General features: G+C 38.2%; 1 protein-coding gene and 1 pseudogene across 2 annotated transcripts; both read left to right on the top strand.

The window, feature by feature from the left end:
• The first annotated feature begins 8086 nt into the window (after positions 1 to 8086).
• LOC105464319 (cysteinyl leukotriene receptor 1) lies at positions 8087 to 94916 on the top strand. Of its 2 annotated transcripts, XM_011712106.3 has the most exons (3): positions 8088 to 8527; positions 82053 to 82139; positions 90288 to 94915. In XM_011712106.3, exon 3 carries the CDS (start codon positions 90315 to 90317, stop codon positions 91326 to 91328), a length of 1014 nt encoding a protein of 337 aa, XP_011710408.2. In that variant the 5' UTR covers positions 8088 to 8527; positions 82053 to 82139; positions 90288 to 90314; the 3' UTR covers positions 91329 to 94915. The 2 variants fall into 2 exon arrangements, with proteins under 2 accessions (XP_011710415.2, XP_011710408.2); XM_011712113.3 differs by lacking the exon at positions 82053 to 82139 and having other exon boundaries at positions 8087 to 8527; positions 90288 to 94916.
• On the top strand, positions 32487 to 34235 carry LOC105464313 (E3 ubiquitin-protein ligase XIAP pseudogene; annotated as a pseudogene).
• Positions 94917 to 144179: the final 49263 nt, after the last annotated feature.

A 144179-nucleotide genomic window follows, 5' to 3' on the forward strand; every position in this document is an offset into this window, starting at 1 on the left:
ACTGACAGTTATAAACCCAAAATGAGTAAAATGAGGCCTTTTAATCTCAGGAACAAAAAGACAGACTCTTACAGCTACCATTTTGACTACTCATGACTGCAGCTTGTTTGTTAGTTTGTTTAACTTATATTGGACTCAAGACATCCTGGAGATTGAATAATTGTCGGATTCCAGAACGTGCTTCATTTAGAAATCAATGTTAGAACCATTTCAGAGGAGAAAAGATGCCAATAATATCTTGCTGCAAAAAAAAAAAGTTCAATGTTATCTAACAAGAGCATTCCATAACTGACACTAAGCTGATAAATAATAATCTTAGAATTTTATACTGCATTCCCATTTTCAAAGTGCTTTCACAGACCTCATTTCATCAATAGTGAGAAACATAAAAGCAATAGTTGAGGTTCTATGTTAAGAGATGTGACAAAAGTTATCAGTTTGAGTGCCTGAACACCATAATCCTTCACTCCTCATCCTGTTAAGTGTGTTTTCCTATTCTCCTGGTTCTATTATTTCTGTAAAGGAAAATGTTCAACCAACCAGTAACCACATATTTGCCCCCCGAGCAGTACACAACACACAACTTGGCCCACGGTTTTTCTGTATGGGTGAGAAATAAATTGTTAGGCACAACTTCACGGAACAAAAGGCAATTTATAAACTGACAAAATGAATTTGAGGCTGATTCACAGATGCATGACCCAAATCAGAAATGATGAAACTAAACAAGCCGAGCCCTTGTTCCATAACCATAGCTATTATACTTCTAGGGATTCAGCTCAGCCCTATGAGACACATATTTTTGTGTGTTCTCTGAAGTCCAGGAAAAAATATCTTCATTTTTGTTTGTTTTAGTCAAGGTCAAAGCCTTGATCAGGCAATACAGGCTCCAACTGGCCAGTTGTGAGGAGCTCCTGAACAGAACAGGGATGCACATATTTATTAGGAAATAATCAACATCAGGAAAAGCACTTCTGATCATCTGTAAGCAAAACCAAAAGAAAAATCACCAAAAAAGTATAAAGCGAAAGGCCTGTGGAAATATTATCCCCCCCAAAACATCAAGATTATATTTTGTATTCAAATTTGTAACCAATGTTCCCTGAAGACTCACCTGTACAAACTACCAAGTCAGCAGAGTTAAGATGTAGGAAAGTTCTTAATGCTACAAACTGGAAATCATTCTTTCAGACAGTGTCTAATTCCAGTCTGGCAACTTTAAAATATAAATAACTCTGAGAGAGCAAAACCATAGTGTAAATAAAAATAAAGCTACATTTACTGGAAACATAATTTGTGCCAGGCACTGCTACATTTAAGGCTTTTAACCACCCCATAAGGTAGTCAAATTATTGGCCCCATTTTACAGACAAGGAATCTGGGGAATCAAGGGCTGAAAGTTGCATAACTTGTCCAAAATCACAACCAGTAAATGGTGAAACAAAGATTCAGCCCAAATCTATTTACCTCCCAAGCATAAGCTATTAACAACTAGGACATACAACCTCTCAGAATACTGTTTCTTCTGCAGCACTCTACTTCCTCTAGGAGAGGGGATGCTGAAATGAAAAAACAAAAAGAGGGAGTAGGTGAAAATTGATTTGATTTGCTTCAAAAATTTTGCCCCAAGCTAGTACTGTTGGTATTTTTTGAAAACCAGGATGTTTCAGCAAGAGAGGTGAAGCTAGGTTAAGGGCTGGGCCCTAAAATCAAATATTTAAATCAGTTTCCCTTGGCTGGAGGGTTAGCTGGTCCCTGCTGAAGTAAAGGAAATATGCCAAAGACAACTTCAGAGCATGTCTCTGGGGAATTTCCCGTTACAAGGAAACAACCGAGAGGTTGTTTTTACAGCTATTTACAGTTCATAAGCACTTTCATGTGCATTAGCTCACTGTTCCCAGTGCAGTACAGGGTGGAGAGCATTATCCCTTTAGTCTTATTAATTACAAATGAGAAAACTGAGACTCACAAGGTTTAAGTGACTTGCTCTGCCCCAGGTCATACTAAAAGTGATGGAGCCAAAATAAACCTAGGTCTTGGGATTCCAATTTCAAGCCAAATGAATGTTTTCCATTTACCTTCAGAGAACTCCAATAGCTAAGGCAGTTTTACAAATAGTACTTCAGTTATCCCTAAGCCTTGTTCTTACACCACTCCCTAACACACAAAAACAAGCAGGAAATACATACAAATAACACCTGGCAGATGCTGCCATTGTGGTAAACATGGTTCCATATGTTAAAGTGGTCCTTTGCAACTAGATACTCAATGGCAATAATTCCCTGCCCTGGTAGTATAACACCCTCCAAGACCCCAAGTTATCTCAAAGTTACCCAAATATGTCTCTCCAAGAAAATATTTATAAGAAGGCATGCAGTATTTTGGGTGAGAGAAGGCATTGGGTAGGAGAGGAGGATGAACACATAGGCAATAAAATAATTTTATCTGAATAATACCTTATAGTTTATAAAGCCCTTTCATGTCTTTCATATTATTTGATTTTTAAATTCTGTGAAATAAACAGAGCTGAGATTATTGTGATCATTTTTTCTAATAAGAACACTAAGACTCAGAATGATGGAATAATCTATCCAAGGATGGAAAAAAAATCATCTTGAGATAGCCTTAAGGCTTTTGAGGGATCCTCTCTGGATTCAGTTTCCTCATCTATAATATGAAAGGGTGGGACTAGATTTATTTATTCAACAAATCAAACAAAGCAACACTACAACTAATTTGCATCATGTTTCCTCATGTGTAGAATAAGAGGAAGACATGGATGCTCTCCCTGGTTCTCTTCAGCTCTAACATTCTATGGAAATAGAATCTGCAGGACTCTAGAACTCACCCAGATTTGCAGGGCAAGCTGAAATTTGGCCCAGGCTCTCTGTCTCCCAAGCCTGCCTTGTGAGTAAGAGTTGGGGGTTGACTCTATAATCTAAACATCTTCTCTGTATCCTTCCCATGCCCACCAACCCAGGGCGTTAAAGTCACCATTACCTCCATCTTCTCATTGTATAATCCATGGTATGTTTTTCACATCCAATTCTCCCATCGATAGTGGATGACCTCTCCTATGACAGTCAGTCTTTGGGCCACTTCTCTTTAATGAATCTGAATTTTTTCAGAATTTTTTTTTTTACTTTTATATTTAGGTTCAGGGGTACATGTACAAGTTTGTTACATGGGTAAATCATGTGTTGCTGAGGCTTGGTGTACAAATGATTTTGTCACCCGGGTAGTAAGCATAGCACCTGGTAAGTAGTTTTTTGACCCTTGTCCCCTCCCAAACTCCCCGCTCAAGTAGTATCCAGTGTCTATTGTTCCTATCTTTATGTCCATGTGTATTCAATGTTTAGCTCCCACTTATAAGTGAGAACATGCATTATTTCTAAACTTGACACATTTCTAAGTCATTGTAGACAGTCTCCCTAATTAAGGAAAGGCCTAGCTCTCACTGAAGGTCTTTGCCTACTTCCTCCATTACTCGTCCTCTCTTGTAGCAAAAGATGAGGTAAGAGCAACTGGCTCCAGTCTAACTGGCTCCAATTCCTAGGCTTGGAGACCGTGAAGCAGGTTTCCTGACCACACACACCCAGAAGACTCTCTGTCACCTCATCTGCCAAAATTTCCTCCAACCCAGCCCACCTCCCCATCCATAGCCATCTCCAGCTGAACTCAGGGGCAAACACTAAGCAGCAGGAAGTAAAGCTGGAGCTCATCATAATCATGACACCTCTCATTTGTATAACTTTTTTGTTTTTTGTTTTTTTCATTGAACCTTTATGTATATTTTCTCTTTTGGTCCTGTCAGGAAAGAAAGGCAAGAACTGCAAAAATTTATGTAAAGGAGCTCCCTCATCCATGCTAACCAGGTCCGACCCCCCCCCAAAAAAAAACACTTTAAAGCCCACAAATAGTCACACACACTCAATGTGCTTGAACCATGCTCAGAGATCCACACTGAATATAAATAAATATATAGAGGTAGAAATAAATCTGCTTCCTCTTCATTAGACACCAAAAAACCTGGGTTCTTCTCCCGACTTTGACACTTAGTTATATGAACTTGTACTGATATTCTTTACCCCAAGCTAGGTATTAATTTTAACATCTGTCCTAACTTTGTGCTGTTCAATGCAGAGCCACATTCACATGTGGCTCTACTACTGAGTGTCTGAAATGTGGCTAGTGTAATTAAAATACAGAATTATTTATTGTATTAATTTACATTTAAATCTAAATAACCGGGTGTGGCTAGTGGTTACCACATGGCTAGTGGTGACAGCACAGAATAATGTACGGGGTAATGTAACATTACTTAGATGATCTGTACCATCTCTCCTAGGTAGTCTATGCTATTTTGTTCACAGGGTTCATTCAACCTCATCCAGCACTCTCAGTTAGAGGGCCCTTGCCTCACTAAAAATGACAATCCAGGGTTGTTTTATACCCATGGAATAGGCCCTGGGGCAGGAAAAAGGAAAGTTGTAATAGCCATATTTCCACAGCCAGCCTGATTTTTTTTTTTCATTGTCTCCATGTTTCTATAAGCTGGAACTGAAAGGTGAATCATGGCTATCCTAGTCTCTGTGAATGAGTGTGATAAAAGAAAAGCCTTAGACAAATTAAAGTTAACAGAGTTTAATTGAGCAAAGAACAATTTGTGAATCAGGCCATCTCCGAACCAGAAAAGGTTCAGAGAGGCTCCAGCGCTGAGGTATGGTTGAACATCTATAGATAGGAAAAGGAAAGTGACGTACAGCAAGTCAAAGTGAAATACACAAACAGTTGGATTGGTTACAACTTGACGTTTTCCTTATTTGAACATGGTTGGAACAGTTGATTACCTTTGTTTGGTCAACCTTAATGATTGACACAAGAGTAGGTTACAGTCTGTTTATACTTCAAGTTAGGTTGTAGTTCACTATGTACGGAGAAACCTTTAGGCTGAACTTAAAGTATTTCCAGAAGACACCTTTAGACTAAAATTAATTTAACAAGCATATATGTCTGTATAGAGCTGGGCTTTGAGTATAGTCATGCTCTTTACCCTTCCAAAGTGCAATTAGTATTGGCTGTGAAAAAATTTCAATCCTGGAGAAAGAAAAATTACTCTTTTTGATTTTGTGGTAAAATAATGGCATCTTGAGAGAGCCTCTTTCTAGCCTGTTTTTTCATCTATAATATGAAAGAGTTGGACTAGATTTATTTACTCAACAAACCAAACAAGGCAATGAGCTAACGGCTGAGGACACGATGATGAATCAGACATGTCATACCCTCAGGAATTCAATTTAATATAAAGTCTTAACCAGATGATGATTTTTCATTACCTCTTTCAGCTCTGACTCCACATAAGCTATGGATCCTGTCACTTATGTGTGAATACTGTTGCGACTGAAAATTATTTATCCTTCTACCCAAGTCTTAGTTCATTGAGACAGATTTCCCATCCAACTACGTGTTATCCCCACTCTCCCTCACCACTCCCTATTTGGTCTTCCCTATCTCAATAAGAAAGTAAGAACTGAAGGAGTCTGGGAAAATGAGCAAGAGTAGAGAGACAGCAGCAGATAGGTATCGTTCTGGGCACTTCAACCTTTCCTAAAGTGAAAGAGAATGTGAGAGTAGATATGTAATGAAGATGGATGGATGGGAAGAGAAAAGATAAAGAGATGAAGAAAGGATACAAGGAGTCTGATGTCATTTATAGCAAATGTGGTGTAAATTGATCCAGCTGTACAAGGCAAAGACCCATTTGGGAATGGGTGCATCACTGCATTTCCCATTGCTCAGGAACACAGAATTAGCTAATGAAAGAAACAAGTAGGGGAGCACAAAGAAGAACCACAAGAAACACCCTCTCTGCCACAGCTATTTTGGTGCCAACTTGAAGCTCAAGGATTGAAGGGGGCCTGCCCCTCCACACCTGTGGGTATTTCTCGTCAGGTGGGATGAGAGACTGAGAAAAGAAATAAGACACAGAGAAAAAGTATAGAGAAAGAACAGTGGGCCCAGGGGACAGGCACACTCAGCATGCGAGGACCTGCACCGGCGCTGGTCTCTGAGTTCCCTCAGTATTTATTGATCATTATTTTTACTATCTTGGTGAGGGGAGTGTAGCAGGGCAACAGGTGGGGAGAAGGTCAGCAGGAAAACATGTGAGCAAAGGAATCTGTATCATGAATAAGTTTAAGGAAAGGTACTGTGCCTGGATGTGCACGTAGGCCAGATTTATGTTGCACTTTACACAAACACCTCAGTGTAGCAAAGAGTAACCGAGTAGTACTGCTGCCAGCATATCTCGCCTCCAGCCACAGGGCGGTTTTCTCCTATCTCAGAATAGAACCAATGGGAATGGTTGACTTTACACCGAGACATTCCATTCCCAGGGAGGAGCAGGAGACAGAAGCCTTCCTCTTATCTCAACTGCAAACAGGCCTCCTTCTTTCACTACTACTCTTCAGCAGAGACCCTTTATGGGTCGGGCTGGGGGATGGTAAAGTCTTTCCTTTCTCACGAGGCCATAACTCAGGCTGCCTCAGTGGGGGAAAATCTTGGACAATACTCAGGCTTCCTTGGGCAGAGGTCCCTGCGGCTTTCTGCAATGTATTGTGTCCCTGGTTAATCGAGAATGGAGAATGGTGATGACTTTTACCAAGCATACTGCCTGCAAACATATTGTTAACAAGGCACATCCTGCACAGCCCTAAATCCATTAAACTTTGATTCAATACAGCACATGTTTCTGTGAACACAGGGTTGGAGCTAAAATTACAGGTTAACAGCATCTCAAAGCAGAAACAATTTTTCTTGGTACAGATCAAAATGGAATTTCTTATGTCTTCTTTTTTGACATAGACACAGTAGCAATCTGATCTCTCTTTCTTATCCCCACAAAGGATCTAGTCCCTTTCTCTTTTCTTCATTTCTTAAGTATGAATTGCCCTTCCACTGTAGCTCAAAATGGCTATAACATTTCAGACTGGAGGAAAAGTGATAATTCACTCTTTGTCTCACTTATAAACTTTCCTATAGATCTTTGGGGATCCAAACTCAGTTGAAGAAATACTAGTTTGAATGTCAGTTTAGTTACTAAAACTCCCTAGGAGAGGATTAGAAAGTCTAGTCTTGAATCCAAATGTTATCATCCCTTCTAATGTGGTTGGATAGCCTTTTCCTCCAACTATCACCATCACCACCACAATCCAGAACTCTGTGAAAAGAGATAAAGATTCAAGGGGCCTTAGAGCGATTGCCCCAGGTTGGTTGTGAGGTAATTCTTGTACCTAAAGATACAAAGTTTGGGTAAATGACTTTGTCCCTACGGCAGGTAGCAAGCCAGAAGGCTACTGCTGGGCTCATATTTTACAAGTACATAAAACTAATTGTTAGTTATGGGGCATGTTTACAAAGTGTTAAAATCAACATATTTATGCCCATCTCCATATAGAATCTTCTTAATATAACTCAAGATAATTGATGTAACAAATTCACATCAGGGTCTTCTCAATTTGGTTTTTAACAATGAAGTGCTTACCCAGGCTTCAATCAGCACATACCAGACTGCTATGTCCCTATTCTCCAGAAGCCATACTGAGCACCCCAGAGCTCTAACACCTCAGAGCCTAGCCAAAGACCAAGAACACTTGCCTGATCCCCCAAATTTCCAACACAGGACCACTGACAGCAAGCCCAGTCATTCCAGATCATCTTCAGTGGGACAAAAAAAGAAAAAAAAAACAGTTTTAATCCAATGGAGGCAATTTATTGTTATGAAGACTTCAGGAAACAAAGCTCAAAAAGTAACCAGAAAGGAAAAGGCGTTTTAGAATGTGGATAGAGCCACATGTGTCATTAAGGAAAGAGAGTGAGAAACAGAGAGATGAAATTTACGTTGCTTAAGATCAAGTTTCATATAATGCCAGTTATATTAGCATATACTGGCATGATTATCTTTCCCCACTTGCAAATAGTCTAATGACTCACAGTCATAGAAATCAGAGAGAACTAAGCTGAAGAGAGAACACTCCCCTCTGCTTCCCATCTTAAAGCAGCAGAATAATTTCCTGAGAATTCTATTCCTGAAGCTAGGAAGAAAAGCTTATTTATACATACACGCAACCTGCAAGCCTCCAGTTTCTATTCTTCCTTCCTCTCTGACCCTTCCCCTCCCCCACTTTGCACCAGAGAAGTCAGACTCCGGGAGTGCTTTAACAGTTTGAAGGCTAATCTGAAAGAGGAAGAAGAATCTGTATATCTGTATATATTGGCTAGCAAATGTGCCCTGCCCTCTCTCCTCTGAAAAATAGCAGCAACCCATCTTTGCAAAGAAACTTGCCTATAGAGCAGGCACTCTGTGAATGGACTGTGCTTTTATGACCCTACAGGGTATCCAGATACTGTGCAGCTCACCAACAAGGATTAGTTGCAAGGACTGGTAGATCAAATTTACTGAAGACTTGGAGCTTGCTTCCGAGAAAAAACGCAAAGGACAGTAAACTGTGGACCTTGAAGTTAGCAGGTAAGGAAACTCAGTATTCAGTACTGAGACCAGAACAGTATGTAGTAAAACGTTACTGATGGTAAATTTTAGCAAATTCCCAGGAGTTTGGGGATAAGTTATCTGCCTTGCTTGCTTTAAGTTTGGGTGCTAGTATGAATTCTTTCTGCTTTATTTCTTAGCCAGAGATCTGATTATATGATCAGTCTGTCAACAAATATTGCTCAGTGCTTCTTCTAGGGCTCAATGTGGCAATATACAGAGGAGACACACTCTGCAAGCCTCTAGCACCTTTGCAATTAAGCCAGAAATGTGAGATATGTTTTCAAATCCCATTTTGAGCGTTCAGTGGAGTTCTCTAATGTAGTGATATTTTCCTTCAATATGGAAAATAAATATGTAGTGATTACTGCAGGTAAACCAGTGGAGAGTAAAATTTTCATAAGGTAGTTTCACATTTATTATCCCACCCGAACCTTTCAACACCCTATAATTTAGACAAGGTAGGTGTTACTGTCCGTGTTTATGAAAGAGAAAATAGACTGAGAGAGGCTAAAAAAAATTCTTGAAACACACCGTACAACTAGAAAGTAGCCAGTTCTGGCCAGAGACTGTAAAAATAAAGCTCTCTCAACTATAACTGAATAGAAGAAAATTGCATGATCTATTTAGCAACTTAGACTCATCTGGCGTAGACTAAGTTTACACAGAGCCAAAAATTCATACATTTTAATAAAATCTTTAGCCAGTAACATTTTTCTACTTAGCGGCAAAAAAGCTGTTTTCAAGAGGAAACAAATGGGTTGGTGAGCTCCACCTACTGAATTCAGTGGTTCTGCTTTCCAGTATTCTGATTATTTTGAAACCTAGAGAGAAGCTATGATACCATACGTCTAACAAATGATTATTTTAAAAGAAACTGTAACTAAATCTGAACTAGACTGTACACTATTTTAAATACAAAAAAATGTATTTTTACAACGCATTACAAAATACAAAGGACTGCATTACATTTGAAATACATTAGGAAAATTTGTTCCTAGACAATTTTAACTTTATTGCAAGAAGTCTTAATCATTCAAAAATGGTTTCTGTTGTTGTTTTACTATTAATGGCTTAATTAGAACTAAAAGCTATCTGTTTTTACATCATAAACAACCTCAAGTGCTATATTTACATTCATCCATAAATAAATAAAAATTATTTATTTTTAATAAAAAATTGTTCCCCTGTTCCCCTAAGTATTGACTACACCAGCCAATCAGGGTTCCTCCTAATGAAATAAGTCAGTTTGGGAGTCAGTAAGCACACAGATAATGGTAGGTTAAGAAAAGTTTGCAATTTGCTTTTAGACTTAATCTAGCATGTTAGTGTATTCCTAACCCAGAATCATCAATTCTCATTTTCCACTACCTTCCCTTAATGAAATTTTGATGCATTTAGAAACTATTTATCTGTCATAAAAGCAAGATTCTTCCACAGTATAGAAAATTATAAGTTTGTATTTTCAGTATAATTGGCCGATAATAAAGGGAAGGTGCTGATTCTTAAGGTACATACCCAACCTTGTGAATTCGATACTGTGAATGGTAACTATCATAATCTCCCAAATAACATTGCCCAGTATGGACCTCTACTTTGGTCCATTTTGTTGTTCTCATGTTCTTAACACCTAACAGTGGCTGCTCTAAACTATCTTGCTGCGTGGATTTCAATGGGAGATAAACTGGGTAACTAGGATCACTGGGAGTTCACCCTAGCTTTGACATGTAAACAGCTGGGTGTTCTCTGGCAAGTTAATGGCCATTAGTATTTCTTGGTTCTTTTGTGTATCTAATGCAGTAATGAGCTAATAGGAATATTTTCTAAATCTCTTAAAATGATAAATATAAAATCTGAAAGCAATTTGAAAACACAAACCACCATCAGAAGGATTTTGTTTAAATTCCATTCATTCCAGTAGGATAAAACACATAACAAAACTGATTGCATGGGGAGAGAGTAGAGCTAGATACTTTCTACTCCCTAGACTGTATTTCTAGGTCAGGGACATCACTCTAAGTCTCAGCAACTTCATCCTACTCTTAGGACCTGTCAGTAGCATCAAACACTCTGGATTATAGTTGTCACTAGCCCTACAATACTTATGCACACCCTCAATGTGAACTCTAAAAGGAGTAAAACTATTTAAGAGTAGTATTTAAGAAGTATTTCTGTGAAAGCACTATCCACTTTTTATTGTTACTACTTTAACCAAGCCCATTGATTCTTAGGATTATATGCTAAGGATTAAAATAGTTTTTTGCACCAAGTTTTGAATGCAACACAATATCCCACTACTCTTTCATAAAACCACTAGTTCAATCACAGATTTGGTTATAATACAAATCATGTTTTTAAAATATGTATGTGTAGTTGTGTGTGTGTGTGTGTGTGTGTGTCTAAAATAAAAAGACCTGAAGTCACTTTTATCTCTCACTCCAGTGTTATTTGCATTTCAGGCCACATGAACACCTATGTGGTATGATTTAAGGGTCAGTGAGAAAAGTTTTCCCAGTTCAATCAGATATAAACAAACTGTTGAAAGATATATTTATATCAGTCAACCCTACAAAAGATAGATTAGTCAGTATGTCAATTTGTTGCTTTGCAGTGCAGAAATAAAACTGTTGACTGGGTGTGGTGGCTCACGCCTGTAATACCAGCACTTTGGGAGGCTGAGGTGGGTGGATCACAAAGCTAAGAGATTGAGACCATCCTGGCCAATATGGTGAAACCCCATCTCTACTAAAAATACAAAAATTACCTGGGCGTGGTGGTACCTGCCTGTAGTACCAGCTACTTAGGAGGCTGAGGCAGGAGAATCGCCTGAACCCGGGTGGCAGAGGTTGCAGTGAGCCGAGATAGAGCCACTGTACTGGAGCCTAGCGACACAGTGAGACTCTGTCTTAAAAAAAAAAAAAAAAAACCTGCAAGGAAGCCTGATAGACTCATAGCAAGAAGTACATATCCCCATCCTTACAGAAAAGGCAATAAAGTCATTCCTTTTACCTAATTTGATTAGATAAATCCAGACATCTTAGGTCCATTAATTCATGTTACAATCAAGGTGCTAAAACACCATCAGATGACAATTACTTCTGCCTTTAATTAAGAATTCTTTATGGATTAGTAGAAAAGGCCACTGTATAAATTCTTCTATACTGCTGCTTCATTCTGTCTCATCCCACTCCATCTCATCATGACATGACCTCTCCTTTCTTTGTGCCCCACAATCCTTCTTCTAGACTAGGGGTGGGGGGTACATAGGGAAGAAAAGAGAAAGAAAAATATTTTAAATTTGGGGGATAAGTTAGGAAGAGGTCCTTATAGAAATAGAGGAAAAGAGACAGAAGAGTAAACATAAGCCCTTGGACATTTAACACATAGTTGATTTTCCTTTTGATGAATAAAATGTCATTATCTTGTTTAGAGTGCTTTCAGAATCAATATAACCCAGACATTTGAGCTCCTACTTAAATGTAACTGATAGAAAAGAAACAGGAGTTCAGATCTAGACTTAGGGTCCTTGAGCTAAAGAAAAAATAGGAGATATTTGGACATTGTTTTATTTTTCATCAATCCCTTTTCCCTAAAAGGGAAAGAAAAATCCAATTTTGAATAGCATTTCAAGATGTCTAAAGTATAAGACTTGTTAAGATTTCTCATAAATTTCACATTAACAGTGTTTGTTTCTAGAAATGGTTGTCTTTGTGTTGTCATGGATTCAACAAGCTCAATGGAATTGAGCTAATACTAACAACACTCAAACATCTCAGATGTGTCTTACATACTTATTCCAAAGTTCCTAGAAAATGTTCAGGCCTCAGAAGGTAATAAAGCTTCTTTTCATTCCAAATTGGTTACCATTTGTGGTTGATCTGAATTTGAATTCTTACTTAAGACAAAGGGCCTTAAATAAAAAGCAATCTCACAGAGAACAATTATTTGGCAAGAACCAGACATCTAAATGCCAAGATGATAGAAGCAGGCCTCAGGGTTAGCTGAGAGCAATGACCTCAGAACATCAGAGGATTCCAAGCTGCTAGGAATTAGGTAGAGAGTTATAGAGGTATTCCTGGGAAAAGGCCCTCTAGTTAGTGCTTTACAAGAAGTTCAAAAGTATGTATGTAAGTTGCAACACATTTCTATCATCCAAACTAGGGGTGAAAGTATCCTGCACTATACACTGTCACACGCACTCATGCACTCCTCAAGATCTCTATTGCCTTTTGGTAACTTTCATTTCCCTTAAGGTCTGGTCTTATGCATCCTTTTAATCTGGTTACACAGGATAAAGCATTTTTGGCACAGTACAATGGAAGGAGACACACTGTCACTAGTTCTGAATGCCACAGTCCAAGGTCCTTTTTGGTTTGACAGTGTCATATAAAGTTTAGATTCCAACCGTCTGACAACAGAATGGCCTGAATTGATGGGTTTGACGTTCTCCTCTTAAGGAGAATAAGAGACTACAGAAGAAACACCTGAGAACTGTCAGCAACGAAGTATCAGTCCCCCCATAGTTTTAAATACCAATGAGAATACATATCCTTGGAAATGTATTCCCAAAAAGCATATCCCTGTGAGCAACACATCCCTGGAAATATAAAGTAAGAAAGCTACTTATTGTAATGATAGGGCTAAAGTGATCACAGACAGAAGGGTCATTCTGCCCTCTTCCCCCAAATCCTTCACTACGATGGAAGAAAGTCACTGGGATTATTAGTATAGCCTGATGGCTATAGATTTGTAGATTAAGTCTCCATAGAGAATGAGTAGCTTTACTCTAGTCAATCAATAAACAATCACTCGATAAACATCAATTCCACATTTTCCTATGTGCAAAGAGAGATATGACTGTGGGGTGGTGTGGTCAAAGTAGGTGAGCCTTATATGAATAAGAAAGAGAGTAATAAAAATTTAAATTTTAAAGAGCTTTGTAATTTACAAAACACTCATATTTGTTGACTCTCCTATTCATTCAGATATTGATTCAACAAACATTAATGAGTGCCTACTGTATCAAAAGATTAATACAGCATTGTCCCTAACCTCCCTGAGCTCAGACTTACAGGATGGCACAACCAACTTTTTTTCATTTGACAGTAATAGGCTACATGGAGAGGAGGAAAGAGGGCACTGGGGAGTTGGTCAAATAAAAACAGTGCTCCACTGAGCTGCACCCTCTTAAAATATGTTTTCTGCATCCTGCCACTGCTCAGCAGCAGAAGAGGAAGTATCAGTTTTAGGAACCCTGAGTCCCAGCCTCCCCACTTCCTCTTCTGCTTTGGCCCTGCCTTCATCACCCCACTCCTGTTGGCAGTCCTCCAACACATACAGACTATCTGGTGCATGCTAGTATTTACTAGAAAGGTAAAGGAAATCTTGGCAGGCATATAACTTAATAGAATCATAAAAGTACATCCAGATACTGATTTAATCATATTGTCTCTGCTGTTGGTTCAATCCAAAAATACCCATCAGTCTCATTCAAACCCTATAATCAAACATATCCTTGAGTCTTTGGATTTCCATTAGTCTCTGACCTATGGCACTTTTGAACTCTCCTCCAGCCCCACCAGACCATTTATGGGTTTTTTTTTTTTTTTTTTTTTTTTTTGAGACAGAGTTTCACTCTTGTTGCCCAAGCTGGAGTGCAATGGCAAAATCACGGCTCACCACAGCCTCTACCTCCTTGATTCAAGAGATTCTCCTGCCTCAGCCTCCTGAGAAGCTGGGATTATAGGCATGTGCCACCATGCCCAGCTAATTTTGTATTTTTAGTAGAGACAGGGTTTCTCCATGTTGGTCAGGCTGGTCTCAAACTCCCGGCCTCAGGTGATCCACCCACCTTGGTCACCCAAAGTGCTGGGATTACAGGCATGAGCCACTGCTATGCCTTCTTTGTTTTAAGATCTTTGCCTCCCTTTCTGCCGAAATGTGTAGATTCAATCTGCTCCACCCTCTTTCCTTTCTTCTCTGGTGATTTGTAAAGTGTCCATCCATGAGCCATGGTCCCCTGCACTCTGCGAATTTTCAGGTTTCTTTTAAATAGATTCTACCCCGCTCGATGTATCCACATTTTACTATCACTTTACATCATTATTTAGATTCTTGCATAACAGCACCTGTGCTTACACACACACACACACACACAGAGAAAGAGAGAAACATGCTCCTTCCTCTGATCCTAGACATCCACCCTGGAAAATTACATACTCTATTACTCAACAGCTCTTAAAACCACACAGTTACTCTTCAAAGTTGCCCAATTCGGAGAGGAAAAGAGCAAAAAATGAATAAAGCAATTCACTGCCACTAATGAGCTATGAGCTTACTGTCTAAATGGGTGTGACAGGCATGTAAGCAAAAAGAGTAATTACAGCACTGTAATAAACGAAAGAATAGAACTATGCACATGGGAGTATTCATAGAGAGTGATAACTTCAACATAAATCTTGAAGTGTAAGTAGAAATTTGCCAGGTTCACCTCTTGATTATTTAAGTGTGAAAGAGGATGCATAGATCACCGTGAAGTAGCTAAGGCATAACGAGATAAGGATGCTGAACTAAGTCGTTGAAAGAAAGAAAGAAAGAAAGAAAGAAAGAAAGAAAGAAAGAAAGAAAGAAAGAAAGAAAGAAAGAAAGAAAGAAAGAAAGAAAGAAAGAAAGAAAGAAAGAAAGAGAAAGAAAGAAGGAAAGGGTCAGGAGGCATTGCAAAATAAGAATCAACAGGACTTGATGAGGGATAAAATAAGGATAGGGTGGAGTCAAAGATGACTGCCAGGTCCTATGCCTGACTGACTGGAAGACTCTTACTGTCATTGAAGAAACAGAAATATAAGATGGGGAAGTTAATGTTGAAGAGAAGGTTGTATTTGTCTGAAAATATGTTTGAAATTTTTTAAAAGACAAGATATCGAAGTAGAGCAATCTAATAAGCAGCTGAAAATGAGAGACTAAAGTTTAGGTAAGTCATTTGTGGCTGTAGTGGACAGAGATTTGAGTCATCTGCATGAAAGTTTTCTTTTTATTTTTAACTTCTTAAGTTCAGGGGTACATGTGCAGGATGTGCAGGTTTGTTACATAGGTAAATGTGTGTCATGGGGTTCGTTGTACAGATTTTGTCACCAAGGTATTAAGCCTAATATCCCTTAGTTATTTTTCCTGATCCTCTCCCTCTTCCCACCCTCCTACCTCCAACAGGCCCCAGTGTGTGTTGTTCCCTTATATATGTCCATGAGTTCTCATCATTTAGCTCCCACTTATAAGTGAGAACATACGGTATTTGATTTTCTGTTCCTGCATTAGTTTGCTAAGGATTGTGGGCTCCAGTTCCATCCATGTCCCTACAAAGGACATAATCTCATTCCTTTTTGTGGCTTCATAGTATTCTATGGTGTATATGTCACACGTTTTCTTTATTCAGTCTATCATTGATGGGCATTTAGGTTGATTCCACATCTTTGCTATAGTGAATAGTGCTGCAATGAACATATGTATGCATGTGTCTTTATAATAGAAAAATTTACATTCCTTCAGGTATATACCCAGTAATGGGGTTACTGGGTTGAATGGTATTTCTGTCTCTAGGTCTTTTAAATTTAATTTTAATAGTATTGGGGGAACAGGTGGTTTCTGGTTACATTGATAAGTTATTTGGTGATGATTTCTGATATTTCAGTGCTCCCCTCACCCAAGCAGTGTACACTGTACCCAATGTGTAGTCTTTTATCCCTCACTCCCTTCCCACCCTTACCTGAGTCCCCAAAGTCCATTATGTCATTCTTAGGTCTTTGCATCCTCATAGCTTAGCTCCCACATATAAGTGAGAACATATAAATGTTTGGTTTTCCATTCCTGAGCTAGTTCACTTAGAATAATGGTCTTCAACTCTATCCAGATTGATGCAAATGCCATAATTTCATTTATTTGTATGGCTGAGTAGTATTCCATGGTGTAGATATACATTTTTATACAGTCATTGATTGATGGGCATTTAGGCTGATTCCATATTTTTGCACTTGTGAGTTGTGCTGCGATAAACATGCATGTGCATGTGTCTTTTTCATATAATGACTTCTTTTCCTTTGGATAGAAACCCAATAGTAGTATTGCTGGATCAAATGACAGTTCTACTTTTAGTTCTTTAAGTAATCTCCATACTGTTTGCCATAGTAGTTGTACTAGTTTACATTTCCTCCAGCAGCATAAAAGTGTTCCCTTTTCACCACACCCATGCCAACATCTATTATTTTTTAATTTTTTAATTAATTCTTGTAGGAGTAAGGTACTATCTCATTGTGGTTTTAATTTGCATTTCCCAGATAATTAGTGATGTTGAGTATTTTGTCATATGTTCATTGGTCATTTTTATATCTTCTTTTGAGAATTGTCTATACATGTCCCTTTTCCACTTTGTGATGGGATTATTTGGTTTTTTCTTGCTGATTTATTTGAGTTGTTGTAGACTCTGTATATTAGTTGTTTGTCAGATGCACAGTTCACAAATATTTTCTCCCATTCTGTGGGTTGTCTATTTACTCTGCTAATTATTTCTTTTGCTGTGCAGAATTATTTTAGTTTAATTAGGTCTTATCTATTTATTTTTGTTTTTGTTGCATTTGTTTTTGGGTTCTTGGTCATGAAGTCTGCCTTAGCCACCATCTAGAAGAATTTTTCCAATGTTATTTTCTAGAGTTTTTATGGTTTCAGGTCTTAGATTTAAGTCTTTGATCCATCCTCAGTTGATTTTTTGTGTAAAGTGAAAGACAAGGATCCAGTTTCATTCTTCTACATGTGGCTTGCCAATTATTTCAGCACCATTTGCTGAATAGGATGTCTTTTCCCAGTTTATGTTTTTGTTTGCTTTATTGAAGATCAGTTGAATGCAAATATTTGGCTTTATTTTGGGGTCCTGTATTCTGTTCCGTTGGTTTATGTGTTTATTTTTATACCAGTACCATGCTGTTTTGGTAACTATAGTCTTGCAGTATTGTTTGAATTTGGGCAATGTAATGCCTTCAGATTTCTCCTTTCTGATTAGTCTTGCTTTGGCTATGCAGGTTCTCTTTTGGTTACATATAAATTTTTGGATTCTTTTTCTAGTTCTGTGAATAATGATTATGGTACTTTGACAGGAATTGTGTTATATCTGTAGATTACTTTTGGCACTGTGGTCATTTTCACAATATTGATTCTACCCATCCATAAGCATGGGATGTGTTTCCATTTGTCTGTGTTATCTATGATTTCTCTCAGCAGTGTTTTGTAGTTTTCCTTATAGAGATCCTTCACCTCCTTGGTTAGGTAGATTTCTAAGTATTTAATTTTTGCTGCTGTTGCAAAAGGGATTGAGCTCTTGATTTGATTCTCAGCTTGGTCATTGTTGGTGAATAGCAGCACTACTGATTTGTGTACATTGATTTTGTATCCTGAAACTTTACTGAATTCATTTATCAGATCTAGGAACTTTTTGGATGAGTCTTTAGGGTTTTCTAGGTATACAACAATATCATCAGTTGACGGTGACACTTTGACTTCCTCTTTACCAATTTGGATGTCTTTTATTTCTTTCTCTTGTCTGATTGCTCTGTCTAGGACTTCTAGTACTCTGTTGAATAGAAGTGGTGAAAGTAGGCATCCTTTTCTTGTTCCAGTTCTCAGGGGGGATGCTTTCAAATTTTGCCATTCAGTATAATGTTGGCTGTGGGTTTGTCATAGGTAGCTTTTATTATCTTAAAGTATGTTCCTTCTATGCCAATTTTGCTAAGGGTTTTCATTCCTAAGTGAATGCTGGATTTTGTCAAATGATTTTTCTGCATCTATTGAGATAATTATATGATTTTTGGTTTTAATTCTGTTTATATGATATATCACATTTATTGATTTGTGTATGTCAAACCATCCCTGCACCCCTGATATGAAACTCACTTGATCATGCTGTATTTTCTTTTTGTTATGCTGTTGGATTCAGTTAGCTAGTATTTTGTTGAGGATTTTTGCATGTATGTTTATTAGGGATATTGGTCTGTAGTTTTCTTTTCTTATTATGTCCTTTCCTGGTTTTGATAGCAGAATGATACTGGCTTCGTAGAATGATTTAGGGAGGACTTTCTCTTTCTCTATCTTTTAGAATCGTTTCAGCAGGATTGATAACAATTCTCCTTGAAATTTCTGGTAGAATTCATCTGTGAATCCATCTGGTTCTGGACAATTTTTGTTAGCAATATTTTTATTACTGTTTCAATCTCCCTACTTGTTATTGGTCTGTTCAGAGTTTCTATTTCTTTCTGATGTAATCTAGGAGGGTTGCATATTTCCAGAAATGTATCTATATCCTCTAGATTTTCTAGTTTGTATGTATAAATGTGTTCACAGTAGGCTTGTATGTTTTTTTTTTTTTTTTTGCATTTCTGTGGTATTGGTTGTAATATCTCCCATTTCATTTTTAGTTGAGTTTATTTGGATCTTCTCTCTACTTTTCATGGTTAATCTTGCTAATGCTCTGTTAATTTTGTTTATCTTTGTGAAGAACCAGCTTTTTATTTAATTGATCTTTTGGGGTTTTTTGTTTCAATTTTATTTAGTTCTGCTCTAATCTTTGTTATTTCTTTTATTCTGCTGGGTTTGGGTTTGGTTTGTTCTTGTTTCTCTAGTTCCTTGACGTGTGATCTTAGATTGTCTCTTTGTGCTCTTTCAGATGTTTTTATGTAAGCATTTAATGCCATAAGCTTTCCTCTTAGCACTGCTTTTTCTGTATCTGCAAAGCTCTGATAAGTTATGGCACTATTATTCTGTTCAAATAATTTTTTAATTTCCATCTTGATTTCATTGTTTACCCAAAGATTCTTCAACAGCAGATTATTTAATTTCCATATGTTTGTATAGTTTGGAAGGTTCCTCTTGGAGTTAATTTTCAGTTTTATTCTACTGTGGTCTGAGAGGATACTTGATATGTTTTGATTTTCTTAAATTTTTTGAGACTTGTTTTGTAGCCTATAATATGGTCTCTCTTGGGAAATGTTTCATATACTGTTGATAAGAATGTATATTCTGCAGTTGTTGAGTAGAATGTTCTGTAAATATTTCTTAAGTCTATTTGTTCTGGTGTATAATTCAAGTCCATTGTTTCTGTGTTGACTTTCTGTCTTAATGACATGTCTAGTGCTGTCAGTGGAGTATTGAAGTCCCCCACTATTATTATGTTGCCATCCATCTCATTTCTTAGGTCTACTAGTAACTGTTTTATGAGGTTGGGAGCTCCAATGTTAGGAGCATATATATTTATGATTGTGATATTTTTCTGTTGCACTATTTTATCATTATATAGGGTCCCTCTTTGCCTTTTTTTTTTTTTTAACTGTTATTGATTTAAAATCTGATTTGTCTAACATAAGCCTAGCTACTCCTGCTGGCTTTTGGTTTCTATTTGCATGGAATATTTTTCCACTCCTTTACCTTAAGTTTATGTGAGTATTAATATTTAGGCGTTAGATGAGTATCTTGGAGACAGCATACACTTGGTTGGTGGACTTTTATCCATTCTGCCATTCTGTATCTTTTAATTGGGGCATTTATGCCTTTTACATTCAATATTAATATGGAGATGTGAGGTACTGTTCCATTCATCATGCTAACCTGTTGCCTAAATACCTTGTTTTGTTTTGTTTTGTTTTCATTTTGTTAGTGTTTTATAGGCCCTTTGAAATTTATGCTTTAAGGAGGTTCTGTTTTGATGTATTTTGAGGTTTTGTTTTAACATTTAGAACTTCTTTCAGCGTTTCTTGTAGTGCTTGGTAGTGGAGAGTTCTCTCAGCATTTCTTTATCTGAAAACCACTGTATATCTCCTTCATTTATGAAGTTTAGGTTTGCTGGATACAAAATTTATGGCTGAAAATACTTTTTCTCAAGGAGGCTAAAGATAGGACCCCAATCCTTTGTAGTTATAAGGTTTATGCTGAGAAATCTGCTGTTAATCTGATAGGTTTTCCTTCATAGGTTACCTAATGTGATGATCTTTTTGCAATTAACTTCCCAGGAGTTCTTTGAGCTCCTTGTATTTGGATGTCTAGATCTCTAGCAAGACCAGGGAAATTTTCCTCAATTATATCCTCAAATAAGATTTCCAAACTTTTAGATTTCTCTTCTTCCTCAGGAACACCAATTTAACATACCCTCAAATTTCGTGGAGGCTTTGTTCATTTTTTTATTCTTTTTTCTTTGTCTTAGTCTGATTCATTAATTCAAAAGCTGTGTCTTCGAGTTCTGAAGTTCTTTCTTCTACTTGTTCTAGCATATTGTTGAAAGTTTCCACTGCATTTTGTATTTCTCTAAATGTGTCTTTCATTTCCAAAAGTTGTGATTGTATTTTCTTTAAGATATCTATTTCTCTGGAGAATGTTTTATTCATATCCTGTTTTTTTTTAATTTAAGTTTATTTTCACTTTTCTCTGGTATCTCTTTGCATAGCTTAATAATGAATCTTCTGAATTCTTTATCTGGCAATTCAGAGGTTTCTTCTTGCTTTGGATCTATTGCTGCAGAACTAGTGTGAACTTTTGGGGGTGTTATAGAACTCTATTTTGTCATATTACCAGAATCACTTTTCTGATTTCTTCTCATCTGGATAGACTGTTTCTTAAAATTGTTATTGAATTTATTTTTTATTGAACTGTGGTTTTTTGGATTTTTGGGGTTTTGTCCCTCTTAAGGATCTGACTTCAATGTTTATTTTACCCTAATTTGCTTTTGATGCTCACTCTGTATGAGATCCTTAGTTATAGTGTCTTTGTGCATTGGCTTTTCCCAATGCTGGTTGTAGTAGTTAGATTCTTGGTGTGTGGTCATATTTACTGTCTCCTATGGAGTTAAAATGGCAGGGATCTCTCAAAGCTTATCACATTCTCTCATGATATACACTTTATTTATTCATTTAATTTTTTCCACGTGTTTTATTTACTGAGTTGATGATTCAGGTTTCAGGCCAGTCAGGGAGGTAACCCTGGGTAGGCACCAGTTGTGGCTAAGGCAAGCAGGTAGATGTAACATCCAACAGTGGGCCAAGGTCTCAGCCTTGAGGAAGGTGTCTGGGGGAGCTCTCAATTAGATGTGCTAAGGTTTTATCATGATGAAGAGTGGGAGCTACCTTACCTCTTCTGCTAGGTCTTCAGGAAAGCTATTCACTTCACAACCTCACTCCTGTTCTAGTGTTTCAGTTATTCAGATCAGACAGGCATTTCCTTTCATCTATAGAAATGTTGATATTTCAAGTAGGAAGGAATTGTGACTGCCTCTTTTGCAGGCCTGAATCTGGAGTGTGCTCCTTCTGTGGGGCTGTGCCCACCCTGAATTTTTCCAGAAAGGTTGTCTATAGGTGACTCCACACTGCATTCCTGTGGGAGAAGCCCCAGCTGTGTCTGCAGTGGAGTGCCAGAGGGGAACAAGAACCCCTTCTCCAAGTCACTTCATGATCACAGAGATTACCAGCTTGTTGGGGTATAAGTGCAGACTTCCCCTACTGCACCCAGCACTGCAATTGTGCCTCTGCTGTGAGAAACTACCCACCAGTGGAAAGATCTGAATTCAAGTCCTGCTGTTCAGATTCTTTTGCACTACAAGGTGATCCATTGATGTTGTGTTCTCTCCCTCCCCCTAGGAATGGGGCTTTATGAGAGCCAAACTGCAGAGATTGTTACTGCTCTTCTGGGTCTATCCACCCAGTAGAGATACCAAGCTCTAGGGTCGTGCTGGGAAATATCTGCAAAGAATCCTGTGAGGTTATCTGTCTTCAGGTCTCCCAACCATGGATACCAGCACCTGCTGTGGTTGAGGTGGCAGGGGAGTGAATTAGACTCTGTGAGAGTCCTTGGTGTAGATATGATTAGTGTGCTGGCTTTCTCAAATGCTGGTTATGCTAGCAGTGAAGTTGTACAGTGAACACACCCAAGACCTCTGGTTAGCCGGGACATTGCAGGTGGTGATATTTTCTGTTGTTTTCTTCTTCCCAGGAGCAGGGTTATTCTGCCACGTGTTCCTGTAATGGCCTGAATTGCTTGGCCTCCAGCCAGGAGGTGGTGCTTGCAAGAGAGCACCAGCTGTGGCATTAGCAGTGGGATATAAGCTTGCCCTATGTTGGCTGTGGGAAGTATTCTCGTTACTCAGGTGATGGGCAAGTCCATAAAGCTCCCAAGAGTGTATGTCTTTTGTGTTCATCTACCAGGGCAGGTAGAGAAATATCATCAGCTGGGGGTAGGCTTAGGTGGGTGTGAGCTCAGACTCTCCTTGGGCAGGGCTTGTCAAAGCCTCCGTGAGGAATGGGAATGTGGTTCTCAGGCCAACAGGATTATGTTCCAGAGGGGATTATAGCTGCTTTGATTGTGCCATATAGTTCACCAAAGAAGTGGGGGATAGTTGGTAGTGAAAGGCCTCACCCACCTCCCACACAGTTGGCAAGGCCAGCCTCACTCCCATAGTGCTCCACTAATGGTGCCAAGCTTAGATCCAGGCAGCTTGCTTGTGCAGAACTCAGAACTTGTCCAAGACCATAAACTTCCCCGCTGAGCAAGCAAACTTGGCATTCAGGTCTCACCCCTCCCTATCTGCCCACAATGTTAGCTGTGGCTCCTGCATTCATATCTTCAGCAGTTCCCATTTGCTCCCTGGCTTCTGTTCAAGAAAGTTAGTGCCCAGTTGTAATTGCAAAATTCAGTTGGAAACTTCTTACACCCTGTGACTCCTCCCTAATTCCACTGGGTGCCTTTCCCAAAGGCCCCTGTGAGATATAGTCAGGGATGGCTTCACTGGGCTCAAGCTGGATAATGGGAGTGCCTATAAGGCTCTTCCCACTACTGCTTTTACTTTTATATTTCACATGGCACCCTAAATCCATTCCAGTTCTAGGAAAGGTTAAATCCTCTTGTGATCTGGACTTTCAGATTCCCCAGTGGGGATGTCTGTTCAGAGGCAGGTTTTCACCCAATCACACTTTGAGAACTCACAGTTTTTCACCTAACTCACGGAATTTGTAGTGGCATGCCAGTTCCTTCAAAGGATCTCTGAATTATTCTGGTTTTCCCAGTATGTTCCTGCAGTGGTTCTTGGAGCAAAAGTTTGTGGTATGAGTCTCCGTACACTGTTCTGTCCATCCAAGTGAGATATGCACATTAGCCCTGTTTTCTATCTACGATCTTCTTCGAAAGTTATCTTTTTAAACCAGGAAAGTTGATAACTATTCCAAGGGAAAGATAGAAGCAAATAACTGAGGACCAACTCTTGACCTTTCACAGATTTTGTCTGCAGTGATTACCTCAATTGACTCTCTGAAAAATGTGTCATTAATGAAGGGAAATCAAAAGGAAGAGTGAGAATGAGGGTGGCAGTATGGTAGTAGAACTGGTCTGATGGCCATAATGCCTGGGTTCTACTCCCAGCCCTAGCTATGTGCTCTTAAAGAAGTCATTACCACTACAATCTCATCACCAGGTTTTGAATCTTGCTTTTTCACATGTTAAAAGTCTATTGGTACAAGATCTCAAAGGTCCCTTCTGGCTCAAACTGGCAACTATCCTTAGAATAACAAATGGCATGTTCTACTGACATGAGTTAAAAATATAATGTTCTCTATAAAGAAAGACATAGAATCTCACTAGTCATTTATTGTTTTCCTGCTGTACATGCAAATTACTATGCAAAGTGCTATAGAGAGAAAATGAGAAAGTGTAAGGGGAAGTAAAATACTTGAATGAGAAGATGTGAAGACAAAATTCCTCCTTACAAGGAATTTGCAATCTAGTTGAACCTACTGGCCTTACTTTCAGCTGATTCCCAGTAAATCATAATTCAGCTTTTAGACATAGCTATAACTTTTGTTGGATGAAGAACAAACAGCTTAAATTTCGATCTTGTATGAAGTTCTGCTCATTAATTTTTGCTTTGGTAGAATGTTCTGAAAAAACAATTCTCTTACTTTTTCAAGAATTGCACCAAAAGAAAGAAAAGAAAAGAATATAATAAATGGCATATATGTCTAATGTGCCTCAATAAAACAATCCTGATATGAGTTAGTCTGATTAAACACATTTATTTGGCACCAAGTATAATGTTCCTTCCTATGTTCTGCAGAAATTGTACATATTAATTAGATCTGACATTGATTCTCTCAAAATAATAACAGCTATTTATGACAAACCCACAGCCAATATCATACTGAATGGGAAAAAACTGGAAGCACTCCCTTTGAAAACTGGCACAAGACAGGGATGCCCTCTCTCACCACTCCTATTCAACATAGTGTTGGAAGTTCTGGCTAGCGCATTCAGGCAAGAGAAAGAAATAAAGGATTATAAATCATGCTGCTATAAAGACACGTGCATACGTATGTTTATTGCAGCACCATTCACAATAGCAAAGACTTGGAATCAACCCAAATGTCCATCAGTGACAGACTGGATTAAGAAAATGTGGCACATATACACCATGGAATACTATGCAGCCATCAAAAAGGATGAGTTTGTGTCCTTTGTAGGGACATGGATGCAGCTGGTAACCATCATTCTTAGCAAACTATCACAAGAACAGAAAACCAAACACCGCATGTTCTCACTCATAGGTGGGAACTGAACAATGAGATCACTTGGACTCGGGAAGGGGAACATCACACACCGGGGCCTATCATGGGGAGTGGGGAGGGGGGAGGGATTGCATTGGGAGTTATACCTGATGTAAATGACGAGTTGATGGGTGCTGATGAGTTGATGGGTGCAGCACAGCAACATGGCACAAGTATACATATGTAATAAACCTGCATGTTATGCATATGTACCCTAGAACTTAAAGTACAATAATAATAATTTAAAAAATTTAAAAAATAAAAAATAAAAGAAATAAATGGTATTCAATTAGGAAAAGAAGAAGTCAAATTGTCCCTGTTTGCAGATAACATGATTGTATATTTAGAAAACCCCATCATCGCAGCCCAAAATCTCCTTAAGCTGATAAGCAACTTCAGCAAAGTCTCAGGATACAAAATTAATGTGCAAAAATCACAAGCATTCTTCTACACCAGTAACAGGCAAACAGAGAGCCAAATCATGAATGAACTTCCATTCACAATCGCTTCAAAGAGAATAAAACACCTAGGAATCCAACTGACAAGGGATGGAAAGGACCTCTTCAAGGAGAACTACAAACCACTGCTCAGTGAAATAAAAGAGGACACAAACAAATGGAAGAACATACCATGCTCATGGATAGGAAGAATCAATATCGTGAAAATGGCCATACTGCCCAAGGTAATTTATAGATTCAATGCCATCCCCATCAAGCTACCAATGAGTTTCTTCACAGAATTGGAAAAAACTGCTATAAACTTCATATGGAACCAAAAAAGAACCCAAATTGCCAAGACAATCCTAAGTCAAAAGAACAAAGCTGGAGGCATCACACTACCTGACTTCAAACTATACTACAAGGCTACAGGAACCAAAACAGCATGGTACTGGTACCAAAACAGAGATATAGACCAATGGAACTGAACAGAGTCCTCAGAAATAATACCACACATCTACAGTCATCTGATATTTGACAAACCTGAGAGAAACAAGAAATGGGGAAAGGATTCCCTATTTAACAAATGGTGCTGGGAAAATTAGCTAGCCATAAGTAGAAAGCTGAAACTGGATCCTTTCCTTACTCCTTATACGAAAATTAATTCAAGATGGATTAGAGACTTAAATGTTAGATCTAATACCATAAAAACCCTAGAAGAAAACCTAGGTAGTACCATTCAGGACATAGGCATGGGCAAGGACTTCATGTCTAAAACACCTAAAGCAATGGCAACAAAAGCCAAAATTGACAAATGCGATCTAATTTAACTAAAGAGCTTTTGCACAGCATAAGAAACTACCATCAGAGTGAACAGGCAACCTACAGAATAGGAGAAAATTTTTGCAATCTACTCATCTAACAAAGGGCTAATATCCAGAACCTACAAAGAACTCAAACACATTTACAAGAAAAAATCAAACAACCCCATCAAAAAGTGGGCAAGGGATATGAACAGACATTTCTCAAAAGAAGACATTCATACAGCCAACAGACACATGAAAAAATGCTCATCATCACTGGCCATCAGAGAAATGCAAATCAAAACCACAATGAGATACCATTTCACACCAGTTAGAATGGCAATCATTAAAAAGTCAGGAAACAACAGGTGCTGGAGAGGCTGTGGAGAAATAGGAACACTTTTACACTGTTGGTGGGATTGTAAACTAGTTCAACCATTATGGAAAACAGTATGGCGATTCCTCAAGGATCTAGAACTAGAAGTACCATATGACCCAGCCATCCCATTACTGGGTATATACCCAAAGGATTATAAATCATTCTGCTATAAAGACACATGCACACATATGTTCATTGCAGCACTATTCACAATAGCAAAGACTTGGAATCAACCCAAATGTCCATCAGTGACAGACTGGATTAAGAAAATGTGGCACATATACACCATGGAATACTATGCAGCCATAAAAAGCATGAGTTTGTGTCCTTTGTAGGGACATGGATGCAGCTGGAAACCATCATTCTCAGCAAACTACCGCAAGAACAGAAAAGCAAACACCGCGTGTTCTCACTCATAGGTGGGAACTGAACAATGAGATCACTTGGACTCGGGAAGGGGAACATCACACACCGGGGCCTATTGTGGGGAGGCGGGAGGGGTGAGAGATTGCATTGGGAGTTATACCTGATGTAAATGATGAGTTGATGGGTGCTGACGAGTTGATGGGTGCAGCACACCAACATGGCACAAGTACACATATGTAACAAACCTGCACGTTATGCACATGTACCCCAGAACTTAAAGTATAATCATAATAAAAAAATTAAAAAAAATAAGTTACCCAATCTCAGGTATTTATAGCAGTGTGAGAATGGACTAATGCACTGTCCTTCTACCCTCTATCTCCATAAGTTCAATTGTTTTGATTTTTGGATCCCACAAATAAGTGGGAACATGCGATGTTTTTCTTTCTGTGCCTGACTTATTTCACTTAACATAATGGACTCCAGTTCCCTCCATGTTGTCACAAATGACAGGATTTCATTTTTTTATGGCTGGATAGTGCTCCATTGTGTATATGTACTACATTTTCTTTATCATTTCATCTGTTAATGGACACTTAGTTTACTTCAAAATCTTGACTACTGTGAACAGTGCTGCAAAAAATATGCGAGTGCAGATATCTCTTTCATATACTAATTTCCTTCCTTTTGGATAGCTGTGGCATTGCTGGATCATATGGGAGTTCTATTTTTACTTTTATGAGTAATCTCCAAACAGTTCTCCATAGAGATTGTACTAATTTACCTTACCACCAATGGTGTATAAGGGTTCCCTTTTCTCCACAACTTACCAGCACTTTGTTATTGCCTGTCTTTTGGATATAAGCCATTTTAACTGGGGTGATATTATATCTCATTGTAGTTTTGATTTGCATTTCATTGATGATTAATAATGTTGAGCACCTTTGCATATGCCTGCTTTCCATTTGTATGTCTCCTTTTGAGAAATGTTTTTTCAAGTATTTTGCCCATTTTTAATTATATTATTAGATTTTTTCCTGTAGAGTTTTTGAGCTCCTTATATATATATGGTTATTAATTTCTCATCAGAAGTAGCTTGCAAATATTTTCTTCCATTCTGTGGGTTGCCTCTTCACTTGCTTGATTGTTTCCTTTGATAGGCAGATGCTTTTTAACTTGATGTAATTCCATTTGTCCGTTTTTGCTCTGGTTGCCTGTGCTCTTGGGGGTATTACTCAAGAAATTTCTCCCACACCAATGTCCTGGAGAGTTTCCCCAATGTTTTCTTGTAGTGGATTTGTAGTTTCAGGTCTTAGATTTAACGTTTTAATTCATTTTGATTTGATTTTTGCATATGGGAAGAGATAGAGGTCTAGTTTCATTCTTCAGTACATGTATATCCAGTTTTCCCAGTCCCATTTATTGAAGAGACTGTCTTTTCCCCACGGTATGTTCTTGGTATCTTTGTCAAAAATGAGTTCACTGTAGATGTGTGGATTTGTTTCTGGGTTTTTAATTCTGTTCTATTGGTGTATGTGCCTGTTTATATGCAGGTACCATGCTGTTTTGGTTACTATAGCTCTGTAGTATAATTTGAAGTCAGGTGAGGTGATTCTTCCAGTTTTATACATTTTGCTTAGGGTACATTTGGCTATTCTGGGTCTTTTGCAATTTCACATAATTTTAGTATTTTTGTCTATTTCTTTGAAGAATGTCATTGGTATTTTGATAGGGATTTTATTGAATCTATAGACTGCTTTGGGTAGTGAGGACATTTTAACAATATTGGTTCATCCAATTCATGAATACGGAATATCTTTCCATTTTTTAACATCTTCTTCAACTTCTTTCATCAATGTTTTATAGTTTTCATTATACAAAGTTAATGGTTGGTTAAATTCCTAGGTATTTAATTTTATCCATGGCTATTGTAAATGAGATTACATTTTTGTTTTATTTTCAGGTTGTTTACTGTTGGCATATAGAAATGCCACAAATTATTTTATGTTGATTTTGTATCCTGCAACTTTACTGAATTTTTTTGTCAGTTCTAATGGTTTGTTGGTGGAGTCCTTACATTTTTCCAAGTATCAGATCATATCATCTGCAAACAGGAATAATTTGACTTCTTCCTTCCCATTTTGGATGTCTTTTGTTACTTTCTATTGTCTGATTGCTCTAGCTAGGACTTCCAGTACTATGTTGAATAATTGTGGTGAAAGTGGGCATCCTTGTCATGTTTTAGATCTTAGAAGAAAGGCTTACACTTTTGACCGAATTAAATAAGATACTAGCTGTGGATCTGTCATATATGGCTTTTATTAGATTGAGGTGTGTTTCTTCTATCCCTAGTTGTTTGACAATTTTTATTAAAAAGTGATATTGAATTTTAGCAAATGCTTTTTCTGTGTAAATTGAAATGATCATATTGTTTCTGTCCTTTATTCCGTTGATATGATGTACACATTGAATGACTTGCGTATGTTGAACCATCCTTGCATCTCAGGGATAAATCCCACTTGGTCTTGATGAAGGAACTTTGTAATATATTGTTGAATTAGGTTTGCTAGTGTTTTGTGAGGATTTTTGCATCAATATTCATCAGAGATATTGGACTATAGTTTTCTTCTTTAGATATGTCTTTGGTTTTGGTATCAGGGTAATACTGGCCTTATATGTGTTCATAGACACTTCCTTCTCCTCTATTTTTCAGAATAGTTTGAGCAGGATTAGTATCAGTTCTTCTTTAAATGTTTGGTAAAATTCAGCAGTGAAGCCATTGGATCCTGGGCTTTATTTTACTGGGAGACATTTTATTATGACTTTGATCTCATTACTTGTTATTTATCTGTTCAGATTTAGGATTTCTTCATGGTTTGTTCCTGGTAGGTTTTATGCATCTAGGAATTTATTCATTTCTTCTAGATTATCCAGTTTAATGACATACTTGCTCATAATATCCACTGTTCATCCTTTGAATTGCTGAGATATCAGTTGTAATGTCTCCTTTTTTATCCCTAATTTTCTTTATTTGGATTTTCTCTTTTTTTCTAGTTGGCATGCCTAAAGTTTTGTCAATTTTGTTTAACTTTTCAAGAAACCAGAATTTTGTTTCATTAATCTTTTGTTTTATTCATTTCAATTTTATTTATTTCTGCTCTGATATTTATAATTTCTTTTCTTCTCATAATTTGGGGTTTGTTTGCTCTTGCTTCTTTAATTCTTTTTTTTTTTTTTTTTTTTTTTTTGAGACTGAGTCTCGCTCTGTCGCCCAGGCTGGAGTGCTGTGGCCAGATCTCAGCTCACTGCAAGCTCCGCCTCCCGGGTTCACGCCATTCTCCTGCCTCAGCCTCCCGAGTAGCTGGGACCACAGGCGCCCGCCACCTCGCCCAGCTAGTTTTTTTTTGTATTTTTTTTTTAGTAGAGACGGGGTTTCACCGTGTTAGCCAGGATGGTCTCGATCTCCTGACCTTGTGATCCGCCCGTCTGGGCCTCCCAAAGTGCTGGGATTACAGGCTTGAGCCACTGCGCCCGGCCGCTTCTTTAATTCTTTAAGATACATTATTAAATTGTTTATTTGATGTTTTTCTTCTTATTTGATGTAAGAACTTAGAGCTATAGACTTCCCTCTTAGTACTGCTTTTGTCATATCACATAGGTTTGTATATGCTGTATTACCCTTATCATTAGTTTCAAGAAACTTTTCAATTTACTTCTTAATTTATTCATTAATGCACTGGTCAATCAGGAGCGTATTGTGTAATTTCCATGTATCTGCATAGTTTCCAAAATTTATCTTGCTATTGTTTTCTAGTTTTATTCCATTGTGGTCAGAAAATATACTGGAAATTACTCCAATTTTTTTGATGTTTTAAGACTTGTTTTGTGACCTAACATATTTTCTATCCTTGAGGATGATCCATGTGCTGAGGAAATAAATATACATACTAAAACCATTGAATGCAATATTGTGTAAATATCTATTAGACCCATTTGCTCTATAGTGGAGATAAAGCCTGCAGTTTCTTTGTGTTTTTTCTGTCTTGAAGATTTGTCCAATGCAGAAAGTGAGGTGTTGAAGTCTCCAGCTATTATTGTATTGGTGCCTATCTCTCTATCATTGATAATATTTGCTTTATACCGCTGGGTGCTCCAGTGTTGGGTGTATATATATTTAATATTATTACATCCTCTTGCTGAATTGATCCCTTTATCAATATATAGTAATCTTGTTTGTCTCTTCTTATAGTTTTTTTCTTGAAATCTCTTTTGTGTGATATAAGTATGCCACTCCTGCTCTTTTTTGTTTTCTAATAGTGTGGAATATCTTTTCCATCCCTTTATTGTTAGTCTGTGTGTGTCTCTGTAGGTGAAGTATGTTTCTTGTAGGCAAGATACCATTGAGTGTTGCTTTTTTATCCACTCAACCACGCTACATCTTTTGATTGGAGAGTTAAGCCCATTTGCATTTATTGTTATTTTATATAAGTAAGGATTTACTCCTGCCATTTTTTTATATTTTTCTGGTTGTTTGGTAGTTTTCTCTTCTTTCTTTCTTTATTTACTTCCTGTCTTCCTTTTATTGAAGGTTATTTTCTCCAGTGATGTGATTTAGTTTCTTGTTTTTTACTTTTGTGTGCCCATTGTATGTAGTTTGCTTTGAAGTTATCATGAGGCTTGCAACTCCTATTTTATAACGCATTATTTTAACCTGATAACAACTTAACGCTGTTTGCATAAATAAACAAGTAAACAGAAAACTAATAAAAACTCTATGCTTTAGCTTAATTTCCTCATTTTTTTACCTTTTTGTTATTTTGATTTATATTTTATTGTACTGTCTATCTCTTGAAAACTTGTAGTTGTTATTTTTTATTTGTTCATCATTTAGTCTTCCTACTTAGTATAACAGCAGTTTACACATCATAGTTACAGTGTTATATTTTATTTTCTCCTGTGTGCTTACTATGACCAGAGAGTTTTGTACCTTCAGGTGATTTCTTATTACTCATTAAGAGCCTTTTCTTTCTAATTGAAGTCCTCTCTTTAGCATTTCTTGTAGGACAGGTGTGCTGTTGATGAAGTCTCTCAGCTTTTGTCTGTCTGGGAAAATCTTTGTTTCTCTTTTATATTTCAAGGATATCTTCACTGAATATACTATTCTAGGTTAAAAGTTATTTTTTCGGCCCACCTGGCAGGGGTGGCCTGGCCCAGGCTGCTTGCCCACTTTCCCTGGACTGCCAATGGAAGTCATGGGTGGGTGGGTGACTTCAAGCCCCTCAGGACTGCCTTCCTAAATCCTGTGACACCTAAGTAAAGGTGGACAAGTCCTATTTCCAAGAGATGACTTTTAACAGTTTTTAAGGATCTAAAACGTGTGTACCTTCATCAATAAGGATGAAAAATTTGTAGAAGAGTTTAGATTAAAAACTTTTGCTAATTTTCCAAGTAGTAGTCCTGTTTCAGCATCAACACTGGCACAAGCAAGGTTTCCTTATACGAGTGAAGGAGATACCATGCAGTGCTTTAGTTGTCATGCAGCCATAGATAGATGGCAATATGGAGACTCAGCAGTTGGAAGACACAGGAAACTATCCCCAAATTGCAGATTTATCAATGGCTTTTATTTTGAAAATAGTGCCACACAGCCTACAAATCCTGGTATCCAAAATGGTCAGTACAAAGTTGAAAACTATCTGGGAAGCAGAAATCGTTTTGCTTTATACAGGCCATCTGAGATGCATGCAGGTTTTAGATGCATCTTTTGAGAACTGGGCAGGTTTTAGATGTATCAGACACCATATACCCAAGGAACCCTGCCATGTATAGTGAAGAAGCTACATTAAAGTCCTTTCAGAACTGGCCAGACTATGCCCACCTATCCCCAAAAGAGTTAGCAAGTGCTGGACTCTACTACACAGGTATTGATGACCAAGTGCAGTGCTTTTGTTGTGGTGGAAAACTGAAAAATTGGGAACCTTGTGATAGTGCCTGGTCAGAACACAGGTGACACTTTCCTAATTGCTACTTTGGGGTCAGAATTTTAATATTCAAAGTGAATCTGATGCTGTGAGTTCTGACAGGAATTTCCCAAATTCAACAAATCTTCCAAGAAATCCATTCATGGCAGATTATGAAGCATGGATCATTACTTTTGGGATGTGGATATACTCAGTTAACAAAGGAGCAGCTTGGAAGAGCTGAATTTTATGCTTTAGGTAAAGGTGATAAAGTAAAGTGCTTTCACTGTAGAGGAAGGCTAACTGATTGGAAGTTCAGTGCAGACCACTGAGAACAACATGCTAAATGGTATCCAGGGTGTAAATATCTGTTAGAACAGAAAGGACAAGAATATATAAACAATATTCATTTAACCCATTCACTTGAGGAGTCTCTCATAAGAACTACTGAGAAAACACTATCACTAACTAGAAGAATTGATGATATCATCTTCCAAAATCCTATGGTACAAGAAGCTATACAAATGGGGTTCACTTTCAAGGACATTAAGAAAACAATGGAGGAAAAATTCAGATATCTGGGAACAACTATAAATCACTTGAGGTTCTGGTTGCAGATCTACTGAATGCTAAGAAAGACAGTCCACAAGATGAATCAAGTCAGACTTCATTTCACAAAGAGATTACTACTGAAGAGCACCTAAGGTGCCTGCAAATGAAGGAGCTTTGCAAAATCTCTATGTGTAGAAATATTGCTGTCATTGTTGTTCCCTATGGACATGTAGTCAGTTGTAAACAACATGCTGAAACAGTTGACAAATGTCCCATGTGCTACACAGTCATTACTTTAAAGCAAAAAAATTTTATGTCTTAATATAACTCCATACTAGGCATGTTATGTTCTTCTTTTTTTTGTTATATTAATTTTATTTAAATTATATGTATGAATTTATTTATATATTTTAATTTATTTTTTATTATTATTATACTTTAAGTTCTAGGGTACATATGCATAACGTGCAGGTTTGTTACATATTTATACTTTTGCCATGTTGCTGTGCTGAACCCATCAACTCGTCAGCACCCATCAACTCATCATTTACATCAGGTATAACTCCCAATGCAATCCCTCCCCCCTCCCCACTCCCCATGATAGGCCCCGGTGTGTGATGTTCCCCTTCCCGAGTCCAAGTGATCTCATTGTTCAGTTCCCACCTATGAGTGAGAACATGCGGTGTTTGGTTTTCTGTTCTTGTGATAGTTTGCTAAGAATGATGGTTTCCAGCTGCATCCATGTCCCTACAAAGGACACAAACTCATCCTTTTTGATGGCTGCATAGTATTCCATGGTGTATATGTGCCACATTTTCTTAATCCAGTCTGTCACTGATGGACATTTGGGTTGATTCCAAGTCTTTGCTATTGTGAATAGTGCCGCAATAAACATACGTGTGCATGTGTCTTTATAGCAGCATGATTTATAATCCTTTGGGTATATACCCAGTAATGGGATGGCTGCGTCATAAGGTACATCTAGTTCTAGATCCTTGAGGAATCGCCATACTGTTTTCCATAATGGTTGAACTAGTTTACAATCCCACCAACAGTGTAAAAGTGTTCCTATTTCACCACATCCTCTCCAGCACCTGTTGTTTCCTGATTTTTTAATGATCGCCATTCTAACTGGTGTGAGATGGTATCTCATGGTGGTTTTGATTTGCATTTCTCTGATGGCCAGTGATGATGAGCATTTTTTCATGTGTCTGTTGGCTGTATGAATGTCTTCTTTTGAGAAATGTCTGTTCATATCCTTTGCCCACTTTTTGATGGGGTTGTTTGTTTTTTTCTTGTAAATGTGTTTGAGTTCTTTGTAGGTTCTGGATATTAGCCCTTTGTCAGATGAGTAGATTGCAAAAATTTTCTCCCATTCTGTAGGTTGCTCTTCTCGAGGAGTATCTTTGTGGCATTCTCTGTATTTCCTGGATTTGAATGTCCACCTACCCTACTAGGTTGGGAAAGTTCTCCTGGATGATATCCTGAAGAGTGTTTTCCAGCTTGACTCCATTTTCCCCCTCACTTTCAGGCACCCCAATCAGACGTAGATTTGGTCTTTTCACATAATCCCATACTTCTTGCAGGATTTGTTCATTTCTTTTTCTTCTTTTTTCTTTTGGTTTCTCTTCTTGCTTCATTTCATTCATTTGATCCTCAATCGCTGATACTCTTTCTTCCAGTTGATCGGGTCGGTTACTGAAGCTTGTGCGTTTGTCACGTATTTCTCGTGTCATGGTTTTCATCTCTTTCATTTCGTTTATGACCTTCTCTGCATTCATTACTCTAGCCATCAATTCTTCCACTTTTTTTTCAAGATTTTTAGTTTCTTTGCGCTCGGTACGTAATTCCTCCTTTAGTTCTGAGAAGTTTGATGGACTGAAGCCTTCTTCTCTCATCTCGTCAAAGTCATTCTCCGTCCAGCTTTGATCCGTTGCTGGCGATGAGCTGTGCTCCTTTGCTGGGGGAGATGCACTCTTATTTTTTGAATTTCCAGCTTTTCTGCCCTGCTTTTTCCCCATCTTTGTGGTTTTATCTGCCTCTGGTCTTAGATGATGATGGTGATGTACTGATGGGGTTTTGGTGTAGGTGTCCTTCCTGTTTGATAGTTTTCCTTCTACCAGTCAGGACCCTCAGCTGTAGGTCTGTTGGAGATTGCTTGAGGTCCACTCCAGACCCTGTTTGCCTGGGTGTCAGCAGCAGAGGCTGCAGAAGATAGAATATTGCTGAACAGCGAGTGTCCCTGTCTGATTCTTGCTTTGGAGGCTTCCTCTCAGGGGTGTACTCCACCCTGTGAGGTGTGGGGTGTCAGACTGCCCCTAGTGGGGGATGTCTCCCAGTTAGGCTACTCAGGGGTCAGGGACCCACTAGAGCAGGCAGTCTGTCCCTTCTCAGATCCAACCTCCGTGTTGGGAGATCCACTGCTCTCTTCAGAGCTGTCAGACAGAGTCGTTTGCGTCTGCAGAGGTTTCTGCTGCTTTAGTTGTTGTTTACTGTGCCCTGTCCCCAGAGGTGGAGTCTACAGAGATAGGCAGGTTTCCTTGAGCTGCTGTGAGCTCCACCCAGTTCGAGCTTCCCAGAGGCTTTGTTTACCTACTTAAGCCTCAGCAATGGCGGGCACCCCTCCCCCAGCCTCGCTGCTGCGTTGCCGTTAGATCGCAGACTGCTGTACTAGCAATGAGGGAGGCTCTGTGGGCGTGGGGCCCTCCCGGCCAGGTGTGGGATATAATCTCCTGGTGTGCCTGTTTGCTTAAAGCACAGTATTGGGGTGGGAGTTACCCGATTTTCCAGGTGTTGTGTGTCTCAGTTCCCCTGGCTAGGAAAAGGGATTCCCTTTCCCCTTGCGCTTCCCAGGTGAGGCGATGCCTCTCCCTGCTTCAGCTCTCGCTGGTCGGGCTGCAGCAGCTGAGCAGCACCGATTGTCCGGCACTCCCTAGTGAGATGAACCCAGTACCTCAGTTGAAAATGCAGAAATCACCGGTCTTCTGTGTGGCTCACGCTGGGAGTTGGAGACTGAAGCTGTTCCTATTTGGCCATCTTGTTATGTTCTTCTTACTACCCTGATTGAATGTGTGATGTGAACTGACTTTAAGTAATCAGAATTGAATTCCATTAGCATTTGCTACCAAGTAGGAACAAAAATGTACATGGCAGTGTTTTCATTAGCAATATAATCTTTGAATTTCTGGATTCTTCATGGTATTAGCTGTATTATTTATCTAATTTTTTTGCTGTAATTTAATTGAAACCCTAGGCCAAGAAGCATCATATTATAAGTGATCACAATGTGTATTCATAGTATACTGACTTGATTTCTAAGTGCAAGTGAATTAATCATCTGGATTTTTTATTCTTTTCAACTAAGCTTAACAAATGGAGCATTCTGCATATAAACGTGGAGATTAGAGAGTTAATATCCCCAATCACGTAGTTTGTTTTTGTGTGAAAAAAGAATAAATTGTTCCACACTGGTGGAAAGATAGAGATTATTTTTGGAGGTTTGTTGTTGTGTTTAGGATTCTGTCCATTTCCTCTTAAAATTATAAACATATTCTTGTGTGAATGATTTTTTAATGTGATTTGCCATTTTTGAAAGGGTATTTAATGATAGAATACCATTGAGCCAACATGTACTGACATGGAAAGATGTCAAAGATATATTAAGTGTAAAATGCAAGTGGCAAAATGCTATGTATATTCTGAGCCAAATCAAAGTATGTAAGTTTTTTAGATGTATAGAACAAAAGATTTGGAAATTTATTCACCAAACTGTTAAAAGTGGTTTCTCTTCAGGGGGGTGGGGGGTGGGGCCCCACAAGGGTTTTATAGGGGCCTTTCACTTTTCTATTTTTTTCATATTGTTCTGTTTGAGTTTTTTATAAGTATGTATTACTTTTGTAGTCAGAATTTTTAGAAAGTATTTTACTGATTTAAAGGCTTAGGCATGTTCAAATGCCTGCAAAATTACTTATCACTCAGCTTTAGTTTTTCTAATCCAGGAAGGCAGGGCAGTTAGCCTTTTTGGTGCCAGTGTGAAATGTCAATGCTTTTATGTTTTTCCTGCTTCGTGGATGAAAAATATTTCTGAGTGGTAGTTTTTTGACAGACAGACAGACCATGTCTTCTTATCTTGTTTCAAAATAAGTATTTCTCATTTTGTAAAATAAAATATAAAATATGTCTCAGATCTTCCAATTAATTAGTAAGGGTTCATTCTTAATCCTGGCTAGTTTAAGCCTGCCTAAGTCCCTTTACTAAAAGATATTTGTTAACCCAGTATTTTAAACATCTGTCAGCTTACGTAGGTAAAAGTAGAAGCACGTTTGTACACTGCTTGTAGTTATAGTGACAGTTTTTCGTGTTAAGAGTCTCATATCATCTTGTATCTTAAAGCTTCACGTGAGTTTTTAATGTTAGGATGATTAAGATGTATATAGGACAAAATGTTAAGTCTTTCCTCTACCTACATTTGTTTTCTTGACTAGTAATAGTAGTAGATACTTATGAAATAAATATTCTCTCAAAATTCTTAAAATCTCTTGGAAATTATAAAAATATTGGCAAGAAAAGAATAGTTGTTTAAATATTTTTTAAAAGACACTTGAATAAGAGTCGGTAGGGTATAAGCTAGAAGTTTAAAAATGCTTCATAGAACATCCAGGGTTTACATTACAAGATTCTCACAACAAACCTATTGTAGAGGTGAGGAAGGCATGTTACTACAGAGAAAAGTTTGAGAGTAAAACTGTAAAAAATTATATTTTTGTTGTACTTTGTAAGAGAAAGAGTGTTGTTGTGTTCACCTATCTTCAGTTGATCACTACTTTAAGTGGTATTTATTTAAAACATTGCAAATTTATTTTATTTATTTATTTTTCTTTTTGAGATGGAGTCTTGCTCTGTTGCCCAGGCTGAAGAGCAGTGGCTTGATCTTGGCTCACTGCAACCTCTGCCTCCCAGGTTCAACAGATTCTCCTGCCTCAGCTTCCTGAGTAGCTGGGATTACAGGCGAGCACCACCATGCCTGGCTAATTTTTGTATTTTTAGTAGATGGGATTTTACCATATTGCCCAGGCTGGTCTCAAACTCCTGACCTCAAGAGATCTGCCCACCTTGGCCTCCCAAAGTGCTGGGATTATAGCCTTGAGCCACTGCGCACCCAGCCAGAATGTTGCAAATTTAAATCAGGGTTTTAAAAATTAAATAATGACTGCCCTGCTTATGTTTTAGTATGTAAATCCTCAGTTCTTCACCTTTGTACTGTCTGTCACTTAGTTTGGTTATACAGTCATTAACTTGAATTTGATCTGTATAGTCTAGACTTTAAGTTTAAATTTAAAGTGTTCTGCAAGGGGAGAAAAGTGTTAAAATTTTTAAAATATGTTTTCCAGGACACATCAGCTCCAAATCAGGTAGGTAGTTCAATCTAGTTGTTAGTTAAGGACTCCAGGAATAAATTGTTTTAGCATAAGGCTTTTCCTGTTCTGGGAGCAGCAGTTTATTAAAATTTTTCTTCTAAAACTTGTGTGTTTAGAGTTAAGAAAGACATTTTTTTTCTTCTCTGTGAGTTGTGAAATTTAATGCACAACACTGATGTGCTAACAAGTTTATTTTAAGAATTGTTTAGAAATGCTGTTGCTTCAGGTTCTTAAAATCACACAGCACTCCAACTTTTAATCAAATTTTAGGAGACTTACCATCATTTGTCTGTGTTTGAACTATAAAAAGCACTGGATCTTTTCCATCTAATTCTGCAAAAATGATCATCTGCAAAGTCAAAACTATAACTATATCCAAATCTTTTCCCCTTCCCAAGAGTTCTCAGTGTCTACAGGTAGACATTCCTTTCCTATATAAAGTTCACTCTAGGATTTCAAGTCACCACTTATTTTACATTTTAGTCATGCAAAGATTCAAGTTGTTTTGTAATAAGTACTTATCTTTATTTGTAGTAATTTAGTCTGCTGATCAAAAGCATTGTCTTAATTTTTGAGAAATGGTTTTAGCATTTACAAACTAAATTCCAGTTATTTAATTAATGGCTTTATATTGCCTTTCCTGCTACATTTGTTTTATTCCCCTGTCCCTTTGATTATGGGCTAAGGTAGGGTAGAGTGAGTGTAGTGAGTGTATATGATGTGATTTGGCCTTGTGTATTATGATATTTTGTTATTTTTGTTGTTATATTATTTACATTGCAGTAGTTGTTTTTTCTGTTTTCATTTTAGTGGATAAAATTTGTATTTTGGACAATGAAAAAAAATCATTTTTTTCTTCAGCACCTTAAATATGTTATGCCACTATCTCCTGGCCTGTAAGGTATCCAGTGAAAAGTCTACTGCCAGATTTATTGGAACTCCACTGCATATTATTTGCTTATTTTCTCTTGATGATTTTAGGATATTTTCTTTATCTTTGATTCTTCAGGGTTTGATTATTAAAACCCTTAAGGTAGTCTTTTTGAGTTAAATCTGCTTAGTGTTCTATACACTTATTCTTTTTGGATATGGATATCTTTCTCTAGGTTTGGAAAGTTCTCTGTTATTATCCCTTTGAATAAAATTTCTACCCTTATGTGTTTTGCTACCTTCTTTTTAAGGCCAATAATAACTCTTAGATTTGCCCTTTTGAAGCTATTTTTCTAGTAAGCCTGCTTCATTGCTTTCTGTTCTCTTTTCCTTTGTCTCCTGTGACTGTGTAGTTTTAAATAGCCTGTCCTCAAGCTCACTAATTCTTTCTTCTCCTTGATAAATTCTGCTATTAAAAGACTCTGATGCAAATTTTAGTATACCAACGGCATTTTTTGCAGTTGTCATACTAAATTGCAGCTCCAGAATTTCTGCTTGATTATTTTTATGTATTTCAATCTCTTCATTAAGTTTATCTGATACAACTCTGAATTCTTTCTCTGTATTAGATTGCTTTTTCCTTTTTTTTTTTTTTTTTTGTTTGTTTGTTTGTTTGTTTGTTTCCTCAAAACAGCTAGTTTGAATTCTTTGTCTGAAAGGTCACATATTTCTGTTGCTAAAGCATTTGTCCCCGGTGACTTATCTATTTCATTTGGTGAGGTAATGTTTTCCTGGATGATCTTGATATTTGTAGATGTTCATCTGTGTCTGCGAATTGAAGAATTTGGTATTCATTGTAGTCTTTGCAGTCTGGGCTTATTTGTATCTGTCCTTCTAGGGAAGGCTTTCTAGATATTCAAAAGGATGTGGGTGTGTGATCTAAGCTGTATCTGAATCTTGGGGCACCACATGCCCAGTAATGCTGTGACTCTTGCAGACTCATAGAAGTTCCACCTTGATGGTCTTGGATAAGATGTGGGAAAATTCTACAGATTGCCAGGCAGAGATTCTTGTTCTCTTCCCTTACTTTCTTCCAAACAGATGTAGTCTCTCCCTCTCTCCATTGTGAACCACCTAGAGCTGAGGGTAGAGTGACACAAGCATCCCTGTGGCTACCACCACTGTGACCCCAGGCCTGCTGTAACCACTCCCTGGCTACTGTCTATGTTTACTCAAGGCCCTAGGGAATCTATAATCAGCAGGTGGTAAACCCAGCCAGGCTTGTGTCCCTTTCTTAATAGTAGCAAGTTTCCCCATTCTTTGTGTGGGTCCTGTGGTGCCATTCAGGAGTCAGGGACTAGAATCAAAATCCTTAGGTGTCTACCTGGTGTGCTATTGCACTGCACCTGAGTTGGCACTCAAATTACAAAATGCAGTCCTTCCCACTCTTCCCTCCCCTTTCCAAAGCAGAGAAGCCTCATCCCATGGCCACCATAACCATAGGCCCATGGAGACTACTGTCAGACTACTACCAATGTTCCCTTAAATGCCAAGTTCCCTTTAGTCAGCTTGTAGTCAATGCTGCCCAACATGGGACTCACCTACAGAACGGTAGGTTCCCTTCCAGCCCAAGAAACATATAGAAATGCCATACAAGAGCCATATTATTGATTTGAGGACCCTGAGAGGTCATTTGGTGGTCTGCCTCCCTGTGGCCAAGCTGATATATAAGGTATAAGACCAAATCCCGTTCACCTTTTTCTCTCCCTTCAGAAGCAGAAGGAATCTTGCCTCAACCACTAGAGCTTGGAATATGCTGAGTTTCACCGGAAGCCAGCAGCTCTCAGTGTCACCAAAAGCCATCAGCAATGTACCTGGATATCATTTCAGGTTATTCAGGGCCCAAGGGCTCTTCGGTTGGCCGGTGATGAGTGTTGCCAGGACTGGGTCCTTCCCTTCAAGGATGTCTAGAAATGTCATTCAGCACACCAACATGGCACAAGTATACATATGTAACAAACCTGCACGTTATGCACATGTACCCTAGAACTCAAAGTATAATAATAAAATAAATAAATAAATAAATAAATAAATAAATAAATAAGAAATGTCATTCAGGAGTTAGGGCCTGGAAAGGAAGCCTCATTGCTCTAACAGGTGCCCTATCCTGCTATGGATGAGGTGGCATCCAAGATGCAAGATAAAGTCCTCCCCACTTTTCTCTTTTGTCTCTTCAAGCAGGAGGAAGGCATATATTTTGGACTTGCAAGCTGTGCAGGCTGGGATAAGAAGAAGGATGATATGAGCACTCCCTTGGCCTGGTTGGTGTCTCAGTAGATCACATGTCCCTCTAGTCCACTGTATCTGGGCACAGTTTAGAACTAGGACTTTCCTAGAAGTTGCAGTCCTTGCAGCCTAGGCTGCCTTTTAAGATTATTTAGAGCCCCAGGGCACTTTACCCCTGGTGGCAAGACATGCAGGAACTCAAGTTCTGACTGCTGGAGTTAGTAATTCTCCCCTGACTAAGGTTGGTTTAAATGCTCTCTCTGTGGGCAGGTGTTAGCTGAGTTTCATCCAGTTTTTCTTTCTGCTCTAATAGGACAGCACTGAGTTCGATGTCTCACGATTGCTGCACTCTCCCTCTCTGGCACACAGAAACACTCTTCCCACCACACTGTCACTCCTACTCACTGCTAGGGAATAGGAGAGTAGTGGCATTGGTAATTCAAAGCTGTTGTTTCTACCTTTTTAGTGCCTCTATCTGCAATATGAACTTAAAACCAGGTACTATGAGTACTCACCTAATTTTTGGTTCTTATGAAGGGTGATTTTTTGTATTTTTGTAGCTGGTTGTTAAAGTGATGTCCCTGCAGGGAAGACAATTGGTGGAACTTTCCATTCTGCCTTCTTGCTCCATCCTCTGATACAATTACTATTTTTAAAAAGTACAAAGAAGAGCTAGAGACAAATTAAGTAAAAATAGAAATTTGAATTCTGTGGTTGAACCATCAACTCTCTAGTCAACTGTTCTCCAAGGTTCTAACATCGTGAGAATACACTGTACTTCCTTCCTTCTAATTCTTCCACATCTGACCTTTCTAACCCTTTATTTACTGTGCCTTCTGGAACACACTTTCCATTATGAGTAAGTTATCCTATGTCCTAAACCTCTACAGAGAATTATCTCACCATGTCCTTGCCTTAAGCTAACCTTGGTCTTTCTCATCAAAAGTATGCTGCTTATTTTTCTACATCCCATATACTGTGAGCCAGAGTCTATCAGCTGTCTCTTGGCTTCCTGATGCTACTCTAAGTCATTACTTTTCTACCAAAATGCAAAAAGACATTCATCTATGTCATCCTCTAATCTTTCTTATTCACATCATCTGTCAACCTCCTAGACAGTTCTCCTTTCTACCCCCTAAATTCTATGATCACACTGGTAACTTCATCTTCCATGTGAACAACCAACCCAACAAGCTGACTTCAATTTTTACCACCTTATCTGAAACAATGTCCATTCATATTCCACCTTGGTTACTCATTCCATGCTCATGCCCAGGGCCTTATTTATCACCACAGAACTGAAATTTGGAACTCCGGTGTACAACACTCTGACTAAAGCCCATAGGATTTCAGATCTCTCACATCCCTTTTACCACTACACCAGTTCATACATCTCAGTGAGTCTTCAAGTCTTTTGTGCCCTCCCTTTTCTGCCAATCTATTAAACTTCTTCATAATTTTACTTTTAACTATTATTTTTGTTGCATTCTATTGTTGCTAGTTTTATTTTTTATAGTTTCAACTTTTATTTAGATTAAGGGGTACATTGTGCACTTTGTTACATTAGTATACTGCATAATGCTGAGGTTTGGGGTACAAATGATCTCAACACCCAGGTAGGGAACACAGTACCCAATAGGTAGTTTTTCAGCCCATGCCCACTTCCCTTCCTCCCCCATCAGGTAGTCCACAGTGTCCATTGTTCTAATCTTTATGTCTATATGTATTCAATATTTAGCTCCCACTTGTAAGCAAGGAAGTGTGGTATTTGGTTTTTGGTTCCTATGTTAATTGCTTAGGATAATTGCCTCCAGCTCCATCCATGTTGGTTTGTTTTTTATATAGCTGCATAGTATTTCATGGTATATATGTACCACATTTTCTTTAACCAGTCTATCATTGATGGCCATTTAGGTTGATTCCATGTCTTTGCATTGTGAATAGCAGTTTGATGAACATGTGCATGGATGTGTTTTTTGATAGACTGAATTATTTTCCCTTGGCTATATAGCCACTAGTGAGGTTGCTGGGTCAAATAGAGTTCCATTTAAAGTTTTTCAACAAATCTCCAAACTGCTTTCCATAGCGACTGAGCTACTTTGCATTCCCACTAGCAGTATATAAGCACTCTCTTTTCTCCACAGCCTCACCAGCATCTTTTATTTTTAACTTTTTACTAATTGCCATTTTGACTGTTGTGAGATGGTATTTTACTGGGGTTTTAATTTGCATCTCTCTGGTGATTAGTGATGTTGGGTATTTTTTATGTTTGATGGTCATTTGTACAACTTCTTTTTTTTGTGTGTGGATCTATTTCTTTTTTCTTTTTTATTTATTATTATTATTATACTTTAAGTTCTAGGGTACATGTGCATAACATGAAGGTTTGTTACATATGTATACTTGTGCCATGTTGCTGTGCTGCACCCATCAACTCGTCAGCACCCATCAACTCGTCATTTACATCAGGTATAACTCCCAATGCAATCCTTCCCCCCTCCCCCCTCCCCATGATAGGCCCCGGTGTGTGATGTTCCCCTTCCCGAGTCCAAGTGATCTCATTGTTCAGTTCCCACCTATGAGTGAGAACATGTGGTGTTTGGTTTTCTGTTCTTGTGATAGTTTGCTAAGAATGATGGTTTCCAGCTGCATCCATGTCCCTACAAAGGACACAAACTCATCCTTTTTGATGGCTGCATAGTATTCCATGGTGTATATGTGCCACATTTTCTTAATCCAGTCTGTCACTGATGGATATTTGGGTTGATTCCAAGTCTTTGCTATTGTGAATGGTGCCGCAATAAACATACGTGTGCATGTGTCTTTATAGCAGCATGATTTATAATCCTTTGGGTAGGGTCTGTTCCTGTTCTTTGCCCATTTTTAAATTGGATTATTTTGTGCTTGTTGATTTATGTTCCTTATAGATTCTGGATATTAGACCTTTGTCAGGTGTACAGTTTGCAAATATTTTCTCCCATTCTGTAAGCTGCACATTTACTCTGTTGGTAGTTTATTTTGCTTTGTGGAAATTCTTTAATTAAATTAAGTTCTACTTGTCTATTTTTGTTTTTGTTTGAATTGATCTTTGGGACTTAGCCATAAATTAATTTGCCAAAGTCAGTGTTAAGAAGGGTATTTCCTAGGTTTGCTACTAATATTTTTAAAGTTTGAGGTTTTCCATTTAAAACTTTAATTCATCTTCAGTTAATTTTTGTATATAGTGAGAGGTATAGGGTCCATTCTTTTGCATATGGCTAGCCAGTTATCCCAGCATCATTTATTGAATAGGGAGTCCTTTCCCCATTGCTTATTTTTGTCAGTTTTGTCAAAGATCAGATGGTTGTAGGTGTGTACGTTTATTTCTGGGTTCTATATTGTGTTCCACTGGTATGTGTCTGTTTTTGTACTAGTATCATGCTATTTTGGTTACTGTAGCCTCATAGTATGGTTTGATGTTGAGTAATGTGATGACTCAAGTTTTGTTCCTTTTGCTTACAATTGCTTTGGTAAATCAGGCTTTCTTTGGTTTCACATAAATTTTTAGAATTCATTTTTCTAACTATGAAAAATGACATTGGTATTTTGATGGGATAACATTAAATCCATAAATGGCTTTGGACAGTATGGCCATTTTAACAATATTGATTCTTCCATTCTATGAGCATGGAATATGTTTCCATTTATTTGTATCATCTCTGATTTCTTTTAGCAGCATTTTGTTATTCTCTTTGTATAGATCTTTAATCTTCTTGATTAGATAAATTTCTAGCTATTTCAACATTTGTGGCTATTGTAAATGGAATTGTGTTCTTGATTTGGTTCTTAGCTAAAATGTTTTTGGTGTATACAAATGCAACTGATTTTTGTACATTGATTTTATATTCTGAAACTTTACTGAATTTTTTTATTAGTTCTGGGAGGTTTGTTTTGCAGTGTCTTTAAGGTTTTCTATGTATATAATCAGCAGCAGCAGAGAGATAGTTTGACTTCTTTTCCTATTTGAATGCCTTTTATTTCTTTGCCTTGCCTAATTGCTTGGGCTAGAACTTCTTTGGTAGCATCCTTAACTTCCTTACTCCATTGTCCTTTCATAACATTTGCCCTGTGGCCCCCAGTTTTAGATCAATTGAAACATTTGTATATTTTCTCTCCTACACCCAGGGTGCTTGCTGAGCACTACTGGAATAAATCACACAATCATGCAGACTGGGGCTGTTAAAAATTCACATTCTCAAACCTCAATTGGGCTGTCAGTCCCTTCTTGGTCATATTTCTCTCCCATTCTCCAGAGTCAATTATTCCAACCTCCACCAATCTTTCAATGAGCTGAACCCTACTGCAGCCCATTTTTTTCTCAGCAGATAATATTGCCTCTTATTTTATCAAGAAAATTAAACCACTCAGGGATGGACAAACTATATTTACAGCCCTACTTCCTCTTTCCCTTATATATCAGTATTCTTTTCTCACTCTGCATCTTCTAGTAACTTGCAATTCCCTAGAAGACAAACTCAAATTATCTAGAATGGTATATAACACCCTTTATGATCTACTTTCTGCATTTCTTTTATACCTAATTTCTCACTTTTAAGCCCTGAAGTCCAATCACACACAGACACACACACACCCAAACACACACACATGCACACACATACAACTTTCATCTTGTATTTTAGCCATATCAAAATGTTAGATGTTCCTTAAATATGTCAGGCTACTTTGCACCTCCATTCCTTGCTCATTCTACTTTCTCCCCCTACTTAGGATACTGTTCCCCATATGCCCCACCCTTCTCTCTTTTATAAAGCCTTTTCTACAAATGCATGCACCCATTTACTACTTTTATGCTCTGTGTCCTTTATCAACTTCTATCACAGCAGCTGCAATAATGCAGTGCATTTATTTGTTAACATATCTGTGTCTCCCTCTAGTAGACCGTAAGCCCTTAGTGGGCAAGGTCTATGTCTTGTTTTCCAAATATCTAGCACAGAATTGATACATATTAAGTGGCTAATCCATCCCCTTTAATATAACTACTATTTCAAAGTAATACAGAGCATCTAGAAAGTTTTTAGGGAAGAGGGGATGTAAGAGATTGTCTTAATGATGGTTAGAATTACATATAATAGTGATGAGGACAAAGGGCATTTTATAAATGGCAAAACAAAACAGCATTTTTGCCATCCTTAAAATGCCCTGAGCAAAGAAAAAGAGACAAAACGAGAGATGGAGCTGTTCATAGCATCATTTGCATGATACACATATGGTAAACAACAGGAAAGTAACTCTTTGCAGTCAGGAGGGAATATTATTGTAGTCTTGAATAGTTCTTTGAGCTTAATTAATAGGCCACTGAAGACCTTTGAGAGGGAAAGGATATGATTAAAACTGTACTTTAAGAATAATTCAGCATAAGTGATAAGGACAGATTGAACAGAAGATAAATAAGAAAAAAAGAAATTTGTGATTTGTAAATTCAGCAAACAATATTCGCATATTGTAAACAAAGAGCAAAAATAATGGATCAATCCTTGCCTTTTGTGCAGTCCTTTGCACAACAGTTTATTTAACGGTCATGATTTGTAGCAGTATATGAATTTATCTTGTGCCAGTGTCTATTGAAAGGCTTTGTGGAATCTGAAACTTAATTATATGCTTTAGTGAAAATAGCACTGGACTGTGAGTGAGGTGTCTTTACACTGCCACTAATTCTGTCTGTTACTTCTGGCAGTCATTTTAACTTTCTGGGTCATGAAGGGAGGGTATTAGATGTTCTCCAAGTGCTCTTCCATCCTAACATTCTATAAAACTAAGTCATTCAATCCCAAACAGAGATTTTTATAGCCTCTTATGGTAGCTTCCTTTCACTGAGTAACTCCGCTTGATAATTGTTTTGAGTAACCTGACACATACTCCTTTTATTACCTGTTCAAAGTGACTTGGTTCACCTCACAGTTGTGTGGGAACATAGCTGTCATCTCTTTTCATATTACTCACTTTGTGATCATATTTGGTCTCAAATCCTCATGAAAGTCTGAACACCAGGACACTGATAAGTTACTCTTTGTCATACCATTTCTTATTCTAAAGGGTGCCCAGGAATTACTGGAAGAAGTTTTCAAAGAACTGAATACACCTTAGAGAATCAAATTTCATATTATGCTAATAGGTTTATAGTAACAGAAGGGGTCCTGAGAAGTCATTCAGTACCATCTAATGGGACAGGAATTATCCCCTTTCCTGTAAACAACAAGGAGCTTCTAAAAAGGGAGAAGGTGTGATCAATGTGGTGTTCAATCAGGACTACCTCTTCATTGCTGATATACTTTTCACACTTAACACCAATTTTTGTTCTCTCTCTCCCACCTTCTCTCTCTAGCTCTACTTGCAACTAAACAGTACATTTTGATATACGTTTCACACTTAACACCAATTTTTGTTCTCTCTCTCTCCCGCCTTCTCTCTCTAGCTCTACTTGCAACTAAACAGTACATTTTTTGACTGGTATTTGATAAACTACAAAAATTTACTTGGCATTCACCTTAGTTATACCTCAACTTTTCAAAGTTATTCAGATTTTTAACTCCCATCCACCAGTTGACAACATCTGCATAAAATAATGACTCTCTTTCCTTGCCTATAATTGAGGATATTAATAACGCAGTGATAGACAAAGGCCAATCCTGTGAAATATAGCTATATCTCTCCCAGGGAAACACAGATCAGGTGTCATCCTCACACATAATCCCTGCCACCAATTCAATGCCAAGCAGTAACATCTAGTGAGGGCTTACTATGTGCCAAGCCCTGGGTTAAGCTCTAAGAGAGGACAAAGATGAGTGAAACCTGCTCCCTGTCCTAAGGAGTTTCATTTAAGAAGTGTTAAGCCAAGTACATAAACGGATAAAATAGAGGCTTAGAAAAATATTTTTCAATGAATGCATATAATATAATACTAGGCAGAAAGTAGTAAGTTCTATGGTTAGACCATTTTTTTCTGTTTTGTTATGAAGAATAGAATTTAAAGTTTCAAATCAGGCTGGTGGGCTCTTTACAATTCCAGTTTGATTTCTTCTTAGTACATCTTAATATTTAATATAAGCTGATCTTGTCAGTATCTTTACCAAAATCTTCCTAGATATAAAAATTAAACTTAGAGGCTCCATTTCCAGTCCTATTATTTAAACTTTCACTTGAACCTCAGTAAATTTAGCTGAATTAATTAAGTTAATAGTTTGGGGTAATTAAGGCTCAGGTAAACAAGGCTCAGCAGACATTTCATTTTATATATGACAAAACCATAAACTATTAATCATATAATCAAAATCCATTTAATTCAATTCAATTTAATTCAATTAATAACTTTTCATGTACCATTTACCTACACAGTTATAAGGTCACCTCCCTTTCATTCTACTCACTAAGAATGGATACATGGCTATGTATTTTTAAGAGGAATGTAACTACATTACTGTTTTTTGCAACACTTGGGGAAATAAGGTACAGTCTGCTCCTGCACACCAAGAATACCCAATATCAGGCAACTGGACAGTTTTGTTTCCCCATTGACTCCTTCCTTAATGGTACCGTGTGCTTTTTTTTTCAAGAGCTTCTTTCAGCACTACAAAAACCTGCCTTTACCTGGGAAACCTCAACTGCTTCCCCAGATTTTACTATACTTTGGCATAGAAACCTCACCTCGACTCAGGCCACAGATCCCTGATAAACTCTTTCTGTTTGGAGCATTTACATGCAGACTCTACACTGTTTCACTCCCACCTTGCCAAAAATATGTCTGAGATAAGTAAATATTCACCTGAAGCACCTTGACTAATCACTCAAACATTTTTATTTACAAGTCCACACTTCTGCTGCTGCCACTGTTAAGGATTTTTATAGCTTGGCTTTAGACCACATTTTCCTCCTTAGAAAATCACCACAGGCCTCCTAATTACCAAGTCCAATTGCCATTTTACAAACCTCATTCTCTTTGGTCTTTTGGAACATTTCAAACCAATGACCGCATTCTTTCTTAAAAACCACTCCTTTGGATTCTACAATACTACACATTTTTCATTTTTTTCCCTCTCTGATACCCTTTTGCTGTCTTTTCTCCTTTATTATCTTCATTTTCCAGATGAAGAAACAGTATCAGAGAAGTTAAGTAACTTGCCCAAGGTTACACAGCTAAGTGAAGAAACAATGATTCAAACTCAGATCATTCTTGGACAAAGACTATTGTGTTATAGCTGCTTTACCCATATTGTCTTTGCTTCATTAGAAAATTAAACTAATTTTTCTCCTTTCTTAAAGGAGAAGTGATTTAGTATAACTAAAAAGAAGTCTTTATTATAAAACAGGGCACTTACCATAAATAAGAGATGGCATAGAATAAAACTAGAAACCCTCAATGGAGGCTGGCTGTAGTGGCTCATGCCTGTAATCCCAGCACTTTGGGAAACTGAGGCAGACAGATCACCTGAGGTCAGGAGTTCGAGACCAACCTGGCCAACATGGTGAAACACGGTCTCTACTAAAAATACAAAAATTAGCCAGGTATGGTGGCAGGCACCTGTAATCCCAGCTACTCGGGAGGCTGAGGCAGAAGAATTGCTTAAACATGGGAGGTGGAGGTTGCAGTGAGCCAAGATCACACCATTACACTCCAGCCTGGGTGACAGAGTGAGACATCCTCAAAAAAAAAAAAAAAGGAAGGAAGGAAGGAAGGAAGGAAGGAGGAAAGAAAGAAAGAAAGAAAGAAAGAAAGAAAGAAAGAAAGAAAGAAAGAAAGAAAGAAAGAAAGAAAGAAAGAAAGAAAGAAAGAAAGAAAGAAAGAAAGAAAGGAAGGAAGGAAGGAAGGAAGGAAGGAAGGAAGGAAGGAAGGAAGGAAGGAAAGAAGGAAGGAAAAACCCTCAACGACCATGAGTTCAAGTGTTTTTATTTTTAAATCCCACAAATAAGTGAGAACATGTGATGTTTGTCTTTCTGTTCCTGGCTTATTTCACTTTTCACTTAACGTAATGATCTCTAGTTCTATATATGTTGTTGCAAATTACTGGATCTAATTTTATGGCCAAATAGTATTCCACTGCGTATATGTACCACATTTCCTTTATCCATTCATCTGTTGATGAACACTTAGGTTGCTTCCAAATCTTAGCTATTGTAAATAGTTCTGCCAATTGTCCTGATGAATAGGCAAAGAAAAGGTGGTATATGCATAAAATTGAATATAATCCAGCCTTTAAAAAAAAGAAGGAAATTCTGTAATATGCAACTGCATGGATGAGCCTTTGAGGATGTTATGCTAAGCAAAATAAGCCAATCACCGAAAGATAAATAGTGCACTTATTCCACTTAAATGAAATATCTAAAATAGTCAAATGTATAGAATCAGAAACTAGAATGGCACTTGCCAGGGGCTGCTGGGAAAGTGAGGAAAGGGGAAAAAAATTTCAGTGAAGCAAGATGAATAAATCTTAGGATTATCTTCTAAGCAATGAAATATCCATTTTGATGTTGCTATTTATCCAATCTAGAAAAAAGTAACTTTTTTTCCTTATAAGTAATATCTTGGAAGGTACTCAAGTATATCTGATGTCTCCACCAACCCTAATCAGGGGATCTGTCAGGACAACTTCGATCAGTATGGTGAGGGTGGTAGTTTGTTTGCTTTTAGGCATTTGGACTCTAAAACAATCTCAAGAGATTGCCTTAAGTCTGGAATTTGGTTCCCAGAAGACTATGAGAAAATTTTGAAAAATATACAAAAAAGAACAGCTGTCTTACTAAAGTCAAAGGTTTAATTTATTGCACTTCGTTGGAGTAAAACAAATTACAAACATTTTTACTTGGGGCAAAGAGGACTCATTTGTTTAGGTTATTAAGGGCCCAAGAACCAAAATGGTCCACATTAAGGAAGTGATGTGCTTTCCTAGGAATCAAAGCCTGTTAGAAACTCTGCAGAGTTTAGATCCCAATAAACTTGTTTGTGGAGGCCTGGGGAGTTTCTTAATCTAAATGGGTCTAGGTGCTGGGGTGATTACCCTCATCTTGTCTCCTGCTAAATCGTGGAGGTTTGGGGGGCTCCTTTAGATCCCAATAAACTTGTTTGTGGAGGCCTTGGGAGTTCCTTCAGACCCCCAATAAAGTTTGTTTAATCCTAAATGAGTCCTGTTAAGAATTCCTTCATTATTTTGTCATGTTTAAGGCCCAGGAAAAGCCTAGGCAAAACCCTTGGTGGACTCTTTGTTAAATTCCAGCCTTCACATAAGGGCACTGTCTTTTAATATTTAACTTAACCACTCAGTCAGTACTGAAACAGTTATTATGGAGGCCTGTGTTAGTGAAACCTGGCATGCCACAACACGATAGGGCAGGATGGGCTTCTCATAAAACAAATGATAAAAATGAGCTATCAAATATGATTTCAGGAGTTTCTCTCTTAGAAGACCTGAAGAATGGTAGTCCTATAGTAAGAACCAGAGGTGGCATAACTTGTAAAACAAAAAGGATAAGTCCAGGGAGAAAGACCTGTGGGATTTGACAAGTGAGAAAACTTTAAATCATAAATTTAGCACTTTGTTTAGAAATCACTTTCAAATCTAGAACAACTGTACTGCCTTTACAGTGCCTGGCCAAGCCTGTATTCTGAGCACAGCTAATACACTCAAAGAATTGAGTCTTTCCCTCAGATATCACCTGGAAGAAGTTCAGGGAACATCTAGTAGTCATAAGTCAAGATCACAAACAACTTATGTCCATGTTTCTCTTCATGGAAGCTATAAATCTCTTATCCTACAGCTCTCAAAAAACAGAAATACCCTGATTCACATATTTATAGTATGGTAGACTAGAAGGGACATCAGAGATCATATAATTCAAACCCTATTGTATTATAGATAAGTGAAAAGGTCACAAAAAAGAAGTGATTTGCCCAAGATCACTCAATTAATCATCCACTGAAGCCTGAGGTATAATCCAAATCTTCAGCCTAACAGTCCTATGAATTTTCCACCATGTTCATTGTCTTTCTACATGCAAGAATTATCACTGATTTTGATAAGACATCAATTAAATGATACAGAAAATGGATTAACTCAAATAAATTAATATTTAAAAGGCACTGTACTACATACAGCAGGATATACCAAAAGAATGACTTATTCATTGCTTTGACTGTCTAGTGGGACTGGGGTAGGATTAATGGGGAAGTTTACATTGAATGACCAGGGACTGGAGGTGGAGCAAGATGGTAAAATAGAAGGCTCCACTGATTGTCCCCACCACACCTCACAAGGACATCAATTTAACAATTATCTACATACAAAAAAACCACCCTTGTAAGAACCAAACATCAGGTGAGCACTCACAGTACCTTATTTTAACTTTGTAATGCTGAAAGAGGCACAGAAGAGGCAGAAAAAACAGTCTTGAATTGCCAACACATTGCTATGTTTTAGCAAAGAGACTGGTGGCATTTTGCCCCTGCCCTAGAGATTCGTGAAACTCTGAACTTGAGGGAGATAATTTAGGGTATCTGGTAGAAGAAATTTCTAAGCAGCAAAGCATTCAAGAATTTACTTGGGTGCTGTTAAAAGCATTCAGTTTTAAAAGGGAAACAGAGCATAAAGGGTCAGAAAATTTGCAGCCTGATGATGCAGTAGTAAAGAAAAACCCATTTTCTGAGAACAAATTCAAGTCAGCTGCAGAAATTTGAATAAGTAATAAGAAGCCAAATGTTAATCACCAAGACAATGGGGAAAATGTCTCCAGAGCATGTCAGAGACCTTTGCAGCAGCCCTTTCCATCACAGGCCCAGAGGCTTAGGAGGAAAAAATGGTTTCATGGACCAGGCCTAGGACCCCCCTGCTTTGTGAAGCCTAGAGACTTGGTGTCCTGCATTCCAGCCACTCTCGCCATGGCTAAAACGAGCCAAGGTACAGCTTAGGCTGTGGCTTCACAGGGTGCAAGCCCCAAGCCTTGGCAGCTTCCATGTGGTGTTTAGCCTGTTGGTGGGCAGAAGTCAAGAATTGAGGTTTAGAAACCTCCAGTTATATTTCAGAGGATGTATGGAAATGCCTAGATGTACAGGCAGAAATTTGCTGCAGGGGCAGGGCCCTCATGAAGAACCTCTGGTTGTGAGAGCTTGTACAGGGGAACTCGAATTTAGAAAACTATCAGATTTCATGAGACTTATTCACTATCATGAGAACAGCATGGGATAGACCTGCCCTCATGATTCAATTACCTCTCACCAGGTCCCTTTCACAACACATGGGAATTATGGGAGCTACAATTCAAGATGAGATTTGGGTGGCGACACAGCCAAACTATATCACTGTTTGTTTGGAAGAAAGTAAAGGAAGAGAACAAGAGTCTCTGGTAATCTAGAGAATTCTCCTGGATCTTGCACAAGATCATTACAAGGAACTTCTATGTGTCTGAAAGAATCAAAACATTGCTGGGCTTAGGGTGCCCCCTAAAGCAGATACAGTTTAGATTTCAACACCCAAGTACTTTCAAATATCTGGAAAGCCTTCCCAAGAAGGGCAGGTAAAAACAAGCCCAAACTGAAAATGCTGAAATAAATGCCTAATTTTTCAATGCCCTGACACAGATAGATGAACATCCACAGGTATCAAGACCATCCAGGAAAAAGATTTAAATTATAGTCATTGGCAAATGATAAAACAAAAAAGTATTTACGTGATTAAAAATGTGGATCTTTTTTTTTATGAGTTGATACTTAATTCTCTAGAACTGTCTTAGCTTTAAAATGGATAGCAGTAATAATGGATTGCAGTAAAATGAGAATTCCAGAAATAAAATACCCTAGGCACTAGCAAAGCACCAAGTGATACAGAGGAAATCTCAGCATAGATTAGTTGATACCATATTCAGAAAGAAAGAGATCATGAAATTACTTCACTCTTAAAACATCCCTCTGCAATCCATATTCTGTCACAACTGACTCCTGAGAATTCTCTCGCAATCTCTTCTGGCACTCTTCTTCCTTCTAATCAAGAGGAAAATAGCACAACATTTTATCAACATGACATCCCCTCTCATCGTTTTCCAATTCTCCATTTATGTGCTGATTAAACTAGATTCTGCTAATATCTGTTTGGCTCAAATTAAGCAGGCTCCTTTTGTGGGGAAATAAAGGGAATTTTTTTTTTCTTTTCTTTTCTTTTTTTTTTTTTTTTTTTTTTTTTGAGACTAGAATCTCACTCTGTCTGGCCCAGGCTGGAGTGCAGTGGCACGATCTCGGCTCACTGCAACCTCCACCTCCTGGATTCAAGTGATTCTCCTGCCTCAGCCTCCCCAGTAGCTGGGATTACAGGCCTGCGCCACCATGCCTGGCTAATTTTGGTATTTTTAGTAGAGATGGGGTTTCACCATGTTGGCCAGGCTGGCCTCGAACTCCTAACCTCAAGTGATCTGTCTGCCTTGGCCTTCCAAAGTGCTGGGGATTACAGGCGTGAGCCACCGTGCCCAGTGGATTTTTTTTTTTCGTAATTATGTTTGATCCTAATTAGCCCTACTTCTGTCACAATTAATTTATTCAATAAAGCTCAGCTTGTTGGCAAAAAAAAAAAAAAAAAAAAAAAAAAAAAACATCCAGGAGATCATGACTTTGCCAAATGAACTAAATAAGTTTCCAGGGACGAATATTGGAGCAACAGAGATATGTGACCATTCACACAGAGAATTCAAAATAGCTTTGTTGAGGAAACTCAAAGAAATTCAATATAACACAGAGAAGAAATTCAGAATTCTATTAGACAAATTTAACAAAGATTAAAATGATTTAAAAGAATCAAGTAGAAATCCGGGAGCTGAAAAATGAAATAGATATATTGAAGAATGCATCAGAGTCTTTTAATAGCAGAATTGATCCAAGGAAAGGATTAGTAAACTTCAAGACAGGTTATTTGAAAATATATAACCAGAGGAAACAAACGAAAAAAGAATAAAAAACAATGAAGCATGCCTACAGGATCTAAAAAATAGCCTCAAAAGGGCAAATTTAAGAGTGATTAGCTTTAAAGAAGAGGTAGAGAAAGAAATAGAGTTAGAAACCATGTTCAAAGGGATAGCATCAGAGAACTTACTACATCTAGAGAAAAATATAAATATCCAAGTACAAGAAAGTTATAGAACACCAAGCCGATTTAACCCAAATAAGACTACCTAATGACATTTAATAATCAAAATTTTCAAAGGTAAAAAATAGAGAAAGGATATGAAAAACAATAAGAGAAAAGTAACAAATAACATACAATGAAGCTCCAATACCTCTGGCAGCATACTTTTCAGTGAAAATCTTACAGGGCAGGAGAGAGTGGCATTAGATATTTAAAGTGCTGAAGGAGAAAAAATCTACCATAAAATAATGTACCTGGTGAAAATATCCCTCAAACATGAAGGAGAAATAAAGACTTTCCAGACAAAAAGAAAAGCTGAGAAATTTTATTATTATCAGACCTGTCCTACAAGAAGTGTTAAAGGGATTACCTCAATTATGAAAAAAGGACATTAGTGAACAATAAATAATCATTTGAATGTACAAAACTTACTGCTAATAGTAAGTACACAGAAAAACACATAATATTATAGTATTGTAACTCAGTGTGTGAACTACTCATATACTAAGTAGAAAGATTAAACAATGAACCAATCAAAAATAATAACTACAACAACTTTTCAAGACATAGTCAGTACAATAAGGTATTAATACAAACAACAAATTGTTAAAAAGTTGGGGGATAAAGTTAAGGCATAGAGTTTTTATAAATATTATTCTTGCTTTTTTATTTGTTTATGCAAATAGTGTTAAGTTTTTATCAGGTTGAAATAATAAATTATAAGATAGTATTTACAGGCCTTGTGGTAACCTCAAACCAAACAACGTACAATGGATACACAAAAAACAAAAAGCAAGAAGCAATCATATCACCAGCAAAAATCACCTGCACTAAATACAGGAAGGAAAAAAAGAAGGAAGAGAATAAAATAAAACAACCAGAAAACAAATAACAAGATGGCAGGATTAACTCCTTACTTATTAATAATAACATTGAATGTATATGAACTAAACTCTCCAATCAAAAGACATAGACTGGCTGAATGGATGAACAAACAAGATCTGATGCTTACAAGAAATACACTTCGCTTATAAAGGCACACATGGACAGAAAAAACCAAAAGGAGCAGGAGTCACTATACTTACATCAGACAAAATAGATTTCAACCTAAAAATATAAGAGACAAACAAAGTCACTATATTATCATAAAGGGGTAAATTCAGCAAGAGGATATAACAATTTTAAATATATATGCATCCAACAAGGGAGCATCCAGATATATAAAGTAAATATCATTAGAGATAAAAAGAGAGATAGGCCCCAGTACAATAATTGTTGGAGACTTCAGCACCCCACTTTCAGCATTAGACAGATGCTCCAAACAGAAGATCAACAAAGAAAATCAGACTTAATCTGCACTACAGACTAAAAGGATCTAACTGATATTCACAGAATGTTTCATCCAAGAGCTGCAGAACACACATTATTTTCCTCAGTACGTAGATTATTCTAATGGATAAACCATATGTTAAGCCACAAAACAAATCTTAAAACATTCAAAAAATTGAAATAATATCAAGAATATTCTCCATCCACAATGGAATAAAACTGGACATTAATAACAGGAGGAATTTTGGAAACTATACAAACACATAGAAATTAAGCAATACGCTCCTGAGTGACCAGTCTGTCAAGGAAACAATTAAGAAGGAAATTGAGAAAATGTTTGAAACAAATGATAATGGAAACACAACATATCAAAACCTAGGGGATATAGCAAAAGTGATACTAAGAGGGAGGTTTATAGCTACCAGTGCCTACATTATAAAAAAGGAAAACTTCAAATGAGCAATCTAACAATGCATCTTAAACAACTAGAAAAGGAAGAGCAAAGCAAACCCAAAATTAGCGGAAGAAAAAGAATAATAAAGATCAGATCAGAAATAAATGAAATTGAAATGAAAAAACAATATGAAAGATCAATGAAACAAAAAAAATCGGTTTTTTGAAAAGTTAAACAAAATTAATAATCCTTGAGCTAGACTAAGAAAAGAGAGAGATCCAAATAAATAAAATCACAAATGAAAAAGGAGACATTATAACTGATACTGCAGAAATTCAAAGGATTATTAGTGACTACTACGAACAAGTATATGCCATGAAATTGGAAAATCCAGAAGTAATGGACAAATTGCTAGGCACACGAAACCTACCAAGATTGAACCAGGAAGAAACCCAAAACCTGAACAGATCAATAACAAGTTTGAAGTTATAATAAAAAGTTTACCAGTAAAGAAAAGCCTGAGACCTGAAGTCATTACTGATTAATTCTACCAAACATTTCAAAAGAACTCATACCAATCTTCTTCAAACTATTCCAAAAAATAGAGGAGGATAGAACACTTCCAAACTTATCCTAAAAGGCCAGTATTATCTTGATACCAAACCAAACAAACACACATCAAAAAAGAAAACTACAAACCACTGTCTCTGATGAATATTCATGCAAAAATTATCAATAAAATACTAGCAAACCAAATTTGACCAATACATTAGAAAGATCATTCATCTTGACCAAGTGGGATTTATCCCTGGAATTCATGGTTCAACATATGCAAATCAATCAATGTGCTACATCATGTAAACAGAATAAAAGACAGAAAACATACAATCATTTTAATTTTATGCTGGAAAATTTTTTTATAGAATTCAATATCCTTTCATGATCAAAACTCTCAAAAAACTAAGTAGAAGAAACATGCCTCAAGTAATAAAAGCCCTATTACAACAGACTCACAGCTAGAATTTTATTGAATGAGGAAAAACTAAAAACTAAAAGTGTTTCCTCTAAGATTTGGAACACAACAAGGATGCCCATTTTCACCACAATTATTCAACATAGTACTGGAAATCCTAGCTAGAGCAATCAAAAAAGAAAAAGAAATAAAGAGTATGTAAGTTAAAAAGGAGTAAGTCAACTTATCCTTGTTTGTAGATGATATAATCTTATAGTTAGAAAAACCTAAAGATTCCACCAAAAAATCAATAGAACTGATAAATAAATTCCATAAAGTTGCAAGACACAAAATCAACATACAAAAATCAGTAGCATTTCTATAAGCCAACTGTGAACAATGTGAAAAAGAAATTTTGAAAGTAATCCTATTACAAGAACCACAAATAAAATTAAATACCTAGGAATTAACCGAAGAAGTGAAAGATTTCTATAAGAAAACTATAATACACTGGTGAAAGAAATTGAAGAGGATACCAAAAAATAGAAAGATATTTCATTTTCATGTTTTGGAATAATCAATAATGTTAAAATGTCCATACTACCCAAAGCAATCTATACATTCAATGCAATTTCTATCAAAATATCAATGACATTCTTCACAGAAATAGAAAAAACAATGCTAAAATTTATATGGAAACACAACAGACCCAGAATAGCCAAAGCTGTTAAGCAAAATAAGAAAACTGGAGGAATCACATTACCTAACTTGAAATTATACTATTAAACCATAGTAACCCAAACAGCATGGTACTGGTGTAAAAACAGACAGGTAGACCAATGGAACAGAATAGAGAACCCAGAAACACAACCACTCACCTACAGTGAACTCATTTTCAACAAAATTTCCAAGAACATACACTGGGGAAAAGACACACTCTTCAGTGAATGGTGCTGGTAAAAATAAATATTCATATGCAGAAGAAAAAAACGTGACCCCCATCTCTTACCATATACAAAAATCAAATCAAAATGGATTAAAGACTTAAATCTAAGACCTCAAGCTTGAAACTACTACAAAAAAACATTAGGGAAACTCTCCAGGACATTGTTCTGGGCAAAAAAAAAAAAAATTATTGAGTAATACCCTACAAGCACAGGCAACCAGAGCAAAAAATGGACAAGTGGGATACTATCAAGTTAAAAATCTTCTACATGGCAAAGGAAACAATCAACAAAGTGAACAGAAAACCCACAGATTGGGAGAAAATATTTGCAAACTACCCATCTAACAAGAGATTTATAACCATAATATATAAGGAATTCAAACAATTGTATAGGAAAAGAAATCTAATAACTTAATCAAAAATGGGCAAAAGATTTGAAAAGACATTTCTCAGAAGAAGACATACAAATGGTAAATAGGCATATGAAAGGGGTTCAACATCATTTATCATCAGAGAAATACAAATCAAAACTGCAATGAGATATCATCTCACCCCAGTTAAAATTGTTTATATACAAAAGACAGGCAGTAAAAATGCTGGTGAGAATGTGAAGAAAAGGAATGTCTTACACACTGTTGATGAGAATGTAAATTAGTACAACCACTATGGAGAACAGTTTGGAGGTTCCTCAAAAAACTAAAAATAGAACTCCCATATGATCCAGCACTCCCACTGCTGGATATATACACTACCGCCTCCCTCAACCTGCTGAAAAAAAAAAAAAAAAAAAAAAAAAGGAATCAGTATATCAAAGAGATATCTGCACTTCTGTTTGTAACAGCACCATCACAATAGCCAATATTTGGGAACAACCTAAGGGCCCATCAATAGATGAATGGATAAAGCAAAAGACGGTACATATACACAATGGCATACTATTCAGCCGTAAAATAAAGAATTTAATCCTGTCATTTGCAACAACATGGATGGAACAGAAGATCATTATTTTAAGTGACATAAGCCAGGCACAAAAAGATAAACATTGGTTCTATTCCAAGATGGCCAAATAGGAACAACTCTGGTCTGCAGCTCCCAGCATGATCAACAAAGAAGATGGGTGATTTCAGCATTTCCATCGAAGTACCTGTTTCATCTCACTGGCACCGGTTGGACAGTGGGTGCAGCCCACCGAGGGCGAGCCAAAGTGCGGTGGGCATCACCTCACCTGTGAATTTCAAAGGGTCAGGGGATTTCCCTTTCCTAGTCAAGGGAAGCTGTGACAGACTGTACTTGGAAAATCAGTACACTCCTGCCCAAATACTGTGCTTTTCCCACAGTCTTAGCAACTGGCAGACCGGGAGATTCTCTGACATGCCTGGATCGGTGGGTCACACGTACGCAAAGCCTTGCTCACTGCCAGCACAGCAGTCTGAGATTGAACTGTGAGGCTTCCACCCGGTGGATAGAGGGGCAGCCGCCATTGCTGAGGCTTCAGTAGGTAAACCACGTGGCTGGGAAGCTCAAACTGGGTGGAGCCCACCACAGCTCAGCAAGGCCTACTGCCTCTATAGACTCCACCTCTGTGGACAGGGCATAGCTGAACAAAAGGCAGCAGACAACTTCTGCAGACCTAAATGTCCCTGTCTGACAGGCCCAACGAAAGCAGTGGTTCTCCCTGCTTGGAGTTTGAGCTCTGAGACTGGACATACTGCCTCCTTATGTGGGTCCCTGACCCCCATGTAGCCTAACTGGGAGTCACCTCCCAGTAGGGGCTGACAGACACCTCATACAGGAGGGTGCCCCTCTGGGATGAAGCTTCCAGAGGAAGGATCAGGCAGCAATATTTGCTGTTCAGCAATATCTGCTGTTCTGCAGCCTCCACTGGTGATACCGAGGCAAACAGGGTCTGGAGTGGACCTCCAGCAAAGTCCAACAGACCTGTATCTGAGAGACCTGTTAGAAGGAAAACTAACAAACAGAGAGTAAGAGCATCATCATCAACAAAAAGGACATCCACACCAAAACCTCATCTGCAGGTACCAATATCAAAGACCAAAGGTAGGAGAGGTTCCAAGATGGCCGAATAGGAACAGCTCCAGTCTACAGCTCCCAATGTGAGTGACGCAGAAGACAGATGATTTCTGCATTTCCAACTGAGATACCGGGTTGATCTCACTGGGGCTTGTCAGACAGTGGGTGCAGGATAGTGGGTGCAGTCCACGGACTGAGCTGAAGCAGGGTGAGGTATTGCCTCACCTGGGAAGTGCAAGGGGTCAGGGAATTCCCTTTCCTATCCAACGGAAGCCATGACAGACAGCACCTGGAAAATTGGATCACTCCCACTCTAATACTGTGCTTTTCCAATGGCCTTAGCAAAAGGCACACCAGGAGATTACATCCTGTACCTGGCTCAGAGGGCCGCACGCCAACAGAGCCTTCGTCACTGCTAGCACAGCAGTCTGAGATTGAACTGCAAGGCGGCAACAAGGCTGGGGAAAGGGCATCCACCATTGCTGAGGCTTGAGTAGGTAAACAAAGTGGCCAGGAAGCTCGAACTGGGTGAAGCCCACCACAGCTCAAGGAGGCCTGCCTGCCTCTGTAGACTGCACTTCTAGGGGCAGGGCATAGCTGAACAAAAGGCAGCAGAAACATCTGCAGACTTAAATATCCCTGTCTGACAGCTTTGAAGAGAGCAGTGGTTCTCCCATGAGGGAGTTTGAGATCGGAGAATGGACAGACTGCCTCCTCAAGTGGGTCCCTGACCCCCGAGTGCCTTAACTGGGAGGCACCTCCCAGTAGGGGCTGACAGAAACCTCATACAGCTGGGTGCCCCTCTGCGATGAAGTTTCCAGAGGAACGATCAGGCAACAACACTTGCCATTCTGCAATATTTGTGGTTCCGCAGCCTCTGCTGGTGATACCCAGGCAAACAGGGTCTGGAGTGGACCTCCAGCAAACTGCAACAGAACTGCAGCTGAGGGTTCTTGACTGTTAGAAGGAAAACTAACAAACAGAAAGGACATCCAAACCAAAACTCCATCTGTACATCATCATCATCAAAGACCAAAGGAAGACAAAACCACAAAGATGGGAAGAAACCAGAGCAGAAACGCTGAAAATTCTAAAAATCAGAGCACCTCCTCTCCTCCAAAGGAAGGCAGCTCCTCACCAGCAACAGAACAAAGCTGGATGGAGAATAACTTTGACGAGTTGAGAGAAGATGGCTTCAGAAGATCAGTAATAACAAACTTATCCGAGCTAAAGGAGGATGTTCGAACTAATCGCAAAGAAGCTAAAAACTTTGGGAAAAGATTGGACGAATGGCTAACTAGAATAAACAGCATAAAGAAGAACTTAAATGACCTGATGGAGCTGAAAACCATGGCACGAGAACTACATGACACATGCACAAGCTTCAGTAGCCGATTCAATCAACTGGAAGAAAGGGTATCAGTGATTGAAGATCAAATGAATGAAATGAAGCGAGAAGAGAAGTTTAGAGAAAAAAAAACAGTAAAAGGAAATGAACACAGCCTCCAAGCAATATGGAATTATGTGAAAAGACCAAATCTATGTCTGATTGGTGTAACTGAAAGTGACGGGGAGAATGGGACCAAGTTGGAAAACACTCTTCAGGATATAATCCAGGAGAACTACCCCAACCTAACAAGGCAAGCCAACATTCAATTTCAGGAAATACAGAGAATGCAACATAGATACTCCTTGAGAACAGCAACTCCGATACATATAATTGTCAGATTCACCAAAGTTGAAATGAAGGAAAAACTCTTAACGGCAGACAGAGAGAAAGGTCAGGTTGCCCACAAAGGGAAGCCCATCAGACTAACAGCAGATCTCTCAGCAGAAACTCTACAAGGCAGAAGAGAGTGGGGGCCAATATTCAACATTCTTAAAGAAAAGAATTTCAACACAGAATTTCATATCCAGTCAAGCTAAGCTTCAAAAGTGAAGGAGAAATAAAATCCTTTGCAGACAAGCAAATGCTGAGAGATTTTTTCACCACCAGGCCTGCCTTACAAGAGCTCCTGAAGGAAGCACTAAATATGGAAAGGAAAAACCAGTAACAGCCACTGTGAAAACATGCCAACTTGTAAAGACCATCGATACTAGGAAGAAACTGCATCAGCTAATGAGCAAAATAACCAGCTAACCTCATAATGACAGGATCAAATTCACACATAACAATATTAACCTTAATTGTAAATGGGCTAAATGCTCCAATTAAAAGACATAGACTGGCAAATTGGAAAAAGAATCAAGACCCATCAGTATGCTGTATTCAGGAGACACATCTCACGTGCAGAGACACACATAGGCTCAAAATAAAGGGAGGAAGATCTACCAGGCAAATGGAAAACAAAAAAAAAAGCAGGGGTTGCAATCCTAGTTTCTGATACAACAGACTTTAAACCAACAAACATCAACAGAAACAAAGAAGGCCATCACATAACGGTAAAGGGATCAATTCAACAAGAAGAGATAACTATCCTAAATATATACGCACCCAATACAGGAGCACCCAGATTCATAAAGCAAGTCCTTAGAGACTTACAAAGAGACTTAAACTCCCACACAATAATAATGGGAGACTTTAGCACCCCACAGTCAACATTAGACAGATCAATAAGACAGAAACTTAACAAGCATATCCAGGAATTGAACTCAACTCTGCACCAAGTGGAACTAGGAGACACGTACAGAACTCTCCACCCCAAATCAACAGAATATACATTCTTCTCAGCACCACTTAACACTTATTCCAAAATTGAACAATATAGTTGGAAGTAAAGCACTCCTCAGCAAATGTACAAGAACAGAAATTATAACAAACTGTCTCTCAGACCACAGTACAATCAAACTAGAGCTCAGGATTAAGAAACTCACTCAAGTCTCTGGTTTGGCCAGGCGCGGTGGCTCAAGCCTGTAATCCCAGCACTTTGGGAGGCCGAGACGGGTGGATCACGAGGTCAGGAGATCGAGACCATCCTGGCTAACATGGTGAAACCCCGTCTCTACTAAAAAATACAAAAAACTAGCTGGGTGAGTTGGCGGTCGCCTGTAGTCCCAGCTACGGGGGAGGCTGAGGCAGGAGAATGGCGTAAACTGGGGAGGCGGAGCTTGCAGTGAGCTGAGATCCAGCCACTGCACTCCAGCCTGGGCAACAGAGCGAGACTCTGTCTCAAAAAAAATAAATAAGTAAATGAATGAATGAATGAATGAATAAATAAATAAATAAACTCAAAACAGTTCAACTACATGCAAACTGAACAACCTGCTCCTGAATGACTACTGGGTACATAATGAAATGAAGGCAGAAATAAAGATGTTCTTTGGAACCAATGAGAACAAAGATACAACATAACAGAATCTCTGGGACACATTTAAAGCTGTGTGTAGAGGGAAATTTATAGAGCTAAATGCCCACAACAGAAAGCAGAAAAGATCTAAAATTGACACTCTAACATCACAATTAAAAGAACTAGAGAAGCGAGAACAAACACATCCAAAAGCTAGCAGAAAGCAAGAAATTTCTAAGATCAGAGCAGAACTGAAGGAGATAGAGACACAAAAAAAAAAACCTTCAAAAAAAATCAATGAATCCAGGAGCTGGTTTTTTGAAAAAATCAACAAAATTGATAGACCACTAGCAACACTAATAAAGAAGAAAAGAGAGAAGAATCAGATGCAATAAAAAGTGATAAAGGGAATATCACCACTGACCCCACAGAAATACAAACTACCATCAGAGAATACTATAATCACCTCTATGCAAATAAACTAGAAAACCTAGAAGAAATGGATAAATTCCTGGACAGATATACTATTCCAAAACTAAACCAGCAAAAAGTTGAATCCCTGAATAGGCCAGTAACAGGTTCTGAAATTGAGGCAATAATTAATAGCCTACCAACCAAAAAAAGTCCAGGACCAGACGGATTCACAGCCCAATTCTACCAGAGGTACAAGAAGGAGCTGGTACCATTCCTTGTGAAACTCTTCCAATCAATAGAAAAAGAGGGAATCCTCCCTAACTCATTTGATGAGGCCAACATCATCCTGATACCAAAGCCTGGCAGAGACACAACACAAAAAGAGAATTTTAGACCAATATCCCTGAAGAACATCGATGCAAAAATCCTCAATAAAATACTGACAAACCGAATCCAGCAGCACATCCAAAAGCTTATCCAACATAATCAAGTGGGCTTCACCCCTGGGATTCAAGGCTGGCTCAACATATGCAAATCAATAAACATAATCCAGCATATAAACAGAATCAAAGACAAAAACCACATGATTATCTCAATAGATGCAGAAAAGGTCTTGGAAAAAATTCCACAATCCTTCATGCTAAAAACTCTCAATAAATTCGGTATGGATGGAATGTATCTCAAAATAATAAGAGGTATTTATGACAAACCCAGGGCCACTATCATACTGAATGGGCAAAAACTGGAAGGATTCCCTTTGAAAAATGGCACAAGACAAGGATACCCTCTCTCATTACTCCTCTTCAACATAGTTTTTGAAGTTCTGGCCAGGGCAACAGGCAGGTGATTGAATAAAGGGTGTTTGATTAGGAAAAGAGGAAGTCAAATTATCCCCATTTGCAGATGACATGATTGTATATTTAGGAAACCCCATCATCTCAGCAAAAAATCTCCTTAAGTTGATAAGCGGCTTCAGTAAAGTCTCAGGATACAAAATCAATGTGTAAAAATCACAAACATTCCTATACACCAATAACACACAAACAGAGAGCCATACCACGAGTGAACTCCCATTACAATTGCTTCAAAGAGAATAAAATACCTAGGAATCCAAATTACAAGGGATGTAAAGGACCTCTTTAGGAGAACAATAAACCACTGCTCAAAGAAATAAAAGAGGGGGGGTGGAGCAAGATGGCCGAATAGGAACAGCTCCAGTCTCCAACTCCCAGCACGAGCCACACAGAAGACCGGTGATTTCTGCATTTTCAACTGAGGTACTGGGTTCATCTCACTAGGGAGTGCCGGATAATTGGTGCTGGTCAGCTGCTACAGCCCGACCAGCGAGAGCTGAAGCAGGGTGAGGCATCGCCTCACCTGGGAAGCGCAAGGGGAAAGGGAATCCCTTTTCCTAGCCAGGGGAACTGAGACACACAACACCTGGAAAATTGGGTAACTCCCACCCCAATACTGTGCTTTAAGCAAACAGGCACACCAGGAGATTATATCCCACACCTGGCCAGGAGGGCCCCACGCCCACAGAGCCTCCCTCATTGCTAGTACAGCAGTCTGCGATCTAACGGCAACGCAGCAGCGAGGCTGGGGGAGGGGCGCCCGCCATTGCTGAGGCTTAAGTAGGTAAACAAAGCCACTGGGAAGCTCGAACTGCGTGGAGCTCACAGCAGCTCAAGGAAACCTGCCTGTCTCTGTAGACTCCACCTCTGGGGACAGGGCACAGTAAACAACAACTAAAGCAGCAGAAACCTCTGCAGACGCAAACGACTCTGTCTGACAGCTCTGAAGAGAGCAGTGGATCTCCCAACACGGAGGTTGGATCTGAGAAGGGACAGACTGCCTGCTCAAGTGGGTCCCTGGCCCCTGAGTAGCCTAACTGGGAGACATCCCCCACTAGGGGCAGTCTGACACCCCACACCTCACAGGGTGGAGTACACCCCTGAGAGGAAGCCTCCAAAGCAAGAATCAGACAGGGACACTCGCTGTTCAGCAATATTCTATCTTCTGCAGCCTCTGCTGCTGACACCCAGGCAAACAGGGTCTGGAGTGGACCTCAAGCAATCTCCAACAGACCTACAGCTGAGGGTCCTGACTGGTAGAAGGAAAACTATCAAACAAGAAGGACACCTACACCAAAACCCCATCAGTACGTCACCATCATCATCAAAGACCAGAGGCAGATAAAACCACAAAGATGGGGAAAAAGCAGGGCAGAAAAGCTGGAAATTCAAAAAATAAGAGCGCATCTCCCTCGGCAAAGGAGCGCAGCTCATCGCCAGCAACGGATCAAAGCTTGACGGAGAATGACTTTGACGAGATGAGAGAAGAAGGGTTCACTCCATCAAACTTCTCAGAGCTAAAGGAGGAATTACGTACCCAGTGCAAAGAAACTAAAAATCTTGAAAAAAAAGTGGAAGAATTGATGGCTAGAGTAATGAATGCAGAGAAGGTCATAAACGAAATGAAAGAGATGAAAACCATGACACGAGAAATACGTGACAAATGCACAAGCTTCAGTAACCGACTAGATCAACTGGAAGAAAGAGTATCAGCGATTGAGGATCAAATGAACGAAATGAAGCGAGAAGAGAAACCAAAAGAAAAAAGAAGAAAAAGAAATGAACAAAGCCTGCAAGAAGTATGGGATTATGTGAAAAGGCCAAATCTACGTCTGATTGGGGTGCCTGAAAGTTAGGGGGAAAATGGAACCAAGTTGGAAAACACTCTTCAGGATATCATCCAGGAGAACTTCCCCAACCTAGTAGGACAGGCCAACATTCAAATCCAGGAAATACAGAGAACGCCACAAAGATACTCCTCGAGAAGAGCAACTCCAAGACACATAATTGCCAGATTCACCAAAGTTGAAATGAAGGAAAAAATCTTAAGGGCAACCAGAGGGAAAGGTCGGGTTACCCACAAAGGGAAGCCCATCAGACTAACAGCAGATCTCTCAGCAGAAACTCTACAAGCCAGAAGAGAGTGGGGGCCAATATTCAATGTTCTTAAAGAAAAGAATTTTAAACCCAGAATTTCATATCCAGCCAAACTAAGTTTCATAAGTGAAGGAGAAAAAAAATCCTTTACAGATAAGCAAATGCTTAGAGATTTGGTCACCACTAGGCCTGCCTTACAAGAGACCCTCGAGGAAGCACTAAACATGGAAAGGAACAACCGGTACCAGCCATTGCAAAAACATGCCAAAATGTAAAGACCATTTAGGCTAGGAAGAAACTGCATCAACTAACAAGCAAAATAATCAGTTAGTATCATAATGGCAGGATCAAGTTCACACATAACAATCTTAACCTTAAATGTAAATGGACTAAATGCTCCAATTAAAAGACACAGACTGTCAAACTGGATAAAGAGTCAAGATGAATCAGTCTGCTGTATTCAGGAGACCCATCTCACATGCAGAGACATACATAGGCTCAAAATAAAGGGATGGAGGAAGATTTACCAAGCAAATGGAGAACAAAAAAAAGCAGGGGTTGCAACACTAGTCTCTGATAAAACAGACTTTAAACCATCAAAGATCAAAAGAGACAAAGAAGGCCATTACATAATGGTAAAAGGATCAATTCAACAGAAAGAGCTAACTATCCTAAATATATATGCACCCAATACAGGAGCACCCAGATTCATAAAGCAAGTCCTTAGAGACTTACAAAGAGACTTAGACTCCCATACAATAATAATGGGAGACTTCAACACTCCACTGTCAACATTAGAGAGATCAACGAGACAGAAAGTTAACAAGGATATTCAGGAATTGAACTCATCTCTGCAGCAAGCAGACCTAATAGACATCTATAGAACTCTCATCCCCAAATCAACAAAATATACATTCTTCTCAGCACCACATCGCACTTATTCCAAAATTGACCACATAATTGGAAGTAAAGCACTCCTCAGCAACTGTACAAGAATACAAATTGTAACAAACTGTCTCTCAGACCACAGTACAATCAAACTAGAACTCAGGACTAAGAAACTCAATCAAAACCACTCAAGTACACGGAAACTGAACAACCTGCACCTGAATGACTACTGGGTACATAATGAAATGAAGGCAGAAATAAAGATGTTCTTTGAAACCAATGAGAACAAAGATACAACATACCAGAATCTATGGGACACATTTAAAGCAGTGTGTAGAGGGAAATTTATAGCACTAAATGCCCACAAGAGAAAGCAGGAAAGATCTAAAATTGACACTCTAACATCACAATTAAAAAAACTAGAGAAGCAAGAGCAAACGCATTCAAAAGCTAGCAGAAGGCAAGAAATAACTAAGATCAGAGCAGAACTGAAGGAGATAGAGACACAAAAAACCCTCCAAAATAACAATGAATCCAGGAGTTGGTTTTTTGAAAAGATCAACAAAATTGACAGACCACTAGCAAGACTAATAAAGAAGAAAAGAGAGAAGAATCAAATCGACGCAATTAAAAATGATAAAGGGGATATCACCACCGACCCCACAGAAATACAAACTACCATCAGAGAATACTATAAACACCTCTACGCAAATAAACTAGAAAATCTAGAAAAAATGGAAAATTTCCTGGACACTTACACTCTTCCAAGACTAAACCAGGAAGAAGTTGAATCCCTGAATAGACCAATAGCAGGCTCTGAAATTGAGGCAATAATTAATAGCCCACCAACGAAAAAAAGTCCAGGACCAGATGGATTCACAGCTGAATTCTACCAGAGGTACAAGGAGGAGCTGGTAACATTCCTTCTGAAACTATTTCAATCAATAGAAAAAGAGGGAATCCTCCCTAACTCATTTGATGAGGCCAACATCATCCTGATACCATAGCCTGGCAGAGACACAACAAAAAAAGAGAATTTTAGACCAATATCCCTGATGAACATCGATGCAAAAATCCTCAATAAAATACTGGCAAACCGGATTCAGCAGCACATCAAAAAGCTTATCCACCATGATCAAGTGGGATTCATCCCTGGGATGCAAGGCTGGTTCAACATTCGCAAATCAATAAACATAATCCAGCATATAAACAGAACCAAAGACAAGAACCACATGATTATCTCAATAGATGCAGAAAAGGCTTTGGACAAAATTCAACAGCCCTTCATGCTAAAAATGCTCAATAAATTCGGTATTGATGGAACGTACCTCAAAATAATAAGAGCTATTTATGACAAACCCACAGCCAATATCATACTGAATGGGCAAAAACTGGAAAAATTCCCTTTGACAACTGGCACAAGACAGGGATGCCCTCTCTCACCACTCCTATTCAACATAGTGTTGGAAGTTCTGGCTAGGGCAATCAGGCAAGAGAAAGAAATCAAGGGTATTCAGTTAGGAAAAGAAGAAGTCAAATTGTCCCTGTTTGCAGATGACATGATTGTATATTTAGAAAACCCCATTGTCTCAGCCCAAAATCTCCTTAAGCTGATAAGCAACTTCAGCAAAGTCTCAGGATACAAAATGAATGTGCAAAAATCAGAAGCATTCTTTTTTTTTTTTTTTTTTTTTTTTTTGTGGAGCAGAAACTGATTTTATTTTATTTTTTTTTTAATTTATTTATTATTATTACACTTTAAGTTGTAGGGTACATGTGCATAACGTGCAGGTTTGTTACATATGTATACTTGTGCCTTGTTGGTGTGCTGCACCCATCAACTCGTCATTTACATCAGGTATAACTCCCAATGCAATCCCTCCCCCCTCCCCCCTCCCCCCTCCCCCGTCCCCATGATAGGCCCCGGTGTGTGATGTTCCCCTTCCTGAGTCCGAGTGATCTCATTGTTCAGTTCCCACCTATGAGTGAGAACATGCGGTGTTTGGTTTTCTGTTCTTGTGATAGTTTGCTAAGAATGATGGTTTCCAGCTGCATCCATGTCCCTACAAAGGACACAAACTCATCCTTTTTGATGGCTGCATAGTATTCCATGGTGTATATGTGCCACATTTTCTTAATCCAATCTGTCATTGATGGACATTTGGGTTGATTCCAGGTCTTTGCTATTGTGAATAGTGCCGCAATAAACATACGTGTGCATGTGTCTTTATAGCAGCATAATTTATAATCCTTTGGGTATATCCCCAGTAATGGGATGGCTGGGTCATATGGTACATCTAGTTCTAGATCCTTGAGGAATCGCCATACTGTTTTCCATAATGGTTGAACTAGTTTACAATCCCACCAACAGTGTAAAAGTGTTCCTATTTCTCCACATCCTCTCCAGCACCTGTTGTTTCCTGACTTTTTAATGATCGCCATTCTAACTGGTGTGAGATGGTATCTCATTGTGGTTTTGATTTGCATTTCTCTGATGGCCAGTGATGATGAGCATTTTTTCATGTGTCTGTTGGCTGTATGAATGTCTTCTTTTGAGAAATGTCTGTTCATATCCTTTGCCCACTTTTTGATGGGGTTGTTTGTTTGAGTGAACAGGCAACCTACAGAATGGGAGAAAATTTTTGCAATCTACTCATCTGACAAAGGGCTAATATCCAGAACCTACAAAGAACTCCAACAAATTTACAGAAGCATTCTTATACACCAGTAACAGACAAACAGAGAGCCAAATCATGAATGAACTTCCATTCACAATTGCTTCAGAGAGAATAAAATACCTAGGAATCCAACTGACAAGGGATGTAAAGGACCTCTTCAAGGAGAACTACAAACCACTACTCAGTGAAATAAAAGAGGACACAAACAAATGGAAGAACATACCCTGCTCATGGAGAGGAAGAATCAATATCGTGAAAATGGCCATACTGCCCAAGGTTATTTATAGATTCAATGCCATCCCCATCAAGCTACCAATGAGTTTCTTCACAGAATTGGAAAAAACTGCTTTAAAGTTCATATGGAACCAAAAAGAACCCGCATCTCCAAGACAATCCTAAGTCAAAAGAACAAAGCTGGAGGCATCACGCTACCTGACTTCAAACTATACTACAAGGCTACAGTAACTAAAACAGCATGGTACTGGTACCAAAACAGAGATATAGACCAATGGAACAGAACAGAGTCCTCAGAAATAATACCACATATACAGCCATCTGATCTTTGACAAACCTGAGAGAAACAAGAAATGGGGAAAGGATTCCCTATTTAATAAATGGTGCTGGGAAAATTGGCTAGCCATAAGTAGAAAGCTGAAACTGGATCCTTTCCTTGCTCCTTATATGAAAATTAATTCAAGATGGATTAGAGACTTAAATGTTGGACCTAATACCATAAAAACCCTAGAGGAAAACCTAGGTAGTACCATTCAGGACATAGGCATGGGCAAAGACTTCATGTCTAAAACACCAAAAGCAACGGCAGCAAAAGCCAACATTGGCAAATGGGATCTAATTAAATTAAAGAGCTTCTGCACAGCAAAAGAAACTACCATCAGAGTCAACAGGCAACCTACAGAATGGGAGAAAATTTTTGCAATCTACTCATCTGACAAAGGGCTCATATCCAGAACCTACAAAGAACTCAAACACATTTACAAGAAAAAAACAAACAACCCCATCAAAAAGTGGGCAAAGGATATGAACAGACATTTCTCAAAGGAAGACATTCATACAGCCAACAGACACATGAAAAAATGCTCATCATCACTGGCCATCAGAGAAATGCAAAGCAAAACCACAATGAGATACCATCTCACACCAGTTAGAATGGCGATCATTAAAAAGTCAGGAAACAACAGGTGCTGGAGAGGATGTGGAGAAATAGGAACACTTTTACACTGTTGGTGGGATTGTAAACTAGTTCAACCATTATGGAAAACAGTATGGCGATTCCTCAAGGATCTAGAACTAGATGTACCATATGACCCAGCCATCCCATTACTGGGTATATACTCAAAGGATTATAAATCATGCTGCTATAAAGACACATGCACACATATGTTTATTGCGGCACTATTCACCATAGCAAAGACTTGGAATCAACCCAAATGTCCATCAGTGACAAACTGGATTAAGAAAATGTGGCACATATACACCATGGAATACTATGCAGCCATCAAAAAGGATGAGTTTGTGTCCTTTGTAGGGACATGGATGCAGCTGGAAACCATCATTCTTAGCAAACTATCACAAGAACAGAAAACCAAACACCACATGTTCTCACTCATAGGTGGGAACTGAACAATGAGATCACTTGGACTCGGGAAGGGGGACATCACACACTGGGGCCTATCATGGGGAGGGGAAAGAGGGGAGGGATGGCATTGGGAGTTATACCTGATGTAAATGATGAATTGATGGGTGCTGACGAGTTGATGGGTGCAGCACAGCAACATGGCACAAGTATACATATATAACAAACCTGCACGTTATGCACATGTACCCTAGAACTTAAAGTATAATAATAATAAATAAATTTAAAAAATAAATAAATAAATAAAATAAAATAAAATTTAAAAAAAAATAAAAGAAATAAAAGAGGACACAAACAAATGGAAGGACATACCATGCTCATGGATAGGAAGAATCAATATCATTTAAATGGCCATACTACCCAAGGTAATTTATAGATTCAATGCCATCCCCATCAAGCTACCAAAGACTTTCTTCACAGAATTGGAAAAAATGACTTTAAAGTTCATATGGAACCAAAAAAGAGCCTGCATTGCCAAGACAATCCTAAGCCGAAAGAACAAAGCTGGAGGCATCACGCTACCTGACTTCAAACTGTACTACAAGTCTACAGTAACGAAAACAGCATGGTACTGGTACCAAAACAGAGATATAGACCAATGGAACAGAACAGAGTCCTCAGAAATAATATCACACATCTACAACCATCTGATCTTTGACAAACATGACAAAAACAAGAAATGGGGAAAGGATTCCCTATTTAATAAATGGTGCTGGGAAAACTGGCTAACCATGTGTAGAAAGCTGAAATTGGATCCTTTCCTTATGCCTTATACAAAAATTAATTCAACATGGATTAGAGACTTAAATCTTAGACAGAAAACCATAAAACCCCTAGAAGAAAACCTAGAAAATAACATTCAGAACATAGGCATGGGCAAGGACTTCATGTCTAAAACACCAAAAGCAATGGCAACAAAAGCCAAAATTGACGAATGGGATCTAATTAAACTAAAGAGCTTCGGCACAGCAAAAGAAACTACCATCAGAGTCAACAGGCAACCTACAGAATGTGAGAAAATTTTTGCAATCTACTCATCTGAGAAAGGGCTAATATCCAGAACCCACAAAGAACTCAAACAGATTTACAAGAAAAAAACAACCCCATCAAAAAGTAGGCAAAGGATATGAACAGACATTTCTCAAAAGAAGACATGTACAGCCAACAGACACATGAAAAAATGCTTGTCATCACTGGCCGTCAGAGAAATGCAAATCAAAACCACAATGAGATACCATCTCACACCAGTTAGAATGGTGATCATTAAAAAGTCAGGAAACAACAGGTGCTGGAGAGGATGTGGAGAAATAGCAACAGTTTTACACTGTTGGTGGGACTGTAAACTAGTTCAACCACTGTGGAAGACAGTGTGACCATTCCTCAAGGATCTAGAACTACTAATACCATTTGACCCAGTCATCTCATTGCTGGGTATATACCCAAAGGATTATAAATCATGCTGCTATAAAGACACATGAACACGTATGTTTATTGCAACACTATGCACAACAGCAAAGACTTGGAACCAACCCAAAGGTACATCAATGACAGACTGGATTAAGAAAATGTGGCACATATACACCATGGAATATTATGTAGTCATAAAAAAGGATAAGTTCATGTCCTTTGTAGGGACATGGATGCAGCTGGAAACCATCATTCTCAGAGAACTATCGCAAGGAGAGAAAACCAAACAACACATGTTCTCACTCATAGGTGGGAATTGAAAAATGAGAACACTTGGACACAGGAAGGGGAATGTCACACACCAGGGTCTGTCATGGGTGGGGGTAGGGGGGAGGGATAGCATTCAGAGATATACTTAATATAAATGATGAGTTAATGGGTGCAGCACACCAACATGGCACATGTATACATATGTGACAAACCTGCACATTGTGCACATGTACCCTAGAACTTAAAGTATAATAAAAAAGAAAAGACCAAAGGTAGATACAACCACAAAGATGGGGAGAAACCAGAGCAGAAAAGCTGAAAATTCTAAAAACCAGAGGGGCTGTTCTCCTTCAAAGGAAGGCAGCTCCTTGCCAGCAATTGAACAAAGCTGGACGGGAATGAGTTTGACGAGTTAACAGAAGTAAGCTTCAGAAGGTCAGTAATAACAAAATTCTCCGAGCTAAAGGAACATGATCTAACCCATCACAAGGAAGCTAAAAACCTTGAAAAAAGGTTAGATGAATGGATAACTAGAATAAATAGTGTAGAAAAGAACTTAAATGACCTGATGGAGCTGAAAACCCTGGCACGAGAACTTTGTGATGCACGCACAAGCTTCAATAGCCAATTCAATCAAGTGAGAGAAACGATATAAGTGATTGAAGATCAAATTAATGAAATAAAGTGAGAAGACAAGTTAAGAGAAAAAAGAGTAAAAAGAAATGTACAAAGCCTCCAAGAAATATGGGACTATGTGAAAAAACCTAATCTACGTTTGATTCGTGTACCTGAAAGTGACAGGGAGAATGGAACCAAGTTGGAATACACTCTTAAGGATATTGTCCAGGAGAACTTCCCCAACCTAGCAAGGCAGGCCAACATTCAAATTCAGGAAATGCAGAGAACACCACAAAGATACTCCTCAAGAAGAGCAACCCCAAGACACATAATTGTCAGATTCACCAAGGTTGAAATGAAAGAAAAAATGTTAAGGGCAGACAGAGAGAAAGGTCGGGTTAACCACAAAGGGAAGCCTCAGACTAACAGGGGATCTCAGCAGCAACCCTACAAGCCAGAAGAGAGTGGGGACCAATATTCAACATTCTCAAAGAATTTTCAATCAAGAATTTCATATTCAGCCACATGCACACATATGTTTATTGTGGCACTATTCATAATAGCAAAGACTTGGAATCAACCCAAATGTCCATTAGTGACAGACTGGATTAAGAAAATGTGGCATATATACACCATGGAATACTATGCAGCCATAAAAAAGGATGAGTTCGTGTCCTTTGCAGGGACATGAATGAAGCCAGAAACCATCATTCTCAGCAAACTATCACAAGGACGGAAAACCAAACACCACATGTTCTCCCTTGTAGGTGGGAATTGAACACTTGGACACAGGGTGGGGAACATCACACACCAGGGCCTGTCAGGAGGTGGGGAGCTGGGGGAGGGGAGGAATAGCATTAGGAGAAATACCTAATGTAAATGACGAGTTGATGGGTGCAGTGAACCAACATGGCACATGTATACCTATGTAACAAACCTGCACGTTGTGCACATGTACCCTAGAACTTAAAGAATAATTTAAAAAAAGATAAACATTGCATATTCTCACTTATTTGTGGGATATAAAAACCAAAACAATTTAATTCATGGATATAGACAGTTGAAGGGTGGTTACCAGAGGTTTGGAAGGGTAGTGGGGAGGAGGTGGGGATGGTTAATGGATACAAAAACATTAATTAGAGAGAATGATTAAGACTCAGTATTTGACAGAACAACAGAGTGACTATAGTGAATAACAACTTATTTGTACATTTTAAATAACCAAAAAGAGTAAAATTGGATTGTTTGTAACACAAAGGACAAATGCTTGAGGGGAAAGATACCCTATTCTTCATGATATGATTTTTATGCATTGCATGCTTGTATCAAAACATTTCATGTACCCTATAAATATATACAGCTACTATGTTCCCACAGAAATGAAAAATTAAAAAAAATTAAAAACATAAATTGAATGACCACAGAGAAGCAATGAATGGAATTATCAAGAAATGTACAGACAAAATACTGTAGTATTTCAAAGGAGAGAAATGTAAAATTGGGTTAAAAGGATCAATAATGGCTTACTATTTCACTAGGAACAAAAAAGAAGTATTATTACAATTTCATTTAGTAGAAGATACCAGTCTGGGGACTACCTGGGGACACTTTTGGATCACTAGCTGTTCCTGGACCTCACTTAACACAATAGTATATAATTGATTCTTGTTCATACAATTCTATTGCAGCAACAATATAGTTGTATGGTATATGTGTTGGCACCTTTTTTTTTTTTTTTTAAGAGACAGGCTGTTGGTCTGTCACCAGGCTGGAGTGCACTGGTACAATTATGACTCACTGCAGCCTTGACCTCATGGGCTCAAGCAATTCTCCCCCATGAGCCTTCTGAGTAGCTAGGACTACAGGCACTATGCCACCATACTTGGCTAATTATTTTATCATATTTTTTTTGTTCTTTGTTTTTTTCTGAGAGAACTAATTTTTTAAAATTATCTTACCATTCATGTCCCTTAAAAACAGCTGTACTGAGGTAGAACTGACATGAAGTAATCTGCACACATTTAAAGTGCACAATTTGATGAGTTTTCACACATGTATATACTTATGAAACCATCATCATAATCAACATAGTGAATATATCCATCACCCCAAAATGTCCCCTTTGTAATTTCTCCCTCCTGTCTCTAGTTATGGGCTCTCCCCTTCCTACCCTGTTCCTATTCCCAGGGATGTGCTGATTTACTCTTCATCACTATGCACTAGTTTATCTAGAATTTTATATAAATGGAATCACACAGTATGGATTCTTTTTTGTCTGGCTTCTTTCACTCAGTATAATTGTTTTGAGATTCATCCACATTGTTGACTGTTTCAATAATTTCTTCATTTTTAGCGAAAACTCAAGGTATAATTTATACATCATAAAATTCACCTATTGTAAGTGTACAATTCAATTATAGTAAATTTCCAGAGTGTGCAGTCATCACCACAATGCAATTTTAGAACACTTTCACCACCCCCCAGAAGATCCTTTGTGTCCAGTTGCAATCACTCCCTGCTCCCACGTGTGGATTCAGGCAGCTATCACCTATCTCTATAGGTTTGTCTTTTTGGGATATTTCAGATAAATGGAATAAGCAAAATGTGGTCTTTTACATATAGCTTTTCCATTTAGCAAATATTCTTGAGTTGATCCATGTTGTAGCATCTGTCAGCACTTCCTCATGACTTTGAGTAAAGAAAAAATTTCTTAGCTATGGCACCAAAATCACAATCTATAAGAGAAAAGTTGATAAATTGGATGTCATCACAATGAAAACTTCTGTTGTTTGGAAGGCACTGTTAAGAGAGTAAAAACGCAACCCATAAAATAGTAGCAAATATTTGCAAAGCATTTATTTGATATAGGTATTGTGTCCAGAACATATAAAGAACTCTCATACACAACAATAAGAAAATAAACATCCTAATGAAAAATGTGTGAAATATTTGAATAAACATTTCACCAAGGGAAATATATGTATGGCAAATAAGCACATGAAAAGGTGCTCAATATCATTCATCATTAGAAAAATGCAAATCAAAATCAAAATGAGATATCACAACACACGTATTAGATGGATATAATTTAAAAGACTGACCATACCAAGTGGTAGCATATGGTGATATGGAGGGGATACCAAGTAGTATACCCACATTACCCACCTTAAAAAGCAGTTTTCAGTTTTTTAAAAAGTTTAACATACACCTACCTTATAATCCAGCTACCCAAGAAAAGTGAAAACATGCCCATATAGAGACTTGTATATAAATGTTTGTGGCAGTTTTATTTGTAATAGTCAAAACCTGAAAGTAACTCATATGTCCATCAATGAGTAAGTGTATAAACAATTTGTATATCTATATAATGAAATCCTATTCAGCAACAATTTTTTATTTTTTGTAGAGGAGTGGTCTTGCTGTTTTGCCCATGCTTGTCTCGAACTTCTGACCTCAAGCAATCCTCCCATCTCACCCTCCCGAAGCACTAGGATTACACAACTAACCTGGGGTCTGATATTCTTAGAAAACCTCTGGGCTCTCTTATTTACCTTGTACACTAGAGCTTGACCAGGTTATAGGTTCAATAGATGCTAAGGACTGATGCAGAAAATGTATCCTCTTCCTTATAAAAATAGGGGCTCCTTAAATATTTGTTAACCTGAACTGAATTGGTCTTAACATGAGCTGAATAAAAGATCTGAGTAGCTCTTGAATTAAACAATTAAAATCAAAATCATACAACCACATTTGACTTCATTAACTCACCTTTACCCTCCCTATCACCCAGATAACAATGGTAGAGCCCAATATTGGCAGAGCTCCTGTCAGAGACAAGAGTCCTCAAGGAACTGAAAAGGAAAGAGAAGGAAGGAGTGAAAGTATTGAGTGCCTACTACGTGCAAGGCTAATTCATAAAGGAACCATAGAAGACCCTTCAGAATCCCGAACTTGAAAAATACCACATTGTTGCCCAGACAATGTGACATTTACTCACTTGTGTATGTGAAGATTGGACTAAATTGTAATTGCACAGTCACTATGGAAATGGATAACCAGATAGTGCATTAAGCTGGTAATATTAAACTTCTCATAGGTGGGTCTTAGAAATTCATAAACTTTCTTTCTTGTCCCACACTAGGGGAAAAAAAAAGCTTTGTCTAAACACAAAACCAGGACAGAGCCAAGTTAATTTTCTTCACAGATGAGTAGAGTCATATAATTTCAGGATCAGAAAGGATTTTTATACATTCAACGTTCAGTCACTAGATTTTTATTGATGTACGGAGACCCAGGACAAGCTAAACAAACTTAAAAAATATGTTTATTGCCTGATTGACAAAATATAAAGACAACTCTGAGTAATTTTGCACCAGCAACACACACTTTACCCAGAGTGTAGTAGGTTACATATGTCAACTTCTTACCTAGAGAAGAAGGAACAATTTGGAGAGGGAGAAGAAAGTGGAGAAGATCTAAGAAATGATTATCTGAGTACAATGGGGGTTCAAATGGCAATATTGCAGCAGTAGGTTCAGGTTTCTACTTTTAAAACTAGACTATATTTTTCATTTTTGCATTTCTTTTATTTTCCTTTTGATTTTCTTTTTTTTTTTTTTTTTTAGTAGAGTTCCTTTAGAAGGTCCCAGCCTATTTCTACTGATTAAGAATAAACTGAAGGGGCCGGATGTGGTTGCTCATGCCTGTAGTCTCAGCACTTTGGGAGGCTGAGGCGAGCAGATTACCTGAGGTCGGGAGTTTGAGACCAGCCTGGCCAACATGGTGAAACCCCATCTCTACTAAAAATACAAAAATTAGCTGGGTGTGTTGGTGCATGCCTGCAATCCCAGCTACTCAGGAGGCTGAGGCAGGAGAATTGCTTGAATCTGGGAGGCGGACGTTAGAGTAAGCAGAGATCATGCCACTGCACTCCAGTCACTCCAGCCTGGGCAGAGTGAGACTCTGTCTCAAATAAATAAATAAATAAATAAATAAACAAACAAACAAACAAACAAACAAACTGAAGGAAAGTGTTTATTTTGTTAGCGCTTGGACCACGGATAAAGGAATAGTAGCTAGGCTCTGGAGGCCTTGCAGGAAGGAATTAAAGTTGCCATAGGACAAGAAAAACTTAGAAGAAAAGCATTCAGGTTGCTCCTCCTTCAAGAAAGCCCATCTCTGCTCATTTCTTGGAGATTTGTTATACTTTCTTAGATTATTGAGTATAATTTAATTGAGGAGAAGTGATATATGCTTATGAAAAGTTAACTATATAAAAAGTTGATCTCCAAATGTATATAATATATGCCAAATTAGTGATATAAGCATTACATGCTATTATAGTTTATAAGGAGAAGAGTGCAAGGTTCTTTAAGCCATTCATCCTTTAAGGAAAACTATTTCTAAGCCATCCCAGACAGATACACTTGATATTTTTAATGTTCTAACACCTATTCGTAGCAATCCAGATCCCTGGATGTAAAGTTCCAAATTACTTCCCCTCTTAACTTTATAACCAAGTGTTTAGAAGAGAAGATAGAGGAAATACCCTGGTTTCATAGAGAGAGGAATATTTTATAATAGTGTGTTCATTTTAGATAGAGAAGCTACAAGCACACAGCAGCAAATATCTGTGACCAGCCCTTGTCTGTATTCCAAGTTTCCCCCTGGGAATGTAAAAACAGATGGAGAAAAAAGGAGACACAGAATTCAGTGACTAGCCCTAAATCTGTCAGTAAAGCTTTGATGCCCCATTACACACTCTGGATCTATAAATAAGGCTGCTAAGTTCTCATGACCCTTCCGGACTGCTTCTACAGTTGTTAACTTCCTTTTCAATCTTATGATTTCAGCGTGGGCTTCCTCTGATATTACACCATAAAAAGCATTGATCACCATAAGAAGGAACATTTGTGAAGGTACTCCAGTGCCAGAAAGAGGTATACCTGAATTTTCCAAATGATCTTTGCTTTTTCAACTTGCAATTATCTTAACAAAGTAACTTACTTCATTATTCTCACGGAAATAAAATCAGTTCTATTTATGTTTGTTGCTAGCTTTTATTAACCCATTTGTTTTCTGCTAAGACGGCTTTTACAATGCTGTATTGTAACCTCTTCACACTTCTAAGCTATCATTCCTATCCCCCACTAGAATATGAGCTGCTTGAAGGCAGGGATGAGGTCTAAAGTATCTTAGATTTCCAAAGAAACTCTCTGTATTCATCTAGTGGAGGGTAACATTATTGGGGGATCACAGTAAATTCTAAAAAGCAAATTAAATGCTGTTTCAGCCAAGTAAAGCCATAATCTGTGAAAAGAGTGGCTTGTACTAAATGATCTCTACCACTCTAGGATTCACCACTTGCTTGAAAGTTTTACAATCTTCTTTTTATGGCTTAACACAAATTGTTGACTTCATTATAAATAGACAACTGAATCTAAATATTTAGATTTTTAGAAAAGTTTATTTTGGTCTGCAAGGACTGGGACGTTATTAATGAGACTACAGACCATCTGCTTCTTTGTATATTTTTATAGTTATTTATCAGTTTTATTTAGCATCTTTCAAAGATGTGAGAATTTCAAACTTAATTATAACATGTAATAGACAAATGATTAGTCTATATCAATGATATGGGTGGGATTTTTTTACTTTTTAGATACAAGGTCTCACTGTTTTGCCCAGGCTTATCTCGAACTCCTGAGCTCAAGCAATCCTCCTGCCTCAGCCTCTTGAGTAGCCGGGATTACAGGCATGTGCCACCACAACTGACATTATCTGTGCTTTTTAACATTATGGTTAGCCTTGTGACTTAGTACTTTCCTTGATATATTGGGAAGCAACTTTACTTACACAGCAACTTCGGACTCTGACATTGGAAAGATTTTAATTTATATTGGAATGAGAAGATAACTCCAAATGGTTTTAAATGACAAATAATACTTTCAAATGTTAAACTTGCCCTATCATTAATTTAGTATTCACTCAACACTTACTGAGCACTTATGGGCAAGGTACATATGTGCTAGGCCCTGTGTGGGCTGCTTTTTTATATATCAACCAGATAGTCTGGGAGATAAGATATTTATACAAATCATTGATTTGCAAGATTGATTTAAGTTCCTCTAGAAGTTCATCAAAGATAGAAATTACTTCAGATAGAGGCTGAGGGAAGACTTAGTCAAGAAAGTGTAATTTGAGCTGAATGATGAGTAGTTTTTGTATATGCAAAGAAGGAGGAAAGGGCATTTCAGGAAGGAGGAAAGGCCATTCAAGAAGAAAAAAGACAGTGAAAAAAGACAGCCAGGTGGGTAAGCTTATGGCACATGTCACTGGTATACTGAAATAGTTGTTTCTTCTAACTATACAGTGTACAAAAGAGAGCAGTGAGAGAGAAACTTGGAAAGGTAAATTGCACCCAGACTATAGAGAGCCTTAAATATCAGGCCAGGAAGTCTAGATGTTATTCTGAAGGCATTCTAAATCACTGAAGATTTTAAGGAAGACATGTCATGATTGAAAGCTACAATGTGTAAAGAATTATTCCAGAAAGGGTTTGTAGCAAGGTAGATTGAAAGTTGATAGTGGTGGGAAGGCCTGCTGGTAATTATCTAATACCTTTCAAGTGTGGCTCATCTATAATATGAACAAGTTCTGAGGAGTTAAGGTACAGTATGGTGGCTATAGTTAATATTATATTATTTACTTGAAATTATTATATTATTTACTTGAAATTTGATAAGGAAGATCTTATTTCAAAACCACAATGAAATACCATCGCACACCAGTTCAAATGGCTATTATTTAAAAATCAAAACATAAGGCAGGCCAGGCATGGTGGCTGACACCTGTAATCCCAGCACTTTGGGAGACCAAGGCAGGCAAATCACCAGAGGTCAGGAGTTCAACACCAGCCTGGCCAACATGGTGAAATCTGGTCTCTACCAAAAAAATACAAAAATTAGCCAGGTGTGATGGCAAACGCCTATAATCCCAGTTATTCGTGAGGTTGAGGTGGGAGAATAGCTTGAACTCGGGAAGCGGAGATTGCAGTGAGCCGAGATTATGCCATTGCACTCCAGCCTAGGTGACAGAGTGAGACCCTGTCTCAAAAAAAATAAATAAATGAAACATAATAAAACATAACAGGTGCTGGTGAGATTGTAGAGAAAAAAACATTTATACACTGTTGGTGGGAGTGTAAATTAGGTCACCCATTGTAGAAAGCAGTGTGGCAATTCCTCAAAGAGCTAAAAACAGAACTGTCATTCCACCCAGAAATTCTGTTACTGGGTATATACCCAAAGGAATATAAATCATTCTACCATAAAGATGTGTGTATGCATATGTTCACTGCAGCACTAGTCACAATAGCAAAGACATAGAATCAACCTAAATGTCCCTGAATAGAAGACTGGATAAAGAAATTGTAGTATGTATGCACCATGGAATACTATGCAGCCATATAAAAGAATGACATTATGTCCTTTGCAGGAACATGGATGGAGCTGGAGGCCATTATTCTTAGCAAACTAACACAGAAACAGAAAACCAAATACCACATGTTCTCACTTATAAGTGGGAACTAAATGATAAGAACACATGGACACAAAGAGGAGAACAACAGACACTGGGACCTACCTGAGGGTGGAGGCTGTGAGGCAGGAGAGGATAAGAAAAAATAAGTAATGTGTACTAGGCTTAACACCTAGGTGATGAAATAATCTGTACAACAAATGATTGTATAGATTAAAAAAAAAAATCACATGACACAAGTTTACCTATATAACAAACCTGCACATGTACCCCTGAACCTAAAATAGAAGTGAAAAAAAAAGAAAGTAGATCTTAAGCATTCTTACCTCTCCCCCCCCCCACCCACCCAACACACACACACAAATGGTATATGAGGTAATGGATGTGTTGATTAACTTTGTTAGAGAAATGATTTCACAGTGTATACTTACATGAAATCATCACATTGTACACCTTAGAATATGCAATTTCTATTTGTCAATTATATCTCAAAAAAGCTGAAATGGGTTATTACCAAAATTTTCAACAGCACTATCTAGTGTATTACAAGATAATACTGCTTAGTTTAGAAAAAAACACTTGACATGGAACTAAGGAAAAGGTTAACTTTAGGCAGTTTTTTTTTTTTTCTTCCACAACTGCACCTGAGTTCACAACCAATGGTGAATGAGCCAGGTAACTAGAAAGCAAACTGAGAAATAATGCAGGAGTTTGAAATAGGCATCACATTTTTCTCTATGGCTTCAGCATGATTGTTCTTCAATTTTGGGGGTTGGGGAGGATTCAGGGGCTACATGTGCAGGTTTGTTACATGGGTATATTGTGTGATGCTAAGGATTGGGGTATGAATGGTTCCATCACTGAGGTAGTGAGTATAGTGCCCAATAGGTAGTTTTTCAGTCCACAATCCTCTCCCTTCCACCCTACCTCCTATGAGTCTCCAATATATACGTTCCCATCTTTATGTCCATATATACCCAATGTTTAGCTCCCATTTACAAGTGAGAACATGCAGTATTTGATTTTCTGGTCCTGCATTAATTTTCTTAGGATAATGGCCTCCAACTGCATAAATGTTGCAGCCAAGGACATTATTTAATGCTTTTTTATGGCTGCCTAGTATCAAATAGTGTATACATACCATATTTTCTTTATCAGTCCACCATGGATGAGCATCTGAGTTGATTCCATGTTTTTACTATTGTGAATTGTGCTGCAATGAACACATGAGTATATGCGTCTTTATAGAAAAACAATTTATATACCTGTGGGTATTTATCCAATAATGGGATTGTTTGGGTAAAATGGTAGTTCCGTTTTAAGTCTTTTCAGAAATCTCCAAACTGCTTTCCATAGTAGCTGAACTAACTCACATTCCCACCAGCAATGTATAAGTGTTCCCTTTTCGCAACCTCACCGACATCTATTATTTTTGTTACTTTTGAATAACAGCCATTTTCACTGGTGTGAGATTACCATCTCACTGTGGTTTGACTTGCATTTCTCTGAATAGTTACGTTGAGCATTTTTTCATATGTTTGTTGGCTGCATCTATGTCTTGTTTTGAGAAGTGTCTGTTCATGTCCATTGCCCATTTTTTAACAGGGTTGTTTTCAGAATGTTGATTTAATTTTCTTATAGATTCTATATTAGACCTTTGTTGGATGTATTGTTTGCAAATATTTTCTCCCATTCTATAGGTTGTCTGTTTGCTCTGTTGATAGCTCCTTTTGCTGTGTGGAAGCTCTTTAGTATAATTAGATCCCAATTGTTAATTTTTGCTTTTGCTGCAATTGCTTTTGATATTTTCTTCGTGAAATCTTTGCTAGGTACTGTGTCAAGAATGGTATTTCCTAAGTTTTCTTGTAGGGTTTTTATACTTTTAGGTCTTATGCTTAAGTCTTTCATTCATCTTGAGTTTATTTTTGTAGATGGTGAAAGGATGTGGTCCAGATTCAATCTTCTGCGTATGGCACTAGCCAGTTATCACAGCACCATTTTTTGAATAGGAAGTCCCTTCTCCATGGCTTGTTATTATTTAATTTGTTGAATATCAGATGGTTGTAGGTGTGCAGATTTATTTCTGGAATCCCTATTCTGTGTCATTGGTCTATGTGTCTATTTTCATACCCGCCTTATGCTGTTTTGTTACTCTAGCTTTGTACTGTAGTTTAAAGTAGTTTGATGCCTCCAGCTTTGTTCTTTTTGCTTAGTTTGCTTTGGGTGTTCAGGCTCTTTTCTGGTGCCATATGAATTTTAGAGGTGATTTTCTTAATTCTGTGGAAAGTGATGTTGGTAGTTTCATAGGAATAGCATTAAATCTGTAAATGGGCAGTATGGCCATTTTAACAATATTGATTCTTCCCCTCCAGGAGCACAAAATGTATTTCTATTTGTTTATGTCATATCTGGTTTCTTTGAGCAGTGTTTTGTAATTCTCATTGTAGAGATCTTCCACCTCCCTTGCTAGCTGTATTCCCATGAATTTTACTCTTTTTGTGGCTATTGTGAATGGACTTGTGTTCCTGATGTTTTCCATGTTGCTTGCTCTCTCTCCCTGTCTTTCTGGGATGCCAATGAGTCATGGGTTCAGTCTATTTACATAATCCCATATTTCTCAGAGGTTTTGTTCTTTCTTTATTTTTGTCTGACTGAGTTATTTCTGAGAACTGATCTTTGAGCTCTGAGATTCTTTCCTCACCTTGGTCTGTTCTGCTGTTAATATTTCCATTTGCATTATGACATTCTTAAAGAGAGTTTTTCAGCTCTAGAAGATCAGTTTGTTTCTTTCTTAAAATGGCTATTTTATCTTTTAGCTCTTGTATCATTTTATTGGATTCATTAGCTTGAATTCTGTTGCAGCTTGCTCCTGAATTTCAATGAGCTTTGTTGCCACACAGATTTTTTAATTCTATGTCTGTCATTTCAACTATTTCAATCTGGTTAAGAGTCATTCCTCAGGAGCCAGTGTGGTCATTTGGAGATAAGAAGATACTCTGGATTTTAGAATTGTCAGAGCTCTCCCACTGGTTCTTTCTTATTTGTGTGGGCTGATGTCCCTTTAAGGTTTGAAGTTGCTCTTCTTTGCATACGGCTTTTTGCTTTTATATTCTTTGATGCCCTTGAGGGTTTGACTGTGGTATAACTTAAGTTTAGTCAATTGACTTTGTTTCTGGATAATTTCAGGGGTCCAAGTTTCAGCCCCGTCCTCCTGAGCTGTGTGTTTTAACCTTGGTGGACTGGGACCAGGTCCACAGTTTTTCGCTGGTCCTTCAAGATTAAGGACCTGCTGTGCTGGAGGAACCAAGGTGTTCCCAGTCTACTGACAACAACACGTCAATAGGGACTGCCAGCAAAACCACTTCAGGGTGGTGGAGGGTGGCAGTGGGGTCTTTGCACATGTACTGGTGAAGTGGTGGGGAGACAATTGCATGCTAGTGGGAGTCTATCTACAAAAGCTCTCTGACTGTTATGCAGGGTCATCTGGTGAAAGAGCTAAGGTGATGTCTGCTAGCAAGTTATTTGGCTGGGCAGCTGAGGCTGTGCTGCAAGCAGGTGTGGCCAGGCAGGGACCTTGGGAGAGTCCAGCAGACAAGGGTATCCTCAGATCAGACTACCGCTATCCTATGAGCAAGATAGCCCTGCTCTGTCCAGGTCTGGCAGTCAACAAAGGATGAAGCTACTTAGAGGAGTATGGCGATCCTTGGGGTATGTGTAACCATGGCCATGCTCCACTATAGTCATTCTGGTGCCAAATACTCTGGGCTCTGTGAAGGCTGGATTTCTGTCTCTGCCAACTCTCTGAGCAGTTCTCCCTGCTAGCTCAAATGTCCATGGAGAACATGGGGTCTCCTGCAGTTAAGATTCCAAATGTCCATGGCCCGCATGTCCTTGCGGCACTCCATGCCTGTTTCACTCATCTCTTCCCCAGGAGCTGCTCTGGGCCAGGAATGAGTCCTAGTACTTGGTACCCCTGTGCAGTGTTCTCAGTTTCCTCCCCTTTCAGCCCAGGGTCTCCATCCTCCATCTGTCCACTTTCAATGCCTTTTTTACAAGGATCAATTTGGAGTGTGCCAATCTTCTTCACAGTCTGGTCTTTTGGTGGAAGAAGCTCTTTCTGACTGCATATAATTGGCCATCTTGGCTCAGATAATCCATCCAATTTTTATCTTATACCAAAGGTTCTTGGTAACAATGATACAAATGGCATTTTTTAATGAAAGGGGGAAAATGTAACAACTTGCTGGGATGGCTAGACGGATGGACACTGCATCCACAACAGCAAATATAATTGTTAGCAGTAGTAAACCTGGGAAGTTATATCCTACCTGCAACAACTACCATAGCTATCTGTTTCTGTATCCCTAGTAAAGATCAGTCCCCTTCATGGCTGGCAGTTTTTGCATACTCAAGCAGTCTTCCCACCTTACAAACCCAATACCTCTCTTACAAGGGAGCAGGAGTTGTGTAAAAGGCCAACATCAGACTTCAATCAAAGATTATCTGACATGTTACATATTGAGTCTCTTCAACCTTTGTAAAGAATAAAAGAGGATAATCTAGAGAAACATGAGCGACATCACTACTTCTACACTACAATATCTCACCTCAAGCCTTCTCTGATCAGAACTTATTGACTGCCCTCAGTGACATAGCTGAAATAGACTAGAGCAAGTATCAACTACAAGAGAAATTCTTCCTATAAGAGAAATAACTATATATTGCTAAACAGTAAAGTCTATAAAGTTTAGAAAGAGAACAAGAATGAATGGCTACAACATTTTTCTCACCCGACAAGTATATTCCAACTACTTGTACTACATCTTTCTTCAGAGATTTAAATACTGGTGCAGATTTTAGAAATGTATTTTATCACTCTGGAACATTTTTCTCATCATTAAAACAACTATATGGCTTCTAAGGTTTCTTTTGCCATGGAGTTCTGCAGTTATAGGTGGAGTCAACCATGTTCTAGATTAATACTCTCCCCCAGGGGAGGGAGTTTCATTAACAGCAAATTAGATTATTTTCCACAGGTGTGGGCGGCACTCAACAGATATTAACAAGGAAGTCCTCTTCCTGAGGGAACCAAGCATTTTCATCCAGATTTTATTCTCTAAAATATTTCAGAGATTTTCCAATAAATAGATAGATATAGATATAGATACATTCATACATGTGAAACTGCTATCTTAAAGCTTTTCTCTAATAGAAAAACAAGTTCATTTGAAAGGATAACCTACCAAATTGTACTAGAGTGATATGATTTAAAATACAGGAGGGCTGTTTTACCTAGGTCTTGAAGATTTAGAGGAAGTCCATCAGAAAAACATGGGAAGGAAAGGACAAAAAATGTTTTTGGATGCCTGTAGGATGCAAACTCTTCTCCAGAGGGTAAGGTACAGATGAATCTCTCTTCAATGCCTCACTACTCTTGCTTGCTGCTGTGGTCAAAAAGTATACATAGTGACACTATGAAATGAAACATTAGTACTTCCTGTAATTTATGGTCTAGTTAAAATTGACAATTTTTTTTTTATTTATTGTAGGCACAAAGAAGACATTCCTAGAGAAACATGGATGCAACCGCAAATCTGACAGTATCTTCTGCCACATGCCACGACACTATTGATGACTTCCGCAATCAAGTGTATTCCACCTTGTACTCTATGATCTCTGTTGTAGGCTTATTTGGCAATGGCTTTGTGCTCTATGTCCTCATAAAAACCTATCATGAAAAGTCAGCCTTCCAAGTATACATGATTAATTTAGCAGTAGCAGATCTACTTTGTGTGTGCACACTGCCTCTCCGTGTGGTCTACTATGTTCACAAAGGCATTTGGTTCTTTGGTGACTTCTTATGCCGCCTCAGCACCTATGCTTTGTATGTCAACCTCTATTGTAGCATCTTCTTTATGACAGCCATGAGCTTTTTCCGGTGCATTGCTATTGTTTTTCCAGTCCAGAACATTAATTTGGTTACTCAGAAAAAAGCCAGGTTTGTGTGTGTAGGTATTTGGATTTTTGTGATTTTGACCAGTTCTCCATTTCTAATGGCTAAACCACAAAAAGATGAGAAAAATAATACCAAGTGTTTTGAGCCCCCACAAGACAATCAAACTAAAAATCATGTTTTGGTCTTGCATTATGTGTCATTGTTTGTTGGCTTTATCATCCCTTTTGTTATTATAATTGTCTGTTACACAATGATCATTTTGACCTTACTAAAAAAATCAATGAAAAAAAATCTGCCAAGTCGTAAAAAGGCTGTAGGAATGATCGTGGTCGTGACCACTGCCTTTTTAGTCAGTTTCATGCCATATCATATTCAACGTACCATTCACCTTCATTTTTTACACAATGAAACTAAACCCTGTGATTCTGTCCTTAGAATGCAGAAGTCCGTGGTCATAACCTTGTCTCTGGCTGCATCAAATTGTTGCTTTGACCCTCTCCTATATTTCTTTTCTGGAGGTAACTTTAGGAAAAGGCTGTCTACATTTAGAAAGCATTCTTTGTCCAGCGTGACTTATGTACCCAGAAAGAAGGCCTCTTTGCCAGAAAAAGGAGAAGAAATATGTAAAGTATAGTTTAAACCCATTTCCAGTCCAAACCAATGAAAATAGTTTCCCAAATAAATATTTTGCCAAATCATTTACAAAAAAATACAATTTTTCATTAATATTTTACAAATACTTAACTATTTGGGTTTACAAATCTATCTCATTTTTGCATTCACATGATTAGATATTTATAGATATTTTAAGTGCTAAAAATTCAGTCCACAACTATGAACTAAATTATAAATAATTTTGACCACTTACCAGAATTTGGAGAATATTTGTATGTTTGCACTATAAAATATGTCTTATATTAAAGTTTTCCTTTTCAAATAAAAGCTTTACAAAGGATAAAATACATAAAATTAGTCAATATAAAATATATGTAAGCTAAAAGTTACAAAATATAAAAATAGATATAAAATTGGCAAAGAGTTTTCAATCATTCTAACATATTCCTTTGCATGCATGCCATCGGATGAGAACTGGAGATGACTCAGAAGCTAAATAAAATGTACTGTCAGCTTTCTTTGTAGTACTGATTGGCTGGGCAAATTAGGGCCATTTCTTCCAAAAGAGAACTTAAAAGTGCTAGAACAGACTAGTATTCAGCTAAATGGTCCTAAAGGCACCATACAATGTTCAATATGGAAACAGGAGAAATCTGGTCAAAAGCCAGTTTGTCTCCAGTTTTCTTCTGCCTTTGCCTCAGGCTCCCAAAATTGAATAGTGGAGTTTTAGCTGCTCAGTGAGGTTCCTGTAGAGAATTCTCTCCATCCATGACATAAAATTCTTCCTTAAGAAGCCAGACAACTGGCAGTCCCTTATATAAACAGAAGTAATTAAAAATTTATCTGAAGAAGAGGAAAGGAAAAGGAAACTACTTTTCTATATGCTAATTGCTGGGATCAAAATAAACTACAAGGGATTGATGAAGAAAATTGTGAATGTTCATGTTACAAATTATTTTAAGAAGTGCATACATTTATGTATATGTATTCAACAACTTTATGTAAGAGATTTTCCTCTATGATATGCATTATGGTTGAAAGTTCACTCTAAGTTTTATTATTGTTTTATTACTTTTTATTGGTATGTTGACAGGAATATCATGGATATATTTACAGTGACTTTTATATTACAGTGGACGCTTTGATCTTAAAACAGTCACAACAACTCATCTAGGGCTGAAATATAATATTCGTGGACAAGTTTTTGCTGAAGTGTAGTGTGTCCTTTAGCTTTGCCTTTCAAGAGGTACATTACCTCAGAGGAAATAAATGATAACTATAAAGAAAAAAGAAAGCTTTGGGAAAATTTTCTATCTGAATCTGCCATGGGTACATTATTTCTATTTCATTTCTAATGTTGTAGTCCCTTGGGGAAAAAAATTACAAAACATAAACAGAAAGGACTTCTAAGGCATAGTAATAGCTTGTGCCCACTTACTTTTAATATACCTGTGACCTGACCATCCCTATACTCTTACCCTATACTATTTTTCCCCTGCTGGAGACAAAGATCAAACATAATATTTATCACAAAATTCAATCCTCATTTCTCATTTACTGGGCCTTCTGCTATTCAGCAAGTAGCATAGTATGGTAGAAGAGCACTAGATTGGAATCCAGAAGACCTGGATTCTAACCTGGTCTCTATTGCTTACTAGTTATGTAATTCTAAGCAAATGACATAAACTCTAATCCTCAGCTTCCTCATTTGTAAAATGGTAATAATAATATTTATCTTGCATTTTTACAGGGCATTTGTGAAACTCAAATGAGATCAGGAATGTTAAAGTTTTTAAAAATATATAACAAGATATAATTTTTAAGTATTTAGTGGTACTTCTGTTACTTAAAATTACTGAGTCATATTTACTACATAAATTCTCAGATTTGAAAGAATTTGAACAAAAAATGGCCATAGTTAAATCCTACTCCACATCAAAGAATCTTGTGGGTTATTTATTTCTTCCAGGCTTTTGTCTATGTTGTCATTTCCAATCATAGTCCCACTTCCTCCCATACAGCAACATACCATAAAATCTTCAATTACTTGCAAGCCCACCATAAATTTGCTTTTTTTTCATGTTTATGTATTTATAGCCTCTACCACACTGCATAGTACTTAATGTTTTCACCAATTTTTCCACGTGTTAATATTGTCTCCCAAAGTGGAGTTATCACTTTGTGGAATTATAAATTCCTTGAGGTTGAAAATTATGTATTTAAGTGGTAGTGTCTAACATTTAATAAACTCTAACTATATACTATATTCTATTTTAAGTGCTTTGCCCATATCAATTCATTTTATGCTTACAACTGCCCTGCAAGGTATGTACCATTTTTATGCCTGCTTCGCTGAATTAAAAACTGAGGTGAGGTTATGTAACTTGCTCAGTCAGTCAGCTAGTAAGCACTGGAACCAAGGTTAAAACCCAGGCAGTGTGATTTCACAACCCATGTTCTTAATTTGCTATAATATCCTGCTGGACCATTTTCAGGCAAAAAGCTTCAGCTGTGAGAGAGAAATAGGTTCTACAGATGTGTTTTTCAACGTTGAGCCTATAGTTAACAGTACAATATTATATATTTAAAAGTTTGTTAAGAGAATATATTTCATCTTAGGTGCTTTTACCACAGTAAAAGATATACAAATACAGAGAGAAAGAGAAATATAGAAAATTAAAGTTTATTTTTTAATGATGTTTAAATTATTTATTCATTTATTTTTAAAACTAGGTTTAATTAAACTACAGGCTTATATTTTTTAATTATATAAACACATGAACCATGACCTAAAGCCTATTATTTTAGTTGGAAGAACATCTTAAGAATATTATATCCTGGCCCAGCATGGTGGCTTATGCCTGTAATCCCACCACTTTGGGAGACAAAGGCAGGTGGATCACAAGGTCAGGAGTTTGAGACCAGCCTGGTCAACATGGCGAAAACCCGTCTCCACTAAAAATACAAAAATTAGCTAGGTGTGGTGGCACACACCTGCAATTCCAGCTACTAGGGAGGCTGAGGCAGGAGAATTGCTTGAACCCAGGAAGTAGAGGTTGCAGTGAGCCAAGATCGCACCACTGCATTCTAGCCTGGGTGACAGAGCAGGCCACTGTCTCAAAAAAAAAAAAAGAATATTATATCGTAGAACATTGACATTAAAAGGAGCTTCGCATTTGTGATTCCTAATGGTCTTCACACACATTCTTTTGGTTGTAAACGGTCCTTTCAAATATTATCAGCTATCTAAACTCTCATTATATACTTAGTTTTTTATTTTGTTCAGCCAATATGCTTTCTGTATATCAAAAAAAAATTTCAAATCTTGAAAGAATACTGTGCATTTTCTCCTACAAAATAAACATAAATGGTTCTGTGTACTCAGACTGTAAACTTTGGTTTTCTTGGTTGTCAAAACCTCCTAGCCTTTCACCTTAGTGACATAATTTTGCATTTTAATTGTCCTTTTAAGAAAATTAAATATATATTTCAATATCTACTTCTTACTAACACTTTAGTGACTCCAAAGTTAGAAAATTCGGGGGGTGGTCGGAGCAAGATGGCTGAATAGGAACAGCTCCAGTCTCCAGCTTCCAGCGTGAGCGACACAGAAGACAGGTGATTTCTGCATTATCAACTGAGGTACTGGGTTCATCTCACTGGGGAGTGCCGGACAATCAGCACTGGTCAGCTGTTGCAGCCCGACCAGCCAGAGCTGAAGCAGGGCGAGGCATCGCCTCACCTGGGAAGCACAAGGGGGAAGGGAATCCCTTTTCCTAGCCAGGGGAAATGAGACACACAACACCTGGAAAATCTGGTAACTCCCACCCCAATACTGTGCTCTACCAAGGATCTTAGCAAACGGGCACACCAGGAGACTATATCCCACACCTGGCTGGGAGGGTCCCACACCCACGGAGCCTCCCTCATTGCTAGCACAGCAGTCTGCAATCTCGCCTCAAGGCAGCAGCGAGGCTGGGGGAGGGGCGCCCGCCCTTGCTGAGGCTTAAGTAGATAAACAAAGCCGCTGGGAAGCTCAAACGGGGTGGAGCTCACAGCAACCCAAGAAGTCCTGCCTGTCTCTGTAGACTCCACCTCTGGGGACAGGGCACAGCTAAACAACAACAACAACAACAAAAAGCAGCTGAAACCTCTGCAGACACAAATGACTCTGTCTGACAGCTTTGAAGTGAGCAGTGGATCTCCCAACATGGAGGTTGAGATCTGAGAACAGAAACACTACCTGCTCAAGTGGGTCCCTGACCCCTGAGTAGCCTAACTGGGAGACATCCCCCACTCGGGGCAGACCAACACCCCACACCTCACATGGTGGAGTACACCCCTGAGAGGAAGCTCCCATAGCAAGAATCAGACAGGTGCACTCCCTGTTCAGCAATATTCTATGTTCTGCAGCCTCTGCTGCTGACACCCAGGCAAACAGGGTCTGGAGTGGACCTCAAGCAATCTCCAACAGATCTACAGCTGGGGGTCCTGATGGTTAGAAGGAAAACTAACAAACAGGAAGGACACCCACACCAAAACCCCAGCAGTACGTCACCATCATCAAGGACCAGAGGCAGATAAAACCACAAAGATGGGGAAAAAGCAGGGCAGAAAAGCTGGAAATTCAAAAAATAAGAGCGCATCTCTCCCTCCAAAGGAACACAGCTCATCACCAGCAACGGATCAAAGCTGGATGGAGAATGGCTTTGATGAGATGAGAGAAGAAGGCTCCAGTCCATGAAACTTCTCAGAGCTAAAGGAGGAATTACATACCCAGCACAAAGAAACTAAAAATCTTGGGGAAAAAAGTGGAAGAATTGATAACTAGAATAATTAATGCAGAGAAGGCCATAAACGAAGGACAGAGATGAAAACCATGACACGAGAAACACGTGACAAATGCACAAGCTTCAGTAACTGACCCGATCAACTGGAAGAAAGAGTATCAGCGATTGAGGATCAAATGAATGAAATGAAGCGAGAAGAGAAACCTAAAGAAAAAAGAAGAAAAAGAAATGAACAAAGCCTGCAAGAAGCATGGGATTATGTAAAAAGACCAAATCTATGTCTGATTGGGGTGCCTGAAAGTGAGGGGGAAAATGGAACCAAGTTGGAAAACACTCTTCAGGATATCATCCAGGAGAACTTCCCCAACCTAGTAGGGCAGGCCAACATTCAAATCCAGGAAATACAGAGAACGCCACAAAGATACTCCTCGAGAAGAGCAACTCCAAGACACATAATTGCCAGATTCACCAAAGTTGAAATGAAGGAAAAAATCTTAAGGGCAGCCAGAGAGAAAGGTCGGGTTACCCACAAAGGGAAGCCCATCAGACTAACAGCAGATCTCTCAGCAGAAACTCTACAAGCCAGAAGAGAGTGGGGGCCAATATTCAACATTCTTAAAGAAAAGAATTTTAAACCCAGAATTTCATATCCAGCCAAACTAAGTTTCATAAGTGAAGGAGAAATAAAATCCTTTACAGATAAGCAAATGCTTAGAGATTTGGTCACCACCAGGCCTGCCTTACAAGAGACCCTGAAGGAAGCATTAAACATGGAAAGGAACAACCGGTACCAGCCATTGCAAAAACATGCCAAAATGTAAAGACCATCGAGGCTAGGAAGAAACTGCATCAACTAATGAGCAAAATAACCAGTTAATATCATAATGGTAGGATCAAGTTCACACATAATAATATTAACCTTAAATGTAAATGGACTAAATGCTCCAATTAAAAGATACAGACTGGCAAACTGGATAAAGAGTCAAGACCCATCAGTCTGCTGTATTCAAGAGACCCATCTCACATGCAGAGACATACATAGGCTCAAAATAAAGGGATGGAGGAAGATCTACCAAGCAAATGGAGAACAAAAAAAAAAGCAGGGGTTGCAATATTAGTCTCTGATAAAAAAGACTTTAAACCATCAAAGATCAAAAGAGACAAAGAAGGCCATTACATAATGGTAAAGGGATCAATTCAACAGGAAGAGGTAACTATCCTAAATATATATGCACCCAATACAGGAGCACCCAGATTCATAAAGGAAGTCCTTAGAGATTTACAAAGAGACTTAGACTCCCATACAATAATAATGGGAGACTTCAACACTCCACTGTCAACATTAGACAGATCAACAAGACAGAAAGTTAACAAGGATATCCAGGAATTGAACTCATCTCTGCAGCAAGTAGACCTAATAGACATCTACAGAACTCTCTACCCCAAATCAAGAGAATATACCTTCTTCTCAGAACCACATCACACTTATTCCAAAATTGACCACATAATTGGAAGTAAAGCACCAGTAACAGACAAACAGAGAACCAAATCATGAATGAACTTCCATTCACAATTGCTTCCAAGAGAATAAAATACCTAGGAATCCAACTTACAAGGGATGGAAAGGACCTCTTCAAGGAGAACTACAAACCACTGCTCAGTGAAATAAAAGAGGACACAAACAAATGGAAGAACATACCATGCTCATGGATAGGAAGAATCAATATCGTGAAAATGGCCATACTGCCCAAGGTAATTTACAGATTCAATGCCATCCCCATCAAGCTACCAATGAGTTTCTTCACAGAATTGGAAAAAACTGCTTTAAAGCTCATATGGAACCAAAAAAGAGCCCGCATCTCCAAGACAATCCTAAGTCAAAAGAACAAAGCTGGAGGCATCATGCTACCTGACTTCAAACTATACTACAAGGCTACAGTAACCAAAACAGCATGGTACTGGTACCAAAACAGAGATATAGACCAATGGAACAGAACAGAGTCCTCAGAAATAATACCACACATCTACAGCCATCTGATCGTTGATAAACCTGAGAGAAACAAGAAATGAGGAAAGGATTCCCTATTTAATAAATGGTGCTGGGAAAATTGGCTAGCCATAAGTAGAAAGCTGAGACTGGACCCTTTCCTTACTCCTTATATGAAAATTAATTCAAGATGGATTAGAGACTTAAATGTTAGACCTAATACCAGAAAAACCCTAGAAGAAAACATTGGCACTGCCATTCAGGACATAGGCATGGGCAAAGACTTCATGTCTAAAACACCAAAAGCAACGGCAACAAAAGCCAAAATTGACAAATGAGATCTAATTAAACTAAAGAGCTTCTGCACAGCAAAAGAAACTACCATCAGAGTCAACAGGCAACCTACAGAATGGGAGAAAATTTTTGCAATCTACTCATCTGAGAAAGGGCTAATATCCAGAACCTAGAAAGAACTCAAACAAATTTACAAAAAAAAACAAACAACCCCATCAAAAAGTGGGTAAAGGATATGAACAGACATTTCTCAAAAGAGGACATTCATACAGCCAACAGACACATGAAAAGATGCTCATCATCACTGACCATCAGAGAAATGCAAATCAAAACCACAATGACATACCATTTCACACCAGTTAGAATGGCAATCATTAAAAAGTCAGGAAACAACAGGTGCTGGAGAGGCTGTGGAGAAATAGGAACACTTTTACACTGTTGGTGGGATTGTAAACTAGTTCAACCATTATGGAAAACAGTATGGCGATTCCTCAAGGATCTAGATCTAGAAGTACCATATGACCCAGCCATCCCATTACTGGGTATATACCCAAAGGATTATAAAACATGCTGCTCTAAAGACACATGCACACGTATGTTTATTGCGGCCCTATTCACAATAGCAAAGACTTGGAATCAACCCAAATGTCCATCAGTGACAGACTGGATTAAGAAAATGTGGCACATATACACCATGGAATACTATGCAGCCATCAAAAAGGATGAGTTTGTGTCCTTTGTAGGGACATGGATGCAGCTGGAAACCATCATTCTCAGCAAACTACCGCAAGAACAGAAAATCAAACACCGCGTGTTCTCACTCATAGGTGGGAACTGAACAATGAGATCACTTGGACTCGGGAAGGGGAACATCACACACTGGGGCCCATCACGAGGAAGGGGGAGGGGGGAGGGATTGCATTGGGAGTTATACCTGATGTAAATGACGAGTTGATGGGTGCTGACGAGTTGATGGGTGCAGCACAGCAACATGGCACAAGTATACATATGTAACAAACCTGCACATTATGCACACGTACCCTATAACTTAAAGTATAATTAAAAAAAAAAAAGAAAGCTAATAGTAATCCTCCAAAAACTATTTCAAAATACTGAGGAGAAAGGAATTCTCCATAAGCCAGTATCACTATGATACCAAAACCAGGCAAGAACATACACAAAAGAATAAAACTGCATGCCAATATCTCTAATAAACATGGGTGCATAAATTATCAATAAAATACTACCAAACTGAATGCAACAGCACCTCAAAAAGATAATACACCATAATCAAGTGTGTTTCTTCCCAGGAATGCAAGGTTGGTTCAAGGTATGCATATCAATAAATGTAATACAACACATGAACAGAATCAAGGACATAAACCAGATGATAATCTCAATAAATGCATAAAAAGCATGGATGAGATTATTTTATATTTAGAAAACACTAACGACTCTGCCAAAATAAAACATAAAAAAATCTTAGATTTAGCATATCACTTCAGTGAAGTTTCAGGATGCAAAATCAATGTGCAAAAATCAGTAGCATTTCTATACGCTAATAATGATCAATATGTGAAAAAACTCAAGGAGGCACTCCCACTTACTAAAGCTACAGAAAAATACCTAGGAATATATTTAATCAGGGAGTTGAAAGAGCTCTACAATAAAAACTACAAAACACTGATAAAAGAAATCATAGATGAAAAAAACAAATGGAAAAAATATTCTTTTTCATGGATCAGAAGAATTACTATTGTAAAAATGAACATACTGCCTAAAGAAATCTACAGATTCAATGCAATGTCTATAAAAACCAATGTCATTTATCATAGAATTAGGAAAAACAATCCAGAAATTCATATGGAGCCAAAAAAGAACTCAAATAGCCAAAGCAATCCTAAGAAAAAAAGAAAAAAAATAACTACAGGTATTCCATAGCCTGACCTCAAATTGCACTTCAAAGCTAGGGTAATTATAACAGCATCATGCTGGCATAAAAATAGATGCATAGATCAGTTGAACAGAATAGAAAACCAAGAAATAAAGTCACATGAATAGAGCCAACTGATCTTTGACAAAGTTGAAAAGAACATAAACTGAGGAAAGGATGCCCTTTTCAATAGGTGCTGGGAAAATTGGATTGCCATAGGCAGAATAATAAAACTGGACCCCTATTTCTCACCATGCACAAAAGTCAACTCGAGATGGATTAAAGACCCAAATGTAAGACCTGAAACTATAAAAGTACTAGAAGAAAACCTAGGAAAAGCTCTTCTGGACAAAAAAATTACGACTAAGATCTCAGAAGCACAAGCAATGAGAGCAAAAATAAGTAAATGAGGCCGGGCGCGGTGGCTCAAGCCTGTAATCCCAGCACTTTGGGAGGCCGAGACGGGCGGATCACAAGGTCAGGAGATCGAGACCATCCTGGCTAACATGGTGAAACCCCGTCTCTACTAAAAATACAAAAAACTAGCCAGGCGAGGTGGCGGGCGCCTGTAGTCCCAGCTACTCCGGAGGCTGAGGCAGGAGAATGGCGTGAACCCGGGAGGCGGAGCTTGCAGTGAGCTGAGATCCGGCCACTGCACTCCAGCCCGGGCGACAGAGCGAGACTCCGTCTCAAAAAAAAAAAAAAAAAAAAAAAAAAATAAGTAAATGAAACTTAAACTCAAAATATTCTGCACAGCAAAGGAAACAATAAACAGAGTTAAGAGACAACACACAGAATGACATAAAAGATTTGCAAACTAAGCATCCAACAGGGGACTGATATCCATAATTTATAAGGAACTCAACAACAAAATAAAAACAACCTCATTAAAAAGTTTGCAAACGGAATGAATAGATATTTTTCAAAAGAATACATACAAATAACCAACAACCATATGACAAAAATGTCCAACATCACTTATTATTATAAAAATGCAAACTAAAACCACAATGAGGTATCATCTTATAGGACTTAGAATGGCTCTTATTAAAAATGACAAAAAAAAATAACATGTTGGAGGATTTGAAGAAAGAAAATGCCAATACACTGCTGGTGGGAATGTAAATTAGTACAGCCTCTATGAAAAACAATATAGAGATTCTCAAAGAACTAAAAATAGGACTACCAATTAATCCAGCAATACCACTACTGGGCATTTACCCAAAGGAAAAGAAATAATTATATCTAAAAGATAGCAGCATCTATATATTTGTAACAGCACTATTCACAATAGCAAAGACATAGAATCAACCTTAATATCCATCAATGGATGACTGGGTAAAGAAAATGTGGTATATATACACAACGGAATACTATTCAGCCTTTAAAAATAATGAAATAATGTCTTTGTCTGTAACACGGGTGGAACTGAAAGCCATTATCTTAAGTGAAACCACTCAAACACAGAAAGACAACAATCACATATTCTCACTTATAAGTGGGAGGTAAATAATGTGTACATGTGAATGTAGAATGTGGAATGATAAGACAATGGAGACTCAGTGATAAGGGGGTTTGAGGCAGTGAAGAATGGGAAATTACTTAATAGGTACAATGTACGTTATTTGGATAATGGACACTCTAAAAGCCCTGACTTCACCACAACACAATCTATTCATGTGATAAAATTACACTTATACTCCATAAATTTATATAAGCAAATATTATTACTATTACAATTTAGAGTTTTAGTGTCAATTTTAATTAATATTTTATAGGTCATTTATGGATTTATAACATAAGCCACTAAAAATCAATAATTAAAGCAGATACTAAACCTTTCATTACTAAGCCATTTAAAGAGTTATTTCATCTTTATTAACTATTTAAAAATTATTTTAGTCCACAGAGACAACACACTATTCATTTTGACTTAAATGTTTTAAGATTTAAAATTATTTTATTGTAGTGTATCGACAATACTTGTAAAATTTTTTGAATAGTTAATGCACTCATATGGTTCAAGAATCAAAACATAGAATGAGTATTTGGTGCATAGTCTTCGCCACCTCTCTGCCCAGCCACCCATTTTCCCCTTCTGGAAGCAGACAATGTGGTCAGTCACCTGTGTATCTTTTCACAAACATATTAGCGAATGCCTACATATATGGTTTTATACATTTACTCTTTATACCTTTTTCAGAAAAACTGGTAGAAGACTGTAAATGTTTCCCAATTTGTACATGTGTGTTCAATTAACAATGTACCTTTTTTAACTTTTTTTTAACTTTTATTATAGTCAGGCGTACATGTGCCGGTTTGTTACATAGGTAAACTACTGACTCAGGGGTTTGGTGTACAAACTATTTCATCACTTGGGTACTAAACATAGTACCCAACAGGTTTTTTTTCCCCCCAAACCTCTTTCTTCTCCTTTCTAACATTTCTACAATGGTAGAAAGCACTGTGGCAGAAAGCTTATACACCAGCAATGTATAAACGTTCCTTTTTCTCTGTAACCTCACCAGAATCTGTTATTTTTGTCTTTTTAATAATAGCCATTCAAACTGTGTGTGAGATGGTATCTCACTGTGGTTTTGATTTGCATTTCTTTAATGTTTAGTGATATTGAGCATTTTTTCATATCATTCTTAGCCGCATGTATGTCTTCTTTTGAATGGTGTCTGTTCATGTCCTTTGCCCACTTTTTAATAGGGTTGCTTGTTTTTTGCTTGAATGTTTCAATTCCTTATAGATTCTGAAAATTAGACCTTTGTCAGATGTATAATTTACAAATATTTTCTTCCGTTCCGTAGGCTGCATGTTGACTCTGTTGATAGTTTCTTTTGCTGTGCAGAGCTCTAGAGTTTAATTAAGTCCAATTTGTCAATTTTTGCTTTAGTTGCAATTGCTTTGACATTTTCATTATGAAATCTTTGCCAGTTCCTATGTCCAGAATGGTATTTCCTAGGTTATATTACAGGTGTTTTATAGTTTTGAGTATTATATTTAGGTTCTTGATTCATCTTGAGATGATTTTTGTATATGGTGTAAGGAAAGTGTCCAGTTTCAGTCTTCTGCATTGATAAGGTTTGGCTCTCTGTCCCCACCCATAATCCCATCTCGAATTGCAATCCTCACATGTCAAGGGAGAAACCTGTAATCCCCACATATCAAGGGAGGGAGGTGATTGGATCATGGGGACAGTTTCCCCCATGCTGTCTTTATGATACTGAGTGAGTTCTCATGAGATCTGTTGGTTTTATAAGGGTCTGGCATTTCCCTTCCTTGCATTTTTCTTTTCTGCCACCACATGCTTCTCCTTCACCTTCCACTATGCTTCTCCTTCACCACCTTGCTTCTCCTTCACCTTCCACTATGATTGTAAGTTTCCTGAGGCCTCCCTAGCCATGTGGAACTGTGAGCCAAATAAACCTCTTTCCTTTAAAAATTACCCAGTCTTGGCTGGGCTCATGCCTGTAATCCCAGCACTTTGGGAGGCCAAGGCACGCAGATCACCTGAGGTCAGGAGTTTGAGAACAGCCTGGCCAACATGGTGAAACCCTATCTCTACTAAAAATTAAAAAAATTAGGTGGATGTGGTGGCATGCACCTGTACTCCCAGCTACCCAGGAAGCTGAGGCAGGAGAATCGCTGGAACCCTGGAGGCAGAGGCTGCAGTGAGCCAAGATTGCACCACTGCACTCCAGACTGGGTGACAGAACAAGACTCATTTCTTCCCCCCCACCCGACCAAAAGGAAAAATTACCCAGTCTCGGGTACTTGTTTGTAGCAGTATGAAAACAAGCTTTACATGCATATAGCTTGCCAGTTATTGCAGCACCATTTATTTAATAGGGAGTTCTTTTCCCATTGCTTGCTTTTGTCAGCTTTGCTGAAGATCAGATGGTTGTAGGTGTGTGGCATTATTTCTGGGTTCTCTACACTGTTCCATTGATCTATGTATGTTTGTGTACCAGTTTTGATCTATGTGTATGTTTTTGTACTAGTACCATGCTATTTTGATTACTGCAGCTTTGTAGTACAGTTCGAAGTCAGGCAATGTGATACTTCCAGCTTTGTTCTTTTTGCTTAGGATTACCTTGCCTATTTGGACTCTTTTTGGGTTCCAAATGTATTTTAGAATAGTTTTTCCGATTTCTGTGAAGAATGCCATTGGTAGTTTGATAGGAACAGCATTGAATTTGTATATTGCTTTGCTTTGGACAGTATCGCCATTTTGATTATATAATTTTTCCTATCCATGGGCATGGAATGTTCTTCCATTTGTCTATGTTATCTTTCATTTCTTTGAACAATGTTTTGTAATTCTTATTGTAGGGATCTTTCATCTCCCTGGCTACCTGTAGTCCTAGGTATTTTATTCTTTTTGTGGCAATTATAAGATTTCACTTCTGATTTGGCTCTTGGCTTGGGGGTGTTCGTGTATAGAAATGCTACTGATATTTGCCCATTAGTTTTGTATCCCAAAACTTTGCTGAAGTTTCTTATCAGCTCAAAGAGCTTTTGAACTGAGACTGGAGTTGAGGGGGTGGTTCTTGGTATAAAATCATGTCATCTGCAAACAGGGATAGTTTGACTTCCTCTCTTCTTATTTAAATGTTGTTTCTTTCTTTGTCTTGTCTGATTGCTTTGGACAGAACTTTCAATATTATGTTGAATATTATGTTGAATATTATGTTGAATTGAATATTATGTTCAATTTATGTTGAAAACTTGTCTTGTGCAGTTTTCAACAGGAAAGTTTTCAGATTTTGCCCATTCAGTATGATATTGGCTGTGGGTTTCTCATAGATGGCGCTTACTATTTTAAAGTATGTTCTTTCAGTGCCTAGTTAATTCAGGGTTTTTAATGAGAACAGATACTGAATTTTATTGAAAGTCTTTTCTGCATCTATTGAGATAATCATATAGTTTTTGCCTTTAGTTCTTTTATGTGATGAATCACATTTATTGATTTGCATATAGTGGATTAACTTCTTCATGTGCTGCTGGATTTAGTTTGCTAGTATTTTGTTGAAGATTTTTGCATTTATGTTCATCAGGGATATTAACCTGAAGTTCTCTTTTTTGTTGCATCTCTACTAGGTTTTGGTATCAGAATGATGCTGGTCTCATAGAATGAATTGGAAATGAATTTCTCATCCTCAATTTTTTTGAATAGCTTTAGTAGGAACGTTACCAGCTTTTTTTGCACATCTGGTGGAATTTGTATGTGAATCCATCTGGTCCTAGGCTTTTTTTATTTGGAAGGATATTTTTAAAAATTTTTTTTTACTATTATACTTTAAGTTCTAGGGTGCATGTGCACAACGTGCAGGTTTGTTACATATGTATACATGTGCCATGATAGTGTGCTGCACCCATTAACTCATAATTTACATTAGGTACATCTCCAAATGCTATCCCTCTCCCCTCCGCCACCTCATGACAGGCCCTGGTGTTTGATGTTCCCCGCCCTGTGTCCAAGTGTTCTCATTGTTCAATTCCCACTTATAAGTGAGAACATGCGGTGTTTGCTTTTCTGTCGTTGCAATGGTTTCCTAAGAATGATGGTTTCCAGATTCATCCATGTCCTTACAAAGGACATGAACTCATCCTTTTTTTATGACTGCATAGTATTCCCTGATGTATATGTGCTACATTTTGTTAATCCAGTCTATCATTGATGGGCATTTGCATTGGTTCCATTTGTTTGCTATTATGAGTAGTGCCACAATAAACATACATGTGCATGTGTCTTTATAGTAGCATGATTTATAATCCTTTGGGTATATCCCCAGTAATGGGATGGCTGGGTCAAATGGTATTTCTAGTTCTAGATCCCTGAGGAATAGCCACACTGTCATCCACAATGGTTGAACTAGTTTACATTCCCACCAACAGTGTAAAACTTCCTATTTCTCCACATCCTCTCCAGCACCTGTTGTTTCCTGACTTTTTAATGACCACCATTCTAACTGGTGTGAGATCACATCTCATTGTGGTTTTGATTTGCATATCTCTGATGGCGAGTGATGATGAGCATTTTTTCATGTGTCTGTTGGCTGCATAGATGTCTTCTTTTGAGAAGTGTCTGTTCATGTCCTTCGCTCACTTCTTGATGGGGTTGTTTGATTTTTTTGTGCAAAGTTGTTTAAGTTCTTTGTAGATTCTGGATATTAGCCCTTTGTCACATGGGTAGATTGCAAAAATTTTCTCCCATTCTGTAGGTTGCCTGTTCACTCTGATGGTAGTTTCTTTTGCTGTGCAGAAGCTCTTTAGTTTAATTAGATCCCATTTGTCAATTTTGGCTTTTGTTGCCATTGCTTTGGGTGTTTTAGACATGAAGTCCTTGCCCATACTGATGTCCTGAATGGTATTGCCAATGTTTTCTTCTAGGGTTTTTATGGTTTTAGGTCTAACATTTAAGTCTTTAATCCATGTTGAATTAATTTTTGCATAAGGTATAAGGAAGGGATTCAGTTACAGCTTTCTACTTATGGCTAGCCAGTTTTCCCCGCACTGTTTATTAAATAGGGAATCCTTTCCCCATTTCTTGTTTTTGCCAGGTTTGTCAAAGATCAGATAGTTGTAGACGTGTGGTGGTATTTCTGAGGCCTCTCTTGTGTTCCATTGGTCTATATATCTGTTTTGGTACCAGTGCCCTGCTGTTTTGCTTACTCTAGCCTTGTAGTGTAGTTTCAAGTCAGGTAGCATGATGCCTCCAGCTTTATTCTTTTGGATTAGGATTGTGTTGGCTAGGTGGGCTCTTTTTTGGTTCCAAATGAACTTTAAAGCAGTTTTTTCCAATTCTGTGAAGAAAGTCATTGGTAATTTGATGGGGATGGCATTGAATCTATAAATTACCTTGGGCAAGATGGCCATTTTTACGATATTGATTCTTCCTATCCATGAGCATGGAATGTTCTTCCATTTGTTTGTGTCCTCTTTTGTTTCGTTGAACAGTGGTTTGTAGTTCTCCTTGAAGAAGTCCTTCATATCCCTTGTAAGTTGGATTCCTAGGTATTTTATTCTACTTGAAGTAATTGTGAATGGAAGTTAACTGATGATTTGGCTCTCTGTTGATCTGTTATTGGTGTATAGGAATGCTTGTGATTTTTGCACATTGATTTTGTATCCTGAGACTTTGCTGAAGTTGCTTATCAGCTTAAGGAGATTTTGGCTGAGACAATGGGGTTTTCTAAATATACAATCATGTCATCTGCAAACAGGGACAATTTTACTTTCTCTTTTCCTGATCGAATACCCTTTATTTCTTTCTCCTGACTGATAGCCCTGGCCAGAACTTCCAACACTATGTTGAATAGGAGTGGTGAGAGAGGGCATCCCTGTCTTGCGCTGGTTTTCAAAGCAAATGCTTTCAGTTTTTGCACATTCCATATGATATTGGCTGTGGGTTTGTCATAAATAGCTCTTATGATTTTGAGATACGTTCCAGCAATACCGAAGTTATTGAGAGTTTTTAGCATGAAGGGCTGTTGAATTTTGTCAAAGGCCTTTTCTGCATCTATTGAGATAATCATGAGGTTTTTGTCTTTGGTTCTGTTTATATGCTGGATTATGTTTATTGATTTGCAAATGTTGAACCAACCTTGCATCCCAGGGATGAAGCCAACTTGATCATGGTGGATAAGCTTTTTGATGTGCTGCTGAATCCGGTTTGCCAGTATTTTATTGAGGATTTTTGCATCGATGTTCATCAGGGATATTGGTCTAAAATTCTCTTTTTTTGTTGTGTCTCTGCCAGGCTTTGGTATCAGGATGATGCTGGCCTCATCAAATGAGTTAGGGAGGATTCCCTCTTTTTCTATTGATTGGAATAGTTTCAGAAGGAATGGTACCAACTCCTCCTTGTACCTCTGGTACAATTCAGCTGTGAATCCATCTGGTCCTGGACTTTTTTTGGTTGGTAGGCTCTTAATTATTGCCTCAATGTCAGAGCCTGTTATTGGTCTATTCAGGGATTCAGCTTCTTCCTGGTTTAATCTTGGGAGAGTGTAAGTGTCCAGGAAACTATCCATTTCTTCTAGATTTTCTAGTTTATTTGTGTAGAGGTGTTTATAGTATTCTCTGATGGTAGTTTGTATTTCTGTGGGGTCGGTGGTGATATCCCCTTTATCATTTTTAATTGCGTCTATTTGTTTCTTCTCTCTTTTCTTCTTTATTAGTCTTGCTAGCAGTCTATCAATATTGTTGATCTTTTCAAAAAACCAACTCCTGGATTCATTGATTTTTTGGAGGGTTTTTTGTGTCTATATCTCCTTCAGTTCTGCTCTGATCTTAGTTATTTCTTGTCTTCTGTTAGCTTTTGAATGTGTTTGCTCTTGCTTCTCTAGTTCTTTTAATCGTGATGTTAGAGTGTCAATTTTAGATCTTTCCTGCTTTCTCTTGTGGGCATTTAGTGCTATAAATTTCCCTCTACACACTGCTTTAAATGTGTCCCAGAGATTCTGGTATGTTAATATCTTTGTTCTCATTGGTTTCAAAGAACATCTTTATTTCTGCCTTCATTTCGTTGTGTACCCAGTAGTCATTCAGGAGCAGGTTATTCAGTTTCCATGTAGTTGAGCAGTTTTGATTGAGTTTCTTAGTCCTGAGTTCTAGTTTGATTGCACTGTGGTCTGAGAGACAGTTTGTTATAATTTCTGTTCTTGTACATATGCTGAGGAGTGCTTTACTTCCAATTATGTGGTCAATTTTGGAATAAGTGTGATGTGGTGCTGAGAAGAATGTATATTCTGTTGATTTGGGGTGGAGAGTTCTGTAGATGTCTATTAGGTCCGCTTGGTGCAGAGATGAGTTCAATTCCTGGATATCCTTGTTAACTTTCTGTCTCGTTGATCTGTCTAATGTTGACAGTGGAGAGTTGAAGTCTCCTATTATTATTGTATGGGAGTCTAAGTCTCTTTGTAAGTCTCTAAGGACTTGCTTTATGAATCTGGGTGCTCCTGTATTGGGTGCATATATATTTAGGATAGTTAGCTCTTCCTGTTGAATTGATCCTTTTACCATTATGTAATGGCCTTCTTTGTCTCTTTTGATCTTTGATGGTTTAAAGTCTTTTTTATCAGAGACTAGTATTGCAACCCCTGCTTTTTTTTTTTTGTTCTCCATTTGCTTGGTAGATCTTCCTCCATCCCTTTATTTTGAGCCTATGTATGTCTCTGCATGTGGGATGTGTCTCCTGAATACAGCAGACTGATGGGTCTTAACTCTTTATCCAGTTTGCCAGTCTGTTTCTTTTAATTGGAGCATTTAGTCCATTTACATTTAAGGTTAATATTGTTATGTGTGAACTTCATCCTGCCATTATGATATTAACTGGTTATTTTGCTCATTAGTTGATGCAGTTTCTTCCTAGCCTCGATGGTCTTTACATTTTGGCATGTTTTTGCAATGGCTGGTACCGGTTGTTCCTTTCCATGTTTAATGCTTCCTTCAGGGTCTCTTGTAAGGCAGGCCTAGTGGTGACAAAATCTCTAAGCATTTGCTTATCTGTAAAGGATTTTATTTCTCCTTCACTTATGAAACTTAGTTTGGCTGGATATGAAATTCTGGGTTTAAAATTCTTTTCTTTAAGAATGTTGAATATTGGCCCCCACTCTCTTCTGGCTTGTAGAGTTTCTGCTGAGAGATCTGCTGTTAGTCTGATGGGCTTCCCTTTGTGGGTGACCTGACCTTTCTCTCTGGCTGCCCTTAAGATTTTTTTCCCTTATTTCAACTTTGGTGAATCTGGCAGTTATGTGTCTTGGAGTTGCTCTTCTAGAAGAGTATCTTTGTGGCATTCTCTGTATTTCCTGGATTTGAATGTTGGGCTGCCCTACTAGGTTGGGGAAGTTCTCCTGGATGATATCCTGAAGAGTGTTTTCCAACTTGGTTCCATTTTCCCCCTCACTTTCAGGCACCCCAATCAGACGTAGATTTGGTCTTTTTACATAATCCCATACTTCTTGCAGGCTTTGTTCATTTCTTTTTCTTCTTTTTTCTTTAGATTTCTCTTTTCACTTCATTTCATTCATTTGATCCTCAATCGCTGATACTCTTTCTTCCAGTTGATCGAGTCGGTTACTGAAGCTTGTGCATTTGTCACGTGTTTCTCGTGTCATGGTTTTCATCTCTGTCAGTTCGTTTATGGCCTTCTCTGCATTAATTATTCTAGTTATCAATTCTTCCACTCTTTTTTCAAGACTTTTAGTTTCTTTGCGCTGGGTACATAATTCCTCCTTTAGCTCTGAGAAGTCTGAAGGACTGAAGCCTTCTTCTCTCATCTCATCAAAGTCGTTCTCTGTCCAGCTTTCATCCGTTGCTGGCGATAAGCTGCGTTCCTTTGGAGGGGGAGATGTGCTCTTATTTTTTAAATTTCCAGCTTTTCTGCCCTGCTTTTTCTCCATCTTTGTGGTTTTATCTGCCTCTGGTCTTTGATGATGGTGACGTACTGATGGGGTTTTGGTGTGGGTGTCCTTCCTGTTTGATAGTTTTCCTTCTAACCGTCAGGACCCTCAGCTGTAGATCTGTTGGAGATTGCTTGAGGTCCACTCCAGACCCTGTTTGCCTGGGTGTCAGCAGCAGAGGCTGCAGAAGATAGAATACTGCTGAACAGCAAGTATACCTGTGTGATTCTTGCCTTGGAAGCTTCCTTTCAGAAAGGTATGGGGTGTCGGTCTGCCCCTAGTGAAGGATGTCTCCCAGTTAGGCAACTCAGGGGTCTGGGACCCACTTGAGCAGGCAGTCTGTCCGTTCTCAGATCTCAGCCTCCATGTTGGGAGATCCACTGCTCTCTTCAAAGCTGTCAGACAGGGTCGTTTGCGTCTACAGGGGTTTCAGCTGCTTTGTTGTTGTTGTTGTTGTTTAGCTGTGCCCTGTCCCCAGAGGTGGAGTCTACAGAGACTGGCAGGCCTCCTTGAGCTGCTGTGAGCTCCACCCAGTTCTATCTTCCCAGGGCTTTGTTTCCCTAATTAAGCCTCAGCAATGGCGGGCGCCCCTCCCCCTGCCTCGCTGCTGCCTTGCCATTAGATCGCAGACTGCTGTGCTAGCAATGAGGAAGGCTCCGTGGACGTGGGACCCTCCTGGCCAGGTGTGGGATATAATCTCCTGGTGTGCCTGTTTGCTTAAAGCGCAGTATTGGGGTGGGAGTTACCCGATTTTCCAGGTGTTGTGTGTCTCAGTTCCCCTGGCTAGGAAAAGGGATTCCCTTCCCCCTTGTGCTTCCCAGGTGAGGTGATGCCTCGCCCTGCTTCAGCTCTTGCTGGTCGGGCTGCAATAGCTGACCAGCACCGACTGTCTGGCACTCCCTAGTGAGATGAACCCAGTACCTCAGTTGAAAATGCAGAAATCACTGGTCTTCTGTGTGGCTCGCGCTGGGAGCTGGAGACTGGAGCTGTTCCTATTCAGCCAACTTGCTCTGCCCGCTAGTGTCCTCCCTTGATGCCAACATTACAAAGATATGAAAGCAATTATTTTTATACCTGAATATTTATATCTCATTTAAGCTTATTCCTCGACACTGTTCTGTATATGAAGTAATTTTGATTCAATGTATTGTCATATCTGCATTGTAATAGTGACAGGTTTCAGGCTAAACATCAAGAATTCATAGTGGATAAGAGCTAAGCTTCTTAACATTACATATATAGGTCTCCATGATCTGACCTCTGCCTAACTCTCCAGCCTCATCTCTCACCTTCTGCTTCACACTTTAAAACTCCAGTGAAACTCAACTGCTTACATTACCTCTGCACATATACAGTACCTCCCTTCTAAATTTTTGCTCATATTTCTCCCTCCATCCCTCCACGCCACAATTTCAAGGTAATGCTGGCATTAGGGAATGAGGTAGAGTGTTTTCTACTCTTGGCCGGGCATGTTGGCTCACGCCTATAATCCTAGAACTTTGGGAGGCCAAGACAGGCAGATCACGAGGTCAGGAGATCGAGACCATCCTGGCTAACATGGTGAAACCCCGTCTCTACTAAAAATACAAAAAAAAATTAGCAGGGCTTGGTGGCAGGCGCCTGTAGTCCCAGCTACTCGGGAGGCTGAGGCAGGAGAATGGTGTGAACCCAGGAGGCATCGCTTGCAGGGAGCCGAGATCACACTACTACACTCCAGTCTGGGCAACAGAGCATGACTCTGTCTCAGAAAAAGAAAGAAAGAAAGAAAGAAAGAAAGAAAGAAAGAAAGAAAGAAAGAAAGAAAGAAAGAAAGAAAGAAAGAAAGAAAGAAAGAAAGAAAGAAAGAAAGAAAGAAAGAAAGAAAGAAAGAAAGAAAGAAAGAGAAAGAAAGAAAGAAAGAAAGAAAGAAAGAAAGAAAGAAGAAAAGAAAAGAAAAGAAAAGAAAAGAAAAGAAAAGAAAAGAAAAGAAAGAAAAGAAAGAGTTTCCTACTTTTGAGGCTGACGAGATGGCCAAATAGGAACAGCTCCGGTGTGCAGCTCCCAGGAAGATCATCGCAGAAGGCAGGTGATTTCTGCATTTCCAAGTGAGGTACCCGGTTCATCTCACTGGGGCTGGTCGGACAGTTGGTGCAGCCCACGGAGGGCAAGCTGAAGCAGGGTGGGGCATCACCTCACCCAGGAAGTGCAAGGGTTCAGGAAATTTTCTCCCCCACCCAAGGGAAGCCATGAGGGACTGAGCCTGGGAAACTCTGGCACAGATTCTGCGCTTATCCCAGGGTTTTCACAACCCGCAAACCAGGAGATTCCCTCAGGTGCCTACCCCAGGAGGGCCCTGGGTTTCAAATAAAAAACTGGGCGGCCATTTGGGCGGACACCAAACTAGCTGCAGGAGTTCATTTTTTCCGTACTCCAGTGGCACCTGGAAAGTCAGCGTGACAGAACCATTCACTCCCCTGGAAACCGGTGCTGAAGCCAGGGAGCCAAGTGGTCTGGCTCGGCAAGTTCCACCCCCATGGAGCCCAGCAAACTAAGATCCACTGGCTTGAAATTTTCGCTGCCAGCACAGCAGCAGTCTGAGATCTACCGGGGACGCTGGAGCTTGGTAGGGGGAGGGGCGTCCACCATTGCTGAGGCTTGAGTAGGTGGTTTTACACTCACAGTGTAAACAAATCCACTGGGAAGTTCCAATGGGACGGAGCCCACTGCAACTCAGCAAGTCTGCTGTGGCCAGATTGCCAGATTTCCCTTCTCTGGGCAGGGCATCTCTGAAAATAAGGCAGCAGCGCCAGTCAGGGACTTATAAACAAAACCCCCAACTCCCTGGGACATAGTACCTGGGGAAATGGGCGGCCGTGGGCACAGCTTCAGCAGACTTGAACATCCCTGCCTGACAGCTCTGAAGACAGCAGTGGACCTCCCAGCAGTGTTTGAGCTCTGCTAAGAGTCAGACTGCCTCCTCAAGTGGGTACCTGACCACCGTGTATCCTAACTGGGAGACACCTCCCAGTAGGGGCCGACACATACCTCATACAGGAGAGCTCTGGCTGGCATCTGACAGGTGCCCCTCTGGGACGAAGCTTCCAGAGGAAATATGAGGCAGCAATCTTTGCTGTTCTGCAAACTCCACTGGTGACACCCAGGAAAACAGGGTGGGGAATGGACCTCCAGCAAACTCCAGCAGACCAGCAGCAGAGGAGCCTGACTGTCAGAAGGAAAACCAATGAACAGAAAGAAACTAACCAACCATTCAAAGATCCCATTCGAAGGTCACCAACATCAAAGCCTAAAGGTACATAAATTCACAAAGATGGGGAGAAACCAGCACAAAAAGGCTGAAAATTCCAAAAACCAGAACACCTCTTCTCCAAAGAATCACAACTCCTTGCCAGCAAGGGAACAAAACTGGATGGGAGAATGAGTTTGACAAATTGACAGAAGTAGGCTTCAGAAGGCAGGTAATAAGAAACTCCTCCGAGCTAAAGGAGCATGTTCTAACCCAATGCAAGGAAGCTAAAAACCTGAAAAAAAGATTAGATGAATTGCTAACTAGAATAACCAGCTTAGAGAAGAACATAAATGACCTGATGGAGCTGAAGAACACAGCACAAGAACTTCGTGAAGCATACACAAGTTTCAATACCCAAATCAATCAAGCAGAAGAAAGGATATCAGTGATTGAGGATCAACTTAATGAAATAAAGCATAAAGACAAGATTAGAGAAGAAAGAATTAAAATGAAAGAAAAAAGCCTCCAGGAAATATAGGACTATGTTAAAAGACCAAACCTACATTTGATTGGTGTACCTGAAAGTGACAAGGAGAATGGAACCAAGTTGGAAAACAATCTTGAGGATATTATTCAGGAGAACTTCCCCAACCTAGCAAGACAGGACAACATTCAAATTCAGGAAATACAGAGAATATTGTAGAGGACTGTGTGCTCGCAAACGAGATGTTCCCGATAAGTCCTGCTCTTGCAAACAAAGCAGGACATTCCTTCTCTGCAAACAAGAAGGATAAAGGAGCCAGCTGTAAACAGTGGGCTCTGGGAACTGGTCAATGTTTACTGATCTTGCGAGTCAAGGAAAGGTCAGAGAAGCAACACATGTCCCGTGACTTGGCAACATTCCACAAACGGCTGGATAAAATAAAGCAGAGTGTGCCGTTCGGGGCAGCCGCCATGTATGTCTTGTCCTGCGTTGTCTTGTGTGTTCATTCCTTTGTTTAGGAAACACGCGGACCCCAACAACTGGCGCAGCAAGCAGGGTCCATGGCTCCAAGAGAGCAAGGAACCGGAGGGGGAGCACCCCGGGTGTGTAAGTACAGAAGGGGGACCCATGGGATAATTATGGGGAATTCCACCTCTCTGGCCTCAGAATATTTATGGCTGCTTCAAGGACTGTTGCTGTCTATAGGAGTAGAAGTGAAAGAAAAGACGTTGAAGTGATTGTTTGCCCATGTTGAACAACATTGTTACTGGTTTCAGTATCAGACTAAAGTGCAGCTGAATCAGAGAGAATGGTTACAGGTAGTAAAAGCTCTGCGTAGAGCTCACCAGTTAGGGGATACTATGCCTCTAAATTTGTGGACCTTGTGTAACTCTGTCACTCAGGCATTAGAGTTACTTAAGACTGATTCAGAGTGTGGTGATGTAGCCACAGGAGGAAAGTCATCTGAGGATTTGGGAAAAAATAAATCTAAAATGGAGCCCATTTATGCCAGGGTAACAGAGGATGGGGGGTAGCAAAAGGGGGGAAAGAGGAAGAGCCAACTCTTCCTTCTTCTAAGGGAAATTCTGACATGCAGCGTCTTATGGAAATGCTTCAACAGATATTACAGATACATTCTTCTAATTCAGCTTTGTGAGCTTTCCCTGTTTCTTTTCCTTCTGCCCTCTTAGAAGGGGATTTTCCAGTGCCTCCAACCCCCCAGCTTCCTTACCTTTGTCTGGCAAAGTTTTCTCAGTGCCTTTCCTGCCATTGGGGGAGGCAAAAAAAAAAAAAAGATAAAAAAATTTGAGGAGCTGGATCTGTTTCCAATTATTCGTGCTCCTTTTGCTCCTAATGCTCAGTTTCCAAATGGTGGCAATGATGTCCAATTTACTGCCTTACAATTTAAATTTTTAAAAGAAATAAAAGCTGCCATTTCTAACTATGGACCTCAATCTCCTTTTATCCTTGGTCTTCTTGATGCTTTTTCATCAGAAAATTTGATGATTCCTATAGACTGGGAGACTTTGGGAAAGGCTGTTCTTGATCTTTCTCAGTGGTTACAATTACACAGCTGGTGGATGGACAAGGCGCATGTACAGGCTAGAAAAAATACTACATGTGATTCCCCAGCACCCACTGAGGAACAACTCACAGGCACGGGCCAATATGCTACTCTTAATGCTCAGGCTGGTCTAGATGATGTCGCCCTTACTCAAATCAAGACTTTGTTTTTAAGGGCCTAAAATAAGGTAAAAATAGCAGGAAAATCTTCCCTCTCCTTTGTGAAGATTTTACAGGGCACAAATAAACCATATCCAAATTTTGTAGCCCATCTTCAAGATGCTGTCTTAAAAACTGTGAGTGTTGGCCCTACTTCAAAAATTTTGTTACAAACATTGTCTTTTAAAAATGCTAATGCTGACTGTCAAAAATTGTTGAGACCATTAAAGGCCAGTGGGGCCAATTTAGATAAATATATTAAAACATGTGCTGGTGTTGGAGGGGCTATTTATAATGCTCAATTATTTGCTGGAGCCCTATCTAAAGCCTTAAAAAAAAATAACAAACAAGGTGTTTGCTTTCAATGTGGTAAACCTAGACAATTCAAGAAAAAATGTCGTAAAAAATTGAACACTTTTATCCCTCAAGGCAGAAAGCTGCCTTCAGAGGTGTGCAAACGTTGTGGCAAAGGTTGACATTGAACAAATGAATGTCGTTCCAAAATTAATAAAAGTAAAAATTTACTGTCTCCTCTCCCGGGAAATGGGAGCTGGGGCCCACAGGCTTGGGGCCCCAACAATTATAATACAAGCCTACTACAATACCCGGTAAGCAATGGCCTATAACATCAAGAAATAAATTCGAGCCCTCCTTAAGGATACCACCCCTTACCCCAGTTTCCCAGCTTTATGCGGCAACTAAGCAGAGTGCCACTACTGACTTACCTATTACTCAGCCTTATACCTTGTCTCCTAATAGAGGAGTATATAAATTAGCTATTGGAGTGTGTGGCCCTTTGCCAAAAGGACATGTAGGACTTTTGTTAGGTCAAAACAACAGTGCTATACGGGGGGTTAATGGTGATTCCAAAAATCATTGATCCTGATGTTACTAATAAAATTCTTATTATGGTACAAGTCTCACAATTTATACGCCTAGAGGCAGGGGAGCGTATTGCACAATTACTTTTATTTCCTTTTTTCCCGTTCCTATCTAGGGAGATATCTCGACAGGGAGGGTTCGGTAGCACAAAAAAACCTGTTTTGGGGGAAACTTTAGTTTCTGATCAAAAGCCCTTATGTTCATTACACATTAATAAAATAGTTTTTAAAGGGTTAATTGACACGGGGGCAAATGTGTCTATCATTTGTTTAAATCAGTGGCCTATACAATAAAAAACAAAACAAAACAAAAAACAAAAAAAAACAAGTTTCAGTTACACTCACTGGCTTGGGTACTACTTCTGTGGTTTATCAAAGTGTAAAACCTTTAACCTGTGTTGGTCCTAAAGGTCAGCAAGGTCAAATGTTTTTTTATATTGTTCCTATCAATATTAATCTTTGGAGACAAAATCTTTTACAACAATTTGGTGCTTTTTTAAACATTCCTCATATTTCTTCAGCTGCCAAAAATATGATGTTCAAAATGGGCTACAATCCTTTAAACTCATAGCCACTGTTCACCAGCCTCAACCTTTATAATTAAAGTGGAAAACTACCACTCCTGTTTGGGTGGAACAGTGGCCATTATCTAAAGAAAAACTTGGGGCTTTAAAAGAGTTAGTCAAAAAACAATTGGCCGAGGGGCATATAAAGCCAAGTACTTCTACATGGAATTCCCCTGTCTTTGTCATGTTAAAAAAAAAAAAAAGTAAAAAAAAAAGTAAAAAATGGCGTTTATTAACTAATCTTAAAACTATAAATGTTTACATTCAACCTAGGGGAAGTTTACAGCCTGCTCTTCCTAATCCTGCCCTTATCCCACAAAGTTAAAAATTAATGGTCATAGATCTCAAAAATTGTTTTTTCTCTATTCCATTACAACCTCAAGATTGTAAAAAGTTTGCCTTTACTATTCCTAAATATAATAATGGACAAACCATTCAAAAATATCCGTAAAAGGTTCTTCCCCAGGGTATGCTTAATAACCGTACTTTATGTCAAAAATTCGTACATAGGACTTTAAATCCTGTAAAAAATCAGTTTCCAACTGTGTTAATTTATCATTCCATAAATAATATTTTATTGGCTACCCCAATGTAACCCTCCAAAATCAAGTTTTTAAGTTTTTACAACAGTTAATTCATTATAATTTACAAATATCTCCTAAAAAAATACAAACTCAGTTGCCCATTCAATATTTGGGGTATCTATTGACTAAAAAACAAATCTGCCCACAAAAGGTTCAAATTAAAAAAGATCAACTTGTGACCCTTAATAATTTTCAAAAATTGTTGAAAAATATTAATTGGCTTCGTCCCATCTTAAGTATTCCTATTTATAAATTACAACATTTGTTTACTACCTTAAAAAATTCAAATTTAAACAGTTCTCGACAATTATTCCTTACTACAAAAAAAATTGTCTTTTGTGAAAAATAAAATTAGTAAAACTCACCTTAATTATATTATACCCAATCTTCCACTCTCTTTATGTCTTTTTCATACTCCTCATTCACCAACAGTCATCTTACATCAAAATAATAACATTCTAAAGTGGCTATTTTTAACTAATAAAGCCATTTAAAAAATTTACCCTTATATTAATAAATTGACTAAATTAATTATTAAAGGACAACATAAAACTCATCAATTACTTGGAACTAACCCTATAAAAATTATTACCCAATTATCTAATCAATACATTAAATCTCTACTAAAAACTCGTAAAAGATAACAAGTGACTTACACTAAGTATACTGGTTCCTTTTCTCAACACTATCCCAATCATAGATTATTTACTTTTCTACAACAATATTCTTTCCTGTCCTATAATCCTATTTCTTATACTCCAGTTAAAGGTCCCACCTTTTTTACTAATACTTCTAACAATAAAAAAAACTACACACTGGACATCAAATAATTCAAAAATTTCTCACTATCCATTTAAATCTGTACAACAGAAAAAACTTTTTGCCATTCTTATGGTACTACAAAATTGGCCTCAAACCCCTTATAATATAGTTAGTAATTTCCAATATACTGTATATGTGACTAAGTATATTTCTCAAACTTCTTTACCATTACTCCCAAAAACCCCTTTACAAAAACTATTTTCCTTATTGTTCTTGACTCTTACTTCCCGTACAACCCCCCTTTTTATCACTCATATTCGTTCACATTCAGCTTTACCAGGACCTTTAACTTTTGGTAATAGCCAAATTAATTCTTTACTTATTGACAATGTCCAACAGACTCAAGATAAACATCAATTACATCATACTAACAGTTTAAAATTATAAGGGCGATTTTCTATAACACGCCATCGAGCCCAAACTATTGTCAAAACCTGTCCATCTTGTGCTCCTATTATTGCACCCTTTTTAAGTCCAGGTATAAATCCCCAAAACACTCAATAAAATCATATTTAACAAATAAATATAACTTATATTTCTTCTTTTGGTCGTTTAAAATATGTTCATCATACAATTCATACTTAGTCACACTTCCAATGGGCTACACCATTACCCTCTATAAAAGCTAATTCTGTTATTACTCATTTACTTACTTCCTTTACAGTTATAGAAGTTCCTACTAAATTAAAAACTGACAATGCTTCTACTTATTACTCTCATAAATTGGCTGCCTTCCTCTCTTCATACCACATTCGTCATTCTACTAGTATTCCATTTAACAGTCAAGGTCAAACAATTATTAAAAAAGCTAATACTACCTTAAAATTGTAACTTTTAAAACAAACACGGGGAAATGGATGAGATTCCCCAAAACATCAAATTCTGAAAGCTCTTTTTACTTTAAATTTTCTTAACTATTGGCGCCAATTACAGCAATCTCAGCAATAAAACATTTTCAACAACCATTAGAAAAGCCACAAGCTAACAATTTGTGGGTGTACTATCCTTCATTACACGGTCAATATTTAAAAGGAAAAGTTTTACAATGGGGTCGAGGTTATGCTCTTGTTCGTACAGGTGCTGGAGACGAGTGGTTCCCATCCCGACAGTTAAAGCAGTGCCATGGCGAAGAGGAGCCGGCCGGAAGACTTCCTGGTGGCATTTCAAAAATTAAATCTGAGTACTCAGAAAACCTTCACCTACGGAACTCGTCGAGTGGAACTCCCGACATGGGGTGAGCTGAAAAAACTTACTCAAGAAGCTGAAGGAGTTGTTCAACAAGCTGGACAGCCCAAAACCTCACTGACCTTATTTCTAGCTATACTAGCTGTAGTGAGTTGCCAAATAACAGCTGGAGAATTCACATATTGGACTTATATTCCCTTTCCACCCTTATATCAAGGTGTGGCCTAGGGAGACAAAGAAGTTTTAGTATTTACTAATAATACTACTTGGATGCCATCACCTTTTTTAAATCAGGATCCTGAGTTAGACACGGGTACAGTAAACAGTTCATATCAATTTGGGGTGAAAGGGTTACCTATATGTCTTGGGAACAGTCCACATTGTTTACATCCTTCTCATGAGGCTTGGGCTATGCGCTAAAATCATAGTCACATTGCTGCCTTTACTATGATTGTTGTTACTCAGAGTTTTAAATATAATCATACTGCTCTACTTAACAAAACCTTGCCTACTACATTATCCTTATGTCCTACTCCTGACATGTCCGGAGGTGTTTCCCAATTAAAGTGGACTAGATGTAAAAGAAGTAGACCACAATTATTATTAGAGGTAAAAGGTAGAAATTATAGATACTTTGTCACTGACTGGAGTGTACATGGAGATTTTCAGACTAAGTTTAGCCACTTTAGCCTACAATGGCATAAAAATAATCACAACATTTATGCTGATGGTAACGAAACTATTATTTGGCATGATGGTGGCTTGTCGCCCCCATGCCACATTTGGCCAACACTTCACAAATACAAAGTCATATATAAAAGTTACTAGCTGCTGGCAAACCAATGTCTACTTTTACGTGAAACATGTCCTTAAATACCACTAATCTTTCTAATCCTTTCCATATATCTTTACATCAAAACAGATCTAAATATATCATTACTTGTGTTAAAAAACCTTACTTGTTGTTAGTGAGAATCTTTAAATGGGATAATAATACAGGAGTTGTTAACTGTACGGACAATTGTACATTTTTAAACTGTATAAATACTACTTGGTGGCATAATAATTGAAATGAAACTCTCTCCAATATATATATTTTAAGAGCTGAAAAAGAAACCTGGTTACCTGTGAACTTGACACGCACCTGGAGTGAATCTACTGGGGTTACTCAAATTTACAAAGTAATGCAAGTTCTTGTCCACCACAGCCAGAGAGCGGTTGGGATCGTCATAACAACAGTAGTGGGACTTGTGGCCATTGCTTCCACCGCTGCTGTTGCTGGACTGGCGTTACATCAGAGTATCCAAAATGCAAAGTTCGTGCAACAATAGCATGAGCAATCTCACTTGTTGTGGCAACAACAACGAGACATCGATGCTCATTTGACTAAATGAGTAGATAACTCAGAACAAGTGGTTTCTTAGATGGGGATCAGCTGACAGTGTTAAATACTCGAACCTTGTTAAAATGTGACTGGAATACTACTCAATTTTGTATTATCCCTGTTCCTTTTAACAGCACTGTACATAATTGGACAGAGATAAAAAGGCTTTTAACTGGCCATGACAATCTTTTCCTGGAAATACAAGAACTAACACACAATATTTCTGAAACGTTTTGTAATCAGTTACCATTGCTAACTGGTGCAGATTTAATGACTGGTATTGCACAAAGCTTAAAATCTTTAAACCCTATGAGTCCTGTAAAAACTTTACTGACTTCTGTTTCTAGTAATGTATTGATTGTTGTTTTTGCCTTTGTCATTTTCACAGTCTGCTGGAAATGATGCCAAAGGGCAAACACCAAATCCCAGCGAGCCCAACATGTAATGATGGTTTAAAAAAAAAAAAAAAATTCAAACCTGTAAATAAAGAAGGGGGAGATGTAGAGGACTGTGTGCTCGCAAACGAGATGTTCCCGATAAGCCCTGCTCTTGCAAACAAAGCAGGACATTCCTTCTCTGCAAACAAGAAGGATAAAGGAGCCAGCTGTAAACAGTGGGTTCTGGGAACTGGTCAATGTTTACTGATCTTGCGAGTCAAGGAAAGGTCAGAGAAGCAACACATGTCCCGTGACTTGGCAACATTCCACAAACGGCTGGATAAAATAAAGCAGAGTGTGCCGTTTGGGGCGGCCGCCATGTGTGTCTTGTCCTGTGTTGTCTTGTGTGTTCATTCCTTTGTTTAGGAAACACACGGACCCCAACAAATACCACAAAGATACTCCTTGAGAAGAGCAACCCCAAGAAACATAATCATCAGAATCACCAAGGTTGAAATGAATGAAAAAAATGCTAAGAGCAGCAAGAGAGAAAGGTCAGGGACCGACAAGGGGAAGCCCATCAGACTAACAGCGAATCTCTCTGCAGAAACCCTACAACCCAGAAGAGACTGGGGTCCAATATTCAACATTCTTAAAGAAAAGAATTTTCAACCCTGAATTTCATATCCAGCCAAACTAAGCTTCATAAGCAAAGGAGAAATAAAATCCTTTACAGACAAGCAAATGCTGAGAGATTTTGTCACCACCAGGCCTGCCTTACAAGAGCTCCTGAAGGAAGCACTAAAGATGGAAAGGAACAACTGGTACCAGGCCCTTCAAAAACATACCAAATTGTAAAAAACATTGATATTGTGAAGAAACTGCATCAACTAATGGGCAAAGCAACCAGCTAGCATCATAATGACAGGATCAAATTCACACATAACAATATTAGCTTTAAATGTAAATGGGTCAATGACCCAATTAAAAGACACAGACTGGCAAATTGGATAAAGAGCCAAGAGCCATCAGTGTGCTGTATTCAGGAGACCCATCTCACATGCAAAGACACACATAGGCTCAAAATAAAGGGATGGAGGAATACTTACAAAGCAAATGGAAAGCAGAAAAAAAAAGCAGGAGCTGCAATCCTAATATCTGATAAAACAGACTTTAAACCAACAAAGATCAACAGAGACAAAGAAGGGCATTATATAATGATAAAGGGACCAATGCAGCAAGAAGAGCTAACTATCCTAAATATATATGCACCCAATACAGGAGCACCCAGATTCATAAAGCAAGTTCTTAGAGACCTAAAAAGAGACTTACACTCCCACATGATAATAGTGGGAGACTTTAACACCCCACTGTCAATATTAGACTGATCAATGAGACAAAACATTAACAAGGATGTTCAGGACTTGAACTCACCTCTGGACCAAGCAGACCTAATAGACATCTACAGAACTCTCCCCCTCAAATCAACAGAAAATACATTCTTCTCAGCACCTCATCACACTTATTCTAAAATTGACCACATAATTCGAAGTAAAATACTCCTCAGCAAATGCATAAGAAGAAAATCATAATGAACAGTCTGTCAGACCACCGTGCAATCAAACTGGAACTCAGGACGAAGAAACTCAATCAAAACTGCACAACTACATGGAAACTGAACAGCCTGCTCCTGAATGACTACTGTGTAAATAATGAAATGAAGTCAGAAATAAAGATGTCATTTGAAACCAATGGGAATGAAGACACAATGTACCAGAATCTCTGGCACACATTTTAAGCAGTGAGTAGAGGGAAATGTATAGTAATAAGTACCCAAGAGAGAAAGCAGGAAAGATCTAAAATTGACATGCCAACATCACAATTAAAAAAAAATCGAGAAGCAACAGCGAACAAATTCAATATCTAGCAGAAGACAAGAAATAACTGAAATCAGAGCAGAACTGAAGGAGATAGAGACACGAAAAACACTTCAAAACATCAATGAATCCAGAGGCTGGTTTTTTGGAAAGATCAACAAAATAGACAGACTACAGCCAGACTAATAAAGAAGAAAAGACACAAGAATGAAATAGAGGCAATAAAAAATGACATAGGGGTATCACCACTGATCCCACAGAAATACAGACTACCATCAGAGAATACTATAGACATGTCTACACAAATAAACTAGAAAATCTAGAAGAAATGGATAAATTCCTGGACACATACACCCTCCCAAGTCTAAACCAGGAAGAAGTCAAATACCTGAATAAACCAATAACAAGTTCTAAAATTGAGGCAGTAATTAATAGCCTACCCACCAAAAAAAAAGTCCACAACCGGGTGGATTCACAGCCGAATTCTACCAGAGGTAGAAAGAGGAGCTGGTACCATTCCTTCTGAAACTATTCCAAACAATAGAAAAAGAGAAAATCCTCCCTAACTCATTTTATGAGGCCAGCATAAAATCTGGCAAAAACACAACAAATAAACAAAATTTCAGGCCAATATCCCTGAAGAACATCAATGCGAAAATCCTCAATAAGATACTGGCAAACCGAATCCAGCAGCACATGAAAAAGTTTATCCACCATGATCAAGTAGGCTTCATCCCTGGGATGCAAGGCTGGTTCAACATATGTAAATCCACAAACATAACCCATCACATAAACAGAACCAATCACAAAAACCACATGATTATCTCAATAAATGCAGAAAAGGTATTCAACAAAATTCAACAACGCTTCATGTTTAAAAATCTCAATAAACTGGGTATCAATGGAAAGTATCTCAAAATAATAAGAGCTATTTATTACAAACCCACAGCCAATATCATACTGAATGGGCAAAAACTGGAAGCATTCCCTTTGAAAACCAGCAAAAGACAAGGATGCCCTCTTTCACCATTCCTATTCTACATAGTATTGGAAGTTCTAGCCAAGGCAATCAGGCAAGAGAAAGAAATAAAGGGTATTCAAATAGGAAGAGATAAAATCAAATTGTCTCTGTTTGCAGATGACATGATTGTATATTTAGAAAACCCCATCGTCACAGCCCAAAATCTCCTTAAGCTGATAAGCAATGTCAGCAAAGTCTCAGTATACAAAATCAATGTGCAAAAATCATGAATATTCCTATACACCAATAACAGACAAACAGCCAAATCATGACAGAATTCCCATTCACAATTGCTACTAAGAGAATAAAATACCTAGGACACAAAAAATGGAAGAACATTCCATGCTCATGGATAGGAAGAATCAACATCGTGAAAATGGCCACAATGCCCAAAGTAATTTAAAGATGCAATGCTATCCCCATCAAACTGCCACTGACTTTCTTCACAGAATTGGAAAAAAAAATACTTTACACTTCATATGGAAGTTTAAAAAAGAGCCCGCATAACCAAGACAATCCTGTGCAAGAAGAACAAAGCTGGAGGCATCACACTACCTGACTTCAAACTATACTACAAGGCTGCAGTAACCAAAACAGCATGGTACTGGTACCAACACAGATATATAGACCAATGGAACAGAACAGAGGCCTCAGAAATAACACCACACATCTACAACCATCTGACTTTTGACAAACCTGACACAAACAAGCAATGGAGAAACCATTCTCTAGTTAATAAATGTTGTTGGGAAAACTGGCTAGCCACATTCAGAAAACTGAAACTGGACCCCTTCCTTACAACTTATACAGAACTTAACTCAAGATGGATCAAAGACTTAAACGTAAGACCTAGGGCCATAAAAATCCTAGAGGAAAATCTGGGCAATACCATTCAAGATGTAGGTATGGGCAAAGACTTCATGTCTAAAACACTAAAAGCAATGGCAAGAAAAGCCTAAACTGACAAATGGGATCTAATTAAACTAAAGAGCTTCTGCACAGCAAGACAAACTATCATCAGAGTGAACAAGCAACCTACAGAATGGCAGAAAATTTTTGCAATCTATCCATCTGACAAAGGGCTACTATCAAGAAACTTCAAAGAAAATAAACAAATTTACAAGATAAAAACAAACAACCCCATCAAAAAGTGGGCAAAGGATATGAACAGACACTTCTCAAAAGGAGACATTTATGCAGCCAACAGACATATGAAAAAATGCTCATCATCACTGGTCATTAGAGCAATGCAAATCAAAACCACAATGAGATACCATCTCATGCCAGTTAGAATGGCAATCATTAAAAAGTCAGGAAACAACAGGTGCTGGAGAGGATGTGGAGAAATAGGAACTGTTTGTGGGAAACAGCTGGAGAGGATGTGGAGAAATAGGAACTGCTGGTGGGAGTGTAGATTAGGTCAACCACTGTGGAAGACAATGTGGTATTCCTCAAAGATCTAGAACAAGAAATACCATTTAATCTAGCAATCCCATTACTGAGTATGTACCCAAAGGATTACAAATCATTCTACAATAAAGATACATGCACACGTGTGTTTACTGCAGCACTATTCACAATAGCAAAGACTTGGAACTAACCCAAATGTCCATCAATAATAGACTGAATAAAGAAAATGTGGCACATATACACCACGGAATACTATGCAGCCATAAAAAATGATGAGTTCATGTCCTTTGCAGGGACATGGATGAAGCTGGAAACCATCATTCTCAGCAAACTATCACAAGAACAGAAAACCAAACACTACATGTTCTCACTCATAATTAGGAGTTGAACAATGAGAACACATAGACACAGGGAGGGGAACATCACACACCAGGGCCTTTTGGGGGTTGAGGGGCTAGGGAAGGGATAACATTAGGAGAAATATCTAATGTAGATGATGGGTTGATAGGTGCAGCAAACCACCATGGTAAGTGTATACCCATGTAACAAACCTGCATGTTCTGCACATGTACCCCAGAACTTAAAGTATAATTTAAAAATAAAAAAGTGTTTTTCACTCTTAAATTTTTTGAAGAGTTTGAGGATTGGTTTTCCTTTATATGTTTGGTGGAATTCATCCGTGCAACAATCTTGTCTAAAACTGTTGTCCAGGCAGAGTGGCTCACACCTGTAATCCCAACACTTTGGAAGGCCAAGATGGGAAGATCGCTTGAGTCCAGGAGTTTATGACCAACCTGGGCAGCATAATGAGACCCCATCCCTATAAGTAAATAAATAAATATTTTAAAAATGAAACTATTTGTTGCTGATTCCATATTCCTACCAGTTACAGTTCGATCCAGATTTTCTATTTCTTTATGATTTAGTCTTGGTAGGCTGTTCTTTTTAGGAATTTATCCATTTCATCTACTTTATTCATTTTGTTTGGAAATAATTGTTGATACTATGATCTTATAATACTTTTTATTCCTATAAAATTGGCAATAATGTCCCCAATTTTATTTCTGGTTGTATTTATTTTAGTCCTTTTTTTTTCTTCATCAATTTTGCTAAAGGTTTATCAGTTTTATTTTCTTTTCAAAGAACCACCTCTTGATTTTGTTGATTGTTCTCTATTGTTTTTCTACTCTGTTTTTTGTTTGTTTGTTTGTTTGTTTGTTTTTGAGACAGGGTCTTTCTTTTTCACCCAGGCTGGAGTGCCGTGGCATGACTGTGGCTCACTGCAGCCTTGACCTCCTAGACTTGAGTGATTCTTCCATCTAGTCTCCAGAGCAGCTGGAACTATAGGTGTGTGGCCATCACATCCACCTAATTTTTCTTTTTCATAGAGGAGACAGAGTCCCACTATGTTGCTTAGGCTGGTCTCGAGTTCCAGAGCTCAAGCAATCCTCCTGCCTCACCCTCCCAAAGTGCTGGATTTACAGGTGTGAGACCCCATATCCAGCCTCTGTATTTTATCTCTTATCTAATCTTTAATATATTCTTCCTTCTGCTACTTTTGAGTTTAGTTTGTTTTTCTTGTTTTAGCTCCTTAGTTAGTTGTTTGAGATCTTCTCGTTTAATGTATTAATAAATATTTACAGTTATAAATTTAACCTCTTGGCACTGCTTTCACTGAATTCCACAATATTTCTTAGGTTCTATTTTCATATTCACTTTTTTCACATTTTTAACTTTTATTCTGGGTTCAGGGATATATGTGGAGATTTGTTTTATAGGTAAACTTGTGACACAGAGGTTCATTGTGCAGATTAGCACCCAGGATTAAGCCCACTACCCAATAGTTATTGTTTCTGCTCCTCTCCCTCCTACCACTCTCCATCCTCTCCAGTGTCTGTTGTTTCCCTCTCTGCACTCATGAGTTCTCATCATTTAGTTCCCACTTATAAGTGAAAACACATGGTACTTGGTTTTCTGTTCCTGTGTTAGTGTTAGTTTGCTAAGAATAATAACCTCCAGCTCCATCCATGTTCCTCCCAAGGATATGATGTCATTCGATTTTATGGCTGCATAGTATTCCATGGTGTATATGTACCACTATTCTTTATACAATCTGTCATTAATGGGCATTTAGGTTGATTCCATGTGTTGGCTATTGTGAATAGTGCTGCAATGAACATTCGTGTGCATGTGTATTTATGGTAGAATGATTTATATTCCTCTGGGTATATACCAGTAATGGGATTGCTGGGTCAAATGGTAGTTCTGTTTTTAGCTCTTTGCAGAATTGCCATACTGCTCTGAATAACAGTTGAACTATTTTACACTTCCACCAACAGTTGTATAAGTGTCCCCTTTTTTCCACAACCTCACCAGCATTGTTATTTTTTGATCTTTTATTAATAGCCATTCTGACTTCTGTGAGATGGTATCATGTTATCTTTGATTCTCATTTATCTAATAATCAGTGATATTGAGATTTTTTCATGTGCTTGTTGGCCACACAGTATGTCTTTTTTGAAAATTGTCTGTTCGTATCTTTTGATCACTTTTTAATGGGGTTGTTTTTCTCTTGTAAATGTTTAAATTTCTTATAGATGCTGAATATTAGACCTTTGTCAGATGCATAGCTTGGACATATTATTCTGTAGGTTGTCTGTTTACTCTGTTGACAGTTTATTTTGCTGTGCAGAAGCAAAGCTCTTAAGCTTAATTAGATCCCACTTGCCAATTTTTACTTTTCTTGGAATTGCTCTTGGTGTCTTTTTCATGCAACCTTTGCTCATTCCTATTTCCACAATATTACTGCCTAGGTTTTCTTCCAGGGTTTTTATATTTTCAGGTTTTACATTTAAGTCTTTAATTTACCTTGTGTTGATTTTTGTATATGGCATAAGGAAGGAGTCTAATTTCAATCTTCTGCATATTACTAGCCAGTTATCCCAGCACCATTTATTGAATAGTGAGTTCTTTCCCCATTGCTTGCTTTTGTCAGCTTTGTCGAAGATAAGATGGTTATAGATGTGCAGCCTTGTTTCTGGTCTCTCTATTCGATTGGTCTACATGTCTGTTTTTGGATGAGCACCATGTTGTTTCAGTTTCTGTAGCCTTATAGTATAGTTTGAAGTCGGGTACTGTGATGCCTCCAGCTGTGTTCTTTTTGCTTAGGATTGCCTTGGGTATTTGGGCTCTATTTTGGTTCCATATGAATTTTAGAATAGTTTTTTTCCAGTTCTATGAAGAATGTCATTGGTAGTTTGATAGAAATGTTATTGAATCTGTAAATTGTTCTTGGCAGTATGGGCATTTTAATAGTATTGATCTTTCCTATCCATGAGCATGCAATTATTATTTGTTTGTGTTTTCTTTAACTTCTTTGAGCAATGTTTTGTAATTCTTGTTGTAGAGATTTTTCACCTCTCTGGTTACCTGTATTTCTAGGTATTGTATTCTTTTTTTGGCAATTGTGAATGGGACTGCCTTCCTAATTTGGCTTTCAGCTTGGCTATTGGTATATAGGAATGCTAGTAATTTTTGTACATTGTGTATTCTGAAATTTTGCTGAAGTTGTTTATCAACTGAAGGAGACTTTGGACCAAGACTATGGGATTCTCTTGCTATAAGGACTTCTTTTAAACTTATGGGAACAAAGATACAACATACCAGAATCTCTTGGACACAGTTAAGGCAGTGTTAAGCAAGAAATTTATAGCACTAAATGTCCACATTAATAAGTTAGAAAGATCTCAAAGTTACAACCTAATATCACAAGTGAAAGAAGGCTGGGCATGGTGGCTCATGCCTGTAATCCCAGTAGTTTGAGAGTCCGAGGCAGGTGGATCATGAAGCCAAGAGATCGAGACCATCAGGCTAACATGGTGAAACCCCATCTCTACTAAAAATAGAAAAATTAGCGGGCATGGTAGCACACGCCTGTAGTCCCAGCTATTCGGGAAGCCGAGGCAGGATAATCACTTGAACCCAGGAGGCAGAGGTGGCAGTGAGCTGAGATCATGCCACTGCACTCCAGCCTGGCAACACGGCAAGACTCCATCTCAAAAAAAAAAAAAAAAAAAAAAAAAGGAATTAGAGAAGCAAGAACAAATCAACCCTGCAGCTAACAGAAGAAAAGTATAATCAAAATTAGAACTGAATAAAAGAAACTGAGACATGAGAAACCATTCGAAAGATCAACAAATCCAGGAGCTGATTCTTTGAAAAAATTAATAAAATGGGCCACTAGCTAGACTAATGAAGAAACAAGAGAAAATTCAAACAAACACAATTAGAAATGATAAATGAGGTGTTACCACTGACCCCACAAAAATAAATATAACCATCAGAAACTACTACAAACTCCTACTTGCAAACAAAGTAGAAAACCTAGAAGAGATAGATAAGTTCCCGGGCACATACATTCTTCCAATACTGAACCAGCAAGAAATTGATTACCTTAACAGAGCAATCATGAGCTCCAAAATTGAATCAGTAATAAATTACCTACCAACCAAAACACTTACAAGACCAGATGAATTCACAGTCTATGCTACAAGATGTACAAACAAGAGTTAGTACCATTACTGCTAAATATCCACAATATCACAAAATTGAGGAGGAGGAGGAACTCCTCCCCTACTCATTCTATGAGGCCAGCATCATTCTGGTATCAAAGCCTGGCAGAGACATAGAGAACAAAAGAAAACTTCAAGCCAATATCTTTGATGAACATTGATGCGAAAATCCACAACAAAATACTTGCAAACCAAATCCAACATCACATCAAAAAGATACTCCCCACAATCAAGTAGGGCTCATCCCCAGAATGTAAGGATTGTTCAACATATGCAAATCAACAAATGTGATTTATGACATAAGCAGAACTAAAGACAAAAACCACATGATTTCTCAATAGATGCAAAAAAGGCTTTCAATAAAATTCAACATATCTTCATGTTAAAAACTCTCAAACTAGATATTGAAGAAACATAACTCAAAATAATAAGAGCCTTCTATGACAAACCCACAGCCAACATTATAATGAATGGGTCAAAGCTGTAAGCATTCTCCTTGGAAACCAGCAAAAGAAAAGGATGCCCTCTTTCACCACTTCTATTCAACATAGTATTGGAAGTCTTGGCCAGAGAAATCAGGCAAGAGAAAAAGATAAAGGGCATCCAAATTGGAAGAGAGAAACTTAAACTATACCTGTTTGCAGATGACATTTACATTTTTCTCAAGATATTTTCTCACTTCCCTTATGATTTCTTCTTTCAATCTTGATTTTTTAACATGTGTTAATTTCCACATTTCTGTAGATTTTCCAGGTTTCCTTCTACTATTGATATGTAGTTTCATTTTATTGTGATTGGAAGAGGTAATTTGTGTAATTTTAGTATTTTTTAACTTGTTAAGAATTGTTTTGTAGTGTAACATATGGTCTATCCTGCAGAATGTCCCACGTGCTCTTCAGAAAAAAATGTATATTCTGTTATTGTTGGGTAGAGTGTTCTGAATGTGTCTGTTAAATCCAATTTGTTTATAATGTTTGAGTCCTATATTTACTTATTGATGTTCTGTCTGGTTGTTCTATCTATTATTGAAAGTAGGGCATTAAAATCCAGCACTGTTACTGTAGAGTTATTTACTTCTTCCCTCAATTCTGTCAATGTTTGTTTCATATATTTGAGAATGCTAATATTTGGTACATATATGTTTATAATGGTAGTATCATCTTGGTGAATTGACACTTTTATCAATATATAATGTCCTTCTTTGTATTGCTTTATTTCAACTTAAAGAATTCCCTTTAGCAGTTCTGATAGGGCAGGTCTAGTGGCTATTCTCCTCCTCTCCTTTTACTTAACAGAGAATTTATTAATTTCTTTCTCATTTTTAAGAACTATTTTGCCATATGAAGAATTCTCAGTTGACAGGGTTTTTTTTTTTTAATTTCTATCAGCACTTTATATCATCCCACTGTCTTCTGGCCTCCAAGATTTTTGCTGAAAAATCTGCTGATAATTATGAGAAGGATTGCTTGTATGTAACAACCTGTTTCTCTTACTGCTTTTAAAATTCTCTGTCTTTGATCTTTGGCAGTTTGTTTGCAAGTGTATCAGTGTAGGCCTCTTTGGGTTTATCTTACTTGGAGTGCATAGAGATTCTTGGATTTCTATATCCATGTATTTACTCAAATTTAAGAAATTTTCAACCATTACTTCAAATGATTACTCTTCCTATTTCTGTCACTCTTCTCCTTCAGGGAAAACGACAATGCATATATTGGTTGGCTTTATAACATCCCATAAGTTTGTTGGGCTCTGTTTACTATTCATTCTTTTTCCTTTTTGTTCTGCATATTCAACAATTGTAAATGTCTTGCCTTCAAGCTCAATGACTCTTTATTCTGTCTGCTTGAGTCTGCAGTTAGACCTCTCCAGGGAATTTTTCAATTCAATTGTAGTATTTTTCAGATTCAGAAATTGTTTGCTTTATTTTTATAATTTGAAGATATTCTCCTTTCATGAATATATCACTTTCCTGATTTCTTTTTGATCCTTATCTGCTTTCTTTTAGCTCCTTGAGCATATATACAACTGCTATTTTCCCCTCAACAAACTAGGCATTGAGGAAACATACATAAAAATAATAAGGGATATATATGACAAACCACTGCCAACATCATACTGAATAGGGAAAAGCCGGAAGCATTCCCCTTCAAAACTGGAGCAAGACAAGGATGCCCTTCTCACCACTCCTATTCAACATAGTACTGGACGTCCAAGCCGGAACAATCAGGCAAGAGAGAAAAAATAAAAGACATCCAAATAGGAAGAGAGGAAGTCAAACTATTTCTGCTTGCAGGTGATATGATCCAATACCTAGAAAACCCCATGGTTTCTGATAATAAGCTCCTTGATCTGATAAGCCACTTAAGCAAATGCTGTAATACAAAATTAATGTACAAGAAGCAGTACCATTCCTATACACCAACAACATCAAAGCGAGAGGCAAATATAAATGCAATTCTATTTACAATAGCCAAAAAAGAATAAATACCTAGAAATAGACTAATTATAAAACTCTACAACAAGAATTACAAAACAATGCTCAGTGACATCAGAGATGACACCAACAGATGGATAAACAGTCCATGTTCATGGATAGGTAGAATAAATGCGTTAAAATGGCCAAACTGCCCAATGCAATTTACAGATTCAATGCTATTCCTATCAAAGTACCAAAGACATTCTTCACAGAACTAAAAATAAGTATTCTAAAATTCATATAGAACCAAAAAGAGCCCAAATACCCAAGACATTCTTAAACAAAAAGAACAAAGCTTGAGGTGTCACCTTATACAACTTTAAACTATTCTACAAGGCTACAGTAACAAAAACAGCATGGTACTGGTACAAAAACAGACACATAGACCAACGTGACAGAAGAGAGAGCCCAGATAATGTCACACACCTGCTACCATCTGATCTTTGACAAACTCTACACAAACAAGCAATGGACAAAGGATTCCCTACCAGTAAATGGTGATGAGATCATTGGCTAGCCATATGCAGAAGATTGAAGCTGGACCCCTGCTTTACACCATATATAAAATAAACTCAAGATAGATTAAAAACTTAAATCTAAAACCAAAAACTAAAAAAACCCTGGAAGATAACCTAGGAAATACCGTTTTGGACATAAGACCTAGCAAAGACTTTATGAAAAGACACCAAAAACATTTGCAAACAAAAATGGACCTTGACAAATGAGACCTAATTAAACTAAAGAGCTTCTGCACAATAAAAGAAACCATCAACAGAATAAACAGACAAGTTAGAGAATGGAGAAAATGTTCACATACTATGTATCCAGCAAAGGACTAATATCCAGAATCTATAAAGAACTTAAACAGATTTACAAGCAAAAAGCAAACAACATGATTAAAGAGTGAGCAAAGGACATGGAAAGAGAGTTTTCAAAAGAAGGCATTCATGCAGCCAATGAGCATATAAATAAATGCTCAACATCACTATTCATAAGAAAAATTCAAATCGAAATGACAGTGAGATATCACCCCCCTCCAGTCAGAATGCCTATTATTAAAATGTCAAAAAAGAACAGATGCCAGTGAAGTTGTGGAGAAAAGAGAATGCTTATACACTACTGGTGGGAATGTAAACTACTTTAGCCATTGTGGAAAGCAGTTTAGCGATTTCTCAAAGAACTTAAAACAGAATTACCATTTAACCCAGCAGTACCATTGTTGGGTGTATAGGCAAAGGAATATATTTCTCCCATGTAAGGAGCAATAATGTTAATTACCCACAGATTGTATTTGCTCCAGGCTTTCAGCATTGTTTGTACTGAATAAAAGCAAAGAGCTCTAGCTTATCGGGACTGCTCATTCTTCAGCCGTCCCCTAGCTGCTTTTTCACTGCATACTTATGTCTGAGTACTCCTTTCATCCATCACTCGGCTGGGGTCTGCAGGATGGACATGGCAGGTGGTATTCATGTGAGGGACGCTGCAACGGATCATGATGGAACCCTCGAAAATGAAGGTGAAGAGACTGCACAGTCAGTAAGTCATTGGTGCCCACTCGGGAATTCCAAGCTTGAGGAAATTTTCAAGCTAGGGTTTCATCATGCGACAACAGTTATCAGCTCAACAGAAACAGTATATAAAAGTATTGAAACAGTTGCTTAACACTAGTGGAGCCTCAGTCTCACAGGCTCAATTAAGGGACCTAATGCAAACTGTTGTTTCCCATAACCCATGGTTCCCGGAAGAAGGCAGGCTAGACCTAGAGCTCTGGGAGCAAGTGGGGAGAAATCTTAACCAACATCATGCACAAGGGCAACAGGTCCCAGTAACATATTTAACATTATGGACCTTAGTTAGGGCTGCTTTGGTCCCACTCTATGCAGAAGAGCCAAAAAGGGAAGAGAAGAGGAACCATCACCTACCTTACTGCCTCCTCCTCCTCCTTCAGCCCCACCATTACTAGGTAAAGATACCAAAGAGGAAATGGAGATTTTCCCTGAGCCCACTCCTCCAATAAATTGAAAAAAAGACAAGGGATACACTACAGTCATGGGTCCCTGTCTTAGGCAAGCAGCATTAGAAGGGGAGCTCCTAGCTTGTCCCATGATGCAAGATCAACAAGGCAATTGGGTACAGGAGCCTATTACTTTTAACACTTATAAGGAAATAAGAAAAAGCATTAGAGAAAATGGAGCTGCTAGCCAATTTACAAAAGGATTAATTGAGGCCATAGCAAATTTTATTGGCTTATTGGATACAGGGGCAGACATTTCGGTCACTAGTGATCAAAACTGGAGAGAAACTTGGCCTTGGGTCTCTTAGAAACAAAAGATCGTTGGCATCGGGGAAGCACACACAACCAAGCAGAGCGCATGCCCCTAACATCTAGGTTCAGAGGGAAGGAAAGCAGTCATACAACCTCTAATCATGCCCATCCCTGTTAATATTTGGGGACAGGACTTATTAGCCTAATGGGGGGGTCACTCTGCAGACCCCTTTCTGATAATGGCCACTGTTGTAATTCCTCTCCTACCCCTAACGTGGCTCTCTCAAAATCCTATTTGAGTAGAACAGTAGCCTTTAAAGGGAGAGAAATTACAAAGAGCCCATGAATTAGTTGGGGAACAATTAAAAGTCGGCCATATAGAACCATCAAACTGCCCTTGGAATTTGTCCATTTTCTAGCTGCATTTATGGGGCAGCCCATAAAAATTCAAACTGTTAATGGTTTGGCTCATGGCACCTCACAATTTCACCAATTTTGTCACACCAACATTCCACAGGCATCCTGTATAATCCCCCAAAGACAGGCCATAGTAAAATATGTCCACTCCACCCTTAAAAATATGCTCAGAAAACAAAAATGGGGGAATATGAGTAAGGACCCTGCAACACTATTGGCACAAGCCTTATTTATGCTTGTTTTTTTTAATTTAGATGATAAATTTCAATCAGCCATAGAAAGGCACTTTGCAAAAATCACTCAAGATATAAAACCTTCAGTGTTATAGAAAGATGTAAATAGTAATGTATGGTGTGGCCCAAATGATTTGTTAATGTGGGGAAGAGGATATGCTTGTGTTCACACCCCCTAAGGTACTCTTTGGATTCCAGCACAATGCTTCAAACCTTACCATAGTGTGGCTAAGACCGAACCTGATACCAGAAATGAAGGAAATAACCCTGAAGAACCTGCAGCTCCAGATGATGCAGCTTCCTTGGACAACAAAGGCCCCAGACATTATGCCAAAGACCACTCAGGAGGCTACGTGAATCCTGCTCCAGACACAGACACCATTCACTCCAGATAATTTGTCCCTTGCTATGCTTTCTGTTGTATATTGCAACCCTTGTAGGGTATTAACCTTTTTAAATTCTCTCACTTTGCCTGCTACCTGTACCTGCTACTCTATAAGGCCCATCTTCTAGATCTGCCTTTCTTATGCCGAGTTCCTGAGTGAACACCCCCTTCCCAGCCTCTAATAACGTAACTACTTGGCTATGAGGGATTGACATATCCCCAGTGGGGTTCCTTAGTAAGGGCACACATTGGACTGAGGTGCCAAGTAACATTACTTATCACTACTTAATTGGAAAAAAAACTAATGCTGATTATACTCATGTTTGTCTCATGTTATCTACTAATTATAAGATGCAAAGACAGAAAATGAGTTGTAACTGCTACGCCTGACAAACCTGTTGCTGCACACATCTGTACTCTTCAATCATCAAGACTTGATGCCAAAACAAAAACAAAAACAAAACAAAACAAAACAAAAACAGAAAAAAGGGGGAGATGTGGGGAATTGGTTAGAGTGGTGGAAGAACCTATAGGGAAAGAAGCAGGCCTATTGAAAGGTCAGAAGGCTCTGCAAAGCTTTCTGGGAGAATAAGCTGAAGGCAACTGTTCTCTTACCCTGAGGCAGAGGGCAAGAAGTAGGTGCAAGGAAATGTAGGGGAGTTTATCTAAATAGCCTTGTTTACTTATCTTGTCTAGGAAGCAACTTCTGATCATCCATGTGTGAGACTGCTCCCTGTAAGGGGGAGCAATAATGTTAATTACCCACAGATTGTGTTGACTACAGGCTTTCGGCATTATGTCTCTACTGAATAAAAGCAAAGAGCTCCAGCTTATCGGGACTGCTCACTCTTCAGCAGTCCCCTAGCCACTTTTTCACTGCATACCTGTGTCTGAGTCCTTCTTTCATTCATCACTTGGCCAAGGTCTGCGGGATAGACCTGGCATAAAGTCATCATTAGTTTTATTTTTGGCTTGTTTGTTTCCTTATGCAAACAGTGCTAAGTTTCGTTTTGTTTTGTTTTGTTTTGTTTTCATTTGGGGTTTTTTTTTTTTTCAAAGTTTCACTGAAGAAAAAGTGTTAAATTGTTATCAGTTTAAAATAATGTTGTAAGATAACATTTGTGAGCCTCATAGTAACCACAAATCAAGAAACATAGAACAAATGCAAAATAACAAGAAAATAAATCGTATCACCGGAGAAAATTGCCTTCACTAAAAGGAAAACAGGAAAAAAAGAAAGAAGAAAGAAAAGAACACAAAATAACCAGAAAACACATAGTAAAATTGCAGGAGTAAACACTTACTTAATAATAATATTAAAAGTAAAGGGACTAAACTCTCCAATCAAAAGACAAAGAATGGCTGAATGGATAAAAACAGGAGACCTATTGATCTGTTGCCTACAAGAAATACACTTCATCTATAAAATATATATAGACCAAAAATAAAAGAATGGAAAACTATATTCCATGCCAATGGAAACCAAAAAAAAAAAAAAAAGAGCAGGAGTAGCTATACTTATATCAGGAAAAATAGATTTCAAGAAAAAGACTATAAGAAGAGAAAAAGAAGGTCACTAAGTAATGACAAGAACTAATACCAATCCTACTGAAAATATTCTGAAAAATAGAGGGGAAGCAAATGCTTTCAAACTCATTGTAGGAGGCCAGAATTACCCTGACCTTAATACCAAAGACACGTCAGATAAAGAAAACTGAAGGCCAGTGTTTCTAATGAATATTGATGCAAAATCCTCAAAAAAATACTAGCAAACCAAATTCAACAATACATTAGAAAGATCATTATGACCAAGTGGAATTTATCCTTGGGATATAAGGATGTTCAACATATGCAAATCAAGCAATGTGGTATATCTTATCAATAGAATGAAGAACAAAAACCATTTGTTTCAACTGATGCTGAAAAAGCATTTGATATATTCAACATTCCTTGATAATAAAAAAAATCCTCTCAAAAAACCTGGACATACAGAGAACATACCTCAACATAATAAAATTCATGTATGACATACCTATAGCTAGTATCATACTGAATGGGGAAAAACTGAAAGTCTTGCCTCTAATATCTGTAACAGAACAAGGACACCAACTTTCACCGCTGTTGTTCAACATAGTAGTGGAAGTCCTAGCTAGAACATTCAGACTTTGCAGACAATATAATCTTATATTTGGTAACATCTAAAGACTCCACCAAAAAACTATTAGAACTAATAAACTATCAATAATTCAGTAAAGTTGCAGGTACAAAGTCAGCATACAAAAACCAATAGCATTGCTATAGCCCACAGTGAACAATGTGAAAAAAATTAATCCCATTTGCAATGACTACAAATAAAATTAAATATCTAGTAATTAACTTAATCAAAGTGAATGATTCCCCATAATAAAAATTATAAAACATTGATGAAGCATTGGGAGTTATACCTGATGTAAATGACGCGTTGATGGGTGCAGCACAGCAACATGGCACAAGTATACATATGTAACAAACCTGCATGTTATGCACATGTACCCTACAACTTAAAGTATAATAATAATAAATAAATTTAAAAAAAAAAAAAAAGAAATTAAAGAGGACACCAAAAAGTGAACAGATATTCTAATTGCATTGATTCAAAAAAATAATGTTGTTAAAATGTCTACATTACCAAAAGCAATCTACAGATTCAATGCAATCCCTATCAAAATACCAAAGACATTCTTCACAGACAGAAAAAAAATCCTGAAATTTATGTAGAACCACAAAGGACTTAGAATAGCCAAAGCTATCCTAAGAAAAAAGAACAAAATTGGAGGAATTACATTACCTGACTTCAAATTATACTACAGAGCTGTAGTCACTGAAACAGCATGGTATTAGCATAAAAACAGAGACATAGACCAATAGAACAGAAAAGAGAACCCAGAAACAAATCCACTCACCTACAGAAACTCATTTCTTATAAAGGTGACAAAAATATACACTGAGGAAAAGGCAGTCTCTTTAATAAATGTTTCTGTGAAAACTAGATATCCATAGGCAGAAGAATGAAGATGGACTCGTATCTCTCACCATAATAAAAAAAAATCAATATGGATTAAAGACTTAAGTTTAAGACTTCAAACTATAAAACTGCTACAAGAAAATATTGGGGAGACTCTCCGTGACATCAGTCTGAGCAAAAATTTCTTGAGCAGTACCCCACAAGCACAGGCAACCAAAGCAAAAACATGCAAATGAGATCACATCAATTTAAAAAGCTTCTGCATAGCAAAGGATGCAATCAACAAAAGGAAGGGACAACCCACACAGTGGGAGAAAATACTAGCAAACTACCCATCTGACAAGGGATTTAAAGGGGATTAATAACCAGAATATCAAGGAGCTCACACAACTCTATAGGAAATAATCTAATAATCTGATCAAAAAATGGGCAAAAGATCTGAGTAAACATTTCCTCAAAAGAAAGCATATAAATGGCAAACAGGTATATGAAAATGTACTCAACGTCATTGGTCATCAGAAAAATGCAAATCAAAACTACAATGAGATAGTATCTCAGCCCAGTTAAAATTGCTTATATACAAAAGACAGGAAATAGCAAATGCTGGTGAGGATGCAGAGGGAAAAAAAACCCTTTTACACTGTTGGTGGAAATGTAAATTTGTACAACCGCTATGCAGAACAGTTTGGAGGTTCCAAAAAAATCTGAAAATAAATTTATATGTTCCAGTAATCCCACTGCTGAGTATACACCCAGAAAAAATCAGTATGTCAAAGATGCATCTACACTCCCGTGTTTATTGAAGCACTATTCACAATAGGCAAGATTTGGAAGCAACCTAATTGTCTGTAAACAGATGAATGGATAAATAAAATGTGGTACTCATACACAGCAAAGTACTATTAAGCCATAAAAAATGACATCCTATCATTTGCAATGACATAGATGGAAAAAGAGGTCACTATGTTAAGTGAAACAAGCCAAAGACAGAAAAACAAATATGATGTATTTTCATTTATTTATGGGATAAGAAAATAAAAACAATTAAACTCATGGAGATAGAGAGTAGACAGATGGTTATCAGATGTGGGGAATGGTAGTTAGGGTGGGGAAAAGGTGAGGATCATAACGTGCACAAAAAAATACTTAGAAGGGATGAAGACCTACTGTCTGCTATCACAACAGGATAACTACAGTCACATACACAATTAAACTACAATTTTTAACTGTGCATTTTAAATTTTTATTTCATTTTAAGTTCTGGGATACATGTGCAGGATGTGCAGGTTTGTTATATAGGTAAACGTTTGCCATGGTGGTTTGCTGTACCCATCAACCCATCACCTAGGTGTTAAGTACCACAGGTATTAGCTATTTATCCTGATAGTCTCCCTTCCCCCAACCCCCTGACAGGCCCCAGTGTGTGTTGTTCCCCTCCCTGTGTCCACGTGTTCTCATTTTACAGCTCCCCCTTATAAGTGAGAACATGGCGTGTATGTTTTTCTGTTCCTGTGTCAATTTGCTAAGAATAATAACTCCCAGCTCCATCCATGTCCCTGCAAAGGACATAATCTCAGTCCTTTTTATGGCTGCATAGTATTCCATGGTGTATATGTGCCACATCGTCTTTATCCAGTCTATCATTCATGGGCATTTGGGTTGATTCCATGTCTTTGCTATTGTGAATAGTGCTGCAATGAACATATGCATGCATGTATCTTTATAATAGAATAATTTACATTTCTTTGGGTATATACATGGTAATGGGATTGCTGGGTCAAATGATATTTCTGCTTCTAGGTCTTTGAAGACTCACTACACTGTCTTCCAGAATGGTTGAACTAATTTACATTCCCACCAACAGTGTAAAAGTATTCCTATTTCTCCACAGCCTAGCAGCATCTGTTGTTTCTTGACTTTTTAATAATCGCCATTCTGACTGGCATGAGACGATATCTCAATGTGGTTTTGATTTGCATTTCTCTAATCATCAGTGATATTAAGCTTTTTTTCATATGTCTGTTAGCCACATGAATGTCCTCTTTAGAGAAGTGTCTGTTCATGTCCTTTGCCCACTTTTAATGGGGTTGTTTTTTTCTTATAAATCTGTTTAAGTTCCTTATAGATTCTGGATATTAGATCTTTGTCAGATGCATAGATTACAAAAATGTTCTCACATTGGCTAGGTTGTGTGTTCACTCTGATTATAGTTTCCTTTGCTGTGCAAAAGCTCTTCAGCTTAATTAGATCCATTTGTAAATTTTGGCTTTTGTTGTCATTGCTTTTGAGGTTTTCATCATAAAATCTTTGCCTGTATCTATGTCCTGAATACTATTGCCTAGATTTTCTTCTAAGGTTTTTATAGTTTGGGTTTTTTATTATTATTATTATTATTATTATTATTATTATTATTACTATACTTTAAATTCTGGGATACATGAGGAGAATGTGCAGGTTTGTTACATAAGTATATACGTACCATGGTGGTTTGCAGTATCCATGAACCCATCATCTACATTAGGTATTTCTCCTAATGTTATCCCTCCCCTAGCCCCCCATCCCCCAACCAGCTCTGGTGTATGATGTTTCCCTCCCTGTTTCCACGTGTTCTCATTGTTCAACTCCCACTTATGAGTGAGAACATACTGTATTTGGTTTTCTGTTTCTGTGTTAGTTTGCTGAGAATGATGGTTTTCAGCTTCATCAATGTTCCTTCCAAGGGCTTGAACTCATCCTTTTTTATGGTTGCATAGTATTTCATGGTGCATCTGTACCACATTTTCTTTATCCAGTCTATCATTGATGGACATTTGGGTTGGTTTGAAGTCTTTGCTATTGTGAGTAGTGCTGCAATAAACATAAGTGTGCACATGTCTTTATAGTAGAATGATTTATAATCCTTTGGGTATATACCCAGTAATGGGATTGCTGGGTCAAATGGTATTTCTGGTTCTAGATCCCTGAGGAATCACCACACTGTCTTCCACAGTGGTTGTGCTAATTTACACTCCCACCAACAATGAAAAGCATTCCTATTGGCCGGGCGCAATGGCTCATGCCTGTAATCCCAGCACTTTGGGAGGCCGAGGCAGGTGGATCACGAGGTCCGGAGATTGAGACCATCCTGGCTAACATGGTGAAACCCCATCTCTACTAAATAACACAAAAAATTAGCCGGGCATGGTGGCAGGCACCTGTAATCCCAGCTACTTGGGAGGCTGAGGCAGGAGAATGGCATGAACCTGGGAGGCAGAGTTTGCAGTGAGCCGAGATCACGCCACTTCACTCCATCCTGTGTGACAGAGCGAGACTTTGTCTCAAAAAAAAAAAAAACATTCCTATTTTCCTATTTTCCTACTTCTCCAATCCTCTCCAGCATTTGTTGTTTCCTGACTTTTTAAATGGTCGCCATTCTAACTGGTGTGAGATGGTATCTCATTGTGCTTTTGATTTGCATTTCTCTGATGATCAGTGATGATGAGCATTTTTTCATGTGTCTGTTGACTGCATAAATGTCTTCTTTTGAGAAGTGTGTGTTCATATCCTTCACCCAATTTTTGATGGGGTTGTTTGTTTTTTTCTTGCAAATTTGTTTAAGTTCTTTGTAGATTCTTGATATTAGCCCTTTGTCAGATGAATAGATTGCAAAAATTTTTTTCCCATTCTGTAGGTTGCCTGTTCATGCTGCTGATAGTTTTCTTTCACGTACAGAAGCCACTTATTTTAATTAGATCCCATTTGTCTATTTTGGCTTCTGTTGCCATTGCTTTAGGTGTTTTAATGATGAAGTCTTTGCCCATGCCTACATCCTGAATGGTATTGCCTAGGCTTCCTTTTTCGGGTTTTTATTATTTTTAGGTCTTACATTTGAGTCATTAATCCATCTTGAGTTAATTTTTTGTATAAGGTGTAAGGAAGAGGTTCAGTTTCAGTTTTCTGCATACAGCTAGCCAGTTTTCCCAACAAAATTTATTAAATAGGGAATCCTTTCTCCATTGCTTGTTTTTGTCAGGTTTGTTGAAGATCAGATAATTGTAGATGTATGGCATTATTTCTGAGGCCTCTCTTCTGCTCCATTGGTCTATATGTCTGTTTTGGTACTAGTGCCATGCTGTTTTGGTTACTGTAGCCTTGTAGTATAGTTTGAAGTCAGGTAGGGTGATGCCTCCAGCTTTGTTCTTTTTGCTCAGGATTGTCTTGGCAATTCAGGCTCTTTTTTGGTTCCACATGAAATTTAAAGTAGTTTTTTCTAACTCTGTGAAGAAAGTCATTGGTACCTTGATGGGGATGGCATTGAATCTATAAATTACTTTGGCAGTGTGGCCATTATCATAATACTCATTCTTCCTATCCATGAGCATGGAATGTTTGTCCATTTGTTTGTGTTCTCTCTTATTTCCTTGAGCAGTGGTTTGTAGTTCTCCTTGAAGAGGTCCTTTACATCCCTTACAAGTTGTATTCCTAGGTATTTTATTCTCTTAGTAGCAATTGTGAACGCCAGTTCACTCATGATTTGGCACTCTGTTTATCTATTATTGGTGTATAGGAATGCTTGTGATT

The sequence above is a fragment of the Macaca nemestrina genome, chromosome X, assembly GCF_043159975.1.
Source record: "Macaca nemestrina isolate mMacNem1 chromosome X, mMacNem.hap1, whole genome shotgun sequence".
Lineage (NCBI taxonomy): Eukaryota > Metazoa > Chordata > Mammalia > Primates > Cercopithecidae > Macaca > Macaca nemestrina.

What these genes read in the sequence shown, in the direction of transcription:
- LOC105464319 (XM_011712113.3), top strand. Translation starts at nt 90,315, where the DNA reads ATGGATGCAACCGCAAATCTGACAGTATCTTCTGCCACATGCCACGAC.